Raw genomic sequence first — 114,978 nt, forward strand, 5'->3', positions numbered from 1 at the left:
CTTTGCAGAGGATCTTCAAGTCAATGTTGTCAACGAGGCGTCGGTCACCGTCTGTTGTTGTTGTGATTTTTTGTACGTATGGGCATTGCTGATGTCGATGGTGACCGCGATCGGCTGTCCGTTACAATGTATTACAGTTCTAGAATAATGCCAATTAGAGTATTTTAATTTTTTGTAATATATAAATATTAATATCTTGAACAGCTGCTTCATCTCGCTAATTCATTTTCTCCATTTTTTCACACTTTCAATCAATATTCCTAGATTTCTAAATTCTTCGATTAAAAATTTAATAGAGACTGACAGAACCACGCGAGTTTCGACGTGCGGCATTTTGCCGATGCGTCGGTACCCATTTCCATGAGCATTTTTTGGCTCGCGCAAACGCGTTTATTTGCCGTCACATCAATTTGATGGCCGTCAAAATCCAGCCTCAGAGTTAGCTATATCAAGGGAAAAAAATTTCACTGCTAGCAAACTTTTAACATTATTACTTCATTTGTTGTCGAGATTGAAATGAATCATTTCAATCCCTTTATCATACAATTCCATTTAATTATACATCTATTATTATATTTTTAGTTAGTATCAATGTATTTTGTGCAAGCAATATACAAAGGTGTGAATCTTTCGTACAGAGTACATCACAACACTGGTCAAATTCGTCGATGTATTACCCGAGACAACAAGGAATGATTCCCCGTTTTCTACGCCGCTTAACCGCGTCATTCAGTCGTCCAAAATCTGCATCCTTATCCCTCGGACAAAATTCTGACCAATCAGAACTGCTCTCATCGCTGAAAGAGCTTTCGAAACACGGCCGCGTTTTTTCGCCGTCAAAGTCCTTCGACGAATTTCTCGAAATGTCATCGATGCCAAAATGATCATGATAGACTCGGACCTCGCTCTTGGAATTTGAGTGATCAAAAAACTGCAATTCCGTCTCTTCGCCGCTCGGAGGATCTCCGGATTTATTCTCTGTGGTTTTTCTCGCGTATTCGAAAGGCAGAAATGCGATATTGACTGGAGGATACAGAGAGAAGTCTTTCATCTCCCGGAAATCGTTGTTCAGCACGGAGGCCAATATCGGTGTGACCGGGGTTTCCGGTTCATCGGGAATAATCCTGACCAACTCGGTCTCGGCGTGTCGGATAATTTCGGCTTCAAGAAACCGTTTGAAACTCCGTTTGCTCTCTTCGACATTTTTCAAATTTATCCTATCGAGTTTTTTCCGTAATTTCAAACAGTCTTCAAAATTCGTTACTATTTTTGCACTTCTTGAATCATCGTGTACTTCTGGCTTTTCGCCGATTGACGATACCGATGAAACATCTTCACCGCAGCGATTTTTCGATGAATCTTTAGACACTGGTTCGGTCGAATTTCCATTCTCACAAAGGTGTCACTTGCAGACTGGAAACGACTGCTCGCTTTGTCTACGGTGCTGGTACGTCAAAGGCGCCACCAATCGACTGTCTCGGCTCTTGTAGTATTCGTTGAAATCAAGCCGAACGCTGAGAAGCTGAAGTGAAACGTCTTCAGCAGATGCGAGCATCAGGAGAAACTTTTTCACACGATCCTAAGAGAATCGAAAATGGAATCAGACGATTTCCGATTAGAGAATGATGGAAATTAGGGGTGTGCGAATCGAATAGTGGCAATTGAGTGTTCAAATTTTTTTTATCAAATCGATTCAAGTTCGAGTAAACAATATTTCTTGAATTATTTAATCGGATTGGCGAATCTTCGATTTTTTTTTCACATATCTGTGACAAAATATCCGAATAATTTCATTAGTACGAACTATTTCAGTTACCACAATAATTGGAAGTGTGCGAATCGATTTTCCGATATAATTTCACTATTCGATTCGATTCGATTTGACGACAATTCGTACACTTCTGCGAAAATTAATTAACTAAAATTGGATTACATACTTGATAAGTTCTCGAGAGGAATTTCAGATGCAAAGAGAGTGTGGCTAGATATTTGGTGAAAATATTTGTCCGTTTAGCGTCCTTCGCGTCTCCGCTTGTTGTCCTCCCCCACTTTTTACTTGGATCACATTTGTTCTCAATTTTATTTTCTGCTTTTGTTCGGTCCTCGTACTCCTGCATCGCTCTTTCTAGAAATGTTTCCTCCAACCCCTGGAGCTCCAGGATCGGACCGTAAACAGATCTCAAATGATTCATGAGCTCCTGAAAGAAACAAATAATTTTCTCAGTATTTTAAGGAGACACGAAACTCGTTGTTTTGCGATTTTACAGATGTTTCATCCTCGTGTGATCCAAATTCACTGAGAATCGCCTTTTGGAATTGTTTACATAGTGGGAAACTCTATTTCACAACGAAATATTTCATCGCAATTTGTATGAAATCTATTTCAATAATTGAATCTTTGTTTCCTAATATTTTCGGAGACGTTCATATGGGGAATTAATTCTATAGTTTGGATTCCGGCGATAAGAGTTAATCAATTCAGATCAAATTTCGCAGAAAAAACTAAAATCGCTTCAAGATGCATCCTAAAATTTTTCGGAACACTCCAATATTTTATCGCGAAACTGCGATGGCCTAAACTTTCAAAATAATTCATAAATCATAAAATTCAAGACGAATCTTCACAGAATCAGCCACATCACTTGATCGCGTCAATTTATAATTTTCAGGAATTTGTCTGTAATTTTTAATCCGTGATACTGCAAGGCGAAATATTTTAGCCATTGACGACGAAAAATTGCGCATAAAAAATTGCTGCTCTCTACATTCTGAAAAATCCAGTGCGCTTTCACCTGCGAATTTTCGTCGAGCAGAGTGCCGCGTCTGACAGACTCAACGAAGTTGTTATGCGCAGATATAATGTCATCAAGAGAAGTTGCTTGGCCTAATTGTCGGGCGAAAACATCCCAGGAGCACTCTATCACCTGAAAGAAGGGTCAAATCGCTTTAAATGACTTGATTCTGTTGATTTAAGCGCTGATTCCGATCCAGGTTGAGGAACAATTGCTCACCTCGAATAAAAAATAATACTGCATTTGATGGACGAGATGAACCATGCTGCTCGTTATCAAGTGAATGTGATTCTGTATCGGCAATACTTCCGGCATTTTTCTAAATATCTTCGCTGACGTCGTCTGCCGTTTCCATATACCAGACAAAATCGATTCCATCCTCTTCGCTCGCCAAAGAGAGAAGAAGACAGTCTGATAAGTTTGGCGACAAGGCTCCAGAATCTGTAATGCGTCAATATTGTGTACAGAAATGGTGGATTTTCGGATTTCTTCAATACTCTTGCGAAACAAAATCGCTTCTATTGATGAAAAATAGAATAAACATGCGAGATGATTCGGCAGATATAGCAGTCGGTGTGCAAAATTATTTCAGAATCTCGTTTTTGAATGGTTATGGATCAAAAGTTACGCTGCGCATTCGTGGTGAATCGAAAATTCTCTTACCGTTCCAATCGGTCCGTCGACGTTGTAGTCAAGTATAAAAACGTCCCATCCAGTCTCGTTTTCGGACGGAGCAAGCGAGCGGACATACAAACGTCTCTGTACATCGAGATCGTCAAATTTTGCACTCGTAGCTCTGATCGCCGTTTCAAGGATGGGAAACAAGTTGTGAGTGTTCAACGAATTTGCCGGCTTCGCCAATTCCGGTCTGAAATGCAATTACCAAGTTTTCAATCGCGGAATGTCGTGGACATTCCGGTTAAACTAAATTTAGCAATTTTCGACGCACCAATGAGTCGTTCAAATCAATAAAAGGAACGAAAGGATTCGAACACAGAGTAAAAAACACGGCGAGAAACCTTAAATACATTGACTTACTCGAGGAGATGCATCAAGTGTTGAATAAAATGACCTTGTCCGAGCAAAAGGTAGCCTTTTATGCCCTGGAGGTGTTCCATGAGGTTGTATTGTTTGGTCAAAATTTCGACGACCCTCGTTGAAGTTTCTTTGAACGCAGTTTCCATCATAGTTTGAAGAGGACCGTCTGGATCGATATCGAACAGAGCTTCAACTGAAAGAATGTCGATTTGTAAGATGCGGCAATGAATTTTTGGGTACAAAAAAGCATCGAGAATTAATCATTGAGGTCTCAAATTGAGGTAAACAGTTTGTAGAGTCTGAAAATCATTACAGATCTTAAATAATCGATTAATTACGGAAAATAAGAAATGAATAGAAATTAAACACTGAAATCTAAAATAAATTTCAGCTAAAAGAATTTTGTCCAGTTCGTTGAAAGAAAAATTTGAGTTGCTGGAACAGATTTTGTACCGTTTGAATTTTCCGCGTTTTGTTGAAAGGATTCCCTGTGTCTCTCCTGAAGGGGCGCGGAGTCCTTGCAAATCTCTCTGAGGAAATTGATACTCTTGCCTGTACCAAGAATCTTCCTAGCCTGAGCCTTGCTGATGAAAGTCGGAACCATGGAGTCCCTGACCTGATACTTTTCGTGCCACATTCTGTCGCCGGCGACGTCTGACCGTGCTTCGATAAAAAACTCGTTTCTAGAATCGTCCAATTCTCCCTCGGCGATCCATCGCACCAGCATCGTGTGTAGAGGGTCGCAAACTTTCTCCAGAATTCTTTTTACCAGCTGTTTTACGCCCGCGTCGCCGTGGTGGCTAAATCCGTAAACCGCAGATGCCAGGGCTCCGCCTTTCTGGCCCTCACAGGCTTTTACGATACTTGCGAGCCACTTCAGCGATTCCAATGGCTGATAAGCCCAGAGATGGAGATGCGAAAGTGTTACGCTGTCCATTCCCAGCGGACTTTGAGATCTGAAGAGACAAGGAATTTAATTTTGTAATGAGAGGTTGGGAATTAGGGCTGAATTTAAGTAGGAGTGGACGGCTGAGGAGACTGAGGAGGTGAATTTGGAGAATTTATATTGATTTGTGATCTTGATACGTGCATATTTTTTCTGTTAAAACCAATAAATAGGAAACATCGTTACTGTCCATACAATGTTAACCGTCTTGTTCAGTGACAGGTTTTGCAATGGCAATAATATCTTTAAAACAGCTAGATCAATTTTGAAGACAGTAATGCTTGGATAGTCTATCCGCGTTTCCAGGACCAGCCTTTTTTTTATTGTCATATTTTTTTGCCAACGAAATAGAATAGTAGTCAGTTTTGGAACAGAAATCGAATTCCCACTTTAAATGGTCGACATTTTATTAAAGCAAGGTAAAAACTAAAAATCGGACAACTATCACAGAATACCGTCACTGAATTGAGAGTGAATCCGTTAAGCCATTTTTAAAATATCACAGGCGCTGCAAAATATTTTACTCCTCAAAATGGCTGAAGTTTTATTATCCATACCAATGCTCCCTTATTAACTGATTCTCATGAAAAAAATAAAACAAAAATCGAATCGAATAAAACAAACCCAATTATAATTGAATAATTGGATATAGAGATATAAATTCCCAAAGTTGATCGATTTTCTGCTCTAGAGAGTGATACCAGTATTGGAAAAAAAGTCAAATAAGTCATTGAAAACTTGAGATTCGTGGAATAATCGGTTGAAGAAGAAGGTAGTACGAAACTTTCTTTAAAATACATTTGAGAAAAGAGAATAAACTCTGACCTGTTCACCTCCTCCTGCATGATAGCAATAAATCTATAATATTCCGAGAGTTCCTGATGCAGGGCAGCAACAAAGCTGTCTGCGACTCGTCCAGAGCATGCAGCAGACATTCTTTCCAGCCCGCGGCTGACAATGTTGTGAAGATAGCCAAGCGCGCTGAGCCTCAAGACACCCTGTCTGTGCGTTCTGTTTACTTTTGCTTTCGGGTCTATTTGGAATCCATAGCTCGAATCGAGCTTCAAAACCTTTCCCTCTATCCCTTGGAATGAGTAAATAAGATCCTGGACCAGCACATCTTCGGACACTGACTCCTCGTTGAATATTCTCGCGGGATGTAGAGATGGGCCGCGAACTATCGTCTCTGTGTAACTCAATGGCAGCATCTGTCCCTGAGAGCACGAGACCTGTGAGGTCTGACCTAATTCAAAACAGATAATATGCAATAAGCAGGGATAAATTTTCAGGAAGCCTTTACGTGACTCAGAAACAATTAATGAAAGAATTGATACTATTTTGTGATATGGAAGACAAAAATAAGCTAATAAGAAACTCGAAACTGTGAAAAAAAACAATGTATAAGACTAAACAAAGACAATGCGATTGAATGATTGTATTATGTTTGTTTATTTTGATTAATCAATTAATTAGTCTTTCCAATTCATTGTTTTTCAGTGAATCGAATAATCGGCCCGGTTTATTAATCGCATTTCCGATTAATTGGTGTTTCCAACTCCATTTTGTCAGTTAATCGAGTTAATAGTCCTTTTAATTAACTGCTTCTTTGATTAATTAATTAACCGGCATTTTCAATTATTCACTTTTTCAATGAATCGATTATTCATCACTTTATTTTTCGTACGCTTGATTAATCGTTTTTGCCAGTAATTAATGATTAGATCTTGACAAATATTTATTTTTGCAGCCAATGGTTTGTTTGGCATTATCATTTAATCGTTTTTCCAGTCATTCGACTCTTTAAATTAATTGCTTTCATAATTAATCAATGAAATACACAGCCCTAAACAAAGCATTAATTACAGTAGAAACTCTATTATCCAAACCATGATCACCTTAACTAAACCATCTATTGTCCAAATCCCAGGTCAAATTGGCATGGAATATATATACATATATCGTAACATATATGTGCATTACATATTTATTGAATATTTTCTAGAGCTGATCATCGTGTCACTTAACATTACTGTTCAACTATCCGTATTTTTGATTATCGGAACCAGGCCTGGTCCAAATTGGTTCGAATAATCGATGTTTTACTGTATAGACGTTTTTCTTTCAGGTTTGGTATCTTTAAGAAAAAATTTTCCTTTTTTTTTGACAAGTTCAGAGTCATTTTTCCCATACTATTCTTAATTGAAAATTCGTAACGAAGTTAGAAAGCAACTGAATTTCCTTTTTTTACAATATCATCAATTAGAAGTGGCTTGTTAATGCGTCCGGCATCAAATGCATGTTGTCACAAATTCATTATTTGCTGTGTACAAATTCTGAGTTTCTTTACGCACGGCTGGTAGATGCGACAGGTGATGTCAGACCAAGCCTCATATCGGGGAACGAAAAATGCCTGTCCTTAGTCTGATCAGCGGTTTGTCCCATGTAAAGCAGAAAAGTCAGGATGCTGAGCCTGTTCTTTAGTGGCTGAAAAAATAAGGTTATAAAATCAAGAATTTAGTTGATATGAAAGCAAAATAAACTACAAACAAATCAAACGCACCCCGTCCTTAAGGTCGTTGTGGAGTTTGTCGAACTGAACGGCATCACGAACTTCAAGTTTTCCCTTGATCTGTACGGCAACATTCATTTCATCTTCTCGGAGTGTTTCGGCACCTGGAGACGAAGAGAGGAGTCCCAATGCGAAACGCACAAAGCGTCTTATAGCCTCTGCAAGTATTTAAACATGCAATTTTTAGTCTAAATTGATTGATGACGCTCTCCTCCTTTCACCTCTGATATATGGATCCTTAACAGGCATGTTTTAATTTAACAATAGGATTGTAAATGATCCGAAAATGTTGTGATCCTGCATAGAGGTAAGAATAATAATATCTCAATTTTTCCTTATATCAAAAAACGTTCAAGTCCCCGCCGAAGTGCTTGCTTTCTGCATTTGTTTTCTGCGATGCCATGGCAACAGCAGAAAAGAAAGATGCATCTGCATTCGAAAAATTTGGGATAGCTGAAAACTACGCGGCTGTAAATTGATTGACAGTAATTTCTGATTATTATCATCTTTGAAAAATAAATTACGGTAATTAAAATATTGGTATCAACAAAAACCATCAAAGGAAAAATAAATATAATATAAGAAAGTAGGAATTAAGGTTGTTTTAACTTCTCGACACAATAAATAACAAGCTACACAAATTAAATATCCAATCGCGATAATAATGGTAGGTGAACTTTATTTTCAATTGTGTAGTGAAAAGATTTTATGCTGAAAATAGGAGCAGAGTATTTCGGCACATTGAGCATAGGTTTTTTAAACGTTTATATGGTTTTTGAATCGATAGTCATTTTCATTCCAACAAACTTATTGCTGATCTTGTTCGTCAAATTGTAAATGCTATGCGAAATTAAATCTTTGGTAGATACTTTCTAGGAATTAAAAATTGAAAACCTTCTTTGCTTCGTTTGTTATTTCATTTATTTAAATAACATTTAGAGTTAAAAATAATTCTAGGGATAAAAATTAATCTATGACTGTTTCTGATTGTAAATATAATTTTAGTAGAGTTAAAATATAGCAATTAAGGTCCAGAAATTATCACAAATGACTGTAAATGATGAAATGAGATGTAAAAAAATTCCAATCGTCAATGTTTTAAGGTTTTATGAGGCCGAATAACGTGTACAACAAAATCTGGAGATTCTAATAAAGCTGAAATACATATTCAACGGGATTGAACACTTGCATAACATGTCATTGTGCTTAAACACAGACGTAATAAACCCGTAAAAACGATTGTGGCGAGCGGTTAGCCCGGCCTTAAACCAACCCAAGCTAATTTAACGTAACCTAACCTGGTTTCTGATCTCCCCAAAGAGAAACGACAAGTTTTTGGATGAGATCACTGATCGTCTCAACGTCAGGAACGCTCATTTTTATACTCTGTAGTGCAACTGATGCACTTCTACCAGGCTAAGGCTGTTATTAAGTTTCTAATAATCATGCACATTTGTTTCCCAGAGAGTGACCATAGACTGAGTGACACACGGGTGACAGGTAAGCAATTAACTGTTTACAGGCGAGAAGCTAGCTTTTGGGCAATGTTGCCAACTTCGATTAGTTAACGCTGCAAATCGATGGCTAATAATCGATGTTTTCAGTATTTATCGTGGTAATTACAGAGAGAAACTTGTAATTATACCATACCGCTAGTCATTACGTAAGCATTACGTAAGCTAGACACGGAATACTACTGGGAGGCCTACCAAGGCCGTATTCGGAAATTGACTGCCAGTACTAAAAATTCCCTAGGACAGAGACAGAGCCGTCCATGAACTCGGCAGCACAAAAGAGATAAAAGATTGCCAACAGTACCATCAGTCAATTTTCGAACACGGCCTAAATCTAGTCAAGGTTATGAACTTTCCCTTTAGACATGTCGAATTATATATGGGCGAATCACTACATTTTTCAGTGAAAATACCGATTCATGTTCAAACCGTCAAAATTTTTCCACCAAAAACCTTCAAAAACCACCAGATCCAATCAAACACCACCAAGTTGGCAATGCTGGTGACGTTTTCACATCTTCCAGTCCCTGCATCGATAAAGCAGCACGTATCCGAAAAACTAGGCCGAAGGCAGTTGTAACGTCATTGTTTAGTCTCTATTTGGCGGGAAATATTGCGCGCGAGCAACAAGAAATAGCGCGGGAAACGGCCGAGAGTAAATACGATCATCTTTTATTACCGAACCGGTCCGCAAACGACAAACAGATTTTTTCCCGCCACGTGATTGCCAAAGAAATGAGCATAAACCGGTTAATCGACGTATGAGCAAAATTTGGCGGCAACATCACCTTTTCCGATTGGCCATCACGGTCACGTGCCGCATTGTGTTGGCAAATTGGCCAATCAGAGAAATGAGAAGCGGAGCCTCGATGACTGAGAATCAGCAATCCGAAACCGTTTGTTAACTTGTCGTCAGAAGGTGATCAAAAGTAAACGATAATGGAACCTGAGCATAAATTGCCTGTAATCACCATGCCACTCCAAGTTTCGCAAAAAGAGAATGTTTCCCGAAAACTGGAAAGTCTGCAAATCAAGGAAAATGTAAGTCTGAGTATTTGTAGTGTTAAAAATCATATTTATTCACTGTTTCAAACTCACGCTTAGCGCGGAGCTTGTCTCATTCAGCAGCCTTTTGCAGCTGCGCGTGACGCGCGATAAATGTTTTAACGTATGCATTAGTGCCGCAATTCACACAGTCACACACGCACATCGTTTTAATTTCCTTACGCGAGTGTGCTCTAACCGCAAACTGCGTCACGACCTCGAAACGCTTAAATTCGCCAAAACTGGCTCTTAGTCTCGCTTTTCGCTTCGCATATTCTGCTTAGTGAAACATCGCCATGCTTACATCCGCAGCTAATTCCACGGCGAAATCTGTAATCCCAGTTCCCACAGTAATCGACGAAATTTATGTCTGTGCAAATGCCAACGAGGACCTCAGGTTATCAGCCACTTTCCTTCTATTCTTTGCTCTTTCTACCACAATTTTTTACTGCGCTGTGAAGCGCAACTTCTTCAGTGCCTCCACTCACCACAAATCATCTCTTTTCGCCTCCTCCAGTCATCACGATTACTGCAATTATCCTGTCGTACGTATCTACAAATGTTGATGCGTGATCTTGTTGAATCTCGAAAACATTGAGTCAACTGGAAATAAGCCACAATCAGATATGGTAGAAATCAGAGATAATCAATTCAAATCATTCATTTGATTCCCAAGTGAAGCCACAAAATTAATTAAAAAAAAAAAAAAGCCAAAAACACAACAAACCGGATTGAGCGTCTGGTTTTTATTTCTACTAATATATAAAGCTGCTAAGATGATGATATTGCATTTTAATACTTAGAAGAAAATAAGTTGTCTTGATGGATCGAATTAATCGAATGAAAGAAATTGCCACATTTTATCCTGAAAATAAAGACAAGACGTGCAAAAGTATTTTTTGTCGTTCTGTTGATTAATTGTACTGTACACAGTTTGTATAAATGATAAAATAATTCAATAAACTAGGCAATGAATCCAAGGACTCCATTAGAACTTCGTGGGAATTGAGAATGTACAACTAAATTGACGGTTTTCTTTCTACTTACTTTTCAGGTTTCTCCAAAGAAGATCTGCATCTCTCCAAACTTCCAACAGAACGTGAATGGAAAGCCTGAAATACAGAATGTACGGAATTGGTTTGATCAGTATTAAGCATTTACAGTACACGAAAATAAAATATAATAAAAAAAAAAATTTTATCTCAGTAATAAGATGTAGTTTAGCTGCTAGAATGAATCCAAAATCGTTTTTAAAACAGTGTTACGCGATTATATTTTGTTCACTACAAACTGAAGAGAATATTCGTGACAGATTTTTTTATCTTATTTTATATATATATCGTTATTCACTTTCTTTTTAACAATCAAGCGATTCACTTTCAGGTTGACAAATCTAAGGCAGTGAGGAAGATTGATCTCAAGGAAAACACCTTCAATCCAGAACTGGAACCACTGCTTAGAGATAATCCTCAGAGATTCGTCATATTCCCAATTCAATGGCCGGACATTTGGAAAATGTATAAAAAGGCAGAAGCCTCTTTTTGGACAGTCGAAGAAGTAGATTTATCCAAGGTAATTGAGCATTCGATGAATTTGATGTATTTTTTAGTTTGTGCCGCACTTTATTGCTCTACCTGATTTTTTAATCGATCTCATCATTCTTGTTTGTTTAATTCTCTCAAATGCTTTCAGGACATGACGGACTGGAATGATCTAAAGGACAGTGAGCGTCATTTCATATCTCATGTCTTGGCATTTTTCGCGGCATCGGATGGAATCGTCAACGAAAATCTAGTCGAGCGTTTCAGCCAGGAAGTGACTGTAACAGAAGCCAGGTGCTTTTATGGCTTTCAAATAGCCATGGAAAATGTTCATTCAGAGATGTACTCGCTGCTCATAGACACTTACGTCAGTGACGCAAAACAAAGGTGAGAAAAATTAAAAATGATACGAGTTAAGAAATGTCGGGGTAAAATAAAAAAAAAATTAAATAAATTTCTGGCAGTGTTACTGGCACTAATGATGGTGAAAACTAATTAGATGATATTTTAACTGTGTGCTAGAAATGATTCCATGTAAATTCGAACAATGACAAAAGCGAAGATATCAACGATTTGAGAAAAGGTTCTGTAATTAGTACATTCTAAATTACTAAACTGTGGTATTTTTGAACCGAATCTAATGTTTTTGTGCATCAGAGTTCTCCAGAGATTTTCTAAAGAGAATTTACCAATTATTCATTTCCAGAATGGATAAAAATAGATTTTTGTAAGTACCGTACCACAGATATTCGTCAAAAGTTATATTTACGCCTTACAAATGTACTTTAATGTAAAATTTTTCGAATGTATCTCAGAAAATTAAGCAGGATCTGATCAGCGAGAAAATGAGCGCAAAAGCATTTGATTAAAACATCGAATTTTGATCGTTTTGCACGTTCTGATCATTAAATCTTCTCTAAAATTGTCGATATCTCAGCTTGCGTGTTTCGAATTTGTTCAACATCGTTTGTATTACATGGCAGGGATATTATTTGATTTGTGTTGCAAATCATAGGCGTAAATAACACTGCTAGAGATTTTTTTAAACTGCTTTGCTCCCTCGTTATGTCTGATTCAGTCGTTAAGATCTATATATCCAGAAAAAAAGTTCTAGCTGTAATTTTCATACTCAAAATGCTTGAATTTTTCAGAGACTTCCTGTTCAATGCCATTGAAAACCTTCCCTGTGTCGCTAAGAAGGCAAACTGGGCGCTGAACTGGATAAACAACGACAGCGCAAACTTCGGTGAGCGAGTCGTTGCCTTTGCAGCGGTCGAAGGGATCTTCTTCAGTGGAAGTTTCGCCTCCATATTCTGGCTCAAAAAGCGTGGATTGATGCCAGGTCTGACCTTCAGCAACGAGCTCATTTCCAGGGACGAGGTTAGTCGCAGTTGATCAGCATATTCTTGGAATTCTGGAGATCGAATCCGTCTATGAAACTTCCATCTCAATCTCCTCATCTTCGGTTTTTCCAGGGATTGCATTGCGACTTTGCTTGTCTCATGTTCCAACACATCGTCCAAAAACCCTCCCAACAACGAGTCACTTCCATCATCAGAGACGCCGTTGTTATCGAACAGGAATTCTTGACTGACGCCCTTCCCGTCGCTATGCTGGGAATGAACTGCGAGCTCATGTGTCGCTACATCGAATTCGTCGCTGACAGACTCCTCGTCGAACTCGGCTGCCCGAAGGTAAAAAAAATTCACTCTGTTTGAATTTCTTATAATACAAGTTTCTCACTTATCTGTCCATTTTTAAATAGTTCTTATTTTCCGCGTTTTTACGATCACTAGTGTTGCCACTTTTTGGAAATCTGTGGTAAAGTTCTGTCCATTTTCGATTGATTGAACAGATTATCAACAATTTTTTCACCTCTCAGACCAATCATTTATAATTTTTGTCACTCTTTTACGAAACTTGATAGTTTGGGCAATTTTTTTTCCACCCAGTTTGTTCTCTAACGATGAAAGTCGGATCGAATTTTCATGACATATACGTAATATTGAATATCTGCAGATATACAACTCCGAGAATCCGTTCGATTTCATGGAAAACATATCGCTAGAAGGTAAGACTAATTTCTTCGAGAAGAAGGTCGGAGAATACCAAAAATGGGGCGTGATGAGAGAGAAGAACGAGAGTGAGTTCACAATAGATGCAGATTTTTAAAAAGAAAGAAAATTACACCATTAAAGCGAACAATCACAGTGAAAGTAAATTATTTCATACTCAATTTATGTAAGCAGTAGCTGAATTACAAACGAATGTGTAAAACATGACGATATGAACTCGGTCAAACTTGTCTCTGAAAATTCGTTGGTAATAACTAATTGACTTCGAAATTATAATGTAGGATAGAAGATTCGGGATCTTGTAAACCTTTGTAGATTTTGTAAAAAGAATACCAGTTACATGCAATATTCGAATTATTTACGTTTAGAGTATAATTATTTTCTAATTCGGAACCCGGGAAAAGTTCATGAAAGTAGTATTCGGCAATTGAATAGAAATAAATTTTACTTTTTTCCCCATTACTTAATCTATCGAATATCGTTTAAAAACGAAACTTTAATATAGTCTAGCATTTAGTGTGTTTTGAAATATTATCAGACGCGTTCTTCTTAAGATAAACGATTATTTGTACACGTTTTTTCCTATCTATGTTGATTATTATTGGTTTCTTTCTTACTTTTTTCATACATAAATTGTAAATGATACTGCATCACAGTTGACTTGATATTTTCGATAACACCGCAAATTAGTATGATTCGTATGAACAAGATTGGCTTTCTGTATTGTATTTTTTTCTTGACTGCGAACTCGCAAAAATTTCAAATAGCATTCGCTTCATTTGTTTGTTGTATTTTTCACGATGTGTGTTTTACCTAATCACGCCGTACAATTTGAATAACGACAGTATTTTTCACGACTATGATAGATAAGTTAATAAGTAAGTTAAGTACTATTACCATTACCTGTGCATATACAATATAAACACATGTAATATTGTTAATTACTTACAAATTTTATAAAATAATACACGATAATAATTACCTTCATGTGTTCAGAATTTTGTTCCCCTTTCTTCATCTCCGATAATTACCTAATTCGCATTTTATACAGCCATATTTTGAAGAATGAACATTTAAGTACAATACCAAAATGATTGCGCTGCAACTTCGCATGAAAAAAGAAACTACTGGAAATAATTGTTGAATAATCTGAGCACAGAAAGAAAAAAATCGGAAAAATTACACGTAAAATCGTGTTGAGCATGTTTAAAATTTATTGAGGGTAAAATAAAAATGAAAAAAAAAAATTACATGTATACTGTTGCAGTCACAATAAATATACCTATGTACATAATATAATAAATTCTATTACATATGAAATTTATTGTTATTCATTATTGCATGTGTATTTCTTTCGTTAATAGTGACTATTATTTATAATATCATATATACTTGTATATTATATCAGGGCAATAAATTATTTAATTAGTCAAATATATTTTTCACGTACGCAATTAAAGCGATTCGTAATTTACAATTATTATTATTATTAATAAAAATAATATCTGATATATTTCGAACCTTCTAAAAACAATTTAACAGATCGTAGAGAGATTGCAGGCTTATCGTTTTCGTAGTCGTTTTGTATTTCGAGTTTGAGTTTTTGTATGTCATATATAAATATTAATAATCTATACATTCGCATCCCCCGATGAGCGAAGAAAATAAAAAGGGAAAACAAATCTAAATACTTGAATATATTGATTTGTTTATTTATATACCTAACCAACTTTTCTCTAAATTATCATTTATTTATTTATAACAACCTGCCGGTTAAAAACACAGATCACATAATATAATTTATAATTAGAAATCTTGGAAGAAATTATTTAATGTTATAGGTGATTCACTAGATATTGCCAAGAAAAAGAATAATGAGTGAATAAATTAAACAAATAAAATTAGTGAAAAGATAATAACAGGAACCAAATTATAAAGCGAATGCGTAGTGTGCAAAATTAAACTACATATCGTAAATAGAAATATCGTTACTTCAATTCTCGCCCCTTCGAAAAAAAAAAAAAATTAAACAAAGCGAAGGGAAAAGTCCTTACACCATAAGCAAACAAAATTTTTTACCTACTAATAAAACATTTTTTTTTTTTCTTTAATTTTTTTCTTTGAAGCACAGTTATAGCATTAATTTCAGTGATTATTGATAAAGACAAACATTAGAACAAAAATTCGCCTCGAGTTTTATTTCTGGGAGCGCCCCGGTACTGAAACAGTATATTGTGTAACAAGGGGGCAAACTCGGTCTTTTCGGGCCGAGCATAAGCTTGCAATATGAGTCGTAGGTGGGCACGCAAACACACGAGCCGAAGGCGACTATTGCTAATACGAGAGGCAAAAAACCGATGCCTCCTTGTTGCACACTATTCTTTATATAACAAGAGTATGTTATGCGTTTTTTCCCGAAGCACGAAATTGAGGTTAGGATCGCGTAATATCAGATTTGTTTACCGCAGCGCATGCGAGCAGTAAGGAGTTAAAGTGGTCTTTTCTGTACTCCGCGCATGCGCATTCGCAGATTCACGCTATCGTCATAAAAACAGGTAATTGACTTACGGAAAACACGGATGAAAAAAGGCGTAAAACATGCTCGTGTTATGTAAACTCATTTCTTTTACTCTTTCACTTCCAATCTCTCAATATCTCTGTCAGTCTCTATCTCACAAGTTCGCTTAGAAAGTAAAAAATATAAAATCACTTTATAAATCTTTTTTTTTTTTTGGTATTAGATTCGTTTGTAGTTTTTTTTTTTTGTTATTTTTTGTAGTTTTGTTGTTAGAGTCGATTTACTTGTCCGTCATCTACGTTTATACTCGAACGATATTTCAACAATTGAAACGTAATGCAACATGCATATTAATTTTTTTTCGTTTATTTTTTTCAACGTTGCTTTTTACTTCTATCTCTCTCTCCCTCTCTCTTTTGCTTTCATCGACATTCTCATTATTAGTATTTAGACTAGACTATACTTAATCACTGATCATCGTCGGTTCAATCCTTAAAGGACTTATCAGGATTCTCTTTCGTCGCCAAGAATAAAAAATACGCGTAAAACAACATCTGAAGAGCACCGTGTAAAATTTTTAATATTCTTGAGAATTTGATCATTGTCTGAAAATTGCGTAACAATAACAGGAAATAGAGAAGAGCGTCCTTTTTGTTTCTATTTCGTTTGTTTTTCAAATAGTTGAAACAAAGTAGCTAAAAAATTTAATGCTGTTCGATGAAGTAAAATTTTTTTTCGTAACTTGGCTCCTCAGTTTTACGCCTTCAGGACTGTATTATTTTAATTAAGTATTAGAGCTGCGTTTTTTCTAAGTTAGCGATAACATTTTCATAAATAATCTACTAGGATGCCACTATTTTACAGACAAAAATATAATTCTTTTTGTTATTATTCTTTTTTTGGACGAATGTGACAAAGAGAGATTCCTAACAAAACTGTACGCATAGTACATAATATAAATAACTATTAACCATTTTTTTTTCCTACGCTATCTTTTTCTCTTTTGCAATAAATAATTTTCTCAACGCCAAGAGTAAAAGAAAAAAAAAAAACGACAAGAAAAAATTAATTTGACAAATAGGATAGAACAACCGTGTGTTTGGTTGATAAATAAATAAATAAATGAATAAATAAATAAATAAATAAATTAAATAAGTGAAATAAAGTAAAGTGAATAGAAAAATTTTCTCACGACATTAATAATTGATAGCAAAATTCGGGAAGCGAGAAAAAATATATAGTACAAGTTTAAAATAGTGACACCCTTGCTCTTCAATCAACTAATTTCAATCAAGAGTCGCTCAAAGAACAAAAAAAATATATATGTAACCAATACATATGATGAATACAGTTTAGCTATCTTTAGAATACTCGTGTTTATTTTTGTTTTTTCTTCTCTGATATAGTGTGTAGGATTTTCACGCCTACCGCTAATTTTTCACACTCGTCTTTACAAATAGGCGGACGAAACAAAGAAGACAAATGTCTAAAAGCGCGACATTGAATACAATGAAAAACTAAGTACTCTCAACACTTGATAATTAGGCTTGTAACATGTGTAAAAGGCGCTGGTCGCGATGAATGTTACATCGATTTGATAATCAGATTTCTGCTATAGTTGGAGAATAAAAGGGTGCGAATAAACTGAAAAGACGAAAGTAATTAGAAAAAGAAAGTGAACGGGATTGACTCCATGAATACTTTTAGAAATTCTCTGATGCTTCTACCTTCTAGCATTAAAAACCAATTTTCAAAACAGAGTAACGAAATCGATCGCGAAATTCACGTACAAAAAACCTAAATAATTCCTTAATTTGTGGAATTTCGATTATTTGATGAGCCATAACTTGATTGAATCGAGCTTGTTTTTTCAGATATTCTCTAATCTATTTTATCATCGTTTTCTAAAGCAAAAAGTTTCCTTTCGATTATAAAAAAGAAAGTTGTACAGTCCTGAGGCAAAAGCGTTATTATGTTACACAATGTAATAATAACGATAAATTTATTCTAATTAGGGATTAGAGAAGTTATTAAATTTATATATATATATATATATATATATATATATATATATATTAATTTTTCACCTTTAAATTCACTCTGCTTCATTTTCTGTGTCACCGGCAGGTACGACGGTAACAAGACCTGCAGCTGCGACTCGCACCTTGTATGCCTCCGGTTCAAAAAAGCTGATCGGAGCCTACGAAAACAAATCGAAACAGAAAACCAATTATTGTACATGAATGTAATGAACAGAAATATGTTTTCAAATTACATTATATCTAAAAGCCTAGAATTTCATTTAAAAAGTGTGATTTTTTTTAATATGTAAATTCTGATGGAAATGTCGATAAATTTTTTGGTACTGAATGGTTGAAAAAGTGGGTGAATTCAGGGAATTTATAACTCGATCAATTGATCAATTAAAGTGGGAATTTCTTCTGTTCAAAAGCATGTCAATCAAGCTTGTTTTATATTTTTTTTTCTTTCATTTAAATCAATCTACAGGAAGCATTGTCATTGACAATAAGTCGCACATTGTCTATCCTCTTTGCTATGATCAGAGACTTTTTATTTTGAAGTTCAAATTTGATTTTCGGTGTGAAACTGTTGCCTTCTTTATTCAATTACCAAGGTAATATGACGATTAAATATAAGTAGAATCGTGGCAAAGAGGATAAACTATTCAAGAATACTGGCTCCGTATTTGAAGTGAATCGGTTCAACTCTTTTTGATATCGAGGACATAGCAAAACATGTCACTTGAACAAGATAGTTGACATTATTCTCAATAACAATGTATCCGATAATTTGATTCTAATGAAAAAAAAAAAAATTAAAAAAAAATACAGACCAAGTTCGATCTACATATTTTTGAACAAAACAAACCACAACCCGGTTGAACAATTGGCAATCAAGATATAAATTCTCCAAATTAGCCTACTATTTCAACGATTCATTAATAAAAATTAATCGATACTTCCATCAGAATTTATTACCAACATTTGAAGAATATAATTAGATTGCTGAAAATGAATGAAAAATAAACAAGTATCTAAGAATTTCGAATAAAAATTCTGAATTAGTTGTGATTCAGTTTCATTTACTTTCTCTTGCACAGCAGGCGTTACTGAGGTGATGGTAAAATGCTTGTGGAACATGTATGAAAGCGTATTGTTACATCTTATCCTCAAAAGCGTCGATTAATGATGAAAAGTATGAATGGGGCGGCTTACCTTCACTGAGGATTGGTTACATGGAGGAAGAAGCAGCATGCCATAAAAAATTTGAGTATATAGTGATAGTTCGCCTGGTCACAAAATGCTGTGCAGATTATTTAATGTATTAATATTCACAAGTGAATATGTATGTACATATAGGTATGTTATAAATTTATCCGTACAGGTATATGTATGTGGATATGTAAACGGGAATGTATGCGTTGCGAAATTGTTAATTTCGAATCAATATTCACGGAAATTTATGCAAATTTTCCAGTTGCATATACATGTATATATGTATATATTAAACATTATTCGACGAAGTTTGATGAGTTTCTCTGTAACTCGTTGAAATTACACAAGATCTAAAGGAATTTGTGAATATCTTCAGAACTTAATGACTGTATCTATAAAAATTATTTCAATAAATACAAAATTTCGTCGACTGTCTGAAAATCTTTGATAAATTTTGTATGATTTCATTATGTACGTGTAATGAAATCGTTTTATAGAAAATCTTTCGATTAAAAATTTAATTCTCGCATATTTTCCCACTTTTTACCGTAAGATGCATCACTCACAATTAGTACGCTGAATAATGACATCATCGTTAATAAATGTGAAGTATTATGATTATGGTAGCATTGCATTTGGCGATGAATATCGAAAGCTGTTAGAAGACAAGAATTTTATTTATTAGTAAATTTTTTTTGTTTGTTTTTCTATTCCACAATAGTAACAAACGACTATTATTTTTAATGTTATAATAATAATCGCTTGGTAAACGTTATTAATTTAACGATAATGTTGTGTACGATTTTCTTTTGTTTTCCCCGTTTGTATTTTGGTATTGATAATTTTTCCTTCTCTCTCACATCTTCTTTGGTTTTGGTATTGGTTTTAAGAATAACTACCTATTTAATCATAGCATTCTTTCGTACGAGAGTTAATTACTAATTAGCGTTAAGTATATAGCAGCAAAGTTATTTGTATATATATTGCTAATTCAATACACAACAAATTTGGAAATTTAAACATATACACATGTATATATGTATATATATATATATATGTTTTTTTTTTTATATAATAACAAAGTTACACAGAAAATTCAAATAAAACACGAGATAAAAATATTCATAGGAACTGGAACTGACTGAAGTAAATAACGACAATGCTTTTCAATACTAATGGTAACAAATAATAATAATAATAATGAGTAACAATGGCAACTGGAACCAAATTCTTTTTCTTAATTCGTTCCGCTTTGCATAGCTTTCGCCCTTTTCTTTGTCAAATTCTTTTCATTATAGAATAATATACATGCGCCTATGCGACACAATATATAAGCATGGAATAATTGCATGTGTCAACATCATAAACTTTAATAACATTTTTAATAATAATAATAATGATAAACTTCAATCTCTACGAAAATAAATTTTATATACTAATAATAATGAAAAAAATAATAACAACGCTGCTATTATTATTGTTAATAATATTTTACTCGAAAGAAAATACTGAATTTGTTTATATCTTTTTGGTTTTTTACCTGTTCATAATTATGAACACTGCTAAGAATAATTATCAAGGAGATGCCCTGGTCGATTTCGACGTTGATTTATATATCTCCAAATATCAAAGTCCACGTGTCTCAAACGCGAAAAACAGCTTGACTGCCCCATTCTATGCACGATTCTGAATAAAAAAAAAAAAAAAAAAAACGATCCAACACATTTTCGTTTGTCGGAGATAATAAAGAAATGGAATTTCTAAGAAATCGCAGTAAATTCTTAGAATTCACGCCATTTCTTTGTTACTGTGTAAAATCAAAATGTATTGAAGTGTTTTTGTTCAGAATTGCGCATAGAATGGGGCTGTTAATAATGGGTCCTTTTTTCGCGTTTGAAATACGTGGACATGCGATATTTGGAGATATATACTCCAATGACGAAATCGACGAGGGCACCCCCTTAATCACAGAATCGCTGGAATCTGTTAAACGAGTAACGTTAAATATCAATTTTCCGTAATCACAAGAAAAGAATGAAAGAAAGCACGGTGTAAAATATATTTTAATTACGGTAATACTATCAGATCGACCATTAGGTATATATTCAAATCCCTATAACTGCCATGGAATATTGAATTGAAAAAAAAAGAAGGGAAATTAAATTTCTGACAGTTTTCGTCAAGCTCGATTTTTGTTTCCTTTCCTGTTTCTCGCGTTTATACCGCATTTCAAGATAAAATCTATCGAAATTACAATAAATAACTCGAATCTGTTTATCGGTTAAATAAGTATTCCATTATTAATTTTATTTCTTGAATCACGATATTTACGAAGACTTTTAAACCTTCTTTTCACCAGTGTGATGTATGAATACGAAAATGGTAACGATCTTTGGTTAACTTGATCTTGGCATTGTAATTTTATACTGTTAAATGCGGCGAAGAAAGTTAAGCTTTTACGCATTTTATACATTAATAATAATAATAATAATAACAATATACTCTGTTCGATAATATCGTGTAATAGTTTGTTTTTTTTTTTCTCTTTTTTATGATAATAATAACGAACCCGAGGAATTATATGAAATGCAATTAATGCGATTCCAATACACAATACACCGTATTATATGTAATACTCTTGTATGGCTTAGATTTTTTTTCTTTTTGACGATTTTCCTTCTCTCAATTTTTAACGGTTTTCGTTAATAATAAATCCTCTAAATAAGCACAGATCATTTTTATAATCTTCTCATAGGATACTTTTTCGTCTTTTTTCTCCCCTCTGATTGATTGTCGCGTTAGAAATGATGTACAAGTATTGCATTTTTCAAACGAGCTTGAGACGATTTCAGCCAGTAACAATTGAACATGTTAACAATTGAAAAGAAAAAAAGAAATAATCATCGGAAATGAAATTAGGGGTTTATAAGCGCAAAATTTTTGGAACAAGTATTTCATCTTTCTGATAGACCATAAACTGGAATCCAAATGTGCAAAAAATTTTGAACGAAGCTCAAAACGATACTCAAGACTTTACTGTTTATTTATGACTTCGTTTAAAATCCTTAACTAATCGATTTCCAAGTAGTAGTTAAAAAAAGATCTAAACACGAGTTCATAGAAACGTATTTGGAACATCTCGTAAGTCAAAAACGGAATACGCCAGTTTTCTTCCAAATCTCAAAATGAAACTAAAACTTTGAACTTTATTTTGAATCTTGATTTAACTTATTGACATACCGAATTACAGAGAATGAAAGAAACTGTCGCGAACTCGATACATGGCTAAGTAATCGAAGACAAAGGCCTAATTTCATTGCCAAAGAAAAAACACGTTACCTTCAATCTCCGAGCAAAGTGCTGTGGGAAGAAAATTCTTAAAATTAGAAAAACATGTTCACATTGTTAGGATAATTGTTAATGGTTAATATCGAGCTATGTTAGTGATTTGTTATTCCTTCTGCACTACCGAACCAGAGCCCCGCGTATTTTAATTCAGTACTGACGAACGGCAATCGTGGCAGAGTGAGAATTGCGATTTTCAAACCATCTGCAGTTGTTCTGTTGATTATTGTCGAAGTCATAAGCTACGTTTTGATTGTTATAGCAATTGTTAGCGTCAGAATACGGTGCGATTATTGAGCAGTTTGACAACGAATAGTGATTGTCGTAGTTGTTGTCACGTTGTTCTTGTTGTTGCTGTTGATGTTGTTGTTGTTGCTGTACCTTTCTAACAATGCTCGGACAGTCCTTTTGGATTCTAGCCCAATCGGCCGGGGCTCGTTTTGCGTACGGGCCTGCGGAGCACTGCAGCAGAAACTCGTACGTGAGCTCTCTGCTCTCTGAAACAACGTAACATAAAACCCTCTACTTGTTTCAGAACAATCGCTGCACTGGCGTGTTTTCTATCTTCCAAATTATTTTTGTGTTTTAGTTTCTCCATATTGCGCAGGAGATTTCGAGTTTAAAAGAAGCGAATTTGAAATGTGCGAGTTTCGAGAATTTATATCTCTATAACCGGTTGTCCAATTTGATTGGAGTTCGTTTTATTCAAAAGCATGCTATTCCAGCTCGGTTTAGTTTTTTTTTTTTTTTTTTTTTTGTCACAAGTAACTAATGGGAAGCATTCTTATTTGCAATAACCTCGACCATTTTGCTCAGCGACAAGTTTTACAGTGTTCACGACATCTCAAAAACAAGTCGACTATTTACTTCAAATTTGGAGACAGCATGCTTGGATAGTTTACCCTTTTTGCCGTCATCCCACTTTTTTTTCGTAATCATTCGTTAATTAAATAAAAAAAAAGGCGTAAATTTAGGACAAAAATCAAATTTCAACTTGTATTGCCGATTGCCATTTTGGTAAAAAAAGCCCAAAAAACACCTTGGATCGTAGCAAAGAAGATATAAAATAAACTATTAAAAAACATAGTCTCCAAATTTGAAGTAAATCGGTTGAGTTCCTTCTGAAATGTCGCAAACACCGCAAGAACTGTCTGACGTTATTATCAATAACAATGCTTTCTGTTAATTGATTCAAATGAAAAAAAAAGGTAAATGTAGCTCAACTTACATGCTTTTGAATAAAACAAACCCCAATCCAATTAAATAATTGGTTTTACAGGTATGAATTACCGAAAATCATGTGAATTTTAAGAGTTTTTGGCATATGTCAAGAGTTTAATGATCAACAATAAATGGATAAAGGGTCAAAGAAATAGAAGCCAATATAAACGAAAATGAAGGAAAACCAAAATGGGAATGGAAATAGAAAAATTCAAACAGGAATGTGTAAAACAAACAATACACATGCTTTCGATGCTTTTCTTTGTAATCTACAGAAGCTGAGGGAAATAAATTTGTTCGAGAAGAGTTATCAATCATATTATGATGAGAATTGACAAACAGTTTTAGCTTCTCAATTTTAAAAATGCACAAAAATCAAAATAGAGGATTTTAAAATTGTTTTGCAAGACAGTCAATTCTCATTAAATACGCAATATTCTTTATTTTCTATCAGAGAGGAAATATATGCAAATATATTCACCATTAGGTATCAAGGATACTCCTCTTTTCAAGAAAAATCCTCAAATTTCACTTCTAATTGATACAGTGTGTAAAACAAAGAAAACAATTCGAGCAAAAAAAAAAAAAAAAGAAAAAACAAAAAACAAAACAAAGTGGCAAAAACTGTCTAAACGGAATAAACACCGTGACTAAAGTAAAATGGAATTGGATTTTGAATGACGTTCGATAAAAAAAAAAGGTGATCATCTGAAAACGAAAGAAAGTATCGCAAAATGTAGATTTAAATTATAATTTTCGACGCACCGGCTGCAGCAGCGGGACTGAGCTGGGAATTGGGACGAGGTTTGTATGTTTCCTCGCTTTCTGAAGTAGCTGCGCTGTCTAGGCTTAGTTTACGACCGACGGCGTTCAATCCGCCTGGAGTAATCGGGGTGTGCGGAGTCGTGGGAGTAACAGGAGCGTAAGCCGGTTCCTCCTCGAAACTGAAGTACTCAACTCCACTGGTAAAGTGTTCAGAATCACCAGAAAAATATTCCTCAAGTACCAGTTTAGCTGTCTGAAAAAAAAAGGAGGAAGAAAAGAAGTGAAAGCAATCCGAAATTGGAAGATTCCTCACGTTTTTTGGAGCGAAGAAAGGTGTAGAATATAGAAATTGTTTGCGCTCGGCGGCGATGGCGGTAAGAGATTTTTTACCAACGAGGGTTGTAAATCCTCGTCAAACCAATCAGGAAAGATTTTCAATGCACTGGCTTCCTTGAGACAATTGGGTTTGACTCAAAGATGATTCAATGTTAGAAGGTTTTAAATCAACAAATATATTTATTAAAAGGCTTGAAGTAAATTGAATACACTGTTGATCTAATATTGTACGAGATTCACGCGGGATAAAGGTAGTGAGAAGAAACTGTGGAAGTTAGAATAAGCTGGTCTTCTCTTCGCGTTGGTCGAAACGAATCTGATCTTAGAAGTAGTTCTTAAAAATTAACTGAGTTCCGATGGCCAAAAAACCACTGGAAGGGGTAGGAGTGTCGCTTGTGAAAAGGGATGAATTTTGCTTGGGAGTGGGAGAGATGGTCACTCATAGGAAAGTTTTGCACTGAAAAAAGGATTGTAGTGTGTAGGTACGAAGGAATGAGAGGGAGTGAGCAAGTGAGCGAGAAGCAGAAACGTACATTCCCAATGTGAGATGCACGTGCGGGCGTTTTATGATACACGTCATAAAAAACAAGGAACGAAAGGTAAGGATTAGAGGATTGGTAGGTAGGCAAAGGTATTTACTGGTAGAAAGTAGAGAAATTGTCGAGATTGCAAGACTGGCTGCCAGATGTGGCAGACAGGCGTAAGGATTATCCTTTTTTGCAAATCAGTCGAAGAATGTCGTCAATAAGGAATGGGAACTTCCAGCAGTTAAGTATTTTATGAACCTTAAAACGTGACTAAAATGCCCACGCAGAGATTTAGGATTAAAGAATGTAAAATAAAAATTAAGAATGTTGAACGTGAAAAAGAATGCCGCTAATTTACAGAGCGGATTCAACAGAAATGTTAAAGAATTCTAACTCGCATTGAGATCAAACACTTCATTTAGCTAATGAAAAATCATTCCAGTTTTTTTCTTTCTTTTTGGAAAAACTAAGTGAAGACATCGAAATAATAAACGGAAACCGTGAAAAGAACTTCGAGACAGTTGTTTTAACCTGTTTAAAACTTGAAAAATCATTTTATTCAATACGCGAAATTCAGTATACTCGAAATTCAAACAAAAACATTCAAGATGAATTAAAATTGAACTAGAGGAAAGAATGTTAACATAAAAAACACGAGACATTAACATTAATTTTGTATATCTATAAAAAACCGTACACTGTTAATTTGCGATTTATAATGTTTCGGCTTCATTGGGCGAAATTTTTTTTAATAAAATCCAAGTAAATCCAATTCAGTTTAGTCTTTGAAACCCTGCTTTTCGATAATATTTTAACCAAAAAGATGATTTCGACAATGGAAACTAACGTGAACTTTCCAAATTCACTTAAAAACAAACTTTCTTTATTTGAATTAACGGTTTTCAAAGTCTTTTCGACATCAAGGACAGATTCTCTGGATAAAATCTTAATCCGATAAACTCGACTTCCAATTTTTAAACACCAATCTTATCTACCGTAAATACTTCAAAACGTCAAATACCTTAACGAGATCCAGATTGGATCCAGTGATCTTGAGGGAATGGTTGTCAACTGTGACTGTATATTTGTACTCGCCAATGCTGGCGTCGTTGGTGGAAAAACTGTGGAGTAGGGTGGAGCGGAAACGGGAGGCTTGCTGCTGCTGTTGCTGAAGCCTGTTGCTCTCGTCTGATGCGCTGCTGTTCAGCGAAGAGCTGGAGCCTCCTATTCCACTCTTGTCGCTTCCGCCCTGCTCCAGCCTCACCGGGGATGCGTTTCGCTGTATTGTATCTTTTATAAGGTCCTTAGCGTAGCTGAAACAGTTTCAAAATTCTCATCGATTCCTCTCATTTGTGGTTGAAAATCATCGAATTCCTGTTACTGAATCTGTTTTATGCAATTTCAGCACTATTTTAAAGACGAATCAAAGCACACCAGTTGAACCAGGAGTTTGGATGAAAAAAAAAAAAAAAAATTCAAAAAATATTCGGCAGTGTTATTTGTACCAATGAAAATGAACCGAAATGAAACAACATTCCTGCTGTGCAACAGAAATCATTTCGGGCAAATTCGATTACGGCTTGAATTGATTACCGATACATCGAATATAACCTGAACTATGAATTTCAGACCTCCAAAAACCGAGTTTGAAGGCTTAACTGTCCCTAAATTGTTAAAGTTTTACAAAATATATGAAAAACGCTCACTTTATCTTGTCCTCGGAGGTTCCCGTTATTTGGACAAGTCGTTCTTTGGCTCCAGGATTCACTGAAATCATTTCAACGCCGTCAGTCGGAACTCGTAGCTTTTGTCAAATGCGTTCAAAATCCGTTAATTAAGTTAATCAATCACAATTAATTAGTCGTTTGGGTTTATTTATTAGCATATGAAGGTGCATGTATATTTATTTTTCATTCAAGATAATTCCACGCAAGAATTTCCACCAAAGATCTGCAAAATTCCATCGTTTCATTTCCAACAGTTAAAAATTTGATGAATAAACTTTTCAGCTGTATTAAATAAAATCTTTCAACTCTCACGTGGAATTTACCTTTATCGATTCACTTGCTTTTTATTGTTTATGCGAACATACGGCAAGTTAACAAAATATCGTATTATTATTGTTATTATTATTATCATCTTGGAGATATTAAATATATGAGCACAGCATTCGACAATCGTTATCGATGATATCAGTTATGTGTCAAAAAATTGATAACATGAAGGATTTAGAAAATAAATCGAAAGCGACAGATTTTAAAAGTAGGTGATAAAAAAAATCATTAACTGCACACACTCTGAATTCGATTAATTGAAAACGAAAATCGAATAACTGTAAACGCAATTCACTGAAAAACAGATAAACGAACAAAAGTTACGAAAAATAATTACTATAATAAATAGAAAAACATTAAACAATTCAATAATCGCTAGATGAAAATATTAAAGAGCAGAGTTATTTTTACAACAAAATAGCAACAGCATGATGCAAAAGGATGATTCGATTTTAGCGTGTCGGAGGAGCAGCCATGTTTTGTTGGTTCCATCCATTGACGTTCGATGCAAGTTTTAAGTTTAACAAATAATCTAATCTTCGAGCATGAAAACGATTTTGGTGAATTATTTCATGTGAAAAATATTTCGGAAACTTATGTGTAAGCAGCATTTTCAGATCTTCAACTTTATTCTCTTTTTCGTCGGTGTTTTTTTTTTTACCATGTTAAAATCGTTGATTCAACTAACTCGTAAAATCTTAACTTGTTATTCTAGTTTCTTAAAGAATTAAAACTTTCACAAATACGTCGATCCGCTTCATTGATTATTAAATGATAATAAATAAATCGACACATGGAAAACTCTAGCGACTCACTAATAATTTCGTTTGATGAAATATTAAATAATTGTCTTTCAGAAAGTCATTTTTCTAATTTTTGGTCAATTCTAACAGGAATTAATTAGGACAAAAAAACAAAAAATTCGTTTTGTCCTATTTCCTTTGTCATGGTGGCCACGAAAAATTCCCCTGACATTTTCCGATCAAATGTTAATTGTATCCTGACTATAATTGGAACTAACATCATCAATTTGATTGTCCAATATACTTATACATAAAGTTCGGAATCAATCGGAATTCAAAAATATGTTCACGATCTATCTTTTTAACCCCCATAAAAGTGAGCAATCCAAAACAACAATTATTCTGAGAATTTTTCACCTTCAACAGGAAAAGCTCAACGTTGTGTCTCGTTTCATACCGCAAAAAAATTCCCTACTTTTTTCCCGACCATTTTTCAAATTCCTTTACCTTTCACTGATCATTTTTCAGATTCCCTAACTTTTCCTGGGTCATTTTGCAAATTCTAGCTTTTCCCTGAACATGTTTCATATTCTCTGAATTCTCCCCAACTTCTAAGTTTTTCCTAACCGATATCAACTTGTTTTAATCCTGAATTATTCTTTCTCTGACCGCCGACTCATTTTCTACTCTACCACTCCCCTAACAGCATAATGTAACAGTTCAAGGTTAGATAAACGGCTGCAAGCAATCATGCGGGCAATATTTCATATCGCAATTCATCGAAGCAGATTGAATGACGATTATCAAATCGTGCGATAATGTCATTGGTACATTATGCCGATATTAATAATGAACATTCAAGTAACATAAAGGATGAAAAAAAAATCGTCGTCCAATCTTCGATAAATTAGATAAACGAAATGAGAGAATCTGATCATTTTTGTTATGACATTAAGTGATAGCGATGCAAATATCAGTCAATCAGTCGCTATTTGTAAATCTCTTGACTGAAGTTGGGTCGTTGCTTGGTTGTTACTGGAAAATTTTCCCCTCTCTCTACCTTTGATTATAACATCTTTTTTCTCTTTTTTTTACCTACCAATAAATTAGCTGATAAAAAGTGCAATTCTTCATTTTAATGTTTTTAGCCTTAGTTCACTAGATGCTTACAATTCAAGTAAATCAACATCGGCACTTGTCGATCAAAGAAAAAGTGCGCAAAAGACAATGAGCATGAAAAATTAACCAAAACAGTCACATGTTTTTTTTTCAAAAGTTCTCTATTGTCTACTTTGTTATTATGCTTTCAAAAAAAAGAAAAAACAAATATGAATATCGGATGGATGTTGAAATGCTCTTCATCCAAAAGTATCGCAACGGCCCAACTGAGTCAGAAAAATTCAGCATGAAGCTATTTATACTTGCACTTTGCATGTTTTCAAAATTATTTGTAAATTTTTTTTTTTGTTTGAATTCTGGTTTGTTTGTTTGTTGATATGTTTTACCTCGCTGGAAGGAGATGATTGTCTCGCTGAGCTCCTCAATCATGTGAACTCGTCTCCCCTTTATTCCCATCACTATAGTATAGCAGAGTTTTTGTGTGATTCAAATTTTTTATTTTAGGCAATGCGGTTTTCTTTTTTTCTCATTCATACGTTTGTTTGAAATTAACAAAATATTTATAAGCGCAGCTGCGTTTCGTTTTTTGATAAAATATGACAATTTTGCTTAGATATTAAAGTGTTCAAAAAGTCTCTTTTCACTCTTAACAAAAAACAGTAATAATAAGAATACGAAAATAAAGAAAACAAAAAGTGAATTTAAAAGAAAGAAGTAAAAGAAATTTTATAATATCTTGAAATAATTATTTTCTGTGAAATAAATATATATTCAGATTATATACATCAGATATTGAAAGACAAATTGACGTTGACTCACCTTTCCCAGAGTCGCTGTTGCGTATCACAACTTCATCCTTGCAGTAATTTTTTCCTGATATACGAGTCGGTTTTGAAAATTTACCACTGTTCTTTATCACTTCGCCAGGTCCGAGGATTGGGGGAGCGGTCGGCGATGCCGTTGGCATCAAGTTAGAAATCAGCAAGTTTGTTGGCGTGTCTGGGGTCAGCGGCACGTCTCCTTGCTGAAGATAAACAATATGTGAGAAATTAATCAACGAACCCATAAAACTGTGTTATTTTGCAAATTCGTAGGACATTTTTGGGACGAAATAATTTATTTAAGGTGGTTGTTTGCAGACTGGGCCCAATTTTCCCCGACCTAATTAAACCCCATGCCATTTTACCTGAGAAAACCCACCTGAAATAAGTCCAATTTAGCAAAAAACATTTTTTTCTATTTTAATATTGTTTCCTTTTTTTTTTTTTTTTATTTAAGAAAGGTGAAAAGAGTATATTTTTGGATTAGATGTGTTTATTAAGTATTGACAAAACGTTAAAGCGAACGATTGACCTCAAAACAATATGTTATAGTAACCTAAATATTAGTTTGCAGTTGAGCGAGAGAATGCCAACCACAGAGGTCAGATGAGAGAGTGCAAACTAGACCGAACGTTTCTTACTAATTTGAAGTCGAATAACACTAAACAAAAATGCAACTATCAACGTTTGACAATCACAAACATGCAATGAATTGAACCCATTTGACCAGGGTGGAAGAAAAAAATAAAATCCCAGGTTTTTGCCCACCCTGGTGGTTTGCCCAAAGTGGTACTTTTCATTCCTTTTATACATAGTTACACATTGAATATTTTTGAAATTTTTGTGTCTTTAAGCTACGAAGATTTATACAAAAGCACAAAAACAGAAGAGTCTAATTATGAACATAATGTTAAATGTCCATGATTTATTTTAAATTGCTTCAAAATGATGAAAATCTAGTAGATTCGTTCAATTAGACTTTGCAATGGATCATTTTATTCAGAAGAATATTTTCTGTGCTTTCACTGATACAGATTTTCTGTTTTTTCAGTACTCAATATTACCATTTTTTGATCATAACAAATATCGGTGGAACAATATAAAATTAAATATTTAACAATGCTAACTGCAACATGATGAAAAAGGACTTCAGCCGATTCATAGACAGTCACCTGGATAAAATGATTCATCAAAGAATGAAATTGAACAAATCTAATAGATTTTTAACTATTTTCAAACAACTTAGAACTAACTATAGATACCTAAATTTTTGTTTATAACTCAAGCATTTTCCATTTTTCTATTTTTAAAAAGAATTTCGTAACTTACAAATAGAATAATTTGATAAATACTCAATAAATGACTATTTAGTAATGAAATTAATGAAAAGTTTCTATTTTGGAAAACAAACCTCAGTAAAGAACAAAAACCTGCAGATTATGAGAGAGGAATTCTCAGAAATGAGTTAAGTGGTGTTCCTCAGCCCTTGTATGACCCTTGAAAAAGAAGGGAAATCTGGAAAGGATCAACAACATTTGACCAGGGTAAGGGTCTGGCTTTTTTTCTGGAAGTGGTCATAAATTTTGCACATGGCCAACACTTTGTGACGGAGACTGTTTATAGCCTGTTTCTTCTCCAGCCTGATTTTTCTTTACCCACCTAACAGTTCATTGTTTATTTTTTTTTCCCCAACTTTGTTTAGATCGAATCAACGATCCTTGACTGCCATTCAAAAGTCGGTACAATATGTAAAAATGGTCGTAATGATAAAGATGAATAAAAAAAGACTTACAATGTCGAGGTGGGAAAGTTTATGGCAATAATAGGAATCCATCGCGTCTGTATGACGCCATTGTTTCGCTCTGAGTTCAATCAGCTCCAATAAGTGAACTCTAGTCGTGACGTCAAGCCTTTCATCTTGACTACCGTTTCTGATAGCAACGAAAGCTCTGTCAAGTTGGTCTGGAATAGACGGAGGTATTAAAGAAGTTAAAAAGAAACACATTTTTCCGAAGTTTATTCCCACTATTTGTGAATCAATTTTCAATTTCACGAGTTTTATGTGTCTCAAACAATTCCCCTGGCATTTTCCAACTACTTCGAAACTTTCTTTGATTCTGCCAAATATTATTTAGTGAATCGGAAAATTTTCATTTATTTTTACTACCTATTTCTCAATGAAACTTGAAAAATTAAATAAATATCTGCGTAACTCATTTTCCCTAATTTTTTGTGTCAATCTGCGCCCTACATCTTTGCTTATTTCTACTAATACAAATTTTGTAATTGAAAAGTATTTAAAATACAATAACAATGTGTCGGGATTTTTTGATCATTCTTATACCATAATTCCATGGCTAAAGATAAATGGGAAAGGATTTTGCATTGTCTTAGCACCTCTTATAATCGGCAGCGGCACAACAGAGAGATCCTCATAAAAAATGACCCACTTTAACTAGCAGTAAGGAGGGAGAAGGCTTGTTACAATAGAAAGTAATAATTTCACAAAGTAACTGTACAGCCGTCAGTATATTATATAATTATTATTTCGTCTTAGAACTTGTATTCTAAATTATATTGTTCCTTCTCCTTTATACGAAAAGAATCACACACTCTTTATCAATGTTCAATTGCACATTATCAGTCAACTTTCTTCTACCTAATTTAAACGATCTCAGTCGATTTTTTATTGCCTTAAATCGTCTGACAATAATCAGAAAGGAGGGAAAAGATAGTAAAGCATTGAAGATAACATCCTATTTTTGATAATATCGTATATATTGTTCATGATCATTTGATAAAACGATTAGAGCAGATCATTTGAGCGGATTTTCGAAAGAATCAGTTGAATTCATATAGATTTTCTAAGGTTTTTAATAATTATCGCAAATTATATCTAGCAAAACACTGATACGATTCCAAAAACATCGAAATACGTGAGAAAAAATTATATATCGATAGAAAAAAACAATGTACTAAAACAGATATTTTGCAAGGTATAATCATGAAAATGCATGTACCATTTCCAGAGATAATTGTTAGATACGCACCCTTGTAAATAGCTTCCAATTGGTGGGCATGAAGCTTGAGGTGATTGCACATTGTGATGACGTTCATCTGCAGAGTTCTGTCGAAGTAGCCATTCGATAGATGTATCGCAACATTGTCGATCAAGGAAACTATCTCCTCAACTGGAAGGAAAGTCAAGCAAAAATGAAATTAAAAAAAAAAGTCAAATACAACAACATAACTACTGTTAAATAAAAGTATTAACCCTTAGCACTGGGATATTTAAGACCCCAAGCAATAAAATTCATATCGCGAGTACACTACTGGTTGTTTTAGTTTGCAACAATTATCAGAAAATCTGCGAACTGTTTTTTAAAAAATAATACAGTTTGAGGATGATCTCGAGGGTTAGAAAAGAGTTGATATTGACATTATTCCAAGTTTTATTATAATATGTAATAAAAATGTTACCAGTCGTGATCCGCCCGTCGACAGTCGTGTGGCGATGCTGCGTAAGCTTTAGAGGTCTGGGCTTCTCAAGTTTTCTTAGTGTTCTACTTCTGTTCAGTTGCTGTGTGGTCGCCATTGTATTCTGGAAAATGAACTGGTATTTATTCGTGAATAAAGGCCTCAGCACTTTTATATTTGATAGATTTTTTCTTTTACTTCCCAATTACACAAATTGATATGTAAACAAAAAAAAAAACACACTAAATTTTACGATGTCCATATTACAATACAAATAAACATGTCATCTACTCTTCAATCCGATAAAATACATGATTAAAATATGCACGATACTGGAAAAAAGCGGACAAGAGCGAATACAGCTTGCACCCTGAGGGTTCCATACGAAATTAATTATTTTTTTTTTTGTATGATATAAGTGCAAATTAACTATTTTCCTACTTCTTCCTTTACTTGTGTTGTGAGACCTTACTTCTCTCCAAATTTCATGATTCTGGGTCAACCGGAAGGACCCTATGCGTTTTTATTTATGAGTTGCAAGTAGCAAAATATATGACATAAATGGCCGTATCTTTTGAGCGGGTAAATTTAGAAGCTTCAATTTTTTACACCTTCAAGGGACCGTAGACCTTGGTATTTGAGATTAATTGCAACCTGATACCTTTACCTGGTCCTGAGAAAAAAGGTCTTGACAGACGAATAGACAGACAGACAGATATACGGACAATGAAATGATCCTATAAGGGTTCCGTTTTTTCCTTTTGAGGCAGGGAACCCTAAAAATGACATAAATCTCATCAAAAAAACACGTGATTTTTGCGTTTCAATTTTATATGAATGAGACAAACTCGTAAAATCGTTAAGGAGGTACCCTGGTCGATTTCGATGTGACGTATATATCTCGAAATATCTAATTCCACGTATCTCAAGAGCGACAAACGGCTTAACAACCGTATTCTATATACAAATCTGAACAAAAACACTCTAACTCATTTTCCATAGACACAGAAATAAAGAAATGGGTTGTATTCTACGAAATCGTAATATAAAATTCGTAGAATTCATGCCATTTCTTTGTTTCTGCGTCAAAAGAAAATATATTTCAGTGTTTTTGTTCAAAATTATGTATAAAATGGAGGTGTTAAGCCCTTTTTCCGTGAAGTAAAGAGTTAAGTCCCTTGTTCCCGTAAGCCCCTTAAATGAATTTAAAAAACGAAATAAATAAGCATTAAATAATAAAAATATTATGATTAAAAATTGCGGCGGCGAGGGGGGTCGGGGGGGCTGCATACGGCCGCCGCTGAGACGCTTGGAATTTTACTTCGTCAGTATTATCATTTCCAGCATTCCAAAGTTGTCAAACGCTATTTCACGCCCAATAAAACTACGGCAAGAATAGCTAAAATGTGATTTCACTATCGTCGAGTTCCAAGACTCGAGAATTGAGTCCGTAAAACTCCATCGTATGGTTCAAGAGTGAAGTTTGCTACTTGCACATTCTATTTCCTCTTATAGGTTTGAAAGCGGCTAACTTCACTCTCCAATAAGACCATAAAATACATCGGGCGAACCGTTGAAATGTAAGAAAAATTTATAATAAATATATTCGCATCGAAATTATTCCCATTAAACGAGTTGATGAACGGGAAATTAGGATTTTTCCGAAAATTTCCAGACACTTGTCTGTGACCTGGAAATATTCTGCATCAACGATTTTGTACACACACGTACGCGGATACGCGTCTATGTGTTTGATGTAAAACAGACGTAAGTCAAACTGTACATGCACACTCGGCTCGGCCTTCAGTTCAGCAGCCAATGCTCAGCGCTGAAGCAAAAACTGTGTTATGTATTTGATTCTATCCAGATAAGTATGCGTATGATAATTTATGCACGTAACACATCCCAGGTAAGTGTAATTGACGTTGTGTTATGTTATGACAAAGTTTTTTTTTTTTGTCGCAGTTAAAGTTGGAATCACAAAAAGGATTAGAAGGCTATAGAATCAGTTATACCTAGAAGTTTGCTTCAATAAGATTGTCGGTAGAGTACATAAATAATATGGATTTAGCGTAGATAAGATGCAGGTATGTTACATTACATACGTAGAATACATGGTTATGTTGTGGTATCTTATGGCGAACGTTAAATTAGGTTAGGTTAGTGCGAATGTTATCTAATCAGGGTCGTTGCCGCGCGTAGAGGAGCAACGAATTGCGCGCCAAACAGGGAATCGAGGAAAATTAAAGGCACAACTCAGTACCGACAGTACCTTCGATAATGACGCGAGGGAAGCTGAACGGCAGTTGAGTCCGTTAATTTGGCAAGTGCTCTACAGACCTCAAGACGCAGGGACCGTCAAGTAATCGAAAACGGCGAATATGCGAGAGATTATCGCCTGGCGGCATCGCGTAAGGATTACAACGCAACGTCTTTAAAAGTCACCACCGGCGGATTTCTTGAATTATGGGACAAGGTAAAACGGATCTCACGACGTCGAATAAATTTCGTAAAAGCACGAGAAAACAGAGGAAAGTCTAATGATGAATATGCGAGAATAAACGCACATCGTCGCTTTCGGCTACCAAAGGTTTATAGTAAAAATGAATGATATGGAGAACGAAAATAACCTCACGTGTCATACCAGCGATATGTATTGTATATACCGCAATGTATACTTGAACATGTGCCTATAAAGTCGCCTAGCTGTATCTACCGTACACTAGAGTAGAAAATAAAGAAATTAGTCTTATTACTACTTGCAATTATTTATTAATAAACGTTTTTCGTGCCCGATACGTGACCGTTTTTAGCATTCTTAATTGCATTCTATCAATGCGGTTGATCAATCATTGTATATTCAAATGGCGACGATTTTTGTTCGCACAGTTTTCGATATCCGATCCTAATGCTGATTCCGATCTAGCTCAAGCGAGCAGGCGAGTCAGCAGGCGATCACTGTATAAAAACCTTAAAAAATGACATATGTAAACGCTTACAGCATAAAGATCACCGCTATTACGGATATAGACGAACGTGTGTGACAATTTTCAAAAATACACGCACGCACGCGCATTTGATTATTAACACATACATGCAGGCATACTTATTACTTACTTCAGGTAGATAGGTATGTTGCTGATTTGCGGTGCGCACTGTCCTCTTCTTTTCCACCCAGACTGACAATGAACCGTTGCTTAATTTTGTGTGGCCACACGGCGATCGAAAAACGTGCGCGCACGGATCTGACGCGAATTCTAGTATGTTGATTTTTATTTTTTCGGTTTTTATTTAGGGATCAAACCAAAGAGGACGACCAACGATTCGTCATGGTATTTTCTCTCTACCCTGTCCTCTGCCTCGCCGCACCTCGCTTAGCCGGACTTCTCACCCGGGCTCTCACGACACGATCTCCCAGCCTAGAGCAGAGAACGGGCAGAGAGTCAACTAACCTACTAGTCGACTAAGCGCTGACTTTCGTTCCGCCTTCGTCTCTCGACAGAAATTCGGGGGCCAATCAGAATTCGAGTCTGACGAGAAATTCCCTAAATTCTTGTATATTTCCTCTCTGATTGGTTCACTTAGCCCTAAATCAGCTGCCTTCGGTGAATTCTCGTTACTTTTTGACCAGATACACGATGCGGGAAATTTGAATTTCCGCTCAAGTTGTAAATACATATTCAAGGGTCACAAGTCGATGTAAAATTTCAAAAGTGAAGTACAATGCAGTTTTAAATACATGATATTTGAAGAATATTATATAATTATGAAATATTCATATTCTCGAATATCTCAAAGTAAAGAAAAAGTAAGATTCTCTGACTTTAGAGACGGTAAATGGATGTTATAAGGAGGCAAAAATAATTCAGACATTGAAAACATTTTATTCAGTCAGTAAGAAGCCTTCTACATAATAATTCATTTTCATATGTAAATCACACATCGTCGTGTAATTTACACAACAATATACATCATATTTCCACGTACCGCTTAGTTTTTTTTTCTGTTTTCATTTTTGTATTTGTTCGGATTAGTTAGTTTACGTTTATGTTATGCCGAAAATAAAATTATCCTAAAAACATAATCAATAATAGTACTCATAATATTATTTATCCATTATCATCGTCGTCCTCGTGTATATTTTATACTATTATTATTGTTGTTACTGTTATTATTACTAATTGTAGTCAATAAATGATTCCTATTTTGTTTCAACTTAGTTTTCACTGCAACAATGTTAAAATTTGTTACTTTTTTTTTTTTTGTATCGGTTTCTCCCGCTTTTCGTCAGAATTCGAAATAGAATCCATTCAGATCTCACATTGAGTATTTGACGTTACGATTGAAGAATTAGCAAAGTTGACACCGGATAAAATATTCTCTACCTCAACATAATTGTTTGTTTGTTTTAGTTTTTTCTACAATCGTTTTTTTCAAAGTTCAACTGCAATGTTCATGAAATCTCAAAAAGAATCTTTCGAATTCGCAGAGGTTTCAGTCTCAGGGCGCAAACGAGGTGCTAAAGTACAACATTGTATATCATATATCGTGATCTATAAGTAAAAATTTGCCAACTGTTCGCAGAGAGATCGTAATTTAATAATACCTTCAATAATTATTAATATGTATGTTATGTATGTATATGTTATAATGTATGTATAATATTATCAACTATAATTATAGGTTAGATAATGCGAGATAGAATATAGATGAAAAAGGCACTCGTTTTGTGTAGTAGAAACATAATCCAGGAACCAATATAACGTTGTGTTAACACAACGCTCCAAAACACAATCTCCCTACATTTTGCAACAGCTTTCCTCCGTCTTTTCATTCTTCCTCTCTCTTCCCTGTACTAAAGGTACTCGATTGATTACGTAAATGAATAAATTATTATCATTATCATCGTATAACCATCATCATCATCATCATCATCATTATTTATCATTATTAGTATTTTTTATATCAGTCTAAAAAATTATTACTATCATCTCCCTTTCATTATTCTTGTTCTTCTTCTTCTCAGAAGGACTGTATAGTGTATTTATCGATAAAATTAATACAATGTATACGCTGTATTCATTAATTCTCTCTGTTCTCATCTTCGTCGTCAGTATTGTGACATATTTTATTATAAAAGATCTCGCTTTCTGCAACAGAAGGTAATTTCAACTTTCTTTCAATGTTTTTGTTTTTCACACATGTATAATCGAAAAATTTGTACGTTAGCACAATGTTTGCTTCAAGATCGGGAGCGATTGATACGTAACTTAAACAGGCTTCAGAGAAGAAAGAAAACAATATTTGTTATTTCCTTGTGTTTTGCACATTAGCGTAATATATACTTACATTGATTATGTTTACATCGGAAATAATATTATTTCATGCTAAAATTGACTCAATTGCATCGACAGCATTTATGGATTTATAGTAAGTGCAAGTTTAGTGAAGGGGAAATAAAATCTTTGTAAAATAACACAGAAACGTGTACAGTGAAGACAAAAAAAAAACAAACTACAAACAAACAACCATTAAACCAAAGGATTGATTTTTTATCTCGATGTAAACATGACAATGTTCTTTTTGTTTTCTTTCCTCTTTTCTATTGACTTGAGGTAGTCGATTAAATAATAATAATAATAATATCATTTTTTGATTCTATTGTGTGCGGATATGTGTGTTTTGCTTTTGCTTTTCCTTCACTTTGCTACGTACATTTCTTGTGCCCAAAAACATTCGAATGTCCTCAAATGCGAGTCAGGAGAGAGCGATGCGATAAAAATGTTGTGGAAAATCTACAACCGATTTCCTCAGAGAGAAGAAGAAATCAATTTTGTCGCTTGTCCTTCTCTCCCGAAATACAGCAAGGAACAGTGATACCGAACATTTTCTGTTTCATACAAGTTTTACCAAGCATTTGTAAATAATGCAAAGGCAAATGCGCTATTTTGTTAAGTATCATTATATCATTAGTTTTATCATTATTATTATTATTTAGTTATAGTATTATTTTTAAAATCTTCCTCGTATTCTTTTCTTTCTTGGTTGTTTTTTACTTTTTCCCCATCAAACTGTTATTTTTTTTCTTCATTTTCTCTCTTCATGTTTTTTATACTCATGAATAATTCATCGGTTATCACATTTTTTTTCTTCTTCAATTTATTCATGTAATTCTTTATTTACTTTTTATTTTACTTCACTTTAATTTTATTCATCTTGTTCTTTATTTATTTAACTTTTTCACCTTGTTTTCACAGATTTGAAGATAGGGAGGAGTGTTTTTGAAAAATTAAAAGCAAAAAACCAACCAACGCCGTCTAATTTTTTCAACTATCCCCGGAACGCGACTCAGCAATTGAACACTTCTGTAAAAAATATAATTTCTATGGATGGTTGATGAGCGAGTACCGGGTCAGCGATCATATACACATTTCTATATGTATATATACATATATACATGTATATATTGACAGTAATGATTTTAAATTACGAAACTAGTTACGCAATAATTATTTTTGTTTTCATTCTATACCGCTCACCAATATGACGCAAATTGACTATTAATTCGTCCAAAACGAAACAAAAAGAAAATGATAAAAAACTTACCTAAACGTTTATCGACCAAAAACGTGTCCTACAAAAACTGAGATTAGTATTGACATATTTTCTCCATGATATCAATTGGTTATTCAACATACGGTTTGAGCTCCAATTAATTAGCCATTTGGAACAAACGGTGAGCAGGTATCAGCATCTCGGTTATTTAAAATCATACTATTCGTTTTTTTTCAGCTGTTAGACGTCGTAATTGGCTTTTCCATTCACCCCAGTGATTCAGAAATTTAAACTCAACGGCCATAATTATTATTAAACCTAAGTAGTACTTCTTCGGACACGTTAACATCAATTTTGAATTTTGTCACATACACATTACTTTTAATTAATTAATGATTTTTTTTTCCTTACTTTTCTCCTTTTTTTTCATTTCTTCTTTATAATATAAATACCATAATACTATATGATTTAGAAATCAAGTCGATACTTGAAAGGAAAGAATCAATCGAGAGACTCCTTCTCTTTTTTCTTGCTTTCTCCGAGTAGACATTGTTACTTTCTGTAGATTTTTTTTTTTTTTTTTTTTGCTCCTTTCCAAACATATTGACATCCTCTCTTACTACAATTGTAGCAACGAATAAGAAAAGAGATCAAAAAAATATAATAGTGATATTAGAAAAAACTCGCAACAAACACGTTAACACAATAATTATGTATAATTATAACTAATGATAATAATAATTGTACACCGCGAGAACGAAAAAACTTAACGATAAGAATATACATAATAATAATAATAATAATAATAATAATAGTAATAAATACCTAAATAAAAACACAATAATTAATTAGACAAATATCGCCAAAAACTTCAACATATTTTTTTTTTTCTTTGCTTGGAAAAATGCGAACAAAATATATTTAATTGCTAATCAACGAGATAAAAAATTGATGTTAGATGAAAACAGTATTCGATCTTTTAACGCTATATAGCTGAGATCTGTATGCTCAAAGGAATTTGATCAATCTAGGGTGGCAAAAAAAGCACACAACGAAGAAATTAAACAGCGAGAGGAAAAAAATTCCTCGAGTTTTCTTTTAGAGACTTTGATATTGCATTAAATAAAATTTTAACATCCGTTGTATTTTTGTTGGCATTGTTTGGGTTCATATTGCATGATTTTTATCAACGACAATTTAGATCTCTGTAAAATATCATAAGTACTCAACTAATATTTAGCTGGTTTAATGTTGTTGGTCCACCTCCTGCGTAAAAAATCGATCGATTAACGATCAAATGGAGTCAGTATACGTTTACATATACTTTTTCTTCTTTTTTTGCAATTTATGAATTGTTTCGTTCTCTTTTTCCCATTCTGTCTGAGAGAGAAAGCTTTAATATTTGTTATTCAATCATGTTTTTTTTTTTCTTTTTGTTAATTTATAGTTAATGTCATATAGTGACAGAATTATTCGATTCGTTATTGTTCGATGTATTGTAATTACGGATTAAAAAAAAAAAAAAAATCTAGGACAAGAAAAAATACGTGGAAAATAAGATTTGGCAAAAATGTCAGCAAATAAAAAATTACAATCAAAGATTTTAGCCTTCTCTCTCTGTTCATCTTTCATTCTCCTTCTCATTTTCCCTCCTTATCCCTCTTTCAGAATCACTTTCTTAACAATTAGAACCGATAGTAATATTATTAATGACATTACTACATTAATTAATTACTTAAATAATAAGTAATCGATAATAATAATAATAAATTAAAAAACCATACCAAAATAAAAACAGAGGTATACACATATTATATATATGTATACGAGGGTGGTTCTTATTTTGGTCATGTCGGAATTTCTTCGTGCTCGCCCCCCAAATCTAATCAACATATACAGAAAAAACTGGCTAAATTCCTGAATTTACCGATAACTCCAACACGCCTCGCCAAGCAGTCAAATTTGTTATATGAAAAAATACATGAAACTATTAATTACTTTGAAACAACATATTCTTAAAAAAAAATTCTATTACATATGACTATTCTGTAGGGAATTTAATGCTCTACAAAAAAGATCTCTTATAAAATTTTCTTAGATCTAATATTTATCACGCTATCAGTGGAGAACTGTCTTCATTTGTTAAAATATATAGTTTTAAAGTAATAACCAGTTTTCTTGACAAATTTTCAAACGCATCCATTTTTCGATAAAAAAAAATTCGATAGCTTGGCGGGGCGTGTTACAGTTATTGAACAAATTTGGGGACTTAGCCAGATTGTTTCTATATATATTGATTACTTTTGGTGGGTAAACGCGAAGAAATTTCAATACGACCAAATTAAGAAACACTTTAAAATATATACATATATAGTATATATATATGTACGAATACACGACGTTATCGATATTAATTAATTTGATCACGTATAAATAATAAGTGATTAAATTGTAGATTTGAGTATCTCGTTGGGTCATTTTCAGTGAAATACGGATATTTCATCGATTTTCTTTTTTCTTTACAATGATAAACTATTAATTAACCAGTGCGCATTTTATTCAACTCGTTGGATTATCTGAGTAAATTTCATGTATAGTTTATTTTATTTTCATTATTATTAATTATTATTATTATTACTGTTACGTTTTTCTTCTTCTTTCATTTAAAATGTTTACTTTATGTTTATTTCAATAGTTACCGCTGTATGATCCTCGGCTTTGTGGGTTTGGCTTGCTTGTTTTGTGTGTGCGTGTTGTGTGTGTGTGTGGGTGTGTGTGTATGTGTGTGTGTGTGCGTGCGCGCGCGTGTTTCTTTCAAGGTTTTCAAATTAATGCTTTTTTTTTTTGAAACCTGGAAAAAAGAAATGTACAAATTTAATCTCAAAGATCGAACGACGATTTTCTTATGCTTGCGAAATTCAGACAGACAGACAGAGAGAGAGAAATATTGTCTACCTTCAAAAATTCAATAAATTAGCGCAGAGATAATTACTTTTTTTGGCTTTTCCTTTGGGGACTTTCCTCTTCTTTCCGGTCTTTACAACGGACGAAGGTCCACCGAAGGAAGTGATCTCGTCACCCAAACTTCCAAGCGTAGTAACCTGCCGACGACGGTGTCTCTCTTGTTTAGTGACGGGAAGACGAGTCATGTAGTTCTCCTCGTACTCCATTTTACGCTTGTTCTCGAACCCAAGACTTGCCTGCTTCTCTCCAAGGTTCTGCGAGTCCTCTGCAGGCGCGTCCAGATATTCCTCTCTCAGCTCTCTAAGAACCGCTCCTGACACAGCACGCCTTTTTGCTCTTATATCTGCTTTACGCTGCCTCTCTGTATTTGTTTCATCTCCATCTAAACAGCCAGAATTAAGATTAGTACTTTCGAAATGTTTTTGTCTGCGGAAAGAAGACGTTAGATGTCACTTGAGATAAGATGGCGAAAAAAAGGAATAGAAATATCGAAGAAAAATCAGAGTTGTTTTTCCTATTTCTTACCGTAATGAACGGCAGCCAATCTGGGCGGTACATAAATGCCGGACTTCTTGATTTGAGTTTTAGTGATCTCCTTTTCCTCGCCGTCTTCGCTATCCGGGTCCAAATCGGAGGCCTCAATTTTTCCAACGAGAGCGTCAGGATTTGCCCTGAAGTTGGCTGGATCATCTCCGCTGGCAGCACCAGTCACAGCAGTTTTAACGAGCTTGTCTATCTGGTACTTAAGTTTATGATCAATGGGTCGAATTTTCTCAAGGACGGTCCTTATCTCAACGAGACGGTCTATTGATGGATCGCCCTCGATCTTTTCTCCCGAGCATTTCCTCAGGACGACATAGGTCAGGTTTATGAGATAGGAGAGAAGCATGTGATACTTCATCTCCAGGAAACTTAGACCCTTGTCCGTCGATATTTCTCCACTTTTTACCCTTGCCAGCATGTTGTCCACAAGCTGATTCACCTGTGTTACATTGGCGTTCATTTCGCCTAAAAGACGGAACGCCTGTGGCAAATCACACTGCTCCATTTCATCGATTGCCTGATGATTATAAGAGAATTATGTCTTAATTTCTTGGCTTGGAAATTCAACAGATTGGGCTTTTATATCGTTTTCATACAGTCAGATTAGGGGAGGGAAAAATGTAAACGTGTATCAAGAACCTACTTACTTTGGAAAAATTTCAAAATAAATTGATAACTAAGATCGTGCTACAGCAGATTTTTCAGTATCAAAAACCAATATTCAACTTTTCTCAGATTTTATTTTAACGGTAATAATTGAACTTTTTGATAGATAAAAATTCAAATCACTTTTAATATCTAAATAGAAATTTGTGTCGCTAACTACAATTGAATGAGGGAAAGACACAAAGCACCGTTTCTTCGAAAAAAGAAAACTATGTTCGATTGTGGAAAATACTTGGAAATTATGAGAGTTGGGAGATTTTAGGAATGAGGATGGGAAAGCATGGAACAATTAGCTCAATGACAGAATATGTGAAGACAGAAACAAAAAAGAAAAATGATTCTTTTTCTTTTCCCATATACCTTATAAAACTATGACACAACAACAAAACATGTGCATTACAAGTACAATAACAAAAATTATCTAAGCTTGTATACCAAGTGTAAAATGAGAAATTTGAGTTGTGGGATACAATATAAAAGCAATTCAGCTTCTCTGATTAATGCAGTGTAATAATAATAATATTCCGTACTTTAAAACACACACGCATGCATGCATTAGCATTACTTTGTGAGAACACAAGAATATTATTTATAACAATTATAATACAGATTGAGATCTAGTTAACATTGATTGTGGGCGTGTAAGAAATTGGTACTAACAAAAATTAAATAAAAAAAAAAAAAAACGATAAAAAAGAAAATAACCTAGTTCGTTTCGTAGTACTTGTAGCAATATTCGATTATTTACGTATGTATACTTTTTCAGCTCGTTATCGCAGTCGCAGTTAAAAAGCAGCAGATATATGTATAATAATGATAACAATATTATTGGGTTTTCGTGTTATGTTTTCTTCTTTCTTTTTGTTTGTTACTTTTCTTTCGTTTCACAGAAACAACCCTTCGCAAAGTATTATAAAATTGAAATAATCTGCCATCTTCCTGCGTATAATGTGTATCTGTATTTACTATAATGGATGGCTACTGTGGATGACAGAGTAGATACCCGGCAACCGAGAAAAGAGAGTGATTCGGGACGAATTGCAGTCAACGAAGAACCGAGGGTGCCGGAGATGATCGAGGAAGCGAGATGGAGAAAGAAACGAGGCAACGCGCTAACGATAAAGAAAGAGCGAAATGAAAGATAAAAGAAACATGAGGGAAAAAAATTCAGGTACGCGCAGCGCACAGCGCAGAGAAAAACACAAACACAATCACCGGCACATGGATGCCAACTATACCACCGCGAAATACTTTACGACGTTGTAAGGGTAAAAAGAAAAAGTGAAAAATGAACGAATATGCATCGGTTCTTTTATCGTTATTTAATGATTGTTCTGATACTATTTATACAGTCAACACGGTCCTCTTACCTGCACCATTGTTATTCAATCAAAATAAACTCAACAAACACATATCTAATCGAACAAAACTTGTAATTAAAGCCCCCCACGTGGGACGATATTTTCCTTTTTCGAGGGATATATTTCGTCTTTTTTCTCCCCCCCCTCCCCCCCCCCTCTTCACGCTGGGATTGCGAATCCCGTTACAAATTGGCCAACCGTATGGCGTCAAAAAGTCTAGTCAAGATGAAGACTGATCTAGTTCCGTTTATTTCGCACCCACGTCGACCTTTTATATCTTATTTCGGAAGAAGTAGAAAATATGTGAAACTATTTTTCGCTACTTTTCAAGTCATCAAAGAACATAGCTGCGGCATTCATTTTATAATTAAGTGTGACCCGAAGTTAGCTACTAGTGCTCAAAATTATCCAAGCCGAGATATTTATAGTAATCTCTGGTGATATGCTTGTAAGGCATGGTGGAAGAATTATTATGTTGGTATGATTATATAGACGAATAACCACACCATTTTGTGTTTTCAGCAGGAAAGAAGTGCGCTCAGTGCGGTTGAATCTTGTACTAAACTTCTGTCTAAGAACAATATCTGATAGTAGACAACCACCAGACGATATCGCATTTATTGGGCGCTGCCGATCACCCTCGTGCACGGTCTGATGTCGCTGATGCTACAGGAAATATTCCCTGGGTTGACTGCAATTTTAATCGTTATTACGATAAATTGCCGAAAGATGGCGCAAGGCGCGTTAAAAGATTCGTCAAATATTTATTCCATCAATCTCGCCAGTCTAGCATCGAAAGTCGAATAGCGGCTACGTTCAGACGACTGTTATGGTTCTGCTGCAATTTTGACGTGTGAACGAGTGGGGTATCGCGATTAAAAGTCAGGTAGGGTCGGCGTGGCGCGCCTTTGGCCAAACACTAACGTCAAATAATGGTGAGTAAAATAATGAAAATATTCAACAACGATGCATCTTAACGCTGAACATGTGCAGCGATATTCGAGCGCTCAATTTCTTTCTGATACCCGGATTCTCGAATTTCCGTCGAATCTTCTTCATCTCCTCGCGGTTTAAGCGTTTCTTACACGTCCTCATCGCCTCCTTTCTCAAACATTAGCGGTTCTTACACCCCAAACATCATTCATCGTCCAAAATCCCACGTCACGTCATCGTCGACGGTTCAAACCGCGTTTCGATCTCTCTTCCTCTAAGCTTATTTTTTCCACGTATTTCACGCACTTCTGGTAACGCAAGCTATCAGCCACTAGACTGACTAACACAGCTAATGAATAAAAGCTGTGCAAACATTTAGAGACAACTTGGCACTTTTTGTCAATTCAACGCTTCACACCTTTTTATTAGTAAATATTGCACCAACTTTATCTAGATCCAATAATCCAAAATTGTGATCCCATGACGCTCAATTTCATCCGCGTCACCGAATCTTGTAACATGCTTCGATTCGTTTTCACTTTTTTTGTGTTTTCAGAAAAGGTTAAAATGGTGGTCGATCTGGCTTTTCGTCTTGCTTCTCCAAGCAGATGCTTTTTATGTACCAGGAGTTGCACCGGTGGAGTTCACGGCTGGTCAGAAAATCGACGTCAAGGCTGTCAAAATGACGAGTACCAGAACTCAGTTGCCATACGGCTACTATTCGTTGGACTTCTGCAATCCAAAAGGCGGCGCTCTCATCTATAAGTCCGAAAACTTGGGCGAGATACTCAGGGGCGACAGGTGACATGATATATTATTACCCTGAGAGGCGTTCTGCTTCTGTAAATGACTTATGCATGATATATCCAAACTCTGCTGGAAAAATCCTTTACTAGAATATAGAAATCAGGCAACAAGCCAGGGATTGTATTTAATTTATCAATTAATTCATAGCAATCAATGTCATTTTATTATTCCATTTAATATTCTGACAAAATTGCGATCAAGCGTTTATCGAACCAAATATTAGCTTTTCAAACCCACGCAAGTATTTTTCTGTTCAGAAAAGAGCAGTTTTTGGTTTTTGCTTGTACTATTGGTTATTTTCAAGTTTCAACAGCATCTTTGCTACTAAAAATCTTCATCTTTCCTGTATTTTTTTTTTTCATACCCAATTCAAAAGCCCTTTTCTTTGTTCAAAGAATTGTCAACACACCTTACGAAGTTGAGATGAATGTTCCTGTTCATTGTCGACTTCTGTGTCACACGCCGAATGAAAAGATGACTTGGAGCAAGGAAAAATCTGAGCTAGCAATAGAGCGAATTCAGCACGAGTACTATGTACATCTGTGAGTACATTTTATGACCATTCCAGTGATCCGTGTTGAAAAATCTATGAAATCATTTTCTCAAGAATTTTATGTCAACGTTTCTCTTCATTCTGTTGCCCTTCCTGATTTCAGACTGATAGACAATCTGCCTGCGGCAACTAAACAGCAACATCCAGAGACCAACGACTTCACAGTACAACCCGGATACAGATTAGGTGGAATTAAAAATGGCCAAGCGTACATCAACAATTACCTGAAGCTGATTCTCAGCTATCACAAACACGGAGAGTAAGTTGATCTTTATTGAAAAATATTTCAAATGTTACTAATTCCAGCTAGTATCTTGTAACAAAACACTTTTAAGTCGAAAATCAAATTATAATCAAATTCGAAACTTGTGGGTAAAAATGTAAGTCAGATTTATGAATCGTTCCTTTTTTTTTCAAACAGAAACCAGTACAGAGTTGTTGGTTTTGAAGTGGAGGCAAGTTCTGTTGATACCAATCAGATCGAATTTACTGACAAGAATGAATGCATCATCCCTGATAATCCCAAGCCACTTTTCATCAACCCCGAAGGCACCAAACTCCAATTTTTCTACTCTGTCGTGTGGAAAGAGTCCGCTGTCAGTTGGGCGAGCAGATGGGACGTGTATCTTGGCATGAGCGACGTCCAGATCCACTGGTTCTCTATAATAAACTCGTTGGTTGTGGTCTTCTTTCTATCTGGTAAGAAATTGAGTCTTTGCTAATTACTGTTTCCGTTAAATCGACGTTGTGGTAAACATTTGTCGTTCCTCCACGAAATTTGCGATTGTCTGAAAAACTGGGTGAATTTCGGGAATTTATGTACCTACAACCAATTCAATTTAATCGGGGTTTGTTTCATGTCAAAGTATATCGATCGGGCTTTGGTTGTTTTTTTTTTTTTTCATCAGAATCGATTGACAAAGCAAGTAGACAAAACAATTTCTCATTCGATTTGCTTCGAATTTGAAAACAGTATTCTTGGATAGATAGTACCTACATCTTTCTCCCTAGAATCGAAATTTACCATTCCAAATTTTCTCAGCCAATACAGTGTAGTTTTCACCATTTTTTTTGACGATTTTAATTTTGTAAACACATGAGCGATAGCGAAAATATCGAAATCTTATTTATTCCAGGAATACTGACTATGATAATGGTGAGAACACTCAGACGGGACATAGCAAAGTATAACGCAGGCGAAAGTGACAGTTTAAGCGGTCTTGATGAAGCGATAGAAGAAACTGGGTGGAAACTTGTTCACGGCGACGTTTTTCGACCACCGACAAACTCTCGACTCTTCGCTGCTGTCATTGGTAGTGGAATTCAGATTTTCTTCATGGCGCTTATCACTATATGTAAGTCATTCTTTCAGTTTATTTGTATAATAGAGACGTAGATACAGAGAAAAAAGGTTTTGGAGTAGCATCCAAAGTTCAATGAATCAAGATGGCATAGGAAAATTCTCTCATAATATCATTTCAAAATTTGCAGCAAACTATTTAAAGTAAGTTTTAGACACTTGCCGATTATTAGTTTTCAGTCTTCTAGACCGTTTTCACATTTTTTTTTTTTTTCACTATTTCAACCTGTTATCCGGTTTATTCATCCAATTTCTAGGGCTTTCAGATCTGTTTGGGTTTCTTTGGATGGTATTTTTATCAGTTAATTCTATAATAGTTTGTCCATATTATTCGGATGACTTTTTCGTTTTTTTCTTTTTAAACTGTTGATTCCAATTATTCACGACAATTCTTCATAGTTTTTGCAATGCTGGGTATGTTGTCACCTGCGAGTAGAGGAGCCCTTGGCACCTGCGCTATATTCCTTTACGTGTTCTCCGGGCTTGTCGCCGGTTACTTTTCGGCGCGTCTCTACAAAACGATGCGAGGCAGAGAATGGAAGAAGGCTGCGTTACTGGTGAGTGATTCTCTTTCTCGGTTGTTTCAATATTTGTTAACCTTTTCCTCGTCGCCATCTGTGCAATAAATAATTTAAAATTTTCACTTTTCAGACCGCCATGCTTTATCCGGGGATAGTTTTCACCACTTGTTTCTTCCTGAATTTCTTCATTTGGGGAAAGAAGAGTTCAGGCGCTGTTCCTTTCACCACTATGTTGTCCCTGCTTTGCCTCTGGTTTGGCATTTCTCTGCCTCTCGTTTACCTCGGTTACTTCTTCGGATATAGAAAACAGCCCTTTGCTCATCCCGTTAGGACGAATCAGATTCCCAGACAGGTTCCTGATCAGTTGTGGTACATGAATCCAATTCTATGGTTGGTATTCGTTTTTTCATCCATTTATAATGAAGTTTGAATATAAAATTTCTCGCCGATTTCTCTTCTGACCGATGTAAAAGTGTTTGTGAGAAACGATCCTATTTTTTCTTGGAACATCGATTCGATTTCATATCTTTTGTAAAATGATTGCCCCAATGTTGGGAAGTGCACTCCCGTCAGCCAGGATTGATAAATTATCTTTCTAATTAATAACAAATAGTTTATAAAATATAACCCCAACGGCCGTCTCGCTGTGAAATAAATAAAGTCAAAATCTGTAGAATATGTATTCAGCTGTAGCTGCTTAGAGCAAACTTTTTGGCAATAGTTCGATCGTTATTAAAAAATTCCTGATCGATTTGATGTATCGAGAAACAATTAGACTGCTTATGGTATAGTATGTTGTGTGATAAGGGACGAAAGTTAGCGATTATGACATCATTTTTTTCTGAAACACCCTAGTATACATGGATTGCAAAAAGAAACTAGTGTAGGTGACCCTTGATAAAAACCTAACCAGTGCTTCTTTTCTCTTCACTTTCCAGTACACTGATGGCTGGGATTCTGCCGTTTGGGGCAGTTTTCATTGAGCTGTTTTTCATCCTGACAGCGCTGTGGGAAAACCAGTTTTACTACCTATTTGGTTTTCTCTTTCTCGTCTTCTGCATACTCGTCATATCCTGCTCGCAAATATCCATTGTTATGGTCTATTTCCAACTTTGCGGAGAAGTAAGTAAATCGATTTATTATGTTGGAAAAGAATGGAGACAATATCGACAAGTTTTCAATCAGTATAACAACATAACAAAAAGACCAATAACAAAGAAGTTCATTGAGTTAGTACATCCATTGTCAAAGTATACATCTTTTTTTTTGTTTCAAATTTAATTGCTATTCTTATGCTTCATTCGTAACTTTTTTGCTCAATTCCTTCATCCGAAATTTCTGATGTTGCCAGCTTTTCAATAAGTTAGCAACATCACAGTGTTTAATGGAGAACTAGTGTCGATAGAAAAAAAAGACAACACCATATTTTTAGCCTTTTATTTGCTCAAGTAATCCAACGATCCTAATTTGTTTTACGAGAAAAGAGATGACCAACCGAAAATCGAGTATCGTCATATGACAGCCTGACCTGTATTTCGGTCCTTGGAATTGACCACACACAGATGCCGCGAGGGCGATTTTTTAGGTCATCGACGAGCCTGAAAAATCCATCCTTGGTATGGAGATGGTAAAAAAAAATATGGCGTTGTCTTTTTTTTTATCAGTACCAGTTCTTCATTTATTGCTGTGGTGCTGCCAACTTTGCTGAAAGCTAACAGGAACACAAATTTCGGCAGAAGGAGTTAAAAAAAAATAGCAATTAAAGAGCAATTACAGCTTAAAATATTTTGGATGTGGGTGTGCTAATTTATGGACTTAGAACATAGAGTAAACCCATCAAGTAAATACCGACAAATCGGACCGATAAAAAAATTATTGTTACAATGATTTTTATTTATTTTCAGGACTACAGATGGTGGTGGAGAAGTTTTATAGTGAGTGGCGGATCAGCCATATATGTATTGGCTTACTCGATATTCTACTTTGTGACAAAGTTGGAAATAACCGAATTAGTGCCAACGTTGATGTACTTCAGTTACACAGGTCTGATGGTACTGACATTCTGGCTTTTGACCGGAACCATCGGATTCTTCGCGGCTTACGCGTTTATTGGGAAAATTTACGCTGCCGTGAAGATAGACTAGTCAGTGATAAAAATAATAGTAATAATATTATAATATTAAGACAAACGTTAAAGAAAAAAAAAAGAAAAACCAGAAAGACAAGAACTGAGAGGAAAAATAAACAAACCAGTAAAAACCCCAGACGAGTTCGTTGGATCTTAAATAAATTCTTCTCACGATATAATATGTATATTGTATATCTTTGCGTTCGAAGCAAAAAAAAAAAACAAATACAAAAAAATACGCAGAATTACAAAATTTCAGGACTGTGGTGTGAAATTCACCGGATATTGATTTTCAAAATATCTAATATGAAATCGCTAAATCATCCTGCATCTAGAATTTTTTCACAGTGATGACAACACTTTCGACGTTTAGTCAATGACAAGGCTGCGGAAAGCATTTTGTCCAAATCGAATCTCGTCGAATTTACTTATTACCCCTCTAAATAATAGTAATAATAATGACAAGAAAAAAAATTAATTTCGTATGATTTTCATTAATATACAGGAGGTATGTAGTATTTAAAATAATGTTGACCAGGATCAATATCGTCACTCTTTTGTTTTCAAGGTGAGCGATGGAAAGAAAAGGAAATAAAGAGAAAAGAAAACAACATTTAAATAGCTGAAGAAATAAAAATCTGAATGTCATATGGAAATGAAAAAATGACGAAGCGTACATTGAACGTGACGACTGAAAACGACGCTAGAAGCTGTCTCGGTTGTATATAAAAAAAGGAGAAAAAAAAAACAAAAAAAAAAACAGGAAAAGAAATAAAAATTTTATATATAATAGGTAGAAATGGAAGTTATTATAAGATTCTGAGACAATCGTTACGTCGATTGATTTCGATCGTTAATCATCAACGTCGTCGAGGAAAGAGTAAAAAATAAAAATGTATATTCAGACCACAAAAGAGTTTCCTCTTAATTATCACTATCATTAGGATAAATAATGATAATCGTAATAATAATAATAGTAACGATAATATTGAGCTTGCAATATGTACATCTCTGTTGCTGTTTATTAGTATCGTCTTCATATATATCATACATTTCATTCAAATCCATTTGATATGATCGATTTTTTAATACGAAAAAGAAAACAAAACATACCATAACTGGGGTAAGAATGTGAACGGCGGGTAAGTCAGTCTAGCATATGATATGTGTGTGTTTGTGATTTCGTACGTGCAGTTACATGAATTCGTTTTACGGATGAAGTTTCACCAGACGACGGTAATTAAATCCTCTTCTAGCTTTGAGCAAGAGGTAAAGGAATACTAGAATAGAACCGATTATATATATTCCTGTGACCGTCGTTTCGACAGGCATGTAACACTTTGATACCGAGTAATTGTTCGGCGTGAATACACCCTGAAAAAAAAAAAAAACAACGAAAAATATGGTTTGATGTTAGTTCTACTTTTTTTCATACCTCGGTACGATAAGAAAATTTTTTACTATGTCATTGCAGCTTTGCAGTTATTATTTAAATACTTACGAGTAAAAACGACGGATTGTTTTTGTTGCGCCAACTGAAAGACGGAACGGTGAATTCGAGGATATTTTCTCGGTGAATTCGCCTGCAGCCATGATGCGTGTGACCATTGACTATAAGTCTCGGTTCCATTATGTCTAAAAGCTGACAAAGAAACAATCGATCAGCTCTGTTTAGGTTCATTAAATCATCAAGCGTGAAATCTGATGTGATAATTACTCGTCGACTAAATATCAGCGTTTTTTCTGCCGATGTTTTCATTATTATCACCTTGAGAAAGTTGTTTGGTTAAAAATCGATACATTTTTGTTAATTTTATTACTAAATATAATGAATTGATAAATAATCAACATAAGATTATGTTGTTATAAAATTCTTTACAACGTATGAATATTTAACCAAAACAACCTCCTTGAAGTTCAATCACGCAACATTGGTGATTTTTTCTTCTTTCTTCAATTTTTGTGAACGAGCATCACGAAAAATATAATGCCTTACGAACTTGTTCAGACGCTTCTTTCGACAGGCATTCCCAACGTTCCCGAAATTTTTCGCTCTTTATATTGGCTGGAGCTTCGTCAACCTCGTGGCAAATTTCATCAGATTCACGGTACATAGGATAGTGCTGAAAATACATTTGATGTAAAGATTATTTATTCGCTCCTTTGAATATGAAACTTCAAAAAGCATTTGGCTCCCGAAAAATAGCCAGAAAATTTTCTTTTGGCTCTAATAAACAAAAAAATATGATCTTTCACGACGAAGCAAATTGAAACGAAAAGAAAAAGAAAAACATAACGAATCTGTTATCCCTTTTGCACAAAACTTGCAAAACCTCTGGTTAAAGGCGTTTATTAATAATTTTGCCCCTTCTTTCAATTTTTACGTCAAAAAAAAAAAGAAAAAAAAATAAAGAAACCAAAAACCCGATTGTAAACGTGGTTTTGTAAATCTCACCTGCAAAAGTATCGGCTTGCTGTACTGCTTCAGAATGTCTTTACTTTTGCAGCTGCTTCCGATACCTTTTGTGCATTTTAATTGCTCTGAAAGCGAAAGAGAAAAGGGATGAGTTTCACATTTCTTTGATCTTAATTTTAACTGCAACGCAAGTTGAAACTTGCGGTTACCGACAAAAAATCAAACAAACTTACTGGCAATTCTGTTTAGCGCCATTTCTGTAGGCTTGCAAAGGAAGCATCCGTCTCCTTCCAACGCCATACTGTTCATTAGAACGAAATGATTTCCCCTCACACTAACTCGCTTAACACTCGGCGCGTTCATCGCGTTAACGAACCTTTGATTTAAGTAAGGGATGATTTCTATATTATAAAATTTTTACAATATTAGCTTTATATATACTTGATTAAAAAGTGTTAAATGTCTTTGAGACTACTGTAATTTTTATTAGCTTCTTTTTTGAAAAAACTTATAAAATATAAGGATGTTCTTTGCAAACCCATATTATAGCTATAAATTGGAATTTGTAAGAAGAGAAGACAAGAAAATAAACTGCTCTAACTTTAAGGATGTCAGTTGCCCAAAAATTGACACTTTTTGTCGATTTTGTTACAAGAAACTATTGTGTAATAATATTAATAAGAAATGGATACTGATTTTTAACTAATCAACCTCCTCGATAAGGAGTAATATTTTTATAGGCAAACTGAAGCAAAATAAAATTGAAAAATGCAATCAAATCGAAGCCATGCCATGACTGATAGTTCAAATACTGCGCCACTCAAATTCAACGTACTGTAATGAAAGCCCATGTCGTGGTTCCCAGCAACGACATATAGCTGTGTATTTTGCGGAATGTAGAATAGGGAATTGAATCTAGCGACGTAACGATCAAATTCGGCACTGCTGCACCAAAGTCCCTCGTCAAATATGTCCCCTGAAATTTATTTCCCATTTTTATCACTCTTTCTTGCATTTCACATATGAAATTAAAACTTTCCGTCAATTTACAAATTGTCTTCTTACAAACCTAGTATGAAAACCAATTCCGGCTTGTGAATAGTCATCGCTGTCTGAAATGCTCTGTACATTTGCCATTCCCTGTAAAGAAACAAAGAAAAGGGATTACCATAATTATTCTGCCCAATGTATTTTTGAATTGCTATCGAAGTCAAAACTTTGCAATTTTATCATTCGAAGTTTTACCATTTATTACTCAATCAACAGTCAAAGCTAAAGATGAAAGAGTCAAAGAAAGAGATATAAAACACACTATGCATGAAATACCTTCGTGTAATCTTTGATGAGAAAATGAAATGGACACAGCGCATACAGAATACGACAGAGACGATAAGAAAGGCAATCACAGCGATTGTGAATACAAGACCGATGGCTGGAATAAAAATAATGCAACAATTATACTACGCACTAACGATAGAATACAGAATAACGGTACAGGGAAGTGCATATGACAAAGAGGACGAACCATTCGAAACGATGCAAAATATCATCCTTGGATAAGAGTGCACAAATCACGAGACTGTTCGAATGACCAGCTCTATTGAGCAGCAAATACATACCTAACAAACATCAGGATGCGACTCAAAAGGAATCCCTGTAAAGTCGTACAAAGAACAATACAGCATGAATACAGAATATGAGCGAGGGAACACAGAAATCTCAAACATGGCAGGAAGAATGTATGATCAAATATCTGAACGTGTACGTAACAAATCCATAGATTTATCTAACAAAAAACATTATGAGATGGATAATTCAGCAAGCAACAAATTATTGCAATACAATCATGAATAAATAGACGCGAAGAGGATGAAAAACCAAAATCAGCCACACAGAGAAGAATTATAAGTGAGAGAGGGAAATAAAAACACAATCAGACTACACTGAAGGACCAACAAAAATATATGAGAGATTCAAAATATCAAGCATACACTTGCCATACACAAGCATGTATGTAAATGCTCATGTGGAAAGAATAAACCACATCGATAGTACAACATGAATCAGTAATGAATGTAAGACATGGCAACGATAATAACAGACATGAACAAAGAAATAAACACACTCGCATTACAAATGAAACATCAAGCAAATGTATACAAAAACGATGTAACAATAAAAGACGCTGTTGGAAATATTGAAACTGGTATATTTTGGCTCTCCCTGCATCGATTGTATTGATACAGGGCTTAAATGAAAGCTCGTAAAATCTAGAACCGTGCAAAACTTTCCAAATGTCAGATTTCAACGTGAGAGAAGAGGTATATGTGATAATATTCTCGCCGCCAGGGCCCAGGAAGTAAAAGAGTAGTAGAGAACTCAAGCCTATGTGCCAGCTAAAATTATGCCCGTTATTGATGCAGAGTTAGTAGTACCGATTCTTTCTAAATATGTAAACCAGGCAGCTGTCAACACCTGGTCAGCACCTCATAATCGTAATATTTCAACGACCAAAGAATACGGATGCAACGAATGGCCAACATCGGTATTACGAACTCTGCGCTGAAATCTGCTCTCACATTTTAATCCGGAGTTTTATTTCCTCTCTTACTTCCTGGGAAGGCCAGAGGCGTCTTAGTGCGGTAAAAAATTGTGCGTCGGCTCGCGCATGTTCAAATTTTTTTTTAGCGAACTTGGCGTGATGGGTGTCCGCCAATCTTTATTATTATTTTTTTGACTGTAATCACATTGACTTCGATATGAGTGCTATTAATTACAATTAAAAAAATTATTTGTTAGATTGCAAAAATTTTTATGATGTGATTACAGTGATTTCAAGATGACTAAAGTAAGGAGTGACACAATGATTGCTTTAGTGCCCAACCCCTTAGATTTATGCGGATTTGATAGTTCAGTGATTTTATTGTCGTTGTTTTGGAAAAAAATTTCAACATATTTGAATTTGGCACTTGGCTGAAATTCTTATTAGGATTATTACTATCAATTCAGGATAAATATAAGTTTATTAATTTCATTAGTATTTTTAAATCTTTTATTTTGAGATTCTTCGTCGAAAATCAGGTGTCAAAATACAGGGACTTGTATATGGTTTCAAATAATTGTGCAGATGAAGTGAAATTTGACCAATTACATTTCTTTTGTGCTTGTTTCATGTTTTTGCACATTCCATATTTGCCAGAGGGAAAATCTCAGAAGTGTGATATTGTTTTAAAAATTTTGCAAAGATATTTTCTTTGATGGAGGAATCTGAATGATAATTTAAGCACCAACCTTTTTAACTTGTCGAACCAGTGACCGTTTCTGGATCCCAACAAGTGAGTATCGGATAAAAACATCACTTTCACAGGCCGCTCTTCTGCATTGTTCAGCAGAATAGCTGGATCTGCTTTTTGGGCGTCCAGATCTGGCCACCCACACTTAAAATAAGACAAAAATTAGAAAACAATTTGAGTGAAAAATTGACGTTCAAACAAGCAAGATTTTTATTTTTGAGGAAAAAATATGAGCGCTAAACAAAGTCTCCAAACTGCGAAATGTTAGCCTTTTCATTCATATTTAGCAAATGAGAAAAAACTTATGAATGGTGACTGCAGGTTTCTAAAAATAAATCCAGAAATTGAGTTTGCTCGAGTTCATTTTTTCAATAGTTTTTCTGTAAAGTAAAAAAGAAATCTGAGCTAAAACAGACTCTTCAAAGCGAGTCAATGTGAGCAATGTTCTTTGATTTTTGGGAAAAGGTATGAGCAAAATTGGAGTTTCCTCAGTATCAATGAGTAAAAATAAGTTTCTCTTTTATTTAAAAAAGAAGATAGCAGCATGTTTCTTAAAAACCGAGTGAGTATAATTTACTGAATGTAAATGCTTGTTTTCATTACAAACAAAAAAATACGAACTAGGTGGAAGTTAGTCTTAAAGTAAATGAGTAAAAGATGAGTTGTTTGAAGTAAAATGCAAGTATAAGAGTAAGATAAGGATTCATGATTTTTCAATTTTGTGAATGGTCGTGAGTTTAGTATTATATTCTTATCACTTAAAAAAAGAAAAGAGATGAGTAGCACTTGCTCCTATTTTTAGTTAGGAAAGGACAAGAGAAGTAAGAAAGTAAATTTCACAATACATTAGATTTCTCGTTTTTCTTACATTTTGAAAAATATAGCTATTTTCTGAAAACAAATGAGTTGAATTAAAAGCGAGTTCATAAAATAAAATAGCAACATTATGGAGTTCATGATTTTCTTTTGTTTTAATAATATGAAAGACAAGCAAGCTCCTCAAAACAAATGAGTGGAACAACTTTCAAGATTAGTTCAGTAGAGACTTGGGTTGAGCGAAAAGATAGTTTCTGAGGTAAATTATGAATGAAAGGGGAGTTTCTTTTTCTGTTTTATCAGTGTTATCACTTCGTCCGGTAATCTTTCTATTTCCTTCATGACCACTGAAATATAGTAATACAAAAGACGTGTCTCTAGTTTAATCCCCACTATCGCGTATATCCCCAAAGGTTGAATAAGGATAGAAATATGCTCCATTAGTACAAGAGATGTCCTCCCAACTCTATCTCTTTCATTGCCAACAAAAAACGAGTATCTAAGAAAGACAGATTCCTCCCAATTTTCCATCTTTCTCGGGCAACGCCGCGTTACGGCGAGCGTTCCAGTATTACCATATTTCAGTGTTCGCCTCTACATCCCGTTAGGACAATTGCTTATTTGTCCGTTAAATGATTATCGAAGAAGCAATGTGTTACAAACATTACGTTTCTTCAAATGCCGATGAAAGAAAAATAATGAGAATTAAAATCTTGGCCAATAACATTCGGGCACTGACATGCCGAATCGTTAATATCTGGATACCTGGTTATACTCACTTGAAAAATTACGAGATAGTGAACGGCGTACTCGCAGTAGAAAAACAAGGTAACCAGGCCGAAGAATGCCCTGAGTATACAACGATTGTAGTTCATTGATGGTCTCCAGTTTCAGATAACCTAACCTTAAATATCGCAACGAGATATCGCAGCCGTCCATGCACGGTCAATGTGGCTGATTATATTATGGGGGGATGCTTCGTCACCGAAACACAACAGAGGCACGATAAGATTCGAAAAAATCTGGGTCACTCATGGCGCGGAATCTCACAAGGTTTTTTGTTCGCTTTTACCTGACGTAAAATTATTGTCAATTTTCTCGTGTGGTAGGGTAGAAATCAATTTTCACATAATCATCTTGGGCAGAGAGAGAACGACGTAATAACACTACATGCCCTCTCTTTCTACGACAGGCGCATACCTATCGTAGTTGAGTGCCCCAAGCATTTCGTTGATATTATCTGGATAATATGATTACATATGCAATAGTGCCTAGCCATCCGCAGTAACAATTCCTCCATGTAACATCGTGGTCAAAAAGGGTCGGTATGACCACAATCGTTTTTAAATAGCTGTCGCATGAACAGCATCGTCTCAATCGACTCATAGAATTTCAGGGATATACTTTGGACATTGTAGATTAGGAATCAATCGTTGTTACATGCAAAATTTAATCATGAAGTGGTGAAAAAAATCTGAAATGTGTAAAAGTATGAAACATTCTTTTTATCACTAAGAAATTCATAACTTTTGCGTTTTTCAATATTTTTTAATTAACTTTATGGGAGATACTTTTGAAATGTGATACTCGTAAGGAAAAAATAGCTGTATGGTGGGCGACCTAAAAACGGTATTTATTCTGAGATCTGAAGTGGGTTTATTTTGGAGTAAGTAAAAACGAAAAATTATGAGAAACTTTAATTATTTTATTATATATTCTTGTATTAATCATTTTTTGAGCAGTACAGGGATAGGTTAGCGTATAGGCATTGCTATTTCTTATTGCGGTCAATTTTTCGAAGGCACATCACGAAGTAAGGTGTCTCGAAACATGCGACTTCGTAAATTGTAAGCCATCTGATTATAAATATCGCAGTAAGTGCGTGTGAAATACTTGTTACGAAAAAAACCGGTCATCATATTACCACTCGCGTTTCTTTTAGCTGCTCCGGTGTTGAAAAAACAAAAAATAAAAACTATTTTCACGAAACAGTTCTTTGGTGGTCACACAAGGGGTTTTAATGACCCCAAGACGCACTCACGTCAACGTTTTCTCAACGGCTGTTGCATAGATACTAGCACGAGGACGTAACGCCTCTGTTTTAAGTATAGGCCACAAAGGACATTTCAAAGCGCTGCTAGACAGCGCGCTAACAACTTATAGTTATTTGGGGTTAAGCGGGTAGCTTGGTCGATTTCGCATTGATGTATATATATCCAAATATCGAAGTGTTTAGTATCTCAAACGTGAAAAAGGGCTTAACAGCTTCATTCTACATGCCATTCTGACCAAAAACACCCGAATATATATTCATTTGGTATAGAAATAAAGAAATGGCAATAGTGAATTAGTAGAATTCGTACGATTTCTTTATTTCTGCGTCAAATGAAAATGTATTGGAATATTCTTATTCAGAACTGTGTATATAGAATTGAGCTGTTAAACCCTTTATCGCGTTTGAGATACGTGGATTTTGATATTTGGAGGTATATAAGTCAGTGTCGAAATCAACCGGGGCATCCCTGGAGAGCTAGTGAGTCGGGTTATTGAAACAAACAGTCAGTAATATCAATGTTTGGCATATTTTTAAATGAAGTAATATGATTTGTAAATGTGGTACGGGCATTTTCGCCGAAAAGTCTCATAGACACATAAAATATTGAAACGTAAGGTAATTTCTTATAAAATAAGATAAAAAATTCTAGTAAATGGCTTGCAGGAGGAAACGCAACATTTAACGACACAATTCAGTAACTAAATGAGACTTAATAAGTACAACAACAACAGCACAATAGAGCCTTTAGAGGCAGGCGTCGGGTTTTTGTAGTACGAGCATGAGTGCTCGGAGCATTGGCGTGAGTCGGCCAATTGGAGCCTGCGAGACAGAGAAAGGTTGTAGTGTCGTTAATTCCCTCTCTATACCGTTTACCACTTACACGAAAGGGTATGCTAGGTTTCCTCCTTGGCTGCATGCTCTAAGATAATTATGTACGTCGTCGGTAAATTTTTGTTGACACGTGAGCATGAGTCGGTAATTTCTAATAACACGTGATTGTCGGTCGGTAAAAAGAAAAATAAAGTGTGACAGGATGAATTCTCACCAACTGTTCTTATACGCCTCAGTAAGCATGCAATATTGATGGTTTTTTCTATTCGCGTGGGCGCCAGGCTACGGTACAGATAATAATATTTAGGTTTATATCAGAAGTAAATTCGAAACTAAAATTCTGAGAGGCTAAATTATGGCCCATAAGTCATGTTAGCAATGTTTCTAACAATAAGTTTATATCGTAAATCACAATTGATGTAACTTTTACATACTTCTGTCTAATCCGTGTAACTCGATCTTTATTGCAACGATCATCTTAGGTGCGGGGAATGTAAGAAAAACAAAAATTCGCGAATTGACAAGTTTTGAATGAAATCATGATTTTCTGATATTGCTGGAGACTGTGCATCTACGCTAGTAGTGTAGTATATTTTGATTATTTTTCTTTCAAAGCGTCGTTAGATTAACGTTGCAAACTTTAATCGGATTCATAGTCATCTATGTTCCAATTTGTTGTGGTCTTGCACGTTTTCGGAAAAGTAGAGTTCAGAGAGTGTTAAGGAGTGCACTGGTGATTTCAACGTTGACGTTCATATTCTCACTAGTCAGAAAATCGATAATTTGATCATTCTTAAACGCGAAAGAGGGCTTAACAGCCCCATTATACGCAATTCTGAACAAAAACTTCACCTAACCTCATTTATTATCATAATAGAGAAAAATAGTGACGTGATTGGTGAAGTGAAAAAATCTGTGGAAAAATGATGGATTCCGGACACGGGCCGCTTCGCTGCAGCAGATGTCATCAGGAATGAACTGCAATTGGTAAGTTTTTTTGAAATATCTTAACAATATTTCATCAGTTTACAGTGTCGTTTCAGGCTGAAAAAATTTAGCTCTGAAATTTTCATTGCAATGATTATAAAATGACTAATTGCTTACTATTTTTCAATACCATATGACACGAAACTCTTGAAATTTAAAAGAATTTTCGTTTGCGAAGACTCGAATTGCAATACTAATTACTATTATCATTACACAAGAAGAACAAGTAATTATTGGATGAAAATTTTTTTTCCAATCTAAATATTCACCAGCCAATGTGCAACGAAGTATACACATACATTCTATATTTATTCACTCTTTATGAATCAACCATTTACAATATAATTTAAATATTCTTTTTTACGTAACGAGGAATTTACTCCCCCAACGATGTTTCCAAACATGTTTTATTCATTTTAGAAGAGGATCACAAAAACACTGTTTTTTATACAAGAATAAGGTATGATAAGGAGAGAGGGAAATTAAGTTCGGAAAATGGGTAAATTACCATGATTATGATTATGATTCAGTTATGTTGTAATTATCTCATCAAACTACGGCTAGATAGCACAAATAACTACACATGAATGATTTAACGTGAATTTTTCGCAGCCATTGCAGAGAATTTGTTTTTTTGAATATCTTAGTCAATGTTGATAAAAATGCTGTAAAAAGAGGGTCTTGGATATATTGAAAAATATTTTGAGACGACCAGAAATTTGTCAAGAACTGCATTTATTCAACCACAATAATTAAAATAGCAAAATTTGAAAATATTTTTAACCAAAAAATATCCAGCACTTGAAAAAGGAATTATTCAACCGAATCCGGGTGCATTCTCTAGTTTTATGACACATTCTGGATTTCATGAAAACGCGTTACATAGAAGCGCGATATTTGATTAAGCTCTGGGATCTTCTTCTGGATCAAAAGCGAGATTAACGACGCCTGGGTGCGTATCTGAGACTCGCATGATGATGGATGCTTGGCTGCCTCTCCTACTCATTTTGGGCTGCATGGTCAACGATGTCCTTGCCACGCTGTAATTACTGCTCGATGCTCCTCCCGGCATAACTTGCATTTGGGATTTTCTCTTCTCGGCCAAAATACTGTGGCGTCTAGCTTCGAACGCCTTGAAAGCTACAGTTGATCTTCGGGAAGACATGCGCCGTGAAAAATCTGGGGAGCCAATCAAAGAATGAGTTTATAATTTTGTACTCTTCATCGACTTTATCTGATTACTTCCTTCTTACGAGGAGTAAAACCTACCTGGGCCCTCGGCTATGCTAAAGAATCTTTCCCTAAATGCACTGTCAAGATTTTTATTCGTCTGCGTTTTTCTTCTATTCTTTTCCAGGTTGCGAACAGTGGTGCGTCTTGCAGGCGGTTTTAGACTGTCTTCATTATTTGTTTCATCAATGCTATCGAGTCGTTGAAGATCTTTCACTATCTGAACCGCATCTTTGCTCAACAATGCTTGTTCCGATACGTCTTCCGGCTGTTGAGGGGAAAAACGCGAATAGGATAATGCACGTGTTAGATACGATGAAAGACAGATGGCAGCGAATTGTAGAGATATGGTAATAGGAGTGTGAGTTAAAGGTAGATGGAGTGTACAGCGAGAGAGCAAGTGAGTAGTAGAGAGTTGACAGTGAAGGTAGTAAGAAGAAAGTCAGAAGAGAGAAGAGTGTGTGTGTGTCGAATGATAGAAATAAAAGAACGAGTAGATCATAGCAAGTTACTGGATTTATTTAATCTGGCGTCTCTAAATTATCGACGTGTTGTTAACGTACTGTTATCGAGAATATATATATATATAATTTGTTCATTCTCCCGATTCCTGAGCGGTATTGAATATTTCTTCCCAGGCATAATCTTTCGTTATCCGGGCCATTCCTTGTACACACCGGTCTTTAACACGCGTGTAGTTTCTAAGTCACTTACGATCGGGATAACGTCTTGGTTCAAGGATCCGAATATTTGCTTACCTTTTTGCAACAGTACCAATCCAGCGTTGTGGTTGCCACGATATGTGCAAAGGTGCCGCATCTGTGGAACAGCATCGCTATAAATTGTATGACCAGTACCAGAGCGAACGAAAATACAAACACTAGACCGATTGGCTCGAGTTGAAGGTACTCAGAGGTCAAGTTCACCTGAAAAGTGGAAAACAAACTGAATTCATATCCATATCGTAATTAAAATTAAAATTTGGAAAGAGTAAATGACTACTCGCGAACCTCCAGGGCAGTTTCGTCGTAGGTAATATTCGTTTGGATACCCCAGGGCCACTCAATGTGTAGATCATCTTTGTTGAGCTGCATCAAGAATACGATCATGACGAAAAGGGCATTCAGCATGAAAAATGCGAAGAAACTTTTGTCGCGAAGTTCTTTCAGGTCACCAGCAATTCGTGTCTACAAATCCGATTACCGGTATTAGGGCAAGAGTCATAAGACATGGAATGTACTTCGAACAAATTTCTGTTTTTTTACCTTCTCTGCCTTGTCTTCGTCGATCGGAAAGAGGTACTTCTCGAGTATGTCCTTCCAGAATTGTTCCTCTTGTGGTGATAGGAAATCGACCTCTCCCTTCTTAAGATCCTCATCCTCCAACCAGTAAGGACTCACCAAAAATGTACGGTCTCGCTCGCCCTCAGTGTTCTGGCTCACCGTGCTCTCCGTGTCACTTTCAACTTGGTCCTTGTTCGTTGGATTCTCGTCGTCCAGGTTGGTGGCTTCGCCACCAGGCCGGGTGAACGAAACTCGCCTTTGTCTCGGAGCGTGGCCTTGAGGATCTATGGCCCTATTGGTGACAGATTTCAATTATTTTCTCTCGAAGGGCGCTAAGATGTTTTTTTAATTCATTTGTGACAATTAGCTCTTACTTCGATATGTTCTCCAACTTCTTCTCCATCTGGTTTAGGGACGTCGCAATTGCGTTTAGCTGCTGCTTTTCGTCGGATGGGTTGTTGTGGGTGCATAATATGCACTTGAACAATCCGGCCAGCGAGATCTCTATCGAACCGTTATCGTCTGTGCTGTTTCCTTTGCCGTCTTGCAGAAAACCGAAGAGCGACTTTTGCTTACCCTTTCGTGCAGCCTCCTCAGCTTCTTTTTTATCTTCCTCTAATTCCTGACGGTGGTTGAAAAAATGTGATGACATTTTCATTACGATATCTAACATCATTCGGGGATATCCAAGCTAATTAGGTCTTCTAGGAATATTGGGAAACTGGTAATTTGTTCGATTTCTCAGTCTACGATTGAAAGTACGAATTTACTATTACATGAATTGTAAGGTGACATGATGATATATAATTACCGCAGCTGTCTTCTTGACTTGCACTTCTCTGGTACCCCAGGCGACATTGTTAAGATTTGTGATGGAGTATATAACCAGCAGCATGTACATGGCAGGTATTGTTACGTAGTAGATTATTCCGCACGGAAGACACATCAATTCTTGGGGATGCATGAGTCCCGCTAAGACCAGCTGGCCGGTGATTAGGATTAGAAAAAGAGAGCTGGGAGCGACCCAACCATCGTCCGCCATTTGTATTATAATAGCCACTATCACGGCCATCATAACAATACCGTATCCCATGCTGATTACCGCGGCTACGAAAAGCTACCGGAAAGTGTTATTAGTACCTACCCATGATAAACGCATAATGGAACTGTAAAGAGATCACGTACAAACACACACACAAACATCTATACTGTCACCATTAATACGAATAAGCATAATAAAGATGAACCCCGGTACCGCGAGAGACACTAACCATAACAGACGTGTCTCTTATTTGAACATACATATCGCAGAAAATTAGTGTCAATATAGTGATGAACTGCTTACTTGTATACTGGATTTACAAGTTAGGCAGACAATCATGAATATCACAACCGGCACGAGATTGTAATGAAAACTCGGCCAGTTTCCAATTCCGAAAGCCGCGCTACAGGCACCAACCAGCATGAGAAATATTGTTCCCGGTCCGAGGATCGTTCCAACTGTTGATTAAACGGTGATTTTTAAGTTCAAACAAACCGCTTGAAGTGGTTAAAGGTATCGACTTACCCATAAGGAAGGTCTGATACCACATATAAACAGTCGATATGTTATCATTGTTTTTTACGGTCCGTTTGGAGTCTCCTATTAGATCCATTATGTTGGCCATTGTCGAGGGAACCCAACGACGTCGTTGATTAAAAAATTCGTTGAACCCTTCGGGTGCGTGTGTGTAGGCGTCACTGGCAGCCGAGTACTCAACCTAAAAACAATGCCAATAATGAAAATGTGATGAAAGAGAGCAAGGAATAACTATTTTCGTTCAGATAATCAGTTATTCATATTTTTCCGAAGAAATCAGAACTCGCAAACCATACCCTGTAACCCCGCTGCAACAGCAGAGTGCATAGCCATCGATCCTCACCCTGATCGTACTGAACGTAGTGCCGGGCTTCGTTGGAAGTCGTCGTGTATTTGCTCATCACTCTATCGTCCATAAGCGCCTTGCCTCTGAAAAGTGAAAAGCATCCAGGGCTGCAAAGCACGCAACCGATCGTGTGCTCGGTCGCCTTTTGTAGCCAATGTCCGATCGCGTATTCGAACATTTGGTACCACACCATGAAACCTGGAATAGTGACGGTATCACTAGCTGTACTGGTGCGAAGTTTACGATCGCGAACTTACCAGATCCTACTGGATGGATGCGGCCACATGCAGCACCGAGGTTCTTGTTTTTTTTCATTAAGTCGATCAGGAGCTTGACAGCGGCTGGCTGGAAGTCAATGTCGCCGTCAAGCGCGAGAAGGAATGTATGCTCAGCAATAATTTCCTTCCGTTCGATGCTGATTGGCAGTTGCATTAGTCGGTGACCGAGAAGATAGTACATGTACATGACCTAAAAGCAATACAGTGTCGCAAATTTTAATGACTCAGTTCACCGTTCTGGGCTTAGCTTCATCTCACCTGGCTCCAACGTTTCCTGTGCCGAATTTTGCTCTTGTCCTTAAGATGAGCAATCATCTTTGTCTTTCCTGGAAGTGTCCATACCAAACGACCCCCATAGGGTGTCGGGTACTTCTTTGGCGCACTGACGTGCATCGTCGTTTGATGAACGTTCGACGCTGCCTCATCCAGCGTATTCACGAGAAGTTTTACGAACCAATTCACCTGCGATTCGTTTTCATCATGATCTGACATCTCGAACGCGTCGTCAAAGAATATGTGAGCTGAGAACGCAGTCAGTAGATTTGGGACAATGCAACGGTGTCATGTATGGTAATAAAACCGATTGACCACTTACTTTCCAATTCATAGTAATCGGGGTCAATAATCTTAAGGAAGTTCTGTGCGTTCCTTCTGGCGCACTGATCCTCATCCAGTCGCAGAATGCTCTTTAAGAACTCCATCATTTCCTCCTTGTTCTCATGCCACATCGTGGCGCACACGTGAATTCTAGTCACCAGATCGCTATTCCTGCTGGCTGTGTGAGCAGTTCCCAACCCTTCGTTCTGTTCGTATAAGGTGTCATAGTCTTCGTCGTGCCTCACGAAACTCTGTAAAGTGTTTCATATTCCGTATAAATGATGAAGTTTTCAATACCTCACAGAAAATATTGTTGCACCTCATCGGTCATGTTCGGCTCATCGTTTCGCTGTCTGTTGAGTGCCAACGATTGGTCGACCAACAGTCCATCGTACAGCGGCAGCACAAAAAGCTTCTCGGTTGTCGCAAGACGTTCGCATTTCGGAGTCCATATGTGGATGGTGATCCACGTTTGCGAAAGCAGCCATAATATCCATACCCAAGCGTACTCACTCCAAATGAAATCGCTCAATGAGTTTAAAGACGGCGACTGATAGAAGAGATAGTCAGGAATGAAACCGTGAAAAGTGCAAGGTTCTTCGTTTCGCAGAATGCACATGACGAGCAGGAGTGATATCGAGACGGGGACGGTCAAGTTAATGGGCAAGGCGTAGCCAAATCCCTGCATTAATATCTTGCAAGCGAGTTTACCTGAAAAATTAATAAATTGCTATTACCATTTGAATGGAAAGGCACTTTTAATGTTAAACTTACCAAAAATGTAGGTGAAGTATGCTGCCAATATTTGTATCAGCATCACGTACACCGGAGTGAGAGAGTTCGTGGTTACAATCGCCGTTACTCCGTCGGGAAGAACCTCTGATAGGTCGGGGATGGTCCCTCCGCCAATCGTCGACTGAACCTCGGAAACGGTGACATTGTGCTCGTTGAATGTGGTTCCGAACATGGTAAATAAGTTACTGATCGTAGTGCCCTTCATGTGTAGAATTGACAAAGTAGTCAGGACGAAAGCCGCTATCTTCCAAATTGACACCACGAGGTAGGTCGCGGACCTCGTAAACTTCAGTTCCTCCTTCACTTGACCCAAGTATCTTACGATTCCTGTAGTCGTGGAAAATTTAAGGATCATCACATGCTACTGCGTGGATGTTTCGTTAGACTCACCCAAGGGGCTCTGAATTGAAACGTAGTTTTCCCACCAACGGCAGGATACTAGCACTAGAGCAACGGGGGTTAGCCATAAGGCTGGGTTCGAGATGTAGACGAATGGCCATACCACAAATCCCGTGACCTGCATCGCGAGAGCGGCAACATCCACGATAAATAGAAGGAACAGTATCGGCTTATCACGTTTCTTGTAGCGAGAGAGAAGCCCTACGAATTAGCCATTTTTCATCATTCCCCATACTGGTTGAAAGACTTTTTTGTTCAGTTTTCACTCACCGAGCAGTCCTGGAACGAAGCACAGGCAATTTGTCAGCATTGCTCCCTGAATTACATCGAGGTCAGGTAATACGCTTACAATCAAAATGGCCAGTCCAATAACATGGGCGGTTTCTGTAATCCATACAACTATGAAATGGGCCACCTTTGGTTTTCCGTACGACTTGAAACAGAGGATTCTCAAACTTCGGACGAGCGTCAAGATTTCGGTGATCGAAAAGGCAAACATTATGCACCATATCCAAGCTATCTTTTCTTCCTCTGGTAAAGTGGCTGCGAATGTTTTTGTCGTTCCTGAAAACAACGCGATCATTCGTAAGCGCCCAATAAATTGTTTTAATGGGCTTTCATACCTAGCTGCTCGTTGCAGTAGTAAATAGTCCTGTCGTCCCGCAGTTGAGAGGTCATGAACAGTATTGTTCCCTTGGCAATGACGCTACAGCTCAAGACTATAGCAAAAACAAGAAGGTAGGCCACGATTTTTGATATCTTTATCACCAGCTGCAAGCAGTTCTGTTCGGCCATCGAACCCGAGTCCTCCTTTAATGGTGGGTTCCGAAATAAGTCCCATTCTTTAGCTTCCGTGACTGTTTTTAAGCTGTGTGTATTTACGAACGGAGGCATAAAGAAATGAACGTTTATGATACGTTGCAGTTGTATTTGCGAATTCATATCTCGTTTGGTGGTTCTCACCTTGCAGCATATTGCTCTTGGACTGCTAGTGGGGTGCTTTCATCATCTGAGAAATCGACTGGCCCGACGGTCCCGATGCCCGGGACAAATCCGTTAGGATTTTTGGCCATCTCGAACCTTTGCTGTAAACGAAATACAGTCTCTTTTTGCCTCACTGGGCCTTGATAACGGAAATTTTTGCACGTTGGTATCGATTACGCATAATTCAAGCTCATTATCTTTAGACACCCGATGGTGTGAAGGTCCTTGCGATTTGACGAAGCCGATACTTGTGGTATTTGAATTTATCTTACCTTGGCATGCGCGTTCTCTAGTCGAGCAATATTGGGTGATATTATACCAACTTATTGTTAGCGGCCTTTAGTCAGAAAGATACGGCTACGCGATACCGTTTATCTAAAATTCTATCATACTTTTATCAAACCAATCATTCCAAAACCTGTGAAACATTATTGTGTTGCCTGATGTTTATCGCAAGAAAGTAATTGAACAATAAATAATTTCGGGACAAATGAGCTTATATTACAGGTCATAAAAAATCGTAAAAAGTATTGCTGAAGTCTTAAGTTTGAAATATTTAACGAATCTTTATACCTCGCACTCAGATTGGTGCCAGAGTTTCAAGAGTTCTTAAGTATCATACGGTCGCAGCGTTCATATCTTCTCAAATAATGCTCTATATGTCATATCTGACATGCTATAATTATTTTGTAATTGTTTATGATACACGGCTGTAATTTTTCATGAGTTTTTGGGATTAGAGTTCGGCACCTGGATTTTGATGCCCGAGACATTTTTTTATCAATAATAAATGAAGGTTTTTTGTGCGCCAGATGCTGATTCTTTCGTCGAAACTTTCAAACCAAACAAGACAACGTTCGAACTCAGACGGCAATATTAACAATGGCCTTTTGTTGTCTGGATATGAAACGTGTCATGATTTTTGGTATACTTTTTTATCACTGGTATCACCTTCTCTGAAATGATACCGATTGTCGTTGGCTAAGTAATTGAAACGTAATCAAGTCTATATATACGTATAGACAATACGTATAGACAGATACATTTTTATAGTATATGTGTGTTTCTAAATAAGCTTGATTATGGGGCGTTATTTGGAGAAGCCATATCAGTGGACTGATCTTAGGTTTACATCCCTAATTGCTGGTTGCCGATTAACTATCAGTAATATCAAAACAACTCAGTAGCTATGATTATTATTGTCATTGCTGTATTCACCAAATCACATCCTTCATAAAGTGACGTATAATCAAGAAAGTAGAAATGACGTGTTCATTTCATAGACCGCGGCTCATAAATTTTCTTTGCTACACGAACTCAATCGTCCCATATGCTGGCTTTCAACGAATCATCTATCTCAATCGAGTGTCAAATTATCCAATTTGTAACTGACTGTCGATAATCAGCTAATATCGACGATATCGAATTGTCCAATTATACACCCCGCACTAGTAAATCAGTGTCTACTTCATAATCATCAAAATGGCACATAGTTCACCAGTCCAGAATCATTCATACAATATGAATACTTCCATGACAGGCGAAACCTAAAATTTAGATCATTTGATATGTGTTTTCTATAGCTGTCAGAGTTATATTAGGGTTTACTGATGAGAAATTATATATGGTCTCCGAACTGTGCATTTATGGTTGGAAGTCTTAATGGACTAGCAGTACTAACGCGATATTCGTAGATACGTTAATTGTCAGCTCTAAAGATTCGAAGCCACTTTCAAATCTTCCAAATCAGTAAAACAGTTTTTGTATCATCCGTTGTTGGCAAGGCTATTTTGGCCAGTTTTACCGGCACGTGGCACAGTGAATTTTCAGTTTCGAGTTCTATGTTATGGATTTGGATAGACCAGCGTAATTTATAATTCAACTTACTGTTCGGTGCCAATTAGCAATTAGTATTAGTCACAGACTACGTAGCTGCAGAAACTTGCAACATGGACGCCGGAATGAACGGCTGATATCAAACTGAACACACGCGTCGTGTTCCTTTGATTTGTGGGATCAACGATCAGTCCAAATGTCGATTATCTGTTTCCACTGAGCACTTTGCGGACTGCGTCTCTCGCCGAACCTTTAAACCAATTTCTGATACAAATCAACACTTACACTGAAAACTAGATTATGGAATTTATTGCAAGTGTGTAAAACGCGTGTCGTCTCAATACTGACTCGAGATTAACGAGAGAGACCTAACGCGGCAGAGTTTCTTATACTTTGAGGAAGGTTACTTCGGAATCTGATACTGACGATGACGTCATTCAAAAGATTTGTTGTTGTATCAGAAAAAAAGCAAAACAGAACAGAGTGGGGAAGGGAACGGAACGAGCTCTCAAGTAAGTGATACTTACTTTGCAACGTTTGGATCACCGATCGTAATAGACATTGATAAACCTATTCTCGTGGCAACCGTATCACTCTCGATTTCGAATTTATATTTTACACTGCCTTGAAAATAAGTTTGCAACATCGTCAGAGCTCTCGAAGTCGAGTCATGCTCGATTCGTTGGTGGGGATTTTACAGATAAAAGCTAACGTGGCTCCGTTCACAGCAGAGTGACTCTTGATCAGGGAAACAACAGTGATTATCTTTTGATACTATGTAAAAATTTATTTAACACTTCAAAATATTTAAAAATAGAAGATAAATTTGTACAAAAAAGTAACCTAGAGACACAATTATTTTTATATATTTGAATATCGTAGTTCGGAAGAGTGAAATAGAGTGAGAGAAAACCACTTCCATTTTACTGATATCGCCACCGGAAATTGAAATTCACTCGCGCACTGACTTAAAGTTCCGCGCCAGTTCTTCAGTAGGTTATATTTCACTGCACTGCACAATAGTAACAAGTTTCTGGGATACACCAAAGAGAACGAACAGTTTATACTCTCGGGGAATCTTCATGATCAAATCCGAGGTTGATAACGCCCGGGCTTCTGTCGACTTCTTCATCATCCGAATTATCGGGATTACTTACTGGTCTAAGACGCATACTAGTGGGTTTCCCGAACATTCCGTATATACTGCTTCCCCCTGCTTGGGCTTGCAATTTCGACTGCTTCCTTTCAGCCAAAATTGTGTTCCTTCGCATCTCGAATGCTTTCACTGCTTGAATCGACCTTCGGGTTGCCATTTCGCTGGGCAATCCTGATAGACAGATTAGAAAGTTTTTGGCCATGAGACATTGTAAAATTTTTCGAAATCTAATTACGGGAGAACCTTACTCAAGTCTTCTGCTATACTGAAGAATCTCTGCCTGAAAGCGTCGTCCAGGTTGTTCATCACGCGCGTCTTTCGTTTAGCGCTCTCTAAGTTACGGACAGTCTTTCTTCGGCCAGGCTCTTTGCTGGTTATTTCCTCGTATTCACGATCCATTACGTCCAATCTTTGAAGGTCTTTAACTATCTCAACAGCATCGTTGATCTGTAATGTCTCAACCGAAACATTCTCGGCCTGTTGAATGAAGTGTAATAAGGTAAATTTTGCTTCTTCACATTTGTGCTCGCTCTACTGAAAGGCACTGACTTACCTTTTTGCAGCAATACCAGTCCAGTGTTGTACTTGCTAGGATGTGGGCTAATGTTCCAAAGCGATGGAAGAACATTGCTATAAACTGGATTACCAGAACCAGTGCGAACGAGCAGACAAACACAATACCGATTGGTTCGAGCTGTAGGGATTCTGTGGTTACGTGAACCTGGAAGAGGAAAGAAGAAAACCATAGGTTTTCATAATTTATCATTCAGGAATTGAACTTCGTCAAATTTTGACGGTGTTACCTCAAGGGCAGTCTCGTCGTAGGTGATGTTTGTCTTAGCGCCGAACGGCCACTTGATGTGTAAACTCTCCTTGTTCAGTTGCATTAAAAATATGATCAGCACGAATAGTGCGTTTAACATGAAAAATGCAAAGACACACTTGTTCCGAAGTTCTTTCAGATCGGTAGCGATACGTTCCTGCAAAAAGAGAAAATTCACACTTACAGAATTTGTTCATATTCGTCCGATCATCAATGCGAAGGAACCCCGAACTGCCCACCTTCTCTGCTTGGTCTTCATCAATTGGGAAGAGATACTCGTCGAGTATCTCCTTCCAGAACTGTTCCTCCTGAGTTGAAAGGAAATCGACTTCTCCCTTCTGCAGACTTTCGTCCTCCAACCAGTAAGGACTCACCAGAAAGGTGCGTTCGCGGTGGACTTCCAGATCCTGACTCAGCGTATCTGACTCGCTGTCCAGTTGATCGGCCTCGATTGAATTTTCCTCAATTGGCTCCATCATGTCTGCATAGGCCATTGTAAATTTCCGTCCTGGTAGATGTGGTTGAGGTTCAACGACTCTATCGTTAGATGAATTGTTATTTCGAATTAAAAAAGTTTTGAAATTTATTCTTTAACGTTTAATTACCTCTCTATCTTCATTAGTTGCATCTGAACTTTCTCCAAAGATTCGGCGATTGTGATTAGCTCCTGTTTCTTGTCAAATGGCTTGTCGTGGGTGCAAAACATACATCTGAATAATCCGGCGCATGAGAAGTCGATAGATCCCTGGTCATTCTTGTCGGTGCCCTCGCTGTCTCGGAGGATGTCGAGAAGCGGTTTATTTTTACGCTGCCACGCAGTTTTCTCAGCCTCTACCTTCTCGTCGTCCCATTCCTGTTGTGAAATTCGTTGGATAAATGATTCGATGCGAACGTATCATCATTTGTGAAACACTTTGTGATGCAGTAATGTAATTACCCCAATAGTCTTCTTTACTTGCACTTCTCTAGTTCCCCAAGTAACGTTGTTCAGGTTTGTGATAGAATATATCACCAGCAGCAGGTACATGGAAGGTATTGTTACATAGTAGATTATTCCGCAGGGTAGACAGAGCAGTTCCTGGGGATGCAGTAGCCCTGCTATAATCAGTTGCCCGACTACCAGGAAGAGAAAAAGGGAGCTGGGCGCGGCCCAACCATCGTCTGCTATTTGTATCAGTACTCCAACTATCACAGCCATCATTACGAGTCCGTATCCGATGCTGATGAATCCGGCTATGAAAAGCTGTAAAAGTAATTTATTAATGACCATTCGTTGTCATTGAAGGTTGAAAAAAAATTTGCAGATTTTTGCACACGGAGGAAGTCAAGGATCAGTGTATCGAAGTTTGTGGTTTTCTGCATGAATAGCGAATTGCAATGGTGAAGCTAGTCATTAACTTCTGGTTCGAATCAATAGCCATGTTGATTAACACGTTGTAGTCTGAAAAAGCAGTCGATCGTGTCACGATTACAAGAAAGACAAGCAAATGAAAGACAGATACGAACGTGAGCCTAATTCTGTACAAAACAACCGCAAGCCATGTTCTAAAGTTACTTTATTACCATATTTATCTTTGTACTGTGAAACAATGTTCTCATGTACTTACTTGCACGTGAGATTTACAAGTGAAACAGATGATCATGAATATCACAATCGGGATTAGGTTCCAAAAGAAACTCGTCCAATTATCGATCTGGAATGCAGCAACGCAGGCTCCAACCAACATTAGAAAGATTGTACCCGGTCCAAGGATTGTACCAACTGTTAATTCCAAAATCATTGCGTTAATTACCTGGTCATATGTGCATTACTCTTCTTACACTAACTATCGCGTTCATGAAAAACAATATAAGCTCGTAGGCAACTTACCCATGAGCAGGATTTGGTATGACATGTACACCAGCGATATGTTGTCATTGTTCTTGATGGTACGCTTAGAGTTCATAATCAGATCCATGATGTTGGCCATTGTCGAGGGAACCCAACGGCGTCTTTGATTGTAAAACTCGTTGAACCCTTCGGGTGCATGAGTGTAGGCATCACTGGCAGCTGAATACTCAACCTAAAAACCACGTCAATAATCAAAATGCGATGAAAGAGAGGGATCGATTACTGTTTTCGTTCAGAGAGTGTATTTTTCTCGTTTCTGAAAGTGAATAGGGCTTCGTCACACTCACCCTGTAACCACGCTGCAGCAGCAGAGTGCACAACCATCGATCCTCACCCTGATCGTACTGGACGTAGTGCCGTGCCTCGGTTGATCTGGTTGTATATTTGCTCATCACTCTGTCATCCATAAGTGCCTTTCCTCTGAAAAGTGAAAAGCATCCTGGACTGCAGAGCACACAGCCGATTGTGTGCTCGGTCGCCTTCTGTAGCCAATGCCCGATCGCGTATTCGAACATTTGGTACCACACCATTGGACCTGCAATGTTTGAGGTGTCAACTAACTACGCTGCCACAGAATTTACATATAGTAGAAGCTCGATTAGTCGAACCGCAGCCATCCGAATCCCAAATTATCCCAACCATGACATGGTTTATCCGTACACTTAATTACCCCAAAGTTAGCTTAAAAAATACATGTTGACGCAAAGTATACAACGTTGCGGTTTTGCGAGAACCACACGTGTTCGAGCATGCTCAATTGCGTTTTTCATCTTTCAACGTTAGTTTACTTGTCCTTATCTGTTCCTTATAGCACACACAGAGTTTGCGTGAAATATATATTGTTGCATGTGGTCGTATTGCGATTTAGGTATTTAGAATAGACTGTTTATCGTTTTAAATTTGTGTTGTATATGTATATATTACTATCGCTTGAGAGGAATTTCCCGTCGATTTTAACAAAAAATGAATACATCTCTGAAACGATGCTACGTAGCAGATTGTTCCTTTGGGATTGACTTATGAGTCTTAGGATCTAACGAAGACACGAAAATGATCGAAATTTGCAAAAAACGTGTGAAACAGATCTTATAGAATTGACGAGTCTCGGAGGCTAGCATGACAGTTTTACCGACGGATCTTGTATATTTGATTCACGCGCACTCTGTTGGTCGATTGTCGAAACGAAAACTGTCATTTACCCAGCCTCCAAAACTTGTCAATTCTGTAAGATCAAATGTCAATTACCAAATATTACAGGTTTTTTTTGCGGTGCAACTGTTGCATGAAACTAAATTATTTTTGTATATCTGTGTTCGGCATTGAATATGGAATGGAGTTATCATTGCCTGAATCGCACCAGTGATGCGTACGCTTGGAGAATAGTCAAGATAAGTGACACTTACACACAAAAAAGTAATTTTTTCTAGTTGTCGATGATTTTCGTGACTTTGTTAGATCCTATTGCTTATAAATCATCGAATCCTATAGAAGCATTCCGCTACGTAGCATCATTTCGCAGATATATTAATTTTTCGTCAATCTCGACTGGAAGTTCCTCTTAAGATAAAAATATATTTTCAATTATCCAAAATTTTGATTATCCGAACTATGTTTGGTCCCAATTAATTCGGACAATCGAGATCCTGCTGTATTTCGAACTTACCTGATCCGACGGGATGAATGCGGCCACACGCAGCGCCCAGGTTCTTATTTCTCTTCATCAAATCAATCAGAAGTTTAACGGCGTTGGGCTGAAAGTCAATGTCGCCGTCGAGGGTGAGGAGGTATGTGTTCTCAGCAATTATCTCCTTTCGATCGATGCTTATTGGCATCTGCATCAATCGGTGACCAAGGAGGTAGTACATGTACATCACCTGGAAGGTATAGGCATTACTGAAACTGCACTTTTGCTTGTAATGCTACACGATGTCGGCATCAAATCTCTGGCACCCTCTCACCTGACTCCAACGTTTTCTATGCCGAATCTTGCTTTTATCCTTCAAATGAGCGATCATCGTCGTCTTACCCGGTAGCGTCCAGATCAGACGACCGCCGTAAGGCGTCGGGTATTTTTTCGGCGCACTAACATGAACTCGGGTTTGATGGACGTCGGAAGCGGCTTCGTCTAGCACGTTCACGAGCAATCTCACGAATCGATTTACCTGCGAGTCGTTGACATCGTGATCGGACACCTCAAAGGCGTCATCGAAGAAAATGTGAGCTGATGACATGGGGTTCAATGGAGATTTGTATCATTGGTCAAAAGTCGATACAGAAAAGTTTTGAATTATTGTTTAAGCTAAGTCGTTCTCCCGTGATCAATCATTTGTTTACACTTTGTGAAAATTCAACACCATGCGCTTGAAACTTACTCTCCAATTCATAGTAGTCTGGATCGACCACGTTTAGAAAATTTTGGGCGTTCCGCCTGGCGCATTGATCCTCATCCAATCGAAGTATGCTCTTCAGAAAATCGATCATCTCGTCCTTATTCTCGTGCCACATGGTAGCGCAGACATAAACCCTCGTTACCAGATCGCTGGTGTAGGTAACAGACGTGCCCAGAGCGGAGTTATTGGTTTGTTCGTACGGAGTGTAATCAGAGTCACTGTCATCCTTTTTTTTATCCTTCGTTTTGATTCTGCCCGTCCCATTCTATAAGCAAGAAATCATGTATGATCGGTACTGGTAGTAAAAAAAATGTTGTGCTCACCTTCGCCGAAATTTCTGGCTGGTCGTCACGCCGCCTGTTCAGTGCCATTGCTTGATCGACGAGAAGTGTATCGTACATCGGTGTGACGAAGAGTTTCTCAGTTGAAGCAAGACGTTCGCATTTTGGTGTCCAAATTTGGATCGTTACCCAAGTGTAGGACAGTAACCACAAGACCCAGACCCAGGCGTGCTCTTCCAATATAAAATCGGTAAGGAAGTAGAAGGTTGGAGAGTCGAAAAAGAGGTGATCAGGTAGCATCCCGTGGAAATAACAGGGATCTCGATTTCGAAGACTACAGGCTGCGGTGAGAAGGGAAATTGACGTCGGGATTGTCAGACTGATCGGTAACGCGAAGCTGAATTCTTGTATCATTATCTTACATGCGAATTTACCTAAAAAAGAAGAAACGAACACTGTAACGAAGCTGCGACGAAATTTGGGAACCAGCTAAGAATCGCGTTTCCCAACTCACCAAATATGTAAATGAAATATGCTGCAAGCATTTGTATCAGTAATATGTATATCGGAGTTGTAAAGGTCGTCATGATGACCGCCGACGTTCCGTTTTGGACAACCTCAGACAGTTGTGGAATCGTTCCGCCGCCAATGGTTGACTGGACCTCGGTGACGGTGATGTTATGGTTGCTGAAGGTACTTCCGGCCATCGTGAAAATGTGACTAATTGTGTTTCCCTTGAAGTGCAGAATCAGTATGGAGAATGCGAAAAACGCAATGATTTTCCATACGGAGACGAAGATGTAAGTGAAGTATCTCGTGTACTTCAACTCCTCCTCAATTCGACCCAGCGAGTTTATTATGTCTATGATTTAACGCGAATTCGCCCATCGATCACCGGATTATTGTATTTAGCAGTTGGATTTCGCAATTTCTAATCAATTACTCACCTACGGGACTGTGGATGGTGACGTAATTCCCCCACCATCGACAGGACACAAGGATAAGCGAAACTGGAGTCAGCCACAAGCTTGGATTCGAGGTCTTCTGGATGGGCCAAACTATGAAGGACGTCATCTGCGCGACCACGGCAACCACGTCGGCCAGGATGTACGGAAGCTTCCTCGTCCCGTCAACCTTTTCATTCCGTGAAAGAAGCCCTGCGATTAAAAATCATATTTTGAGTTTTGTTATGCGTTTTGATCTTCGACAATTGTCGGGTATCACGTACCGAGCAACGCTGGGACGAAGCACACGCAGTTCATCAGCATTGCTCCCTGGATGACGTCTAGGTCGGGCAAAACGCTCATGAACAGTATCGCGAGTCCAATCACGTGCAGCGTCTCCATTAAAAACACAAAGACGAAGTGGGAGACTTTGGGCTTCCTTGACGATTTGAAAACACAGATTCTCACGCTGCGGATCAGCGTGCCAATTTCGGGCACTGCAAACCCGATAAGTATGCACCATATCCACGACACCCTCTCTTCCTCAGGCAGCAACGCAACGAACGTTTTTTCCGCCCCTGGTCGCATATCAGAACATTAGAGACTCTTCCATCGCACTCGGTAATCTACCGGATCGTTTCAACTTACCTAGAAGTCGGTTGCAGTACAAAACCGTCCGGTCAAGCTGGAGCTGAGAGGTCATGAGGAGGGCCGTTCCTTTCGCGATCACGCCGCAGCTCAAAACTATCGCGAAAACAATAATGTAGACTAGCAGTTTCAGGATTTTCAGCGTCACCGCGACGCACTTCTGGTCCGCCATCGAACCGGAGTCTCTCCTTAACGGCGGGTTGCGGAACACATCCCATCCCTTGGTGTCCGCTGATAACCTTTGGACAGTCGTTAGAAATGGAACCGTTTATGCCATGCCGACTATGTGCAACGTCCACTCACCTTTCACCGTATTCGTCTTGAGCCGTCAAGGGCGAACTCTCGTCGTCGAAAAAATCGTCCATGTCGGTTGCTTCCGCACCTTCTCTTGGGATGCTGGGGTTTTGATGCTTCAACATGTCGCGACCCTTCCTTGCGGAGGAAATAACACAAGCCTCAAACGTGCAAAAAATCTGGTGACATTTACATGGCGTAGATATGTAATCGCCACCGCGATTGTAACGTCGATCTTATCTGTGATGACTAGACAACCAGTACCTAAATATCATCAGGTAAACCTGTTGTAATCAGGTCGCGACATAAGTGTATACAATGGTATTCGATATCGCCTATCTTTCGTTCCGCACGGGTATCTTGATCAATGGCAACTGCGTACGCCGTTAAACTTGCGCGTTTTCGAAAGGTGTAGATTATGTTTTACATGATCACAATCAGTGACGTAGTGGCCAACCATCAAATCCCCAACCTTGTCGACCTGTAAGAGTATCTCAATTTACGGCACTGAAAAAAATACGCTTAGGACAGCAGGAAAAAATTATACCGTGAACCATCCGATTGCTATTCTTCAATGGACGCTTCTCTACAGTACGTTAAGGATTTTTTTCTCGTACTCTGATTTTACTGTTTATCGGATATCGTATTAATAATAACACACAAAGATATTTATCGCATTTGAAGGGGCTTATTGAAATGCTATGTATGAGCATGTACTTCTCACTAGATATGATGTGAGATTGGAGCTTGTTTTAATAAACGATCAGTGTAGGGGACTTGGAGCCTGAAGCAGAGTTCGCATTTTAGACAACCCCGGCTATGAGTAATACCAATCATTAGGCACAAGCGTCTAAACCTGGATAAGTTTTCGTTACTTCTGTGTAGTAACTCGTACTTGGATACCAAGTTAGTTAGTACTCTACTATAAAGACTATCATAGTTGACCATCAAAGTGGTAAAAATCAGTTCATTCTCAGCAAATCATCACTTTTCGTATCAGTTATCAATGTCCACGTGGCATGGTATTCATAAATGAGTTCATCAATATCAAGAATTAGATGATTAGCTAATGAAAACCTAATACCTTCATCGTATCTTGATCGGTAAAGGGAATTCCTAAATTAAGAATTTTTTTCGTCCAAGAAATATTTTGTTTCTTTAGGCACGTCAATGAGCACAAACTAAATTTTGAAAAATTTTACAGGCAATGAAAACCGATGATGGCACTACAAAAACGGATTCGATCGTCAATTTATCGTGCTTGACAAGCAGTAGATCATTTGAACAATATTTCAATGATTTCAAGATAGAAACTTTTCTGAACGTGTCTTCTGATCAAAATTGATGATTATAGTAGACATTTTTTGAATGCAGTCAGTAAGGTTTGACAGTGTGATCAGAAATCCAAACCGAGTCGATTGTGAAAGACGATTTATGATTCACCACGTTAGAATTGTATGGTTTGAAGGTAGTATTATAAACTATATTACAACCCTATGGCTTGGAATGACACAAGCTGAAATCCGAATTTGAACCGAATGCAGCAGGCACTTACCAATATTCTTTCAATTAGTCGAATGAAGAGAAAACCTGAACCTCGTCCTTTCGGGCACTTTGATCGCCGGGTTTCGCAATTCCTTTACTGCACAACTATTTTCCTTTTGCTCACAATTTTCAGTGAACCAGTCACTCACTTGTAAAGAAGTCTGATCAAACCAGTGTCAATCTGCGAATTGAGTTAATTGGCAGCACAGGTGCTGTAGGCCACTGGCCAGAGACTGGCTGGGCTTCTTTGCGTCTCATGGCATCAGTATCCGATGTTATCAATAAGGTTACCCGGGTCTGATATTGACCACGCCGTGACGTAACAGAAATATTTATTGTGGGTTATATATCAGAAATGATGTACACTCTTACTCAATTGTCGTTGAAAGTTCGGGTCATCAATTATACAATATAACAATTGATCGATCAGTCGCGATTAGCCTCGATGCATTTTGAGTGTCATCTTACGTGACTTATTGTTTCTAGAAAATTTCGAACTTTCGTACGAATGATCATCAAAAGTCAGAGTCGGTAAAATTCATTCATCATCTGTCATTTGGATTAATTTTTCTATAATAATATCAGAACCGTCAATTAAACAAGGCTGCAAGTCGGTCATTTTTTGTAGGAGTTGTCATATTTTTACACCCATGTTATATTATATCGTATTTGTCATATTTTTGGAAGCAATGGCTTTATTCAACGATCCGTGATCTAAACATTTTATTCGCTAGGAGTCCCATAGACATGTCTTGGCCGTGAAACCCCATCGCGAACCATGATTTATTCATCTAAGTTCGAGCGCAAAGTACGAGATGTATATTGCGATGGGAAGGAGAGCTAGAAAAAATTCTTCTGTTCAGTGTGCCCAGTACCTATAACGATATGAAGAGGATTCCAATCGATCATACGTCATGTTTCAATGGTCAGCAGTTCACCAGCAAGTTATCAGTGCTCACTTGAAAACTGTTTTCATGGGCATTGAGATTGCAGAAGTGCATGTTCGGAAATTTAAAGGAGCCTTACTCTTACTTCTTACTCCTTGCCTTGCGTAGAAATGCTTGCATTGGGATGCGATGGAACTACTACCAATCAAAAAGTACTTCGTCTTCCGAATGAAGATATAATTTGCTGTCAAGGAAAATTTGACTACTTCAACTTGGGAGCGATGTTGCAACAGACAGTTTGCTTGGTGAGTGGAAATTATTGAAAATTGAAAAGGAGCAAGACAGTAGTCAAAATATTCGAATGGATCCTTATTGGTTAGAATTTTTTTCTGTGTCAGGTTCGTCGGGTATTGAAAAATACCCCATCATATGCTTCGTTGTCAAAGCTGCTTTGTGTTTTTCACATGGTCAAGATGATCTGGAACGTGAATTTTCATCATCACATTGGGTCGAACTTTAACTGACGCTGTAACTGTCATGTCTGAGAGAACTCTTGATTCCTACATGACGGTTAAAAAGTGTGATGCAAATATACAAGAATTGTTCTCATTTAGTTCCGATAACAAATGAATTGTCGGTAAACGCACATAGTGCTTATGGCAAATACAAACTTCACCTTGAAGAGGAGAAGACGAAAGAGATACGAACATTACAGAGAGAAAAAAAATAGGCAGAAACAAGAACTCTCGAACAGGGTAAATCTGACGAAATGGAATAGGAAAAAGAAGTCTTGATGGAGAGACGGGAAAATTGAAGACACTGCGTAAAGAAGAAGGTGAAAAGAGAAATACGGTAGAAAAATTAGTCATTGAAGCGAATAAAAAAATGAAATTAAAAATCGAAAAGAAGAGAATCGAAGAAATTAATCTTGCTCGTGCATTAATGCAAGGAGGAAGTCTAGTACGTTAGGATGCCGAAGAACCAAATAAAGAGGCTAGTAGTATCGAAAAAACAGTGGAGAAAAGAACGAACTGATGAGTGATTTATTTTCTAAAGGAAGAAAAAATAAGCCTAGTTCATCTATAGAAAAAAGCGAATATCACAGTGAATGTTGCCAGTCATTCCGATAAGTCATAAAGCACCTTATGGATATGAAAAGAAAAAATACTATTGTTTTCATAAAGACGTCTATTAGTTGGTCGTTCTATAGTGTTTTCTTAACATGCATAAATTTTATCTGTAATCGCAACTACTTGTGCAGTATTTTCGAACACATGTTCTCAAGTTGCGTGTTTTTTTTTTTTGACAAAACGTTGCAATAGAAAATATTGAAAATTTATATGCTATGTTCACTACTATTTTCCTTCATTTTTCCATCTCTTATACCTGTGCGTATCTTTAGTTTCGTTTTTGCCAACATATTATGCTACATAGATTTTATGGGTATTGTACTATGTTTTTCCTATTAGATATTTGTTTTACATTTATCGTGCATTGATTTTTTTGTGCGTATTCTGGTCACTTTTATATATTACGGTCATGTTTTTAAACCTGTGCAAGTCATATAATCATATTTTTTGGATGACTAGACCATTTGCAGCTATGATTAAAGTACGTTAATTAATTTCTGTAAAAATTTTGAAATTCGTCATTTAGAGCGCTAAACTACCCTGGCAAAATCACAATTTTCTTTATTACGTTTCTTACTGATTCCATCTTCAAACAACAGGTCTGAAATTATAACTGATCCGAAGCTTGTTAATCATCGAATATATCAGCGTGATAAAGTTGGACGTATTTGATGCGTATCTTACGATTTATTTACGAATCTTTTCTCGTCAGAGTCGGAGAGATCGCAAACATGTGTTTTTAAATTTATCTTAAATTAATTCTTGCATAGCGTTAGATCGTTATACTTATCACTCTTACCCTCTGTTGTCGTTTAAATATATCCCGCGGTGGAATCGTTAGGTAAATTTTTTTTATTCCAAACCTTTAATTCATCTTCATAATCTCTTCTATTCATTTCATAGATTTTATACATTGATTTTTATATCTTATATTCACCAATCCTTTCTTTCGGCGCTGCAGGATTTCAATTGTACATCAATATTTATTTCGCTTATTATTCGTTAATTTCTTTTATAATTATATCCCATCGATTTTTTACTTCACTGAGCCTCTTCTCCTTACCGACGATGGTAAACAACGTTTACAGCTCTAGAGAAAGTCTTACAGTGTTTGCGAAGACTGCCACAGGAGGTCAGTAGCGGATGCTGTAATATAAGATGAAAAAGGTCTTTCCATTTGTCGTGATAAATTTTATTTTATTTTTTAAAAACAGGCTAAAGGTTCGAAGATTAAATTCACGCTATAAAAAGTTTAAAAAAAAAAAATAAGTCTTTTGAGGAATGCCAATTTATTTATTTCACTCTACTATTTATGAGATTCTTTTTGTTCTTCTAATCTTTGTATTTTCACCGCTTAATGAGAAAATATTTTTTTAGTCAATAAAATTCATCAGTCGATAATACTGCAGGTCAGTTAATTGATAACGAATAATTAATCCCTGAAAACTGGTGACGAGACTTTTCAAAAATTATTCTAGCCTCAGGTTGATGTGAAAATTTCGGTAAGGATAAAACAGATTTGGAATTTGATTTACCTGCCTCAATTAGGATCCAGAAAATCTCACGACAGATTTTATGGATTCTTTTTAGAGAGATGAACGATTCAACTTTTCGTGTATTTTGGCATAATTTTTATTAAGGGGGCTGAAACTCCTTGCGGAGCTTTATGGAAATGGTTTTGGGTTTCGGGTGCATCATCATCAGGAATACATTCAACACACATTTATAGTCGCGTCGGTTTGAGTGGGTGGTCATGTTGTTGATGCATACACGCATGCGGGGCTGCACTTTGGGATACGGATGGAAAATGAGAAGAATAAGAGAAAAAAGAAGGGAAAGAAACAGAAATAGGAAAAAGAGTAGTGAGAGGTGCAGCGAAGTGACGGTGATCAGCCTCTCAGCTATTATTGTTAGAAGTGCAGCGTTGCATGCTGGGTCGCATTGGTTGTGGTTCGGTTTTGGTTCTTCATTGCCTAATTCGTCCTTCGCGTCCGTCTCCCCCTCTTTTTTCTTTTGCTCTTTCTCTATATTGTCCTTTCATCTATGCAAACTCACACGAAAACGCGCTGAAAGATATTTTAACCTACACGACTTGTGTTTAAGCAACGTGAAATTTAGCGTAAAACACCCGGTAGATACTTTGGGAATATAATCAGAACCGCGAATTTAGGAATTTACTGTTTTTCCATCATCCCGGAGAAGAAATGGAACTTCGTAATATCCGCTCATCGTGGTGCCACACCGTAGAATTATCAAATTTCGCGCCATTTCTAAGTCCGCATTTTATTTGAACGTTGATTTTGAAATTCGTTTGGTATTACCAGTGAGATTAATTTTTTATTCTTCATTTGCGAATGGAATTGTAGTAAATAAAGTAGATTTTGATTGTCTTTTTTTTTTTTTTTTTACCTCGGTTTTCAACAAAATGCCAATGGTCGTGTGTTTGTTTCACTATCGGCATGTATAAAAACTGATCAATTGTTACGCAATGGAACGCAGAGCGAGTATAAGTGCGGGAAATCATCTGACCATCAACAATTCTATAGTACGTATCACATTACAAACCAACATTTTATTATAGCATGTTTTACAAACATAGGTGTAAAAAACAGACGTAATTGATATTTGTGAAATAGAAAATCATAAACAAAAGTGAAAATTAGTAATAATAATAACAGCCCCCGTAAAAACTAAACTAAAAAACAAAAGTAATTTTAAATTGAGAAATTTCAAGATTTGGCAACATGAAAAAAGCCACGTGATAATTATATTCTCACGAATTTTTTTGCCTGTAAATTTTTTATTCATTCAGTTCGTAAACAGTGCTCCTATTCTTCACGGATTGAGTATTAAAGACAAATTATAGGGATCGAATACTCTTATCTTTATCGCTCTCTCTTTCTCTCTCGCTCTCTTTCTCACTCTGCAGATAGATGTTAGACGGTATTAACGCAGCATCAAACCTGCGGTTTAAACTCAGACAGAGCATCTTTTGATTATGATACATAAAATACGTAAATAAAATAAATACACAATGAAAATTAAAAAAATTGATAACTCAAATATTCTCAGAATTTCGCATCGCTGAGTGCAGTTTGCGTTAAAGAGACTTAGAGGATGAATAATTAGATACTGTGCACCAGATGGCCGGGGGCAAATCCGTGTATCGTCATATCGTATGGAAGTGACGTAAAAGTTGAAATATTACAGATATGAGCGTAGATGTATGATATATTAAATGTGTGAATGCGAACCTCTCAAGTCTAATCACCCACGGTGATAAAAAATGTGTATATATCTATTGATACTATTTACGTTAGAGCTCGGAGGAAGAATACTTTTGACGTCGACACCAGTTTGTAGATTTTACATATACGAATATGTATGGACTAATCATATCGGTTTCAAAGATTCTGTAGTGAATAATTCAACTCGGAACCAAAAGATCTGATAATTTTAAATAATTTCAATCCGAAAACGAAATTTTCGATGGATACTTGTAGCGAGATAACTTGTTGTAGGTACTCTTCAAATAATTGCAGATGTCGAAATGAATCCAACGAATTTTTGCTCGTCCATTTTAGATCATGCGTTTCAGGAATGTCGCACTTTGAAATTTAATTCACATGCGATTAGCCTTACGAATTAGCAAAGCGAGCTGCGTGTTAGCGATGAGTTCAAAGGGCGATTTCTCAGCAACGGATTGTCCAGCATTGACGGACTTGAAACTGGTTGGATTTATATCAACGTTCTTCACAACTTCAGAAACGCGAAAGTTATCAATTCGATACTACAAAAGTTGTTCAGCATCAAAATTTTGCCCTTCCAATGCCAGGTACATTTTGTGAAACTTTTCACGTTCACTTCTTTGATCCCCAGAGTATCCACTTGTGGTTTTTCACATAGATTTATAAGACGCGATGAAAAATATATATATTGACAGCGTCAGATTTCTGACCAGCTGCTCCTGCTTGGGCGTACTTAATTTGATATCGTGGGTTGTTGGCTTCGGGGCATAAAACGGACCTTGTGCAAGGTTCAGAATTTTCTCGGAGGGGAAATAATGATCGGCATTCTTGGCCGCGATGCGTTTTTTATTCCGCGCACGTATCGATTTTGGGTTAAAAGTAACGATCGGTTGTAAACACAACCATCTTCATTTGGATTGAAAATTTTTATTCTTTGTGTAATTCGATTCTACCGGTATCGTGTGATAATTAAATCGGGTAAGAAATCTGGTAGAGATTAAACTTTATTCAATTACATGATTATTTTTTACTCGTATTTCTATCAATCGATTTCTGAATGGTCACTTGTAACTGAAACTATAACCGAATTGGTAATCCATGCTCAATATTGAAAACTGGGCTACAATAATTATTATGAATTATTTACTGAAAACTAACTAAACGACGAAGTAAGTTACGTAAGTAAATTAATTACGTACGCTCAGTGGTGAAATTGTTGTACTATTCAGTATAAATTACTAAATAACTGACTGTAACGCTAAAATAATGAGATGTATTGCCAAACTGACCTTACATAACATCAATTAGGAACTAAAACCCGACTAAACTGAAGTTAACCAGAATTCGTGAGAGCAATAGATGGCAACCGGGTGTTTACAAACTACGATACTTTCGAAAATCCATGCCATCGGCACATTGCAACGAAACGACCGCTGATTTTTCCTAATCTGGAAAGGTTCGATATTATCTATCCGGAGCCCACGCGTCACGCTCTTAATCGCTAACGATTTAATTCCAACATCTAGACGTGGGAGGAAGTTGTATACATAGATTTGTATAAAGAGTATTTAGCACAAGTTTCCCTTCCTAGTTCCTGCGTAGGTGATCGGGCCTGATGTCCCTGACGATGAATGATCGCTGCTATCCCTTCTCCGCAATTGTGCAATTAGTATACCTAAGCACACATTATTTTGTTACTTACATTCGTTTACTGTAGAAAAATTAACAAAGAAAAGAAATAAAACATTTTGTCCACCGACTATTTGATAGAAACCAAGTGAAAATCTTGACATACGATCGATAATTGATTTGGATACGTAAAGAAATTTAATAAGTTGGAAGTGAATTTTTCTGTCAACATTAATTCATTCTAGACATTGTCGCTCTCCCAAAAAAATATTAACTGGCTCCGGAAGTACGTGTTGAGCAGCTACCAGTAGCACGAGTCTGGCTCAAGATGGCGGTTTATAAATCCAGCTCTCGTGCTAGGTTAGGTTACTTCGTACAGCCGTTTGCCTGCCGGAATTGTCGGTCGTTGATCGTTTATCGACACGAGGTGTAAACGGATAAATTCCTGATTCTCTCTAAACGGGTACCTAGCTTTTATTTACACTCGACGATGCTGCTTAGCCGTAGTCTGCTGCCGTGCTGTTGTTGCTGATCGAGCACAGGAAATGCTGCCTGTGAAGCTGCATGGCCGTTCAGGAAGTACGAGAATAGCACCGAGCATACTCGGTGTCCATCACTTCGCAGTTCACGTTTATTCCGTTTCTCCGTGTACGTAACAATTCTTCCATTTTCTTCCTCGCATTTACGCTTCGTCCGATGAAGGATCTCTCCATCATCGTTACTTGACAAGTTGCTTTATACCGCCTGTTTTATCGACGCCAATGATTATCGGATTCGTCGGTAATATTGGAATTATCTGTATCTAATGAGAATCGTTATAAATTCACGCGATTCTTTCCTTAAATTCTGATGTCACTGTCAGGGAATTTGGTTTATTGTATTTTGGTGCTACAAAGCTTGCAGCAGACGCCAAGGCGTAATCAATGAGTCCAAGATCGTCGAAATCAGACGAACCGTTCGCGAGATATCGCGATGTGAACTTCATCGCTAGCGCGAACTTGCATCGCCCGCCAAATCGCTTTGGGCTAGTCGCAGGCGAGTTGAACTTCAAAGTCCGATATCTCTTGAACGGAGATTCGGACATCAACGAGCTTGGGCTCGTTGGATTCGTCTTGAAACCGACTACAAGCTGACTAGTACAAAGCACATCATATCGTCCGAAAAGACCATCCGCGTTCCAACATTTCAAACGGCATGACGTAGAAGAGAATTAGCAGTGCTGTTTTCTTCTCCATTCAAAGCCACGAAACTTTACCCCTGACTTTTTCTTCTCTAAACACTTTCAGTCGGTGAAAAAAATGTGTTTCTAACAACGTACATGAAAAGATCCCGAATGATGATGATGATGAATACTCCTAATCCGATCTAAGCCTCGCAGTAATTGATCACAAAAAATAATCTAATAAATTACGCGTTTCCTCTCGACTCACGCGGCTGTACGTATATCTATGCCTAGAAACGCGTTTGTCTAGATGTAGATTGGGGTTTCGATCTATTTTTCTTCGTATCCGTGAGCATATGACGAACATTACACGCGTACCATATACATACACTAATATTATTTTAACGCCAGGACATACGGCTGCTGCACCACAGTTATATGTATAATGCATCTAGGTATGTCTACTCAAAATGCATTATATACACATATATCTACCGGAAAAAAAGCTCAGACTTAATACGACTAATTTTGGAACGCAGAATGGCTCTGCAGTCCTTCCCTTTCCCTACCCAGTAATGCACTCACCCCAAAGTTTAGTTACCTACCGCACTCGGTTTTCGTTAGCATGTATTTCGTATAAATGTATGCATATACCTATATCTATGTAATTTCATGTATATATGTATATATGCACTCAGCATATCGTACTTGACACTGGGCTGTATAAGCTCTCCGATATCAAAGCTTAGCTCGTCTTTTCTCGGGCTGTGATATTTTTGTAATGTGCTTGGAGCAGGTAAAAAATGAAAGATTGACCCGCAGCCGAGACGAAGAATTCAATTATAGAAATGAAAAGTGATAAGATAACCATCCATATTCTTTATTCATCTTTTTACCGTAACTAATAATAACAAGAACAACAATAATTATAATGATTATGACAGTAAAAGTAATGATAATAATAAAAAATATTTGTCAAATCATGTCGTAAAAAGATTTTTTCAAATATTCTTCTACAGACTTTTTCATATTATCATAATTTATCTAAAAATAAATTAAAAAACTGCGCTGGTTAACGATTAAATTAAATAATGTTTAATCCCGTTTCTTTCTGTTTGTCGCATGTATGCGTTTTCGACAACCCTGTGAAATTGGCCCCCCAAGTTTCGAATCATTGAAAGTCGTTCTTTAATTGCCTAATAATGATGATTTTTTAACCTAAGATTTCGTTACGTTAACGTTACTAACTTCACACAAATGAACACGTACCTATCTATCAATGCAGTGATGAAATAAATATGTTATAAGCTCATTTCATCATAGACATCGTTTTTTTTTTTTTATTACAAGTGATGGATAAGGTAAAAATTCATGTTTCTTCAAGTATACATACATGTATATTGTAGGGGAGATTGGAGTACCTCGGGCACGATCGGGTACCTTTAAAATAAAAATAAGGAATGGGGCACATTGAAAGACCTTAAAAATTTCGTGTATGCGAGGAAAAATGGAGACATACGTCGAAAGTTCATAATAACCGCGGCAAAAGGAGGTGAAACATTTCATTTACCTTGAAGCATTTGCTGCAGGTAGGGGAGAGTGAGGTTATGTGTGACATAGGGCACAGTGTTCCATAATGAATATCATGCAAAACTCTTGAAGCGGAAGCTCGAACTTAACCAAAACATTCTTTATACACTAAAATGCGACAGTTCCATTCGAATTTCTTACAACGTAGGATGGGCATAATGTTGAAAACACTAGAAATATGATTTGGACCTTCGGCGGGCAGATTTCAGCTCTGCATATCATTCGTTTTTTCCTCGTTGCCGTCAAGTTTTTTAGTATAATTATACTCGTACGTCACTTGTCAACCATCAAGATGATTGTGAGCGTTAGTAAAGTTTGCTTCCAATGTTTGCGTTGTTGATTATTAATAACAAATGTTTTTAACTATCGGTGCGGATCATTGTGGTAAATTTTGTTACGGCTCACTGCGACAATTCTACAGTCAATCGGGTGAATGGATATTTTTCGTTTTACAATTAGCCAAGATTCGGGGAAATTTGACGAGAGTTTGAACTTTTAGAATTTCACGCGTTCTGTGAGCCAAATAAAAATAGTTTTAGCTTGTATACCACATTGTCACCAGATTAACGCAGGGAATTTTAATACAAAATGAGCGTCCGTGAAGAATGTTTATTATCAATTCCTGTCCCAATTTATTAGAAAAACATATGAAGCTTATATTAATTCAAGTATACACGTGTTAGAAGTGCCAGCTGTAAAAGTTATCTATAGTCGATTTCAGGGATTATAAAGGATTTAAAGAGAGCGAAAAATGAGAACGACATGTTTATTATCAGCTGTGACGGCCATGACATACCTCGATATGTATGTTAGATACTTTTTTTTTCTACCTGGCAGACGGTACTCCGTCCTTTATACTATATATATCACATTGTACCTCACGCCGTGGAAAAAATCTTTATCCGAAAATATCATTATTCGGACGCGTCTGCAAATGATGTGCAAACGTTTGCAAGAAAAAAAAAATGGAAAATTGAAATTTGGGAGGTAGGGAGGTAACTTCAGACAGGTGTTCTCGTCTTGCATTACAATACAATTTAGTGAGTAATAAAAAAAAAAACGCACATTTTAATTCACATAGCGTATAACATAATTAAATACTACTTAAGAAACATTTCTAGTACAAAAATTTCTACTCTCTAACTGCCGCGTACATTGAATCAAAAACACAACGGCAGAAAAACAACTCTTGAGGCGATCTGCAGGTGAACGATTAAACCAGCGAAACGTCGGTTGTAATTATCAATTTCAATTCTACAACGCCGTCTCTCCAATGATGGAACTATTTTTTTTTTGTTTTTGCAGATCAGGCCATCCGGCTCCCGGGGTTTCACATTCGTTACCACAAAACGTAGGAATCAACCGCTCAGGGAGTACCAAAGAATGGCCAGATATTGCCGGTGAGTCGAAAATGAACACGTTGCTTTTCTACTTTGTTCTCGGTCTTATTGAAAACATTTTTGTGATCTTCTTGCTCGAATGAATTTGAGAGATTTATTTATATCGTATATAATTTTACATACATATATTTGTGTATTTAATCAATTGCTAAATTAAATGTTTTTTTTTTTTCATCCGGGGTCGGGTGAATCTTAATTCCTGACTATAGATAAAAAAAAAAAAACCACATTTTAGCCACGACAGAGAGTGAAACGGTTTTTGAAAATATTGCTACATTGTTGTATTAAGTTGCAATCGATGGCTGCGACGTGATATTTGAACAAGCTTGAGCGTAGAAACCGAAACAAACACCTTTGAACAATAGAAATAGGAACATTTCGGTGATGGGAAAAAGTTACTCGAAATCCCAAACGATCAACAAAAACGAAAAACGATCAGTGATTGGTTATTGAGATGGAATTTGAAAGTGTACGAAAAAAAATAATTAAAAAAAAAAAAAAAAAAAAAAACAGTTTTTGCGCGCATTTTTCGAGTCATTGACACTACACGCTACGTAAAAAAACACATCAGCGCAGTTTGAATAAGACAAACGGCATGACCTCGGAGGTATTTATCCCTTGAGCAAGGAAGGCAGCTTCCTCCCGAATTCTTGACAAGGCAGCTTGACAGGGGCCGCGAGAACGGCGGCGTTCAGAGCCAAGAGAACCGGTCCGAACTTCCGGCGCCCCGGGCGCGAAGCAAGCGAGACGGTGACCGGATTCATGCATTTTGTCCGTGTATCGTGTTTGATAGAAGTAGGCGTGTACAGCCAACCGCGTTGACTGTGAAGCTAAAAGCGCCGCTGGTGGTGAAAGAGGGAAGCTTGATTTTTCAAAACTCGCTGAATGAAAAAAATTGAACACAAATGGAATCGCGAAAATTTTATGATGTTAAACTGATAGGAATTTTCGTTTCTACGTGTGCGTATTTTCGTTGATTCGTTGAGGGAAAGAAGAGTAATGCTTGTGTCAAATTTTTCTCAGTCATTGAGGGAAATAATGTAACTTCTTTTCAAATCCAACCTTGAAACGGTTCTTTAAGCGCCTTGTGATTGCATTTTCTCCTGCATTTTATCCCCAAATTCACCTCTGGTACAAAAAAATACATTAATTATGTGGAAACCTTCAACAAAAATTCACTTTGCACTTTAAAAAAAACTCTAACGATAACGTTTATTGTACAAAAAAAAAACAAATAATGAAATCAAAATCTTTTAATTACTGCCAAGTACATAATTTCTTCGCAAAAATAAGAAATGAAGACCAAGTATATCGAATTAGGGACGAAATGAATAATTCGGGGTTAGTTGTACAAATTGACGGAACATTTGAAAATCTTTTGCTTTGAATCAAAATGCCGACAACTATAACGACAGCTATATTAGTTTCTTACCATTTTCTATTTTTCGAAATTACCCAACAGCTCCCATAGATTTTTTCTCACAGCCACTAAATAAGTTCTCCTATTCATTTCACGTTTCGAATCACTACAATATTATTTATTTTTGTCACGACGAGCAATTCTGACCTCTTGATTGATAGTGATTTTTTTTTTAGAGTGTCAATGCTTATTATTTTTTTCCATAACGCTTTGAGGCTAGCTTTGATTACTGACCGAGAGATTCGCTCGTTCGCTTCTATAATCGACGTTTCGCCAGTCTTACCATTCATCATCTCATCTCTTCTACCGTTATCAGAAACGCAGGGTGTACGATTGGTTTGGAAGAGGCGCGTGGCTGCTGGCCACCAGCCCACATAGTGGGGAGTAACGATTGCTGATCGTATCGCGGGTCATTTGCTCATCGTCGAAGGCAATATTGTAATCACGCCAAACGTTCGATTCACTCTCTATGTATGCGTATATTTACCACTGCATAGTTCGATTCACAGGATGCAGTGTGTAAGATCATAAAGTACAATCAAGCCTCTCTTCTTGGAATTAATTGTGAAATAAAAAAGAAATGTACATGCATTTGGTACGATGTAACGATAGTAATTCAAGAATCGAAAAAATGCGACTGTAATTCAATTGGCAAAAATCATCGAGTACAAATTTTTCATGTACCTTGTAGAGTTATACGGTTTTTCCGCCATCTCGACCTCCAAAAATATGAACATGATAGAATTTTGTCGAAAAAATAGTACCTAGGGAATTGCTGAGTCGCGAGTTCTGAACCGAGAGTAAAAAATTTCACACTAAAACATGATGAAGTACAATTTAAAGGGCCAAAATACAACGGTAAAAATAAAAATAGTCTGTAGATTTATATATGAAATATGAACGGTAATTCTTGCGTTATTTTTATGATTGCTGATTTCGATTCCGAAGTCAGAATATGTGAAATAGCAGATAGATGCGGTGGAGTGAAACGCAAAAAAGAGTTTGTCTACTCACAAATTTCGTATCTGAAAACCGAATGATTCAGATTCAAAATGGCAGTAGAACGAAAAGATGAACAAATCGACGTGTAAATGTGTACATGGGGTTCTTTCGGGCCTCTGACGTCGAATGTAAAGTCAGAATGTGCACTGAGAGAAATTTTTAGTTCCGGTCACCGTTCAGTCCTTGACTTTTATCATTTTTTACCACAATCTAAAAATATAGCTCTAGATAGAAAATGAAAATCAGGTTTCTAGCTGTTACCAGAAAGTCTAGTATCCGTTACTATTCTTTCTCGTTACGATCACTGTTGCTATATTTTCTTGTAACTGTTGCGAAAATTCAATGCTTGTGCAAGAATGAATTGACGTTAAAGTCTTATTTAACTAAAAACGTAGATTTTGCGTTGCAATAACCAAAAAAGGATCGACAATAGAGCAAAATGGTTAGGCGTACCTAGTTTTTCGTAATTCCAACAATATTCAAAGAGTTTCTTTAACGATATCTGTTTTACTGAATTTTTCTAGTTACTGTAACAAATAAAATTTTTCCCAGTGTCCGAATTCAAAATGGCGGTCCTTTTTTCAACTCTTATAACTTTCCCATTCAAATCGTGTTATAACTAAAAGTAAAGGAGAAGCAAATGCGTGAGACTTACATCGTATTGAACCGTCATTGAAAACGTTGTTTGAATTCGTTCGAATGGATATGCACGCGTATGTACCAACAACCCGCAGTCATACCCGTTTATCAAAGCGCCGACTTTCTCGCCGTTTCCCTTTTACCGCGTCTCTTACGTCCTACGCGCCCTACGTTAAAGTCCTACGCCTTCATCCCAATCCCGATCTTGTTCCTCCTCTTCTTCGCATTCTGATTCGTCGCTGTGTTTAATACCCACGTGTCGCCCACGACGTGCACGTGCGATACATACACAAAATAAACCTGCGCGACATGTGAAACACACGAATAAGTGTGTATCCGTAACTGTCCTGTGTAACTTTGTAAAAATTGGTTAACCTCGTTCCATCAACCAGCTATCAACTCTTCCTAACATAGTCGGTATATTTTACATCGCGTAACATGTTGTATCTATAATGTATTTATGCGCTATGCGATTCAACCGCTTTGCGTGGGTCTAAATCGATACACCCACTGAGAAAAATTTCATTTGTTCCAGTAACTAGAAAAATTCAGTAAAACAGGTATGGTTAAAAAAATGAAAATAGTTAAGGACCGAGCGGTAACCGGAACTAAAAATTTCTCTCAGTGCCGTACAATAGAAGCTGTATAATTTTTAAAAGTATCTGAAAGAAATGAACATTACTCTCGTATTGTGGCAATAATAAATTATACTCACCAATTTTTCTCAAAGCGGAGTTTCAACTTGAGTTTTATTGAATCGAAGGAGAATCATGCCAACTCAAATAAACGGATCGTTACACGTTGCACATAATTCGGTAAACTATCCAGATGACTTTAAAGAAAAAAATAAAAACGAAATCAGTTCTTATAATTTATTCTTTCGGTTATAAAAAATTAATCGAAATATCACCGCAAGTAAATATACATCGATGCATCGAATATAAAATCAAATTGAAAGGTACGATGGGATCAGGATCGATGACGTTCGAGCTTTTGGAAGAAGTCGTCTCTACGTTTCTTCGCACGTCTTTTCCCGATCACGCCGCAGCGTTTACGGTTGAATGACTACGAGGTATGATGTTCCGCAGGGTATAATATCGTGAGCAGAGAAGGCGTCGTCAATTCCTACAACCGAACCTTGACATCCGATCCCTTTTGAATTCTTTCCTGTATACGTGTAGATGTTTTTCTAACTTTGTTTTCAATCTTTTCCCTTTCTCTCGCACGATTTCCGCCGTTACGCGATTCTCTCACGATTATATTTCTGTCAAAAGCAGAAACAAGGAACAAACATTGTCGGGCATTCAAGTTTTTGCAATATTTTTTGATTTAATAAATTAGGTTCGAGGTATTCTGTCATTTTTCTTTATCATCTCCTTTTATCGTCATCCTACAATGTTTCCTTTCTTGGCTCGGTACGTCTGTTGAACTACGCAAATAGGCGATATTTTTTTCCTTTTCTCACTCGCAAAGATTCTACACGTAACACGCTTGGTGGAATAAATTAACAGATATCCTTCGGATGGCCTCGCGTCCTTCTCGAATCACAAAATAAATTACCGAATTAGGGTCACGCGGAAATCCCAGCTCCTCAAGAATCTTCTCAACATATACCTTATTACGCATACACGCACGCCTGAGTGATGTACGTATAACAGACAATGCGGCACAGGTATAATACAAAGTATACGATACCCATCATCATTATCATCGCGTATAATGTGGGAATTAGGGAAAGCTTTGGTTGCCTTGCATTTTATCCTCTTTCTCGCTCTGTTTCTGTTCAAACACCACGAGCCTTTGCTTTTCCCTTCTTTATCTGTTCTTTGTTACGTGGTCAAAAAAGAATCGGGATGCCGTGTACGTACGTTTGTGTATGCCTAATTGTTTTTATACCGCGGATGAGAACCGGGCACTGAAATTATTCTGTCTTTAATCTTTTCTTTTCATTCTTTACGTACGACGTATCGCATGTATAGTGCATGTATAGCACTCGCGAGATTCGACGAAGATTAGCCTCCGCAATATATATGTATAATAATCTATCTTATAGGTACGGTTTTGCAGGAATACAATGATGTATTGTAACTTAAAAAGTCTGTTGAATTAACGCAATTATACAAATTAACACATTAGATTCATAGATATCTCAATCAGACGAAAATTTATTCCTTCTTGCGTGAGTATATTTTCCTATCCGAAATACTGCAAAAAAGTTATTACAATATCTAGACTAGATAGGCATCCAACTAGTATACATAAATTTGCAAACAATCAAAACAATTTCCGAGCGAATAAAAATCACAAAAAAAAAAGAAATATCAAATGGATTAATTATATTTCATTTGCAAACGAAGGAATTATTATCTTCAAACATCGTGAAACGTCACGCCATGATGTGACTTGAGTTCTTATTCATTCGACCTACATCGATTGTGAGAGAAATTTTTAGTTCCGGTTACCGCTCAGTCCTTAACTATTTTCATTTTTTACCACAATCGAAAAATATAGTTCCAGGTACAAAATGAAAATTAGTTTTCTAGCTGTTACCGGAAAGTCTAGTATCCCTCGCTATTCTTTCTCATTACGATCGCCGTTACTATATTTTATTGTAACCCGTTGCGAAAATTTCATGCTTGCGCAACAATAAATTGACGTTAAAGCCTTGTTTAACTAAAAAAGTAGAGTAAACCTCAGAAACTGATTTTGCGTTGCAATTACCAAAAAAAGGATCGACAATAGCGCAAAACGTTTACTTGTACCTTGTTTTTTGTAACTCCAACAATATTCAAACAGTTTTTTTTAACGGTACCTGTTTTACTGTAATTTTCTAGTTACTATAACAAATGAAATTTTTCTCAGTGTACGACACCGGAGAAGTTCTACCATTATTATTTTCAACTTCAAGTAATATTTGTTTAACACAGGACCCGAGTACACGTGGATTAATTACCGGATGAAACACTGCGGGAGTTACTGCGCCTAGTATTTTTCAGCCTTTGTTTCGTCTAATATGGCTAAGTAATAATAGGGCTTCGGGTATCGCGTGGTGCTCGAAATTTTCCCGGGGATTTTTATACCTATCTATCGCACTACCGGTTTGGTCTAGCTGCTTCCGATCTATACTTCAACTTCCTGGAAATAAACCGAACGAAATGGGATCGGAACCAAGCCTTGCAGCTCAGAATTAATTGCAAAATACAATATTCAATCTTTTTTTGGTTAATATTCACTTTGGGAGAAAATTTGTTTGTTTTTGTTTGAAAACTTGTTTATTTCATCGTTCTCCGAAAATTTGAATGATAAAACAAAAGGTAAAAAAACAATCAATCGTTGGAAATGTAATATAATACAATGAGAATAAATTTTATTTACCGAAGGCAAACGAATGACAAAATTTATCTACTGGTATAATCTATTTTTTCTACTTTGTATTATGTGTACTGTGCGTATAACACCCAATGTAAAAACCGCATCAAAGCGGAGTATCGTGTTGATTTTAGACTGTGAGATATGAGTAGATCCCTATATCAATGTAGACTGAACGCCGCTTTCGGGGATGCCGGAAGCATTAAATTGAAGGAAGCAAGAAGGGGGAGAGGACGAGGTGAATATCTTTAGCCGGTAGAGAGGGCTGCGCACGAAAAATAAGAAGAGAAAAATAGGAACTTAGAAGTAGAACTATGAGGAGGAAAGTGAACCACGTGGCGACGTAAGCCGGAACTTGAGATATTTTAATGAAAAACTTGAACGAGGAACAGCAAAAACGTTCGGAAATTGAGGAAAAAAAGTTCCTTGCATTTTCCATCGTGTGAGAAATGAGTCACTATCACCTAGAATGTTTGTTATTCAACGTGTAAAGAGATCATACAAGCGACGGTATTACTTGACAAGAGTGATTGAAGAGTATCGATATTTGCTGATCAGTTTTTGGGAAGACTTTTTCAATAGAAACGACTTCTTTTAACAAACATACAGTCGATGTCATAGCTGCAGGCGTCGAGAGGAATCAAACGAGACCTCGTTCGACAATTTTGGTCCAGCCGTTCGCGAGATATCGCAATTTCAAAGTTTTCGAGGTTATGTTTCCTCCAATTTAGCGTCACGAGGCTCCAACTGTGTTCGATTTTTCTACCGTAACTTTTGAACGCTACATCACAGCAACTTGAGACTATGCGCAAAATATCGTCCTCGAAAAAATACATCATTGAAATCTTAGCCATGGATCGTTTGAAATTTTCCACCATTTCCCAAGCATTATTAATCGCACAAAGAAAGGAACAGCGCAACTTGTTTCTCTCTTAATATAGGGTATGTTTTATTGAAATCATTTTTTGTTCCATATCTCTTAGTTCAAACCAGATAATGAAATACAGTATACATACAATATATACATAAAATTGCGTAGTTGTACTGCAATAAATCCGCATGGAAGTTGCAACAGCTCTGTTTTCTGGAGAAGAGAGAGAGAGAGAGAGATGAGAGTAGAGAAAAATGAGGTAAAATTACGACAGATAACCGAAAAAAAAACAAGAAGGAGAAAAATAAAAATTAGTCACTTCCGTGGAAAGTATCATAACTCCAGTAAGACTTTTTGTCTGACGATTCGCGTAACAGTTTCAAGTCACTTATTATTATATTATACGTATACGTACTTCAAAGGATTGTGAACTCTATTTAATGGAATTCATTCTGTTCTGCACTTCGCGCGTATTCCGAATTCATTAGATTAATTAGTCATAAAAAATCCCACTTATTAATTTAGATGGATTAGCAGACGCAGATGAAACACAAAAAAAAAAAACTGGCAAAGACAAAAACACGACAAGTGAAACGCGAGTCATGTCTGTACGAATTTGCCGCCCTCTCGTGTCTCGCCTTTCTCTCTCTATCTCTCTTTCTCTCTCTCCAATAAAACCGCGAACCTCGCGTGTCGGAAGTTCGGTTTACGAGAGAAAAATATTCCGCTGGTCACACGGATCATATTCACTACACCTGCCGCAACGGGTCGTCCTCTCCGCTGGCTGCAGCGGCACCCGGAAGTTGAAGAAAATCCCACAGCAGAAGACAATCTGGTGCGCTTCGATTCACCTCCAACCTTTTCGTTCAACGATCGCATGCTTATTCTTGTCTTACAACGAGACTCCGTCTCAATTCATTCGTTTACTACTCCAAAATTCTTCCAAATGATCTTTGGTGTTTCTGTTTTTTTTTTTAATTTTTTTTTTTTTTTATTTCTCTACGCATAATCGCGTGCACGCGAATCTATATTTGTCAGCCAAGTTATATTCAGCATCGTTTGCAGCTGGCACGGGATTTCAAAAATTCACTGTAATTTTATTTTCAAGTGACTGAAAGTACTGCACGTTGTAGAGAATCAGGCTTTAATAATTACGCGAACAATTGAATATTGTCATGCGTGTACCTCGTGCCTACTTTCCCTGGATTTTTCTCACGGCTCGTGTAGGAGAAACACGATACACGAGGCAGGGAAAAATATTTCACCTACATTTGGCTTCCTCGCGAAACGCCTGCAATTATAATAATTCATGCCATCGTTGATAAGGCGAGCATCGGAATAGGGAGGGGGGGGGGGGGGGGGGATTATTTTAAGGTATTAGATTAACGAGGCCGAAGCCAGTAGCCGGAATTAGCTGGCAAATGTTCGAAAATCAAAATTGTTTGACATAAATTGAGCCCCCGATACTTTTTTAGAATTATGAGGATAAAACTGAACCGCATTTTTCTATGTTCAAAAAGTTTAACACGATTTGCTGCTAACTCTGGCTGCTAGCTTCAGCTTCATATGAGATTAGCGACATGTAGGTCGATTGGAAATCGAAAGTAGGTGGCTTGCAGGACGCTTGTATCGACAGTGTGACGGGTAAAGTTTTCCTTGGCCGTAGCCAATCAGCCGGTTATTTGCACTGCAGATAAATGAATACATCGTTTAGGTAGGCGTGAAGTGAGAACCTGCAATTACCCGACATTCACCTGACTTCCCGTGTCTCCCGCATGTTCACGCGGTGTTCTTATCCCATGCGCGAAATTAAATCGAGAATTTACAAATCGTACGACTGGGCAATCGAGCAAAGTTCTCTCAAATAATATTTCTCACCTTGCTTATCGTCTTCTCCGTAAAAAATCTAGACGATTATTCGGAAGCAAAATTTTCGAGGAACTAACCGTTTTCAAACTAGAGTCGTTCGAATTCTGAACCAACCACGCTCCGTCAAAAAATAACGGTCACGTACTGCCGGATAATAATTGGTTCAAACTTTGGCGCGCTTTAGTTTGAAATCCATGAGAGGCTCGAAATTTTCGCTGAAACAAAATCGGCTCGGTTTTCTACTGGGAATAAACCGAATCTATTTTTTGCCTTCGTTTTGAACGTGTTTCTTTTCTACCACGCTATATATTCTCTCGCGTTGGGAAAAAATTTGAACGAAACCCAGTTTCTGACCGTCTCTGAACGGTCTTTCGGTTTTCTGAGTCCCTTAGTGGGCGGACCGGATCTCGCTCATAGACGGTAGCGGTTCCTCGCGTTACGTCTACTTAGTCGTTACGCAATTGTCTATCCGCATTTCCTACTCTGGTATACATACGCGTGAATTTACGTACTGCGTCAACTGTGTGAGTTACGTTTATTCAGACACAACCACACGCGATAGAATGACGTTCTGTAAATTATCGCTTGTTACGTTGGTACGCGGCTCGAATTGGGATTACGCACGTATCGGGAGTGTCACCTTTGTCACACTGCGAGCTCGCAGGCAAATTCGTCATAGATCGGGAATAATTCGTAAGTAAATTCAAGTGACATAAAATTGTTCGAAGTGTCCTTATAACGTGAACTCCAGTGACGCGAGTACAGTTCAATGAAGCGAATTGAAATAACTTTGGATGACTTCACTTGACTAGAAGTAACTTCATATGAGTTAAATCGGCTCTGTATTACTCTCAATAAATAAACATTATACCTCGAAGTAATTTACGTGACTTGAAGTTACCTAACAAGACTGAAAAAGACTTCAAATAATTTCATGTAGTGAGTTTCAGTGACGTTTTATCCAACTTCGCATTTATGGATATAAGTGATTATCTACTGTCAACTTGAGTGACATTAAAGGATTTCAAGTGAATTGTTGTGACTCTCAGCGGAACATTAAGTGAGTCAACGTAAGACCGGTATGACTTCAAGCTGCATGGTGAGCGTTTCAATGTTCACTTAAATATGGCTTTCTTGAAAGATGATAAGTCCGAAAAAAATCGAGTCATTGCCACAGTTTAAATTACAACATATCAATCTTGGAATCTTTGCACCGATAGAAATTTTTAGTTCCGGTTACCGCTCAGTCCTTAACTATTTTCATTTTTTACCACTATCGAAAAATATAGTTCCAGGTATAAAATGAAAATTAGTTCTGTAGCCGTTACCGGAAACTCTAGTATCCGTCACTATTCTTTCTCATTACGATCGCTGTTGCTATATTTTATTGTAACCCGTTGCGAAAATTGAATGCTTGTGCAAGAATAAATTGACGTTAAAGCCTTGTTTAACTAAAAAATTAGAGTAAACCTCAGAAACTGATTTTACGTTGCAATAACCAAAAAAGGATCGACAACAGCGCAAAATGATTAAGCGAATCTTGTTTTTCGTAATTCCAACAATATTCAAACAGTTTTTTTAACGATACCTGTTTCACAGAATTTTTCTAGTTACCATGACAAGTGAAACTTTTGTCAGTGCGGAATGAACAAATAAATGAAAAATACGAGATTCTTCATACAACCAACATGGCGGCACTGAGTTAGGTACGCGGGCAAAGCAGATTATTTATTTTCCAATTTTATTTCGATTGTAAGCCTACATCGTCACGGTCGGGTAGGTCAGGTTCCGCCGGATGAGGAAGTAAATTAGACTGACCTGACTGACTGCAGTCCGGATCCAGAATCCAGACCGGAAGTATCGGCGTATCGCCGCGGCGTAATTACGGCCGAGTGTCGTCCACATTCAACTTGTACAACGAATCGAATCTCCCATCGTTGTTCGAATGTACAGATACACCTGGAAGTCCGAAATCCCGGCCGTTCTCGCGGTCACCGATAGCTGACATTAAACGATATACAACTTCCATTGTCGATAATTGGGTTAGAGGTTAGGTTACATTGCTTCCATGCACGCGATCGACACCCAACCCGTACAACATTCGAAATTGAATTTATTGAAATTTGAATATAACCACGTGTCAATACGGCGGTTATAGCCACGTGATCTTGAGTTTTTTCAAACACTGCAATGTGCCAATTACGGACCGTCAAAGATGGTAGCAACATTTTTTTTCACTAGTTACATTAGAAAAATTCAGTAAAACCGGTATCGTTAAAAAAAAAACTGTTTGAATATCGTTGGGATTACGAAAACGAGGTACACGTTTTTGCGCTATTGTCGATCCTTTTTTGATAATTGAATTTTGTCACAAAAGAATTTCAAAATTCGCTCTGTGCCTTTCATCTTGATATCTGGACATGTTTCTGATTCTAGTTCGAAGTCTTCCGCAAATTATTCTGCCAATTGAACTTGCAATTAGCCGCTTACGTGGGTTAAGCGAAATAGTTTGAAAAAAAAACCAAGTTTCAGAAAATAATAAAAAAACAAAAAAAAAAAAACATTCGGATGGATCCATAATTCGCGTAATCGTAACTATGATAATCGGATGGAAAACGATGTAACAAATGTTTCTTCTTATTTGTCTAAACTTGCAGAAGTTTCTTGTTTTTTTTTTTCTAATTTTTTCTACCCCGACTTAATTTGGTTTGTGTAAAAAAATGTGCAGTCCCTTTCTCGACACCAACCAATTACGCACAATTATTATTTGTAGCGATGGAATCGTAACCCTTGTGTCAAATAATTGAATCGCCCGTTTGCGTCGCGCCAAGCTTCAAATTTTTTCCTCACCTTCTCACTTCCCCTCTTCGTCTCGCTCTCCTTCTCGTTCTCTCCAACTATTTCTTTAATTAAATAACCCTGCATCGATCCATCTGCACGAGAATATAACGGAACAAAGCAAGAACCGTAAAGACAGTGAACGCGAACCAGCCCCTAAAAAGGAAAAACGTCGCTTCCGTATCCCTCTGTGTATATAATACATAAAGGCACCCTAATCAGCGGTTGACGTGAAAATATTGCCTCGCCTCTCGTCCGCCGAATCTTTATTTTATTTTTCCGTCTATTGTCCGCGTGTTATCTGCAGATCGGGGAGGGTCCGACACATTCTCTATACGCAGGTACGAATTATGATGTAATACCTGAGTAGTTCGTTTGGGGCTGGACGATGTTGAGCGTGTGCCGTACACCTATAACCATTATACACAGGTAGGTGTGCATAAAACTAAAGGGTCGAGTGTAACCACACCCTTGGTTCACCAGGGCGCGGCCAAGGGTGCGCCGGTCAATGCACTCATCCTTGTCCATTCGTATCCGCGCGTGCAGCGAGCTACGCGTGGAGTTGTAGTTGTGCTGGATTCGTGCTCGTGTTTGTAAAAAGGGGCATCAAGCATGGATCGGACAAGGGGTAATCAATTCTCATTACACCCACCGCGGAAGAATGATTGATGAATAGATTTTTTAAAGTTAATTACGCGCTTCGTCGAGACTGAAATTATTTATTATAAAATCTAGCACCGTTCCAGCATCGTGATGATTGGTAATCAGAGGCGACGAATCAACGCGTACTCGAATAATTTGAATCGGCTGTTCGTGATATCAATTGAATTTTTTATGTACCTGTTAATTGTCTCAGACGTAATATATTTCGACTTCTTTATTTGTTGCTGTTGGAAAATTTAAACTTATTTATGCTCCACGGTGTAATATATCTAACAAGCGTTTGATCGTTCATGACTAATTAATTTCGTTTAAAAATTTATCGTCGCTGGAATGTGACAGATTTTTACGGTGCTTGGATCAGGACGGGTTTGACATTCATTCTCGAAAAGAACTTGAGAGATTGATATTGAATTCTAGGATCATTTAATAATTTGTAAATAAGATTTACATTTGATTAAAAGCGACTGTGAGGTAATCGATTTAGCATTTTTGTCTGACATAGGTCAAGTATGCTTGAATGGAATTTGGAAAAATTGTTGAATTCAACTTTAGCAATCTCGAACGTATACTAGAGTTTATTAAAACGTCAGCCCAAAACTTGGTATACTTAGCAACTTCGTTTACGGGTGGATACCGTCTGTCATAAGTTTATCATGCTGAAATCGCAAAGTTGAGACAATTATCTCTAACTGAATTGATTTTCTTATGCATCGTACATGGAACGAAATCTGTATTACAATGAAAACAGCATTTCGTAATTAGCGTCTATTCTTAAATCTAGCATAAATTTAGCATGCTGATAAAAAGCTTGAGACATTTCATTTCAATGAAATTCTGTATTTCTCAAATTATAAAACAAAATTTATAATTACGGTATAAATGGCGTTTTATAATTACTGTTCATTCTATCCAGCATACATAAATTCAGCATGCTGACGGAAATTCGAACGATTTCCAAATGAAATCGTAGCATTCTCTAATGAAAGCAGACTTGTAAAATATTGAAATTACTTGTGAAAGAAGCCTCAAAATTTGATGAAACAAATTCTAGCATTCTAGTTTTTATTCGTACTATTCCAGCGCTAGTTCAACACCATGCTATAAAAATATATTTACGTAATTGTACGCGCTTGGGCGAAATTTCTTTCAGACCACTTATCAGACTCTCCGTAAATTAAAATTCATCTTCGTGTAATAAAATCGTGCAAGGTGCATCCATTAAATACACACCGGTAATGCTGTACCTCGGCCGATCGCAGCACGCATTTATGACATAGATAAAAGGTGAGTCGTTCGTTCTCCACCCTTGCAGGTACACAAGCTCGGATATATGTTGATGGTGCCCATTTCCGTATTGCGAGCCGCATGCGAGGAGGAACAATATCCGGAATTCTTTCTTTCCTTTCCCCCGTGTTACGTTACAGCTTCGGTTAATGCATCATGCAGGATCGCATGCACACGTGTCGTAAACTTCACATGGGTGCTGCTTTACTAATGGCATCGAACACCATTTCGCAATTGTATACGAAAATCGTTTTTACCATTTAAAAAAAAACAAATAATAATTTCGCGCAAGGCTAACCAGGTCTGTGAAAAATTATACTAACAATAAAATTATTTGCACTTGTATTCATTGAATGGGTAAAAATTTTAACATCTCGAGATTATTCTAAGCTTTTATAAATTTGTCGAAATTACATAAATCCTAACGCCAAGATTTTAAATGAAAATATATATTTTTGTTCAAAGATGTGTAAGATATTTAAGCATCGCATCGATTCTGAGATGTCAAGGCTTCGCCATTTTTTAATGCAGGAAACTTTTGCTGGTGCAATTTTTTCGACCCAGTTTTTTTTTTTACATTGTATTCGATTCGTTTCATTCGATGCTAATTTATCTGTTTGAAAACAATTGGAAGTTAATAGTTATTTTCTAATCGTAACTCAAGGCAGAAGTAAATAACGTTGATGGTAAAATTCGACGTCAAATTATCTACTGTCGTTGAGAGAACAGAGGAATGACAAATTCGACAGAGTATCTTTTTAAAATAATCAAATATACTTCGTGAATCTTTTTTTTCTTTTTCCAACTATCCGATTTTCTTTAGTTTTCTCGAGTTCCAGATTTATTTACAATTTCAGAAGAATTACAATGCAATATTCGTTGTTAATTTTTTTCCCTTCTTCTCTAAAACACATTTCTTATCAACATTCTAAATATCATCGCTGACAATTTGAAACTTTACACAGGCATTTCTGCAGTCTAGGTATATTTTACCCTTGTATAATATAAACAGGTCGTGAGAGGGTTGCTTATCTTTGTTATTTTAAAGCTCTTGATAGAGCAATGCATATATAACGTGATTACATATTACTACTAAATTATACACATACATACATGTACAATCAACTGATGGGATACAAGGGAGTGTTTTGAGCTACGCGTTTCAACTGCGAGCTGTAATGTTTACTTTCTACCTCACCAAAAAATTATACATGTATATAGACTGAACCCTCAGATCACCCTTATACACATATATATTATATACACATCATTTTTTTATGCAATCTCATACGAACCTTAGTAAAGCACGATAGGTAGAATATCTGGGTAAATATTGTAACGTACACTATTTTTTATAGAACTGCAAACAAGCGAAGAAAAAAATGAAACGAAGAGAACAACGGAGAACAGAGAAAATCATTCCGGTGATGTTTGTCACAGTGCAAAGGAAGAATTATTATTTCATTATTATTAGTTTCTTCAAAAAGTCCGTTTTCGGTTTGCCTGCAAAAAGTTCGGACCCATCAAACGTTGTAAATCTGGCAAAGTTCGTCAGAAATTCGCGGACCATAGCAAAGCTATGAAATAATTGGCCAATCAGTTAACCAGCTAATTAATTAACGAATCGTTCGATGTCGTTAAAGACCGGATATTTCACGAACTTCGATTTTCCCTCCATCTCATTAACGCAGCAGATGTCGCAAATCTCAATGTTTCAAATCTCACGGTGCCGCCGAAGAACGGATGTGACGGTAATATAGGGATATGTACCGTTTTAGAAGCTTCACTTATCTTTGGCTCGTTAAATTTTTGAAATACATTCCGACGCCCATCCGGTCGTTGCCTGATCTACGTGTATTAAGTATTATGGAAAAATATGGAAACCATCGTGCGTATAACTGAAAAAGAAACCAAAACTTGTTTTCCATAGAACCACATAACATAAGAATATTAATACATCGGTGAGCGAAATCAGGATGGTATTTATATATGCGAGTGAAAAGACACGCAAGAAACTAAAAAAGATGTTGAACGTGAATCCCAGTTTATAGGGAAAAATTAATGAAAAATTGGAAACCTCTAAAAGCTGAAAATAAGGTGCACATTGAACTACGTTCATGCGGAATTCATAGCATAGAATTTAACGACAAGAGGGTCATTATACGTGTGCAAGGATTTATAAAACGAGGGGATGCATCACAGGCGAGACAAGATCATTGAACGACTTAATGCACGCTGCTGCATCACTGAGATCGTGGAAGGAAGACCGTGAAACATTCATCAGGCCGTGTGCAATTCTCGTGTATAATCGTACACTCGATGAGGTTTTTAATTCTTTTCGATTCAAATCATGTGACGTAGAATTATTTTTTATAACAAGTTGTAGTAATTGCGTATACCGAACGAATTGTAATTATTTGCAGAATAAATTTCGGCTAGAACAAGGAATGGTAAATTGTCCGATTAATTCCAAATTTTTATAAACCAACGAAACGAATACATATTTCTTATTAACTTTTTATAATTTCTGTTCATTATTAAATAATTTTCACGTAATATTTTTTTTCTTTTTTTTTCTGTGTAAAATCTGTAGAAATGCAACGTGATCGTGCTAAGAAATGAATTTGCTGAAAAATGTAATCATACGTCATCTGACGATCCAAAACTCTTCATCGCAAAATAAATTTCAACATGTAGAATAATTTCGTCGGCATATGGTTTTTGAGCGACGACATTTTGCTCGACGCAAGATCGAAGCTCCATTCTCCTTCCAATTTATAGGTCAATACCGTAGCAGTTGCGTAATTATCAACATCGTTGAGTGTACCATGCTGCGCAGAAACGTGTGGATTATCCTCGAGTGACCGAGGCGGTACCGTTTGCTTCATGTATTTGGTTTTTTCCATGTCTCAATTACACTTTTTCCTCACATACGTACGGAGTTGCTTAATTGTGTATTTTACGTTGCAGATCGCCGACTCAATCTCTTAAAAATATATGATATATATATATATATATATATATATGTATATGTGTGTATATTCTCGTAGGAAGAAAACTTACGTGAATCAAGAAAGTTCTATAATTTTTTTCAATTATTCAACGATACATGAACATATTTTTTGCAAGTTCAACGCTTTTCACATCTGCACAATTATTGATAAAAATACTGAACAGTCAATTTGACTACAAAGAATAGTTGAATCCATCACTGAAGCCACTAATTAACCATTAATTTTACGTACAATCATATTTTCCCGTCGAAATTTCGAGTTTGAGGTTCAGCATACGGACTGTACGAATAGTCGAATTCAGCCATTAAATTAAACTATGTCGGAATAGTTGTGCATGCGTAGGTACATGTAAAGAAACTAATTCATTGTGCTGTAAACTATTCAACCGATGCTTGGTCATTCTACGTATTTTGCAGCTAAAATTAGTTGCTGCGACTATTATTTCTTGTAATTTTAACGTTAGTGTAATTCAGGACTTTTAAATATCACTTTACATAGTAAATAACTGAAAAATAGTTTTTGCAATTAGATTTTTCTTCCATTTCAGTTTTGAAGTTCATTTCTTTTTAATACCACCCCCCTGAAAATAGTTGCTGAAACTATAATATTGTCCTAGTTTGGCTTTGACATTTAAATACCTTTCAATTTCTCTGCACAGTTTGTGGTTGAAAATAGTTGTTAAAACTATAATTCTTTCCCAGCGTGTCTGTGTTATCCGTTTGGGCTTATTTCACGGTCCTCGTAGGTCCGGGTCCCGGGTTTCTGCTGCTGTTGCACTTGCCTGTATACAAGGTATATAATATAATATAATAGTATAGTTAGCTATAGTACGACCGGAGCCGTGGTTCACAGTGTTCGAGCGTCACATGGCCAGGGACATTCTGGAAACTCCGCCGTGTCGTTGGGGAGGGGGAACGGGACCGGGGGAGGACAGGCATTGCAGGATCTGTGGGAACGTAATGCAATACCATGGGATCGCCTGGATGCATGGACCGCCTGGATTGCGCCGCGCGTTTCGTCGCCACCCACCCCTGCACATGCACAATGTATAGCCGGAGAGCCAAACTCGAGCATTGCCATCCCCCGATCCCTTTCAAAGTCTTCATAATCCGCGGGTCTCCTGGTAAATCGCACTTCTTCCTCTGACAGCCTTTAAGAGGATGCTACGGTCTGTATTTACCGACCGAGTAAATCGTCACTATTTTTCACTATTTTCAAAGCTTGCGTGTCACTGACAACATGCACAATGTATAGTTGGAGGACCAAACCGCGGATCTCCTGGCAAATCGCACTTCTTCCTCTGACAGCGTCTAAGAAAATGCTACGGTCTGTATTTACCGACCGAGTAAATCGTCACTATTTTTCACTATTTTCAAAGCTTGCGTGTCACTGACAACATGCACAATGTATAGTTGGAGGACCAAACCGCGGATCTCCTGGCAAATCGCACTTCTTCCTCTGACAGCGTCTAAGAAAATGCTACGGTCTGTATTTACCGACCGAGTAAATCGTCACTATTTTTCACTATTTTCAAAGCTTGCGTGTCACTGACAACATGCACAATGTATAGTTGGAGGACCAAACCGCGGATCTCCTGGCAAATCGCACTTCCTCCTCTGACAGCCTGTAAGAAAATACTACGGTCTGTATTTACCGACCGAGTAAATCGTCACTATTTTTCACTATTTTCAAAGCTTGCGTGTCACCGACAACATGCGGAATGTATAGTTGAAGGACCAAACCGCGGGTCTCCTGGTAAATCGCACTTCTTCCTCTGACAGCCTTTAAGAGGATGATACGGTCTGTATTTACCGACCGAGTAAATCGTCACTATTTTTCACTATTTTCAAAGCTTGCGTGTCACTGACAACATGCACAATGTATAGTTGGAGGACCAAACCGCGGATCTCCTGGTAAATCGCACTTCTTCCTCTGACAGCCTCTAAGAAAATGCTACGGTCTGTATTTACCGACCGAGTAAATCGTCACTATTTTTCACTATTTTCAAAGCTTGCGTGTCACCGACAACATGCACAATGTATAGTTGGAGGACCAAACCGCGGGTCTCCTGGTAAATCGCACTTCTTCCTCTGACAACCTTTAAGAGGATGCTACGGTCTGTATTTATCGACGGAGTAAAACGTCACTATTTTTTATTATTTACAAAGCTTGCGTGTCAACGGAAGCCGCAGTCAGCGCAATTTTATATTCAGTGCCTGACAAGTATATTATGCCGAAAAACTTGTTTTTGTTTCAGGTTAGAACAAGGCAAGGAAACTTATTCTTGTGATAAGTGGTAATTCAATTATAGGAATATATATTTCTCGGCATCAACGTTGTTGCGTAAACAAAAAATACGCACGAAATACGATATTTTCACGTTAGTGATGCGTAGGCTTTGAGAATAGTCAGAAATAGTGATATTTTACTCGGTCGGTAAGGACTGACTACTGCATCGTACTAAGAAGGTTGACTGGCCAAAAATCGATACTTTTCGTAAATATTACTATGCGGGTCCTGCATCGATTATTAATCAAATTACTACATATCTGAAAACTATGCGAAGACCGCCTTAAAATTACAAAAATATAAAATACTGGAATTACAATAAAGAAAAGCTGAGATTTCGATGTTTTGATTGACGTCGCTTGAAAAAATATTGCGTGAAAACCAAATAGATTCGTTCAATTTTATTTTACGTTAACACATTCTGTTCGGAAGACTATTTATTACAAGCTTATCAGAAAATTTTTTAAACAATGTTGCACCGACCACCTATGTTAACTGTGACGAACAAATTGTAATATCAAATTGAATACCGAAATAATAGAAAATCTTTTGCGGTGAATACGTGGCAAAAAGTCTTCTGAGTAAAATGAGCCATTCTACAACGAAACCGAACGAATCTATTGGATTTTCTACATTTTTGAAGTGATTCGAACTGTTGTATCGATATATCCAAACTTATCTTTACTATATAACTATAGTATTTTCTATTTTGTAGCTACGTGAATGAATAGAATTTTAACCGATTTCGAAGTTGTTACTCGAGTTAATGCATAGAATGCCTCATATATGCGTGATGCTGCAGACGCACAGGTGTGTTATGGAGAGATTGAAACAGAGCGAGAGAGAGGAGAAAGACTTACTGCAGAGATTCATGCAGAGTAGAAGACAAAGGGATTCTTTGTTACGCGTATATAAATTAAACTTAGTGTACATTACAGATACGCGCTTGTATTCTGTGTATGTGCGAGTGTATTTATACGTGTGTAGAATCAACCACCGTATATCCGACTGCAGCAACGGTAGTGGAAAAGAAAAAAAGAATCGAGAAAGTCAGAAAGAGGCGAATGGCGGCAGAAAAAAAAAAAAAAAAAACCAATTAAACGAAACGAAATGTTTGTAAGTTTGCAAAACAATATTACATAAATTATCTTGTCTCATGATATATGGAATTGAAGACGGATGACAACAACGGCTTGAAATTATTTCGAAATACCTACCGCAAAGCTATTGTAAGGAAATTGTTTGCAATCTATATACATACACACAATTCTTCAAATCGTTTTGTGCAAGATTAATAGGAATGTGTTGTGTGATCGACGAGTGAAATTTAAACCTGTGTTATAATTGAATCCAAAGTAAGATACGTACCTCATTGATTTACTTTTATAACAGTTCGATGAAATTTGAAATATAGATACTAATTATATTGGTTTGGTTACGACTTGCCGAGGTCCGATCTAACTTGATCTAAATTAAATCTATTTACCGTGTACTATTTTTTCTTGCTATGTTATCAAACTATGTCGAAAAGCATAACGATATTTAATTCGATTCAACTTGGATTTGGCAAATCCAATTCATTCAAAACTAACCTATCATAACCTAACCCAATTATAAGCGAATAACTTATCAAAAATAATTAACTATATTTTGCGAGGTTTGACAACCTAATCCAACCTATCGTTACAAATTTTATTGATTTAGCTGAGGTTTTTAGAAATATACCCTAACCTAATCCGGGGTAAACAATCGACTACAAATGTATATTTTCCGGCCTGTGAATTCGAAAAAACTTGAGCAATTCCAACTGAAATTGAACGAATATTAACATATTTAATTAATTCTATGCTAAATTTGGGTCAGGTTAGGATGTACAAAATCTATTCGGCTGTTTACATGGACATATTTAGGACAATATGGCGTCTCGAGTAACCGACAGCTGATCGATAGAGTTAAATTTTTCGAATAAGAAGGCACAGAAACTATCGCGGTAGCTGATCGACCTTCATTTTGCTACTTCAAGTCGACGTAGATTAACATATGCAATGAAAAACCGTTATTACAAACAGATGAGATACGATAAAGATAGATAAATTCAATGAACTCATGAAAGTGGTTTTTGCCATGATCCAGAAATATTTTTTAGGTTATTTTTCAACTTTGAATTTGGGGCATCAATGTGAGAAAAATGGAATCGTATAATTTCTTACGGAAGAATGACTCGAGGAAAGTATAGGAAAGGAATCTTCTCGACGACATTTTCTAATTCATGTGCGTGGCATGTGGGAGAAAGAAGAAAAAGAGATAGAAAAAATGAAGAAACGAAATACGTGCTACCTGTGCAACCTGCCCATTGCAATGACGGACGACGGAGTCCTTCGGGGGAGGATGTTCTCCCATAAGTATAATCCAGCTGTCGTGGGAATCGGGATGCTGACTCCCTCGCTAGCTCGCACAATCTCACTTCCTTCTTTTGTGCAGTATAATTATTTTACTTTCGCTATTGTCTTTATATAATATATGAAAACAGCAACGGCAACACGATTACCAGCAGTATAAGCAGAAACTTCGTATGGTACAGATTATTTTTCAGTTCTTTTTTTTCCTTTCTCTTCAAGATACAACGCATAAATAAATAACGACAACAACAATACCACAGTAAAAAACAAACTTTTCACTCAATTACAATTCGGGGTAAAAAAAAAATATCAATATTTGTCTATAATTCGATCATGCCAAACTTTCGACTGGAATATTCATTTGGAAAAAAATAAAAGAAAAAAAGAACACTACCTAGGAAAGAAAAGAAAAACATTATACAACGTCGTATGTATAAAAATAATTCGACGTTCTCATAGTGCGGTAAAACGAATCGAAATTGTCAAAAATAATATTCGAATAATT

The 114,978-nt window shown here is 36.7% G+C and overlaps 8 protein-coding genes and 1 long non-coding RNA gene across 32 annotated transcripts; 3 read left to right on the forward strand and 6 right to left on the reverse strand.

The window, feature by feature from the left end:
• Positions 1 to 476: 476 nt before the first annotated feature.
• Positions 477 to 9,020, reverse strand: LOC124182381 (gamma-tubulin complex component 3). 4 transcript variants are annotated; one of them, XM_046569563.1, is made up of 11 exons: positions 8,996 to 9,020; positions 7,337 to 7,503; positions 7,128 to 7,260; positions 5,602 to 6,019; positions 4,284 to 4,786; positions 3,831 to 4,023; positions 3,456 to 3,660; positions 3,012 to 3,233; positions 2,793 to 2,924; positions 1,938 to 2,198; positions 477 to 1,579 (listed from the first exon to the last, which is right to left on the reverse strand). In XM_046569563.1, the coding sequence occupies exons 1-11, from the start codon at positions 9,003 to 9,005 to the stop codon at positions 1,403 to 1,405; spliced, it is 2,421 nt and encodes an 806-aa protein (XP_046425519.1). In that variant the 5' UTR covers positions 9,006 to 9,020; the 3' UTR covers positions 477 to 1,402. The 4 variants fall into 4 exon arrangements, with proteins under 4 accessions (XP_046425519.1, XP_046425520.1, XP_046425518.1 ...); XM_046569564.1 differs by lacking the exon at positions 8,996 to 9,020 and adding an exon at positions 8,866 to 8,984; XM_046569562.1 differs by lacking the exon at positions 8,996 to 9,020 and adding an exon at positions 8,644 to 8,850.
• A 406-nt stretch (positions 9,021 to 9,426) lies between these two features.
• LOC124182385 (ribonucleoside-diphosphate reductase subunit M2 B) lies at positions 9,427 to 14,517 on the forward strand. 2 transcript variants are annotated; one of them, XM_046569576.1, is made up of 7 exons: positions 9,427 to 9,900; positions 10,958 to 11,029; positions 11,287 to 11,475; positions 11,596 to 11,831; positions 12,596 to 12,824; positions 12,920 to 13,138; positions 13,464 to 14,517. In XM_046569576.1, exons 1-7 carry the CDS (start codon positions 9,799 to 9,801, stop codon positions 13,614 to 13,616), a joined length of 1,200 nt encoding a protein of 399 aa, XP_046425532.1. In that variant the 5' UTR covers positions 9,427 to 9,798; the 3' UTR covers positions 13,617 to 14,517. The 2 variants fall into 2 exon arrangements, with proteins under 2 accessions (XP_046425532.1, XP_046425531.1); XM_046569575.1 differs by lacking the exon at positions 9,427 to 9,900 and adding an exon at positions 10,078 to 10,448.
• A 1,108-nt stretch (positions 14,518 to 15,625) lies between these two features.
• On the reverse strand, positions 15,626 to 37,136 carry LOC124182384 (eukaryotic translation initiation factor 4E-binding protein Mextli). Of its 6 annotated transcripts, XM_046569573.1 has the most exons (11): positions 36,799 to 37,135; positions 33,685 to 33,805; positions 33,255 to 33,395; positions 31,997 to 32,166; positions 30,203 to 30,407; positions 29,770 to 29,841; positions 27,174 to 27,234; positions 26,489 to 26,780; positions 24,605 to 24,857; positions 23,000 to 23,115; positions 15,626 to 18,237 (listed from the first exon to the last, which is right to left on the reverse strand). In XM_046569573.1, the coding sequence occupies exons 2-11, from the start codon at positions 33,797 to 33,799 to the stop codon at positions 18,133 to 18,135; spliced, it is 1,530 nt and encodes a 509-aa protein (XP_046425529.1). In that variant the 5' UTR covers positions 33,800 to 33,805; positions 36,799 to 37,135; the 3' UTR covers positions 15,626 to 18,132. The 6 variants fall into 6 exon arrangements, with proteins under 6 accessions (XP_046425529.1, XP_046425530.1, XP_046425525.1 ...); XM_046569574.1 differs by lacking the exon at positions 23,000 to 23,115; XM_046569569.1 differs by lacking the exon at positions 15,626 to 18,237 and having other exon boundaries at positions 19,334 to 23,115; positions 36,799 to 37,136.
• On the forward strand, positions 35,160 to 36,158 carry LOC124182389. The gene is made up of 2 exons (XR_006870759.1): positions 35,160 to 35,261; positions 35,357 to 36,158. It is a non-coding gene; the product is annotated as an uncharacterized LOC124182389 (long non-coding RNA).
• Positions 37,137 to 41,493: 4,357 nt separating the features above from the next.
• LOC124182388 (neuroguidin) lies at positions 41,494 to 45,911 on the reverse strand. 7 transcript variants are annotated; one of them, XM_046569583.1, is made up of 4 exons: positions 45,780 to 45,911; positions 43,726 to 44,260; positions 43,229 to 43,582; positions 41,494 to 43,087 (listed from the first exon to the last, which is right to left on the reverse strand). In XM_046569583.1, the coding sequence occupies exons 1-4, from the start codon at positions 45,786 to 45,788 to the stop codon at positions 43,065 to 43,067; spliced, it is 921 nt and encodes a 306-aa protein (XP_046425539.1). In that variant the 5' UTR covers positions 45,789 to 45,911; the 3' UTR covers positions 41,494 to 43,064. The 7 variants fall into 7 exon arrangements, with proteins under 7 accessions (XP_046425539.1, XP_046425543.1, XP_046425542.1 ...); XM_046569587.1 differs by lacking the exon at positions 45,780 to 45,911 and adding an exon at positions 45,376 to 45,553; XM_046569586.1 differs by lacking the exon at positions 45,780 to 45,911 and adding an exon at positions 45,168 to 45,553.
• A 632-nt stretch (positions 45,912 to 46,543) lies between these two features.
• On the forward strand, positions 46,544 to 52,864 carry LOC124182383 (transmembrane 9 superfamily member 4). Of its 2 annotated transcripts, XM_046569567.1 has the most exons (11): positions 46,544 to 46,705; positions 47,260 to 47,504; positions 47,906 to 48,052; positions 48,167 to 48,322; positions 48,485 to 48,762; positions 49,200 to 49,418; positions 49,823 to 49,980; positions 50,075 to 50,334; positions 50,883 to 51,066; positions 51,849 to 52,087; positions 52,641 to 52,864. In XM_046569567.1, coding segments are annotated over exons 1-11 (1,890 nt in total). In that variant the 5' UTR covers positions 46,544 to 46,702; the 3' UTR covers positions 52,642 to 52,864. The 2 variants fall into 2 exon arrangements, with proteins under 2 accessions (XP_046425523.1, XP_046425522.1); XM_046569566.1 differs by having other exon boundaries at positions 51,849 to 52,864.
• Positions 52,865 to 53,060: 196 nt separating this feature from the next.
• Positions 53,061 to 60,670, reverse strand: LOC124182386 (metallophosphoesterase 1). Of its 8 annotated transcripts, XM_046569578.1 has the most exons (12): positions 60,522 to 60,670; positions 59,798 to 60,071; positions 59,377 to 59,669; positions 57,780 to 57,925; positions 56,108 to 56,142; positions 55,558 to 55,628; positions 55,324 to 55,464; positions 54,722 to 54,889; positions 54,528 to 54,613; positions 54,073 to 54,195; positions 53,574 to 53,714; positions 53,061 to 53,446 (listed from the first exon to the last, which is right to left on the reverse strand). In XM_046569578.1, exons 3-12 carry the CDS (start codon positions 59,534 to 59,536, stop codon positions 53,282 to 53,284), a joined length of 1,236 nt encoding a protein of 411 aa, XP_046425534.1. In that variant the 5' UTR covers positions 59,537 to 59,669; positions 59,798 to 60,071; positions 60,522 to 60,670; the 3' UTR covers positions 53,061 to 53,281. The 8 variants fall into 8 exon arrangements, 5 of the variants coding, with proteins under 5 accessions (XP_046425534.1, XP_046425533.1, XP_046425535.1 ...); XM_046569577.1 differs by lacking the exons at positions 59,798 to 60,071; positions 60,522 to 60,670 and having other exon boundaries at positions 59,377 to 59,729; XM_046569579.1 differs by lacking the exons at positions 59,798 to 60,071; positions 60,522 to 60,670 and having other exon boundaries at positions 54,069 to 54,195; positions 59,377 to 59,729.
• A 2,160-nt stretch (positions 60,671 to 62,830) lies between these two features.
• Positions 62,831 to 72,174, reverse strand: LOC124182379 (chitin synthase chs-2-like). Its single transcript, XM_046569559.1, has 20 exons — positions 71,850 to 72,174; positions 69,942 to 70,063; positions 69,602 to 69,846; positions 69,249 to 69,542; positions 68,970 to 69,179; positions 68,559 to 68,906; positions 68,104 to 68,495; positions 67,783 to 68,035; positions 67,446 to 67,708; positions 67,167 to 67,377; positions 66,860 to 67,107; positions 66,552 to 66,744; positions 66,330 to 66,484; positions 65,796 to 66,101; positions 65,359 to 65,606; positions 64,967 to 65,276; positions 64,712 to 64,888; positions 64,460 to 64,627; positions 63,741 to 63,969; positions 62,831 to 63,650 (listed from the first exon to the last, which is right to left on the reverse strand). The coding sequence occupies exons 2-20, from the start codon at positions 70,049 to 70,051 to the stop codon at positions 63,373 to 63,375; spliced, it is 4,638 nt and encodes a 1,545-aa protein (XP_046425515.1). The 5' UTR covers positions 70,052 to 70,063; positions 71,850 to 72,174; the 3' UTR covers positions 62,831 to 63,372.
• A 473-nt stretch (positions 72,175 to 72,647) lies between these two features.
• On the reverse strand, positions 72,648 to 81,985 carry LOC124182378 (chitin synthase chs-2-like). The gene is made up of 20 exons (XM_046569558.1): positions 81,781 to 81,985; positions 80,235 to 80,706; positions 79,932 to 80,170; positions 79,568 to 79,861; positions 79,287 to 79,496; positions 78,854 to 79,201; positions 78,382 to 78,773; positions 78,041 to 78,323; positions 77,627 to 77,889; positions 77,332 to 77,542; positions 75,956 to 76,203; positions 75,648 to 75,840; positions 75,385 to 75,539; positions 74,715 to 75,020; positions 74,383 to 74,630; positions 74,017 to 74,314; positions 73,758 to 73,934; positions 73,508 to 73,675; positions 73,203 to 73,431; positions 72,648 to 73,125 (listed from the first exon to the last, which is right to left on the reverse strand). Exons 2-20 carry the CDS (start codon positions 80,348 to 80,350, stop codon positions 72,860 to 72,862), a joined length of 4,644 nt encoding a protein of 1,547 aa, XP_046425514.1. The 5' UTR covers positions 80,351 to 80,706; positions 81,781 to 81,985; the 3' UTR covers positions 72,648 to 72,859.
• Between the last annotated feature and the right edge of the window lie 32,993 nt (positions 81,986 to 114,978).

The sequence above is a fragment of the Neodiprion fabricii genome, chromosome 5, assembly GCF_021155785.1.
Source record: "Neodiprion fabricii isolate iyNeoFabr1 chromosome 5, iyNeoFabr1.1, whole genome shotgun sequence".
In the NCBI taxonomy this organism is placed as follows: domain Eukaryota; kingdom Metazoa; phylum Arthropoda; class Insecta; order Hymenoptera; family Diprionidae; genus Neodiprion; species Neodiprion fabricii.

Excerpts from the sequence above, each read along its gene's own strand:
- LOC124182378 (XM_046569558.1), bottom strand. The coding sequence starts at position 80,350 with ATGTTGAAGCATCAAAACCCCAGCATCCCAAGAGAAGGTGCGGAAGCA. Across the intron at positions 79,202-79,286 it reads CACCATCCACAGTCCCGTAG|ACATAATAAACTCGCTGGGT; the intron begins GTGAGTAATTGA and ends GTTAAATCATAG. Across the intron at positions 78,774-78,853 it reads ATATTTCATTTACATATTTG|GTAAATTCGCATGTAAGATA; the intron begins GTGAGTTGGGAA and ends CTTCTTTTTTAG.
- LOC124182388 (XM_046569583.1), bottom strand. Across the intron at positions 43,583-43,725 it reads ATTGGCTGCCGTTCATTACG|ATGGAGATGAAACAAATACA; the intron begins GTAAGAAATAGG and ends CTGGCTGTTTAG. Across the intron at positions 43,088-43,228 it reads CAAAGGAAAAGCCAAAAAAA|GTTTCAAAAAAAAAAAGCAT; the intron begins GTAATTATCTCT and ends TCTTTTTTCCAG.
- LOC124182383 (XM_046569566.1), top strand. Across the intron at positions 48,323-48,484 it reads AGCTATCACAAACACGGAGA|AAACCAGTACAGAGTTGTTG; the intron begins GTAAGTTGATCT and ends TTTTTCAAACAG. Across the intron at positions 50,335-50,882 it reads TACATGAATCCAATTCTATG|TACACTGATGGCTGGGATTC; the intron begins GTTGGTATTCGT and ends TTCACTTTCCAG.
- LOC124182385 (XM_046569575.1), top strand. The coding sequence starts at position 10,200 with ATGCTTACATCCGCAGCTAATTCCACGGCGAAATCTGTAATCCCAGTT. Across the intron at positions 11,476-11,595 it reads AAGAAGTAGATTTATCCAAG|GACATGACGGACTGGAATGA; the intron begins GTAATTGAGCAT and ends AAATGCTTTCAG. Across the intron at positions 13,139-13,463 it reads TCGAACTCGGCTGCCCGAAG|ATATACAACTCCGAGAATCC; the intron begins GTAAAAAAAATT and ends GAATATCTGCAG.
- LOC124182384 (XM_046569569.1), bottom strand. The coding sequence starts at position 33,799 with ATGGCGACCACACAGCAACTGAACAGAAGTAGAACACTAAGAAAACTT. Across the intron at positions 32,167-33,254 it reads ATTGGAAGCTATTTACAAGG|ACCAACTTGACAGAGCTTTC; the intron begins GTGCGTATCTAA and ends CGTCTATTCCAG. Across the intron at positions 24,858-26,488 it reads CCAATCTGGATCTCGTTAAG|ACAGCTAAACTGGTACTTGA; the intron begins GTATTTGACGTT and ends TTTTTTTTTCAG.
- LOC124182379 (XM_046569559.1), bottom strand. The coding sequence starts at position 70,051 with ATGGCCAAAAATCCTAACGGATTTGTCCCGGGCATCGGGACCGTCGGG. Across the intron at positions 68,036-68,103 it reads AGCCGAACATGACCGATGAG|AGTTTCGTGAGGCACGACGA; the intron begins GTGCAACAATAT and ends AACACTTTACAG. Across the intron at positions 65,277-65,358 it reads AAGTTGGAGAACATATCGAA|GGCCATAGATCCTCAAGGCC; the intron begins GTAAGAGCTAAT and ends TGTCACCAATAG.
- LOC124182381 (XM_046569562.1), bottom strand. The coding sequence starts at position 8,722 with ATGAGCGTTCCTGACGTTGAGACGATCAGTGATCTCATCCAAAAACTT. Across the intron at positions 7,261-7,336 it reads ACAACGACCTTAAGGACGGG|CCACTAAAGAACAGGCTCAG; the intron begins GTGCGTTTGATT and ends TTATTTTTTCAG. Across the intron at positions 2,199-2,792 it reads TGCTCGACGAAAATTCGCAG|GAGCTCATGAATCATTTGAG; the intron begins GTGAAAGCGCAC and ends TGTTTCTTTCAG.
- LOC124182386 (XM_046569578.1), bottom strand. The coding sequence starts at position 59,536 with ATGGACGGCTGCGATATCTCGTTGCGATATTTAAGGTTAGGTTATCTG. Across the intron at positions 53,715-54,072 it reads CGAAAGAAGCGTCTGAACAA|CTTTTAGACATAATGGAACC; the intron begins GTTCGTAAGGCA and ends TTTCTTTGTCAG. Across the intron at positions 53,447-53,573 it reads ACAATCCGTCGTTTTTACTC|GGTGTATTCACGCCGAACAA; the intron begins GTAAGTATTTAA and ends TTTTTTTTTCAG.